The sequence below is a fragment of the Ruditapes philippinarum genome, unplaced genomic scaffold (assembly GCF_026571515.1).
Source record: "Ruditapes philippinarum isolate M1 unplaced genomic scaffold, ASM2657151v2 ctg1042_1_1_1_1, whole genome shotgun sequence".
Classification (NCBI taxonomy): domain Eukaryota; kingdom Metazoa; phylum Mollusca; class Bivalvia; order Venerida; family Veneridae; genus Ruditapes; species Ruditapes philippinarum.
Genome location: NW_026853694.1, coordinates 32,155 through 176,333, shown reverse-complemented (window position 1 = coordinate 176,333; position 144,179 = coordinate 32,155). Strand labels below are relative to the sequence as shown.

The 144,179-nt window shown below is 33.1% G+C and overlaps 7 protein-coding genes across 8 annotated transcripts in view; 5 read left to right on the top strand and 2 right to left on the bottom strand.

Moving 5' to 3' along the window:
- Positions 1–13,065, top strand: part of LOC132737554 (sushi, von Willebrand factor type A, EGF and pentraxin domain-containing protein 1-like) — a 13,528-nt gene extending 463 nt beyond the window's left edge. The window contains exons 2-10 of the mRNA XM_060724855.1: positions 7,205–7,321; positions 7,996–8,075; positions 8,783–8,881; positions 9,369–9,491; positions 9,701–9,874; positions 10,250–10,363; positions 11,204–11,449; positions 12,170–12,367; positions 12,777–13,065. Coding sequence (XP_060580838.1) covers positions 7,205–7,321; positions 7,996–8,075; positions 8,783–8,881; positions 9,369–9,491; positions 9,701–9,874; positions 10,250–10,363; positions 11,204–11,449; positions 12,170–12,367; positions 12,777–12,982 — 1,357 coding nt within the window. The 3' untranslated portion in view covers positions 12,983–13,065. The remainder of the gene's footprint in view (positions 1–7,204; positions 7,322–7,995; positions 8,076–8,782; positions 8,882–9,368; positions 9,492–9,700; positions 9,875–10,249; positions 10,364–11,203; positions 11,450–12,169; positions 12,368–12,776) is intronic.
- Positions 13,066–18,770: 5,705 nt separating this feature from the next.
- Positions 18,771–28,092, top strand: LOC132737555 (sushi, nidogen and EGF-like domain-containing protein 1). Its single transcript, XM_060724856.1, has 10 exons — positions 18,771–18,952; positions 22,238–22,354; positions 22,999–23,078; positions 23,827–23,925; positions 24,175–24,297; positions 24,505–24,678; positions 25,347–25,460; positions 25,820–26,065; positions 26,656–26,853; positions 27,469–28,092. The coding sequence occupies exons 1-10, from the start codon at positions 18,912–18,914 to the stop codon at positions 27,672–27,674; spliced, it is 1,398 nt and encodes a 465-aa protein (XP_060580839.1). The 5' UTR covers positions 18,771–18,911; the 3' UTR covers positions 27,675–28,092.
- Positions 28,093–33,767: 5,675 nt separating this feature from the next.
- Positions 33,768–45,572, top strand: LOC132737556 (protein jagged-2-like). The gene is made up of 10 exons (XM_060724857.1): positions 33,768–33,971; positions 37,457–37,573; positions 37,934–38,013; positions 39,556–39,654; positions 39,992–40,114; positions 40,344–40,517; positions 40,841–40,954; positions 41,312–41,557; positions 42,184–42,381; positions 43,239–45,572. Exons 1-10 carry the CDS (start codon positions 33,931–33,933, stop codon positions 43,442–43,444), a joined length of 1,398 nt encoding a protein of 465 aa, XP_060580840.1. The 5' UTR covers positions 33,768–33,930; the 3' UTR covers positions 43,445–45,572.
- Positions 45,573–46,144: 572 nt separating this feature from the next.
- LOC132737558 (uncharacterized) lies at positions 46,145–48,586 on the top strand. The gene is made up of 2 exons (XM_060724859.1): positions 46,145–46,186; positions 46,533–48,586. Exon 2 carries the CDS (start codon positions 46,544–46,546, stop codon positions 47,855–47,857), a length of 1,314 nt encoding a protein of 437 aa, XP_060580842.1. The 5' UTR covers positions 46,145–46,186; positions 46,533–46,543; the 3' UTR covers positions 47,858–48,586.
- Positions 48,587–52,243: 3,657 nt separating this feature from the next.
- LOC132737562 (uncharacterized) lies at positions 52,244–53,521 on the top strand. Its single transcript, XM_060724862.1, has one exon. The coding sequence runs from the start codon at positions 52,244–52,246 to the stop codon at positions 53,519–53,521; it is 1,278 nt and encodes a 425-aa protein (XP_060580845.1).
- A 744-nt stretch (positions 53,522–54,265) lies between these two features.
- LOC132737553 (DBH-like monooxygenase protein 2) lies at positions 54,266–71,017 on the bottom strand. Of its 2 annotated transcripts, none has more exons than XM_060724853.1 (11): positions 70,872–71,017; positions 69,724–69,928; positions 67,995–68,127; positions 67,410–67,511; positions 64,955–65,131; positions 58,943–59,112; positions 57,877–58,120; positions 57,058–57,154; positions 56,277–56,440; positions 55,818–55,905; positions 54,266–55,047 (listed from the first exon to the last, which is right to left on the bottom strand). In XM_060724853.1, the coding sequence occupies exons 1-11, from the start codon at positions 70,874–70,876 to the stop codon at positions 54,720–54,722; spliced, it is 1,713 nt and encodes a 570-aa protein (XP_060580836.1). In that variant the 5' UTR covers positions 70,877–71,017; the 3' UTR covers positions 54,266–54,719. The 2 variants fall into 2 exon arrangements, with proteins under 2 accessions (XP_060580836.1, XP_060580835.1); XM_060724852.1 differs by having other exon boundaries at positions 69,724–69,961; positions 70,872–71,010.
- Positions 71,018–76,656: 5,639 nt separating this feature from the next.
- On the bottom strand, positions 76,657–140,477 carry LOC132737560 (nucleoporin NUP188-like). The gene is made up of 47 exons (XM_060724861.1): positions 140,400–140,477; positions 139,642–139,699; positions 137,782–137,855; positions 137,174–137,255; positions 136,147–136,227; positions 134,834–134,974; positions 133,016–133,141; positions 132,073–132,120; positions 131,763–131,849; positions 130,027–130,103; positions 129,694–129,765; positions 128,625–128,868; positions 127,769–127,870; positions 126,786–126,851; positions 125,367–125,489; positions 123,735–123,864; positions 122,957–123,124; positions 121,625–121,757; positions 120,722–120,886; positions 119,096–119,210; positions 118,201–118,321; positions 117,572–117,644; positions 115,565–115,684; positions 113,134–113,303; positions 112,219–112,379; positions 111,477–111,593; positions 110,615–110,784; positions 110,270–110,318; positions 108,413–108,486; positions 106,488–106,563; positions 105,744–105,884; positions 104,590–104,664; positions 99,469–99,554; positions 98,887–99,041; positions 97,604–97,761; positions 95,761–95,892; positions 94,700–94,768; positions 94,122–94,229; positions 93,572–93,727; positions 90,820–90,957; positions 87,550–87,624; positions 86,732–86,856; positions 85,755–85,833; positions 84,026–84,157; positions 80,077–80,159; positions 78,748–78,877; positions 76,657–77,760 (listed from the first exon to the last, which is right to left on the bottom strand). The coding sequence occupies exons 1-47, from the start codon at positions 140,429–140,431 to the stop codon at positions 77,560–77,562; spliced, it is 5,298 nt and encodes a 1,765-aa protein (XP_060580844.1). The 5' UTR covers positions 140,432–140,477; the 3' UTR covers positions 76,657–77,559.
- Between the last annotated feature and the right edge of the window lie 3,702 nt (positions 140,478–144,179).

Below are 144,179 nucleotides of genomic sequence, written 5' to 3'. Positions count from 1 at the left end.
TTGAATTTGTTTAATGATATATTAAGCAGTTTCGCAGGTTCTGTTTAACAGAAAAGACACTTTGATACAATTTAGTATTGAACTACCTGGATATAACTTTCTATTTATCACATATCTTAAATAAGCCTATATCATAACGCTAATATAAGCACGCTTTGACGTTATGTTTGTACAACGCAAATGGCGTAACTATTATAATACATGTAATAATCGTTTCTATAAAATGGGTTTATTATCCAATTTTATCCAATTTCAAATTTTATTGCCTGAAATATTATACAATGTTTATAGCAGGTAAACAATATAAACATATATACCTGTCCAATGGATAGGACGTGGTATTACACTTCTCCACCGTGGTTTATGGGATAAAGTTCATTATTTACAGCTCTATCTTTAGCTTATTTGTACTTTTTTAGTCTAAAAGTAAATTGGTGTATAATCGAAGATCGTTAATGTGATTGATAATTATTTATTTTGTATTACACATACGTAGACAAGAAAGTTAAAACCATGATAAGTACAACAGGTTGGGTTCGATTGTACCTATTGGTGGACGGTAGTGGTAATTGTAAGCTACCGTCCACGAACCTTTGCATCGGCTTTTGCGAAATTCGGAATTTTAACATGGAAATGTTGAAAACTTAATTTAGAAACATCTGCAGATTTGTTCATTTGACGGTCATCATGGAACATTGAATGTGACGCATTCGTACCATTTTATGAAAAGCGGCGTATTGATCGTATGTAAAACAAATACATGTGTCCCAAAAAGATAAATAATGGGCATAACACAATAAAATGGATATTTTAATGATCAGACGTAATGAAGTCTGAATATTATAAATCAGACAGCATTTCTATTAAAACACGTACCTAGTCTTCAACAATTCATATATAAGATAAGCAAAACAAGAAAAAGAAAACACTTTGGTATTACAAATGGTTAACCCATTGATAATAATTCAATTGTATTAGATAATAGCAATATTGTATTTAATACAGTCAACGTTTCGCGTTAAATATATGGTATTCAAACTGCAGCAAAGATCAATATCAACTTGTTCTGCTTGATTTCACTTGAAAGGTCATTAATTGCATGTAAGATATAAATAAGACTATTGAAAAAAATAGGTGTTTTCCCTTCATTTGAATATCATAATCACTTTATAAATCTATCACTTACAAAAGCCACGTCAATATTTATTTGTATAATATGCGTGATAGTTTGATATTATTTAATAATATTGATTCATTTCCAAAAATAGTACATGATAAATAACATTTATGACACACTTTTCAATGAAATATTAATGAAAATATAGATGAAAGAAAATGCGTTCTTTTTATTAACCGTATTTCCACTGTAAAATTATTCAATTTTCACCTCAGTTAATGATAATTTCCGTGTTTTGCATGGGATTTAACTCAATACAGGATTGGAGCAGTACCTCTAGACGCTTGCAGAAATCATGATCACAAAATAGACAAATATCGTTTTTTTCGCCGATTTTTACATTATTCCTTTATTATCGTACTTAATTCGGTGTGATAAGATGAATTAGACCTGTTAAAGTTCATTCCGTTAGGTAAAAAGACAAGATTTTAGCATTTTATCATTCAAGCGCCTTGTCCGGTATATACCGGAATACGGAATATAGTGTGGTGCTCCAATCCTTTTTTTAGTCTCACTCTTTGCATGTGCCCTGCCGGATAACTCTCTTCTGCGTTAATTTGCAAGGTAATTGGTAGTTGGATATTCGAATAACCAACTACCTACTTTATGTAGCTGGTAGTTGGTTATTCGCAATTCCCAACTATTAAATAGCTGGTAGCTAATAATCCAATCCACTATAATAAGCAGGAAATTTTCGAACACATCATACATTTTTAAACATAGAATAAAGCAGGGAACAACCTAGTTGGTTCTTTGCGCGAATCCCCAACTACCTACCAGGAGAAAATTGTTAATTCGAAGAATGTTTTACCCTCAAAACAAAAAGTACTCTCCCGGAAAATTATAACGGATATATAGCAAGATAGATTTGTTTTTCAACATTGAAACACCCTGTCTCTTTATGTCAACCAGGAGACTCAGTCGCTTATTCGAGCAAATCGTCAAATACCGTCAAGAAGGTAGTTAGTAATTCGTATATTGCATATATCCCTCTGAAAACAGAAAATATTTTGATGAAACTCGTGTAACGGTAAAATAAATGATGAAACAAATGTTACGGTTTTATAACAAGATATGTGTTTTCAATAATATTGTTACGATCCCTTAACCATAAATCGACCAGTGGACTCCGTTTGTTATTCTCGTGAATACCTAACTACAAACCAGAAGGTAGTTGGTCATTGGAACATTACATATTTTTCTCTGAATCTAGTCTAAGAATTTTTTTTTTCAAAATAAAAGTACAAAGATATATGACACCAAATGGTATCACCTCGTCTTACCACATCGACCAGGTGGCTTAGTTGCTTATTCGCGCAAATCCCCAACTATATACTAAAAGATAGTTGGTAATTCGGATATTGCATATATTCGTCTGTAAATAATTAGTATTTTGATAATAACAAATGTTACGACTATATAAAGAGATGTGTCTTTGCTATAATATTCTTATAACCTCTTCATAATGAATCGAGCAGGGGACTCAGTTGGATATTCGTGCGAATCCCAAACTACCTACTAGAAGGAAGTTGGTAATTCGAACTTTGCATGTTTTACCTTCAAAACGGAAAGTACTTTTCCCTTATAAATATAACGGATATATAGCAAGACAGGTGTGTTCTTCAATATTGAAACACCCTGTCTCCCTCCCTATGTCCAATAGGGGACTTAGTTTGTTATTTTCGCGAATCCCCAACTATCTACTGGAAGGTAGTTGGTAATTAGGATATTGCCTCTATTCGTCTAAAAACAATAAGTATTTTATGAAGCAAACTGTATGGTCATATAACGAGATATGCCTTTCTTATAAAATTATTACACCTCCTTCACAATAAATCTATTAAAAGAAACAGTTCGTTGTTTGCAAGAAAACACAAACCAGAAGGTAGTTTGTTATTGTAACATAACATGTTTTCCCCTAAAAACAGAAACTATTTCTTCAAAATAAAAGTACCAGATATGACATTTTCGTCTTCAAAGGGCACCCAAAGATTGAATTTATTTCGTCTGCGAATGATTCTGAGGCATTCAGAGACTTTCAGAAATGTAAGATGCCAATGGATTTAATGACATTTTTGACTGCTAGGGACCCTCCGGAGTCAGTTTTGTTGCATATGCCCGACATTCAATTATGTAATTATTTCCATTGGCACAAAACATTCCTGAAAGTCTGCAAGAGCCAAAAAAACAAAAAAAAAAACAATCGCAGACCAAAGAACGACCCTAGAGGGTCTTTAGAAGTCAAACAAGTTATTATATAAATTGGCCCCAAAATTCCTAAACGTCTGCGGAAGCCTCAAAATCAGCCATAGACCAAAGAAAATCCAGTCCATTGAAGTCGAAAACCTCAATACCTCCATTTGCACAAAAATGCTGAAAGTTTGAAAGTGTTCAGAAATCGGACGCAGACCAAAGATGTGGACTTTGGAGAGTCCACATGAATAAAAAATATCATTATTTGCATTGGCACAAAACTTCCCGAAAAGCTGTTAGTGCTTCAGGGAAAATCGCAGACCAAAAAATGTTTATTGAGGGCCCCTAGAAGTCAAAATATCATGATCTCAATTGGCACCAAAATTCCTAAAAGTCTGCAAGTGCTCCACTCACCCAAATAGTTTGGACTTCTAGTCCCTAGAAGAAATATGTCATTATCTACATTGGCACAAAAATGACCAAGAATAAGTCGCAGTAAACTGATATTTCAGAATTCTCTGCTAGATTAAACTGCCAGCTGAGTATTCCTGCTGAGCATTTTTACACTATTTTTGGAATGTGTTGCTAGATTGTTCTGCCAGTTCATCATTCTGGCAGCGCCATTTTATATTTACGAATGCCCAGCTAGATTGCTTAGACTGGTGTGCATACAAGCAGAGCATCTTATACAATGTCTTGCCAGCTCAGCATTCAAGCAGAGCATATTAACCATATTTTAGAATGTCCCACTATATTGGTCTGCCAGCTGAACATTCCAGCAGAGCATTTTTATGCCATCGCAGCATCTGAATTATAGCCATTGGGTCAAAATTGGCCCCGGGGGTCATTGATTTTAGTTATGTACATATACAAAACTCTAGACAAATCTTCTTGTCTGAATGTACAAGGCTTAGAGCTTTGATATTTGGTATATGATATCATCTATAGCTCCTCTACCAAAGCTGATTGATTTTCATTATGTACATATAATAAAAACTTAACAAATATTTTTGTGTGAAAAGCAACAACTTGCATTGAAATGTCAAATACATGTTTCTGCAAACTTTATGTAAGATATTCAATAGCTGGGAGTAAGTCTAAAGGTCATGATTTATAGAGATATTCATTAAATGATTCAGGTCATGAACTCTAGCAAGACAGTTGTGAGGTGTGTATAGATGAACAGCCACCGGGAAATATTTGCACCACCGGGATAGTGGCAAACTTCACTACCATTTATACTTGCCCTAAACACTTAAAAATCATTTCATCCGAAAGATTTAATGTTAATTATAAATTTTTCTTATCAAAAATTGTATTTTAAAAAAAATTATCTGGGCGGAATTTCATGTATTCCGCCCGGAATTATGCTGTCCGGGCGGAATTTATTTATATTCCAATTGGATTTTTTGCTAACATTTTTATTTATTTCAACGGGAATTTCAATTTTTCCAACAACCCTTAAACTATAAAAATCACCATGAATACATCCTATAATGACTTTCTGACTATTTTTGAAGAACGTATTCTCTAAAATAAAATAATCCCATTTTGAAAGCTGGAAAAAATTCTGAATGGATTTTTACAGAAAAAAATTTAATAACTATAAAACATTTCAACTGGAATTGTTTCCAATAAAAGTTTTTGGAGAAAAAATCCAATTGGATTTTCATCAATTGATTCATTTTCAAATGATTTGACAGTTATCCATTTGATTTTCTTTTAACAAGAGATTACGAATTATTTATAAGTATAATGAAAAAAAATTTATTATATGCGATTATAATTTACATAAACATTACTTTTATTCATTATTATTATTATTATTATTATTATTATTATTAATGGTGGTGGTGGTGGTAGAGGTGTTGTGACAGGGATGATGATGATGATGATGACGATGATTATTATAATTATTATTATTATTATTATTATTATTATTATTATCATTATTATAATCATTACTATTATTGATGATGGTGGTAGTGCTGTTGTGACAGGGATGATGATGACAATGATTATTATAATAATTGTTATTATTATTTATAATATTATTATTATTATTATTATTATTATTATTATTATTATTATTATTGTTATAAGGATTATTATTATTATTATTATTATTATTGTTATTATTAATAATAATAATAAAATTATTACTTTGTGATTATTATCATTATCATATTATAATTATTATCATGATTATTACTTTGTTATAATCATTATCATTATTATGATTATTATAATACTTATTATTAATATTATTATTACTATTATTATCATTATTATTATTATTTATTATTATTATTATTATTATTATTATTATTATTATTATTATTATTATTATTGATGATGTTAGTAGTTGTGTTGTGACAGGGTTGATGATGATGACGATGATTATAATTATTACTATTTTTATTATTATTATTACTTTTACTATTATTATTACTTTGTTAATAATAATAATTTAACAATGTATTTCTATACACTATCATAAAAAAACGGACATATATATCTAGGAATGCATTCATTTATCGTAATGTATATATGTTTCCCTACAATAGGATTAGTTTCGTGAAGTAAATCAACACATTATGAAACACACCGATTTGCTTGTATTGTCCGAATAATCCCGGTGGCTGTTATATTAAATGAAACAATTTGAGGACCTTCACACCATGTATTTAATAATGATTATGTTTTTTAGAAATTGGTAATGCTTACTTGAAAAGATGGTTCTTTAGAAAAAATACTGCACATGCATTTCAGAGTTTAAGACAGCTATGTTATAGTGTCAGTAAAGATCCTTTTAGTTTGGAATCAATTTATGACCTTTGTATCTTAACATTAGACACATCTGCACGTGTGTCTAATGATTTAACATGCTAGAATATGACATTAAACCCCAAAATCACTAGACACTAATGCATTATGGCAAAGATCAATTATATAGAACCAATAAAAATCTACTTCTGTTATATTTATGCGGTGGCATAGCATTTTTCACAAATACAGTCTTGTTTGCATACTATTTTGGGACGAAGTGCTTGATTACTCGGCCAGCTCGGCACCTCAGCAGCACAATTTCATACTATATTTAAGAATGCCCCGCTAGTTTGCTTAGGCAGCTGAACATTCCATCAGAGCATTGTTATACAATCTTTCGGACTGTCCCGCTAGAATGCTGTGTCAGCTCGGCATTTCAGGAAAACAATGTTATACTATTGTTACACAATATTTCAGAAGTCCCGCTACTGCTAGATTACTTTGCCAACTGAGCATTCCAGCGGAACATTGCTTTCACTATAAAATTACTATGCCTTTTTGCTTAGTACACTGTTCACTGCTAATTTCTCAAAATTGAAATGTTTAATTAGTGACTGAAAATCTTCTGCATCATAAATTGTATTTCGATGTTTTAAATAGACAAGTAGTATTGAGCAAAGCTAACTTGCAGAGACACCTGGTCGAACGTTATACGTTATCATACTTATACTTGAAAAATATCATTACCATACTTTTATTCCATAGTTTAGATATCAATGCTGCTGTATGAATATTTTCTGAATTGAGAATCTACCTTTTTGTTTTGCACGGACCAGCGTTGTTTTAAAAGTGTCCACTACTCACAAATAAATATACACTAAAATTTTGTTTGAAAGCGATATTTTATATCATGTTATGAAACGGAAGATCTATGTACACAGTCGTATGCCTATTTATCAGAAGAGATCTAAAGAAGTAAGAAAAGTAAGAAAAGACATAAATTGTTAAAATCTACCTGATTATCAATTCCACTTCAGGCTTTTGTTTTCTGTTTTATTTATTCAGGATTGTGAATGCTGGTTTCTGTAAAGTGTCTTACGATTGCCAAGTAACATGCACCAGAACAAGATCATCATATTATAGTTGCGGATTTTTATGGCTTGGCAGATGTACAAGATACAGGTAACCTGAAAAACTAATTTCATATTTCTATTAATGTGAATAAGAGCACACTTTACTAAGAATATTATATAATTGATGAAAGTAAGTAAGTGTGTCAGTAATACAGTGAGTGATTGAGTGCAGTCAGTCGGTCGGTCGGCAGGCAGTAGTGAGTAATTTAGTTAATCATTAATCTAGTAAAAAGTAAGAATTTAAGATTTGCAACTTGCCAGCAAATTAAGATGCTGCTCATTTCACTTCTGCCAATAACAGGTGTTGGAATTTGAGATTTACATAACAATAATTGTATAATTGAACTTTGTTGATTATATTCGTCATGTAATTAATAATGTAAAGGTTTTAAAGACGTAATGATAAAACTTAGATGGTGACTGCTTGAGGGATTAATTACAAGAACTTAGAAATAAATGTCACACTTTGCTTCGGTTCCATCCACACAATTTTTTTCAATTTAAGTACGAGTGTATTATCAAAATTCATGTATGTAAGAACGGATAAATATTGGCAAACAAAGCGATATCTTCAACAAAGTTCATTAATTGGAAGAGACTTGTAAAGATACAGAAACGTTTTTGAATATTTCTATTGCTTTATAAAGCTTTTGAGGCTTTGTAATGAAAAAAGACTTTGATAAAAATCAATGGTTTTGTATGTGATTAAACGTATTTTTTCAGTCGTGGCTACACGCGATGCCCAGGTATCTGTTACAAAGATGAATGTTGTTCCGGTTATATGGGCACCAATTGTAACATACGTAAGATGTTTCGTATTTCCTCTTTAAATATTTTGCCCAATGCATTTTTTTAGAGATAAGGATATATAAAATAAACGATGGTAGTTCAAAATATATATGTTAATGACTCATAAAACCACATACATGCTTTTTTCCAAAAGCTTTTGTTTAATGATTTCCAAATATAACCCATTGACCGTGTAGCAAAGTAAACTTTTGCTTCTTATACGTTTGGCAACTTTTTACTTAAATCACAAGGTCATCTTCAACCAGTAAAGTTACAGACTTGCAAAATGACCTTTTACACAGTGTTACTGCAACCCTACCTTATATACTTATTTTGTTTAATGAGGGCCAATCATTGTCATATTTTGATATTTCACAAGAGTTTATGGAAATTTTCTTCATTCAAGCAATACCTTTGCTAACATTTCTTTTATTATCAGCGCCAGAATAACAAACAAATATAAACTTGTTATTGCTCAATTTGGATTACACTTAAACTTGTTGGCAATACGTATGTACATGTATGATTTTTTACAGATAAAAACCTAATGAAGAAGACTTAATCGTGTTTGCACATAAACTATGGTCCCGCCATAAAAAATAAACTAATTTATGAAACAAATATCCATAAATATATAAATTATTTCAGAGATAGATTTTTCTTGCCCTTAAGATCACAAATAATCAACTAAATTTATACTTAAATACTCCCATAATTTCAGCTCTCTGTGATGGTTCCACAACGTGTCCGAATGGCGGCACGTGTATTTCCCCTGACAAGTGTAGCTGTCCAACTGGCTTCTCCCCACCTTTCTGTGCTGGTATATAGCCTTTATTACTGTAAAAGTGTGAGATGATGTATGAAAACTTGTTTGCAAATTATAAAAGAAAGTTTGCCTAAAAATAAATAATATTTGCGCGATCAATTATTTCCGAATAATTTCATCTAACAAAAAATCGCAAATATTTCCACACCACAGAATGAACTACATATACCATATTCTAAATACATCTGCATAAATAGTTTTAATATATGTGTATGTAAGGCTAGTTTTTGTGATGACCAAATGCAAGTTAATATTATAACAACATTTACATGTATTATTTTCAATTAAAATATATATGTGTTTATAACTGACAAAACTGCAAGTCTTCGTGTTTAGGCTTTTCGATAATCGTAATCTGCCTCAGTACATTGACAAAGTTGAATCATGTTTAAAACATGATTCGTTTTCTTGTTTGAGTAGTATGGTCTCAATATATAATTGGAACGTTGGTGAGATGGTTCACATGGTGATAATTTTTCAGATACTAATGAGTGTGCCGGTCCATCACATGGATGTGAACATGAGTGTAGAAATACCGACGGTTCATACACGTGTACATGTAGAGGAGGCTATGTGAGAAATCCAGATCTTAAAACATGCACTGGTAAGTGTTTTATTATTTACCTATCCATTAAATAAGCATAAACAATATCTAAGTATTCTCGTCAGTCTGTACGAACGGACTTTATCTGTAACGCTAATTACCTGTTTATTTAGACAAGTTTTGCAAATACCGCTTGAAATACCAGATTCAATATTTTTATATATGCACGATAACAAAATAACATTCGTATGCTTTTTCTGTCAACACAGAGGACTGTGGTCACCCTGGAAACATAAAAGATGGCACTGTGTCTTTGACATCAACACTGTTAGGTGCATCAGCAAGGTACTCGTGTAATCAGGGTTACCGTATGGCCAGTGGGGATGAAGTTCGACAATGTCAGAGTGATTTTTCCTGGAGTGGTCGAGAACCTACATGTATATGTATGTAAAAATGATTTAATATCTACAGACAATTAACATGAAAACTCATGTTTTATTTCAACAATTTATGTAAGAACGTGCAATTAAATTGTTTGCATGCAATCAATGAGATTCTAGTATTCTTTCGACAATCTATAAAAATGTTTGTGCGTGCCACGCAGATTTTTTAAACATGTGTGATAAAAAATAAAAATGAAATCAGTAATGACGAAATGTTAAGTTTTTTTTTACTTTTAACTGTATCCTCATATTCACTCTTTGTTGAACATAACGTTACTTAAAATATAAATGTTAATGTACTCCAATTCGTGGAAATTTCCGACGAAAAGGAAAGAAACAAAAACGACAAAAAGTTGTTTGATGTTCTATTTCCAGTCTCCAACTACTGTGAAAGTTTACCGTGTCTTAACGGTGCTACCTGTGTCAATCTACTCGGCGGTTTTTGGTGCAAGTGTGCTCATGGCTGGAAAGGGGGGAAATGTGAAAATGGTAAAAAAATGTCATATTGTATGACGAATTTAAATCACATACTAAAATATCTTTAAAGTATTTTATTTTTGTGAATTTATTGTTTCAATAAAATGAAATCTTACTAAAATTAACTCTGTGAGTTATCTTTCATTATAACTATGTACATCCAAATATTATTCTTGCTTACATTTGAATAAAATTAAACCTTATTGTTTGTTTTAAATGTTTTAAAATTGTTTGTTAAAATTTATTTATTTAAAATAATCTTAATATCATTTTATTAGATTTTTTTAAATCTCTGTGTATTGTTTTGAACTTATAGATTTTACTTAAAAATAAAATAACTTCTTTCAAAAATCTTTATAACTGAAGAACGACATTATTTGTGCAATTTGAATGCATCTGAATAGAAAAGAATAAAAAAGAAACAAAGAAAAACAATAAAGATTTGTATTAGATCTCTAATACCATGCATTTTAAATAACAATCATAAATACTTTAAAAATATGAGGAATCTAAAAGAGCTTGACCCTATTTGGTGTGAAAAAGGATTGCTTATTGCTTAAATGAATAGGTTAAGACATTACAACATTTACATCTTAACAACATGACTGAAGAACCTAAAATGGTCAAACTTTAAAGCTTTCCACCCAACATTAATCTTTACTTTTTCCTCCATTTTCGTAAATATTCAAACCTTTCACCATTTACTGAAATTGAGACTAGATGTGATCATGGTCGATACAAAAAGTTTACGTGATATTTAATGAGATGAGAAAGTGGACGGAATATGCCGAGTTTCAACGTTAGCGACACATATGAGAAATTTTCTGACGACAATATCAATTCTATTTACAGATATAGCACCCCCAATGGTGACCGGATGCCATGAAGATATTCATGTCAATGCAACAGAGCAAACTATTGAATACAGCTGGACAGAACCCCAGTTCTCTGATAGTAGAGGGTCTGCCCTAGATATCGTGTCAAACTATCATACTCCAGAGTTCACCTTTCCATGGGGCGATTTTACGGTACAATACGTTGCCACAAAAATCTCAAACGGGCTAAGAACCGAGTGTTCGTTTAAGATCAAAGTTAGACGTAAGTACTTGTTATACATACAGGCTGGGCAGGACCATACAATAGTATTGGCAACACTACTTCTTTCTTCGATAGTTTCAAAAAAAGAGACTGTTAAGGGTGGCGTCTATTTAAATAATAGGGATCATGCAGAAGGAAAATATATCTCGTGGGGTGTTGCGAAACATATTTAACAAAAAACTCGCGCACGATTTAAATGAAGCACTGCAATAAGAATGAAACAAATCAAACAAATAATAAAAAAGAACAGAAAAAAAAATGAAAATATAAAAAAATAATATAATACGCGTAAGAAAAGCAGTTTCCTTGCACTCGAGAATTCATTTCTGCATTGCCAACTTTCTTTAATTTTGTTGTTGGTCAACCTATAATTGCTTATACTTTTAAACGGGACATTGTTGAAATGTCGCCTTTGAATCAAATGACGTAAATTTAGATAAAAAATATCTATATTGCTGTATCAAGTATCAATTACAATTAGCAAATGTGATTCTATAATTAGCTTGGAATTTTCATGTTTGTTTTTTAATCTTATTTAAATATTATTACAGAAATCATTTGAAATTGCAGATGATTACTTTTCAACCCACTAATATTGTAAACAAGTATTAAGTCAGGCAAGCTGAATATCTTCAATGCTTACACTTTCATATATCATTTTAGCAACAATCTATGACAACTTTAAGTTCTTCCATACATGCATTTTTACATATATTCTAGCAACACCGTGTGAACCTTTAAATGTTCCTATTAACGGGGCAAGATTATGTAACGGTTGGCAAACGGGTTATGGCAGGTTTTGTATGATCATGTGTCAGCAGAACTTCACGATTGGTCCATCCTTCAGCTATAGCATGTGGTATGTGTGTGGCGCCTCTGGTAATTGGATCGCCGCCAGTCCTGTACCAGACTGCCAAGGTATGTTTATCGATCTTTTTCCGATTATTGATGATTTTTTTATTCTACATACAGGTACATTGTTTTACACTACCATAAATTTTTGGCAATATGGCATACATTCGAATTCATCCAGGCTTCTTCAATTATACCAATATACACTCCCTTTTATAAAGAAAAAAAAGAAGAAAAACGGTTTTTATGTTTTAACTGTAGGAAAGTTTCACCGTAAAAGTATCAAGCTTATATTCAAGACAAATGATATTTCGTATTGTACACCCCAACAAAGCTCTCCATTGCAGAAATTGTCATGAATTAGTGAAGGTGTATTTAATGTATAAGTACATGCATTTCTATAAATAAATATCTATGTTATTTGTAACCTTCCAACCGTTATTGCATAATATGTTCCTTCCTATGTTTTCTACAGTTCCTGTCGACTCTGAGAACGAGGGTTTGTTCTATCACCCAGAATATGCTGGCTACGTGTTTACGCCATCTTGTCAAGATCAAGTCACGAAAAGCACGTTGCAAAATCTATATATAGAATATCTGAATGGCACTTCTGGATTTTCTTCGTTTTGCACAACTTACGGCAATGAATGTGTGAAGGAAAATGTGGATGTTCAATGTTAGAGGTCATAATGTACAATATGTGTATAATTTTACAGCGACTAACATTGATATAAACTCATAAAATTCAACATTTTGTTCTTTGCGGTAAACAACATTTACTTTTGATGAAACAATAATGTAAAGATCAGTTTCATGTTAAATGAATTTCTGGATTACTATAACAATTTATATTTATTACTTATATTAGATTGATTTTGTTACTTTGTATCATAGCATTTTTCTGCCAACAGTTAATTATATAATGATCCCGTTAACTATCTGCCTTACTTGTGATTGTTCATGTTAACACGATAAATAACAGATATCATAATTATCTGATACCTAAGTTTGCAAACACAAAAGCTTTATAGATAAACAGATATTTATCTTTTATTTTATTTAATTGGTGCAGTTCTGAGCACTTTTAGTGTTTTTGAAAGTTAGATACTTATTCGTAATTTATCTATCTAACAGAAGAAAATATCTAGTCTGTTACATATACGTTATTTATTGTGTTAACACGAAATATAACCAGTTACTCAGATAGTTAACGCGATAATTTTATTGCTTACTGTTGTTTGAAATATGCCACTTAATTTTGAGAACATACTTATGTATAACACATTATTTCAGGATATTGATATCAATCTAAAAGGCGTTATATACATGTATTCGCTACATCTGCTGCATTATATTTGAATGTAGAACGTTAAAAGTATAACAAGTGAAGTTTGACATTTAATGTGATGTATCACCATGTTTTTAATCATTTTCTTTCGTACTTTTCATTCATTGTATAATCTTTTCCATTCTCTTCTAAAATGTTAACAACTGATAGTTCCAGTTCTTCCATCAACATTATGAAGTTTACCTTTTTATATATAAACTGTTTGTTATGTATATTAATGTAAGTATATTTCTTCTTATTTGGTTGAAGTGTTCGTTTTATTTATGTTGTTTGTATGTTAATTGTTTCATTTTGTAATATTTTTGTTATTTTGTTGTTGTCATTATCTAATGTTGTTTGTTTCAATAACAAAAGTATCTTTCTTTATTATTTGCTGTTATTAATGTTTAAATTATAATGTTTCCCACAAATTTTGGGAGACATATTGTTTTTTTGCCTTCGCCGTCTGTCTGTCTGTCCGTCCGTCTGTCTATCCGTCCGTCCGCATTCAACTTGTCCGGCTTTCACAGGTCAAACTGCTGGTGGGATTTCAATACAACTTCACATGAGTGATCAGTACCGCCCCTAGTATTTTAATATGGCCGGCACATTCTGCCTCTTTGTATTAAATAGCCACCGGAGCTATGAATAGAAAAATCTTTTCTAGCTTTCACAGGACAAATTGCATGCGGGATTTCAAAAAAAAAACTACACAGGTGTGACCAGTACCATCTGTTGATGTGTAAATGGCCGGCACATTCTCCATCACTGCACAAATGGCCGTCAGAGCTATAAATACAAAAATTTAGTCTGGCTTTCACAGATCAAACTTCATGTGATATTTCAATGAAACTTCACAGGAGTCGTCAGTACCATCCCTATTTGAGCCTATCTCTGGCACGTTCCTCTTCACTACACAAACTTGCTGTCAGACCTTCAAATAGAAAAAGATCAAACTGTTTGCGGGAATTTGACCAAAATCCACAGGAGTTATCAGTACCATATTTTGTTTTGGGAAATATATGCTTCTGTGACAAAAATCTTTTCCAGTTTTTTTTCTTCAGCATTACCATACTGTAGCCCTTACGATATTGCAATTGTTTGTTAATGTTTTCTCTATGTAATTATAATATACATTCTTATTGATCTACATACTATTACGTATAGGCGACCAAATACCATAAGGTATTGATTTGTTTTTTTTTTATATAAGAATTTGTTAAATTGCTCTTTATGGACGCTTTGTTTGCTGTGAAGGACAGTAATATGATAGGGTTTTATGCTAATATAATTTCATAACTGAATTATGATTAGACTTCAAATCCTTGGTCTATTATTGAGGTAGGTCTAATTTCTGTTAAGTCATATTTTATTTGGTCAGGAATGTGTGACAAAAATTATATAAAAGTGTTTACTTTCCCGTTTTTCGCTAATATACTAAATTAAATTATTTTGAGATTAATCAATTCATAAAATTGTCAGATCAAAAGAAGTAAAATATAAAATGAAATTTGTTGTCGATTAAACCCCTCGATACCTTTTATATGTAGGTTCATAATCTCCTATTTTTATAAACGAACTTCACTGCGCGCTAAAATAGTTGTCGGGCGCTGTTTTGAAGAAGGCTTAGTAGTGATGTGATTTTGATTTTGATATGATTTTTCAACCGCAATATTACTGAAATACTTAGTTTGAAGCAGAACAATTGTTTCTCCAACAAAAATAAAAGCTTAAGTCCGCTTTGAAGGACCTAAGTTCAACTTTGTTGTAATTGACAACCGGATTTTGAAACAATATGAATATTTGATATTAAAGAAGTGGCTATATTTCATATCAAGGAAATGGAATGAGATATGATGATTATGCAATACACAGTAAGAAAGCATGATAAGATGAAATAACATGTTATTTAAAGCTGACAAATGGTAGACTATTAAAAGGTTAAAAGACTCGGTTTCAGTGTTTCTGCTCTGTTCTGAATGAGACACTATGTCAGGTGCAACATCTATCGCGATGTATTGCTTCAGTGGTGTAATGTTTCTTGTCTTTTTATGTTTTTATGTTTAAATATATTATAGTAATGATACGGAGTTCGGTAATTCACAAATGTGAATAGATAAAAGAAAGAACACAGATGTGAGCTTTTCAAGTTTAATCCCAGAACTGCTTAGTGGCGGGAATCGCCTGACTAGATTCTATATTATGAACTGCCCATTCAAGCATTATTGGATTAATACTGACATGTAAAGGTTCAAGGTAAAAAATGCATGCAGGGTAAAATGATATCATTACAAGTGGTGTAAAAGTCCTGATACAATAATAATTGAAAGTAAGAGTACAACTATAATGATTTGATTTAATTTTTGTTTGATTTACAGTTTGTTATATGATAATATATGGAAATGGAATGAAATATAATTGAAACTGAATGTGATATCATAAACATATCAAAAAACGTCTATTGTACGTCTAAATAATCACTATACATTTTAATATAAAAATGGGATCATCCTGTTCTCAGCGATTGGTATTCAACTTGTTGATTGATAATACATTTAATTATTGTTTGGTTATATTACTTGCAATAATAATTTCATTTTTTATCAATTTTGTTACTTTAAGAAAAATATAATATTAGAAATTATGTTTAAAGAATGGAAAAAACGCGTCAAAATTAAAAGTTATTTGTATTCATGGTTTTGGAATAATGTAGTCTTTGAATAATGTGCTCTTCTATCTTAGAACTGTCTTAGTCAGTAAGATTTTGATATTCTAGAAGAGTTGTTTAATATTTTGGTAGAGCTTTTGATTAAAGAAAATTAAACTATGGTATACATGTATCACCACCTTAATTTTATTTTGAGTTATTTGCTTTCAATGTCGCCTTGGAAATAAATTAAAGTTTTAAGGAAACTTTCTGTTATGGACCTGATGAGAAACTCTCTACCTCGCCTATAAGGCGAAATAGTTCTGCAAAAGAACAATGAGATAAAGAAATATTCTGCTTTTTGAGTTATTCATTTTCAGAATGAGCTTTGATATAATACATTTAACATTGTTGTTATATTTATCTCGTTTCTGAAATAAAAACTAAGCGAAGTAAAGTATAAATTGAAATTTGCCATCTATTAACAGTCGATTCCTTAATATGTCGATCCGCTATCTATATGTAAATTAGTTAAGCGGACGATTCGTTTCCCAATCTTCTATTTTCAGACTACAAAGTACAGATTTTTTTTGAAAGAAATAAATACAATATGTAACAGGTAACAATTCTGTGAAAACTTAAAACAACATTGAATATGTGATCAGGCGCACGCAAGCTATACAATAGATAACGTTCATAAATGACGTTGGAAAATAAATACAAGATGTAACAAGCGTCATTTTAGTCTGAAAGTATTCTCCCTTGTGCTTAATGTGTCTGAATCTTGTAACCGTAATCATGCTTTTTTGTGGAGATGAATTGAGGAAGAAAGCGATCTCGCTCTACAATCCGAACGAATTCCCCGATAGCCTGGCTCTTTTCGATTTTTTCACTTGGTTTATGAGTTATATCGAAACTCAACTGGAATGGACTTAAAAGTGATTTTTTATTATTAATTTACTAATGTCGCTGAACGCTGAAATAAAGATTTAAAATCATCAATTGAAATATGTTCTCTTCTTCTGAGCGCAGGCTATCATTCATTAAACAAATTTAGAGTAAATAAAACTTATAATTGCGTTATATAAATCATTATATTAACTTATTGATAACACGTGTATTAAGTTAAATAATAGTGTCTAAAACACATGTCTCAAATTCAATCGTTTGGTCAGAATGAATGTGTAGACCCGATGGAGACATCAAACATGCCGGACAATTCGCTGACTGTTTACCGCCAATCCTTTTCTAGCCCTTCTCATATTTGCCGCCTTTGTATTGTTTGCGCCAGCTTAAAATGAGTTCCCAGATTGCCTATTTATTGCCTTGTGTTTTTTAATATTCTCGTTTGTAGATGACGGAGAATGGCTAATCTGGTGGCACTATTTATTGCTCGCAAAATTTTAAAGATTTTCAATGGATGACATATGCTCAATCAAACTGAGTCTACATTTTTATGTAATTTGCTATTTTTAATGCTTTAATATGATCACTTTTTTCCAGATATTTCTATATCACAACAGCAGGGATCACGTGCTGTGTGGCAGCCGTAAAAAGGTTGTCCCGTTCTTTATATCAGTATTGTTATTTTTTTTTATATTTTTCTGGTCCTTCGGGATCATTGATCCTAGCACTTTAAAGTGTTGATAATCGAATACTGCTCAATCCAGTGCTATGGAGGTGTGGGGATGTTGCTTTTTTTCATTATTCCTCATGTATATACTCAAACCGAGTCTGCAATTTTCATGTAATTTTGCAGTTTTAATACTTATCCAAAGGATCACTTTTTCAAGATATTTCTACATTTAATGCTATGACCATTTCTGTTAAAAAACATAATGTTTCTTTAATATGATTAAACATGTATCTCAAATGTATGGAAAAACTGACAACATATTATGAATAAACTAAAAGTCCGACTAAGCTCCAAAAACATTTTTGATGCGCTGCGCCGAGTACATGTTACCATAGTTATTAAATAACAAGGTGAACACACGTTTAGCACACTAATTTAATATAAACTTATTTTTAAATCGAAGGAAACATTTTACGATGGCCGCGCACATGAACAGATTCCAAATTAAATGGAATATGAAGATGCAAGGCCCTTAGTCCTATGATTTTTTTTCAACTATCTTTGTTATTGGGATACACAAATAGTTGATACTGAAAAATGTTAAGAATAGAATAAAATAAAACCAGCTAACTTATTAAAAGAAGACTTGCCCACTCTTTTTTAAAGAAAAATGTACGTTACCGATATACTCCTAACGATATTTATAAATGAAATGTCTGTAGATCACGCGTATTGTTGGTTATTTTTGTAAAGAAAATATAAAATTAAACACAATTATTTTTAAATGTAAAGCTATTTGGCTGTTACCTTTGCACTTCTCATATTCTCTTTGATCGGCATAATGTTATGTTAAGACAGTATTGTTTACATATATAGTTTTTAATATACCACGTTTATAAAGTGTTCTTAACTACGTACTTTACTTAGATCCCGGATGTAAATAAAGTCTTGAAGAATGAAAAACGGAAGATTAATAATTCACTGAAAAGGTCGTTTAAATCTGGTTTCAATTTTATGTTTTAAACGCATTGCTATTCACTTTAATTTCTCATGTTCAGAAATGATCACTCTACGACTCGTGATTCTTGGACTACTAATAAGGTAACATATTTCGAGCAAAACGTACGTATTTTTATCATATTGTTATTGTCATTTAAGATTCCAGCAATAATGTTTATACGTGTGATTTTTACCGTAAGACATTGAATTTGATCAACTGAATGATTTAATTTTTTATATAAGTGTTTTAGTATAACTTTCAGTGCTTCCCACCTAACTAGAGGTGTACTGGTAAGAAATCCAGTTAATCTTCGCATGTATCAGTGCTTAAACTAGGCATGTAAAAGAACCAAGGGGTCTTTTCAATAAGAGCTAGGGACTGGTTCCCGGATTCCCTTGTATCTCATAGACTAGTCTAGAGTAATGTCTACTAAACCGGCCTGATGTTCTGCCCTGAATACTACTCGTACATTACATATTACAGTTAACAAACGAATTTTGAAAGTTTTACCTCTGGTTTTTGTCCATCAAAATTTGGAATAATTTCCTATAATTTAAAAATGAATAAAAGTTCAAAACCATTTTGATACACTTACCTTTTTAATGGGTTAAAAGGGCTTTTATGTTCATCTAAAATTTATGTGCAAAATTTCAAATTAGATCATGATAATAAATAGATTGTTTTAAAGTCTTAAAATGGATTTTTCTACAACGGGCACATTTTCTATAAGTATTTAAATTTTTTATATAAATGTATCATTTAGATATTCTTATAAAATATAGTTTGAACATTTATATAATTATAATATAAATAGTATATAGATTGATAATATCTATTCCAGAACATTCTATCACATGCTATAAAAATACAAAAATGTACATGTAATATGAAGTCATGTATCTTACATTTTCCAACAACATCCATATATAATTTGTGAGGTTTGTTGATATAAAATATACTAAATACAAATACAAATAATTATTTAGTACATTACCGATGTTCTGTTACAGTTAAATTTACATACAGACTAATATTGTAATAATAAGCCGAATACAAAAAGTTGTAAATAATGATTTTTTTCTAACATAAACTACGACGCAGGAGTGTAATAAAGCCATTTACTTAAAACAATATATATCACATATAACACTTTTATATGGCATTCTAATGATAGGGTTACACAAAAGACGCGTTAGTGAAACAAAAACACTTTTTAACTGTAAACTGTTCTTAATTTAGATATGTAATAAATTATAAATAATATTTGTGTAAATTCAATACTTAATTTTTTCAATTCAATGAATAAAATAATATTATGCTCGCCAGAGGCTCGCATATTATTAATAAATCAAACTCCCTTACTTATATATTTAGTATTAAATCTACACCCATTCAATATTCTCTATCAGGCATATACGTATTTATAACCATATACAGAAAGGTTTAAAAACCGACTCGGTTTGATTGAACCCTTTCATGGACGGTATTGGTAATTGTAAGATTATTTTAACACAAAAATGTCGAAATTTATCATTCAGAAACATCTGCAGATTTCTTCATAGCGCGGTCATCATAGAACATTAATTGTGACGCGTTCGTGTCGTTTAATGAATTTTTTTAAAGCGAGTAAAAGAATGCATGTGTCACAAAACAGAAAACAATGGGCAGAACAAAATAAAATGGAATTTGACAGGGTATCAGAGGTTATAAAGCCTTCATATCATAGATTAGAAGTCAAAAGACATTTTTTTAACCATTCATATATTACATTTGCAAAAAAGAAAAACCCGCGTAGTTTTTCAAATGGTAACCGATTGATAATGATACATTTGTATTTAATAAAAGCAAGCCTGTTCAATGTTGCGCATTAACTACTGCGTATTCAAACTATAGAAAAGATAATATAAACCGCATTGTCAATTGCATGAAATATCTAATGACGCGTTTGCATACCACATAGTTTATATTTTTGGCAGTATTCCACGTTAACCTTACAATTATACCTCTGGTACTTAAATCAAATGCTATATTATATACAGAGATATTGTATGTTAAAATCAACGAATAATAACAAACCACACCGAAATCTTATCTCAGATATTCAATAATGTAAGTCATTAATGCCTGGTTGTATAACATGTGTGTCAGTTTGAAATTATATTTAATAATATTGCTACATTTCCAAGAAGTACATTCATTTAATAGATAAAGAAAATTCTCCTGATAAATGCCAACTATTAATATTTAATAATAATAATAATAATAATAATAATAATAATAATAATAATAATAATAATATATCAATAATAGTAATAAAAAGTATAATAAACATTGACTTAACAATAACATTCACAAGCGATAGGTTAATTTACTACCTAAAAACTTGCCAACATTATTGTGCAAAACTAGCCCCCAGAACGGCCTGGTAAAAATTTAAATGTTATCAATTTTATACTGGATAAACTTAAACTTCTAATGCATTGGTTCATTTCCAACAAAGACAATGTCATTAACACACCTTTATTCAATATTTTCAATCTTAATGCTACTAATTTTCGATTTCATTTTAGACTACTCATAAATATTTATTGAATTGAAAACCTAACGCTTGTCAGTTTTTCGTTGACATTTGTGTGTTTTATTTATCTCGTGCGCACGAGATACCATGTCATAGCCACGAGTTACTAAGTCGTGTGCACGAGATAGATATGTCTTGGACACGAGTTGCTTTGTAGCGCGATCAAAAGGTCACCTACTTGCCAAGGGAAATGTACCCTTCAAATAAAGTAAACCAGGGCTTATTCCTTCTCGAGTTATCGTATGGACTGGGTTAAAATTCCGTTACGTACATACGTATCAACCCTAACACAGGATGGTCCCCTCAAAGGGCCATAACTTAATTTCTGATTTATGGCCATTGGATAGTGTACCTTAATATGATATCAAATTAAAAGTGAAAACCTTCACTTGTTGTTTTTTTTTCTTAAATTAAAGTCGCATGCAAAACTTTAACCATTAATTTTGTAAGTTTATAGAATTCTTAAATCATCTCGTGCGCATGGCTTAGTTACTTGTGACAACGCCATAGTATCTCGTGTTCACGAGCTAGATAAATCTCACACATGATACAACTACGATGTGCCATCGTAGTTTTTGCCGAAACGAGCGATGTTTTAAAATTGTCCCTTATTTATTGCTTATTTATTGACATCGTTATTTGAAAGAGATATTTTATATAATGTTATGAAACGGTAGATCTAGGTACAGTCGTCTTTCTTTTTTATCAGCCGGGCCCACAAGTGTAAAACAAGACATAAATAGTTAAAATGTACCTGGTTATCATTCCACTTCAAGCTTGGGTTCTTATCTGTTTTATTTATTTTTAGGGTGGTGAATGCTGGTTTCTGTACAACATCATTCGATTGTCAAGTAACATGCACAATTACTCAGACATATTATTATAGCTGTGGTTTCCTTTGGGCTGGCTCATGTGCAGCATACAGGTAACTTAAAGCTTTACCCATTTCACATTTCAGTTAATGTGAATAACTGCGCACTTTACTGGGAGAATCATAGAGTGAGTGTGTGAGTGAGTGAGTGAGTGAGTATTACTATCATTATGGGCCCAAACGTGCATTTTCAAACTTTGGTTTGGACACATTTTGAGCTGGGAGAGTGAATGAGTGAGCGTGTGACTGTGCGTGTGAGTGCGTGTGCGAGTCAGTCAGTCAGTGTGTCAGATGTGAGACATTAATTTAGTAAGTATGAATTCATGATTTGCAACTCATCTTTTTCTCTCACCAAAGAACAAAAATTACCATTAAGATGTCGCCCATTTCATTATTTTCCACTAACAGATGAACATTGTAACGGTATTGAAGTTTATGAGATTTATGACATATCGATAATTGTATAAATGATCTTTGGTTTTTGTCTTTCGCTATATCTTCAGGAAAATTTATAAATTACATAGGACTTGTAACGATACTGCAATTTACTCTTGATTTGCTTAAAAAAGAAATGTTTTTTGAATATGTCGGTTGCTTAATGAAGCCTTAAGTTTATAAAAATGTGTTTGATAAATGTTGTTTATATAGATTATGATGTGTGTGAGTATAAAAATTATAATAGATGTTTCGTATTGCAGACTTGCCTACACGCAATGCCCAGGTACCTGTTACAAAGATGAATGTTGTTCCGGTTATACAGGCGCGAGTTGTGACATACGTAAGATGTTTTGTATTTCCTCTCTTAAATTTTGTCCAATTCAATTTGTTGTTGGGATGAGTTAATTTCATATAATCGATGGTTGTACATAATGTATATGTTTAAGACCATATAGCCATACATATTGAATCATTTTTTTATTTTCAAAATCTTTTATGTTTGTTGATCTTTGATAATTTCAAAAATATGTCTTTTGACCGTATAAATGATCGATTGTTTGCCTCTTATTCTTTTTTGCAACTATTCACTAAATTTTACGAGGTCTTCCTCAGCACGTTAAGCTGCAAAGTCGCAAACTGAGGTTTATAACTACGACTTTAAACAAACCCTACCTTTCAGCTACTTTTCTCGTTACCATTGTTATATTTTGATATTTCACAAGCGTTTATAAATGGAAAATTTCTCCATTCATGCAATATTTTGGCTGAACTTTATTTTGTTATATTAGGATGAATTTATTTTATGGAACATACAGAAATCTAGCAACGTGAGTAACTCTGGTTGCTCAATAAGATTTATAACCTAACCTTTCAACAAATAACATTAATATTTACCCATGAAAAAAGACTTAAATGTGTCTGAACATAAACTCTGGTGCCGCCACAATTAAAACAAAAACTTTTCATTTATGAAGCAAATATGATCTATAAATATGTTACTTGCATACATAAATTCCGACCTTTTTTCATATGTGTGAGATTACAATCTATCAACAAATTTATACTAAAGCGTCCTGCGATGTTTTCAGCTCTCTGTGATGGTTCAACAACGTGTCCGAACGGTGGCACGTGTATTTCTCCTGACGAGTGTAGCTGTCCCACTGGCTTTTCTCCGCCTGCCTGTGCTGGTATATATCTTTATGATTAAAACATACACATTTATTCACAAATATAATATATATGTGTGTTTATAACTGACAAATCTACAAGTCTTAGTTTTAAGGCTTTTTCAATAAACATAAACTGTCTCCTGACATTGAGAAAGTAGAATCATGGTTGGGACACGATTTTGTTACTTGTTTAAGACAGTCGCAATGATTATTATACTCAATGTTTTTAACGTTGGTGATATGTCTCACATGGTGATAATATTTCAGATACTAATGAGTGTGCCGGTTCATCGCATGGATGTGAACATGAGTGTAGAAACACCGACGGCTCATACACGTGTACCTGCAGGGAAGGCTATGTGAGAAACCCGGATCTTAAGACTTGCACTGGTAGTACTGTTATGTGTAAAATCTAAAATACTTAGTGCCACAACATTTATTATATAATTATTGTCATCGTAAGTTATCTATATATTTTGAAACAGTTAATATCTAAAAGACAGTCACATTGTTACTGAATATATAAATGACATGACCTAGAGTCAAAAAGATAAAAGAATTTATTTTGTAATAAAGAAAATGATAATTTTGTAATAGAGGACTGTGGGCTTCCTGGAAACATAACCGATGGCACTGTATCCTTGACATCAACCTTACTGGGCGGCATAGCGACCTACACATGTAACCAACATTATGATATGGCCAGCGGAGATGAAGTTCGACAATGTCAAAGTGATTTTTCCTGGAGCGGCCAAGAACCTTCATGCAAATGTATGTAAAGAAATTGGAAAGGATTTTTTAGAAATAAAAATTGTTTTAAGACATGGTTTGGATAAGATATTCTTAATGAATACTATTTTTATTTTTTCATTTCTTTTTTATTTTTTTTTTGTCTTTCGGAAATCTATTCAAAGATGTGAGGTAAAAGCTAAGATATGTAATTAAATAAATAAATAAAAATGAATAAATAAATAAGTAAATAAATAAGTGGTCCATAACATTAATTAACTTGCTTCTAGATTAATAAAATTATAATTACAGTACTACCCATACTCTGAAATGTACAAATAAAAGTCATGTGACATTCTATGCTTCATCTTTCAATTATAAATATGCGGCTATAGTCGAACATAACAGATCTTTTTTGAAATACCAGAACACCACAAACCTTTTTGTTACGATTTCAACTAGATGTTCAAATTACTCTCTCATTAGATAAATATATGTTTGAAGCAATCTCTCGACACTTTTTTATTTATTTTTTTAAAAAATAAAACAGCTACTTTTTGTATATTGTGAAGGACGGTGTATTACTATCTGTAAGTTAAAACAATACTGCAATTATAGAATATGTATATTCTCTAATTTGTAGGAAATTCTAGATATACACATTTGAAATAAAAACGAAGCAAATCTTAATTTTTCATATTTTATTTTAGTAGCCAATCACTGTGAGAGTTCACCGTGTTTAAACGGTGCGACCTGTATCAGTCTTATTGGCAGTTTTCGATGCGAGTGCAAAAATGGCTGGGATGGAGAAATATGCGATAATGGTATATGAAAACTTACTGCGTCTTAAATTTTTTATTAATGTTCATTGTTTCACTAAAATATAAGACATAAAATAATTTATTTTAAAAGATCATCAAGATTTATTTATCTACATTTTATCTTTTAGTGACTTTTTTATTTCATTTTATGTACACCAGAAATATATAAGTTTGCTTCCATTTGAATAAAAAAAAGCATTGACCTTTTACTAAGAGGGAACGTCTTCTTGACATTTTTCTTTCTCTTGGTTAAATAGTTACTTTCACATTTAAATAGACACGAAAGTTTACGAAATATGCTGCTTTTCAAACGGTTGATGACACTTAAGAAAACTTACCGATGATAACAATACAATTCACAGATATCGAACCTCCAATGGTGACCGGATGTCATGAAGATATTCATGTCAATGCCACAGAGCAAACCATTGAATACAGCTGGACTGAACCCCAGTTCTCTGACAGTAGAGGGTCTGCCCTAGATATTGTGTCCAACTATCCAACTCCAGTGTTCACCTTTCCATGGGGTGATTTTTCGGTACAATACGTTGCAACAAAAATCACCAACGGACTGAGAACAGAGTGTTCGTTTAAGATCAAAGTAAGACGTAAGTACTTGCATATTTACAGCTTAGATAGGGTCGTGCGAGCGCATTCTTTCACACTATCGGTTCAAAACATCAAGGGGAAAGTTTAAGGGTATGTTAAAACGCTTTTTAAATTCAAGTTCTCCAACATATACCAACATTAGCCTGAAAAGTTACAAAGGAAACTTTAAAATAAAACTGTCACACACTTATTCTCATATGCTTTTAAGCATTGCAAGAAAATATATACTTGCATTGAAGGGTTTAATTGATATTGTTTGATAAGTACCAATAAAAACAATATTAAACATAGCTGAAATGCTTTTTCTTTGAATAACATTAAATTAGTTTCACCTGTGCATAAAGTTGTGTTTTTTTTTGTTAAAATATCACTTTGCATATTTATCACTAAGTTATTTACAACAAAGACTGCAACTTTGAATGAATATTTCACTTATTTTTTGTTTTGTATTTTATGCAAAACATCGTCATAAAAACAAATGACTGACTGCTGCTAATGTATTGTAAATCTTTAATACATGTATAAGAAACAAACACTTTTAGAGGATATTCTTGCATTTTTCTATACTTACATTTTCGTATCATTTTAGCAACACCCTGTGAACCTTTAAATGTTCCTATTAACGGAGCACGGTTATGTAACGGGTGGCAAACGGACTATGGCAGATTCTGTATGATCATGTGCCAGCAGAACTTCACGATTGGTCCATCCTTCAGCTATAGCATGTGGTATGTGTGTGGCGCCTCTGGTAATTGGATCGCCGCCAGTCCTGTACCAGACTGCCAAGGTTTGTTCATCTAATAGTAACTTCTTCTGATTAATGCTTTCTTTTATTCTATACTTCATAAAAATGTTGTGCCCTACCTAAAATTTCTGGCAATATGTCATACATTTGATTACAAATTCATCTAGAAGTTCAATCAATATACACTCCCTTTTATAAAGAAGAAAAAGGTTTATAGATTTTTAATGTAGGCAAGAATCACAGTAAAGTTTATATTCAAGACAAATGTTATTTGGTATTGTACACCCCGACAAATCTCCCCATGAATATCCATTGCAGGAATTGTCATGCATTCGTGAAGGTGTATTTAATGTATATAGGAATGGGATGACATGTCTTTGTATAATGAATAGAAATATTCTGTGTTATTTTAATACGCCCTCGTAGCATTTACATTGTAAATACTTTAATAGAATTTTTAACAAATAGGATTTGATATTATATAACCCAGACAAATCTCTCAATTACAGAAACATTGAACTTGTCATGTATTCGTAAAGGTGTATTTAATATATAAGGAAAAAAAGATGACATGTCGATCTTACAACTACTTCTCTTTGTTATTTTAACCTTCCAACCATTATTGCATAATATGTTCCATTCCTATGTTTTCAACAGTTCCTGTCGACTCAGAGAACGAGGGTTTGTTCTATCACCCAGAATACGCTGGCTACGTGTTTACGCCATCTTGTCAAGATCAAGTCACGAAAAGCACGTTGCAAAATCTATATATAGAATATTTGAATGGCACTTCTGGATTTACTTCGTTTTGTACAACTTATGGCAACGAATGTGTGAAAGAAAATGTGGATGTTCAATGTTAGAGGTCATAATATACATTATGTGTATAATTTTACAGCGACTAACATTGTTATAAACTTGAAAATTTCAACATTTTGTTCTTTGTCCAAGACTTGTATATCATCGATAAATAAAATTTACTTTTGATAAAATAAAAAAGGTATAGATCAGTTTGAGGTATAATAACTTCCTGGATAAGTATAACAATTCATAATTCCTGATATTAGATTTTTTTTGTATTTTTTTATTTTCTTATAACGTTCATTAAATTGAAATAGGTCGCTTTGTTTCCTTATGTGTACATTACTTTTGTTTGCTTTAACATTACTATGCTGTAGCCCCCAGGAAATTGTAGTTCGTGATTAATGTAAATTTAAACTTTATGTAAATTATATATAAATTCTCGTTGGTGTACATTTTTGTTTAGCCCATTAGGTATTGATTTGTTTGCGTGTTTATTGTGAATTGCTCTTAAAGATCCTGTATGTTTGGTGATTGATATTGTTACTGTTATACCACACTTGCAAAATGTTATATATGTATATAATTATGCAAATAAAACAATTTTCAAACATCGAAGAATATGTAAAATGTGTACTGCAAATATATGTGCACATTATATTTAATCAATAAATTATATGCATTCATTTCTTATTGGAAAATTTGACTTAGAATTTATAGAAAAATAAATTTCTTATTACCTTCCTTTATTTACATGAAATGTTAAATTCGGTAATATCTTTATAAATAATGCTTTTTGGAACTTACAATATTGACAAATCTTCATTTGAGCATCATATTTATGACAAAAAGCCATGAAAAAAATGTGTTACAGGATCTTTCATAGACACTTTATTTACTTTGAAAGGTCATTATATAATAGTGTTGTATGATAATATAATAACATAACTGAATTATGTTTAGTCTTCAAATCCTGATCACTGGACTGTTGTTGAGGTAGGTTTTATTTCTGTTTAGTTATAGTTCATTTTGAATTTAACTCACTACAGTGTTGCAGCAGTTCTTCCCGACGCTTTCAGAAATCATAATGTGTGTGTTTTTTCGCGCCGATTTTTACATTTTCCATTCCTTATCATATACATGTATAAGTCGGTGTGAAAAGATGAATTAGGCGTCATCAAGTGCATTCTGTCAGTGAGTGAAAAGGCGGGATTTTAGCATTTAATCATTCAAGCGCCTTGTTAATATGACATTTAGTGTGGCGCTAAAACACTTCATAGAAAAGAATTCATCTCTTTACGTCAATGTATATACAACAATGAATGAAAAATGTAAGAATCGGCGAACAAAGCGATATTTTTCTACTTTGTGATCATGATTTCTGCATGGAAGTGCTACAACACTGTAGTGAGTTAAATCCTTCAGAGACTGGCATGTTACTTTAAATGTTTCTGACAAATTGTGTTCAAATTTTTAACTCGTTACATAAGACATTTTAATAATGTTACGACATGTTTAATTTTCTTTGATCTGATAATCAGGCAGTAACATAAATTTACATATATGTAGTATATATTTTGTATATTATTCATACATGTATGTGTTATAATATACATATGGCCGATATACTTGATATATGAGTTGTTTATGTTGCGTTTATCGTATTGTATTTCTCGTGTACAAGGGTCGTGTTTACTGCTTATTGTACAACATATAACTGTCAAAGCAACTGCACTGCCACGCAAGAATACAAGACTGGGTGCGGGTACTTTGAATGGCGAATTTTCACGGGATACCGGTGATCTAAAACTCTTTAAACAGCAAGACTTCAGATTCATGCAATTTTTCATGATTTTTTTTAAATGTTTAAAGAGTAAAGTATTGCTAAGTGAACAATGAAAGCAATTTGCAAATTGCAAACGGCACTTAAAATCTACGAAAACAACCAAAATATACCGTCATATGCAAAAGTTCACCCTTATCGCGCGTTAGTAACGTAGTAGCAATATGATGATATTAAATAAAAATTGCATAAATATGTAAATTATTTCTTGAATTTTTAATTTTTGCTTTTTTTAAATCTTAACACATTTTTATCAAGATTTCATTTTCTTGAAATATTTTGGCTCATCTAGAGGCATGCAGTGTTAACTAGTTTACATTGTTTATTTAGTTTAAGCAGATCAACTTAGTACTACATTCTTTTCTGAAATTTAAATCATTTCACCTTTTTTACTATGGATAAAAGATATGATCGATTAATACAAATTTACCTAATTCATTTTATAAAGGCTTAGCGAAAGTGCTTAAAAGTCTATGCTCTGAAACATTACTTTTTCATATTTTACCTTGCCTGTACATACTAAAAATGTAATTTGTCTTTCAGCAGTGTGTGATAAACTTTATTATAATGAAGGGAATAAAATTATAATTTCTATTCCACACTTTTTCGCATAATCATCATAAGTCTCGTCATCATCATCATATATTATTTTAAATTTTTGTTTCTTATTCAGAACTGATAGAAGATTATGTCCAAGTACTTGCACCAATGAAAGTTGCTCTGTGTGTTTAGTTTAGTGTGTTTTACTCGTGAAAGTTTGGGCTTGAATATTACTTGTACGTATAATCAGCGCAGGTGTAAGTGTTGTTTCATTAAAGAGTACTGATTTAAGTAAGGTTTTGACACAAAATTTGTTTAAGATCGGTGCAAATTTGAATATGTTCGCTGAAATAGACATGCTAGTGATTTTTCTATTCAAAATGAAAGAAGAGTAAAATACCTTTTAATTTTTAGAGTCATATGTTTTTTCTTCATATAAATGATTTTTGTAAACACTGATGTTTGGATAATGTTTAAGGGTTTTAGGTTGTAGAAGGGGAACGGGTTATAGTTTAAGTCATGGCCACGCGCCGAACACCCGTGATTGGGAGCAAATTGCAGTTGCGCGATAACGTTGTATTCTACCATTGTATAAACTGTTTGAGTTCAACTCCAGAATATTATATAAAAGTGAATAAAAAATATATTAAAACAAAATACATTAAAATCTGTTAAAGATGTTATTTTTGCTTTTACCTTTGCACTAACCATATTCTCTTGAATGGGCGTAATGCTTATTTAAGACAGCATTGTTTACATATATAGATTTTGATATACCACGGGTATAATGTATTCTTAACTACGTTCTTTATCTAGATCCCGGATGTAGATAAAGTCTTGAAGATTGATAAACGGAAAATTAATAGTTTATGGAATAGCTCGTTTAATTCTGGTGTTAAGCTTTATGTTTTAAAGGCATTTTAATTCATTTTAAATGAGGAAACATCATTCTCAAATTCAGATATGATCATGCTACGAATCGTGATTCTTGGAACAATATTAATGTAACATTTTGCGGGCAAAAATGTATTTCTTTCAACATGCTTTATACATATATAACAGAAAGTTCATTTCCGTGAATTTATTGTAAAACATAGACTTTTCATATATTGAACGATTTACTGGCAGTTTAGCACCGTTTATTGTTTGTTTGTTTTTGTTTTTTGCATAGTGACAATAGCACGAGGGGTGTTATTTAAGAAATAAAACGGTTTGGTATGAGCGGTGTTTATCGCCTATTCAACACCGGTTTGGAGTTTTGATGCGTAGGAATTACCCATACAGACCTGAAGCCTAAGTGGGTTTTTTTATCAAAACCATACAACTGTCGTAAATAGCCGATAAACGCCGCTTATACCGATATTAGTTCGATTCCAACTAGACAAAAATGAGGGATATCTCTAACGCTATTTTGTTTTCAAGCGGAGATTACCCCCGCTGCCGATTTCCGTATGACGCTGTAGTATACTTATTACCTTACTGTCTTTGTTATACATGTATATAGTATATGTAAATATATGTTAAAGTGCATTTGATTAAACTTTTGATATGTGACATGTTTAACATTGATGTTTATGTATTAAGATGATATACTTATGTATAAGTCTAATAAAATGTCTGTTCTGTTCTGTTCTGTTTAATTCGCACCCTACAGTCGATAATTATTAAGCAAAGAAAATATTAAGAAAAAAAAATCAACTTATTATACACAAATAATTAAATGAAGTTTTCAACAAATTTAAACGTACATATCAGACTGGTCTGAATTTTGCTTACATCAGTGCTCGTTTAATAATTCTTCAAACCCAATCAATGTCAGTTTAAAATGACGACATTCTGGCGATTGCATTCTTGTTAGAATGTGAAATATATCACGCCTCTGACTTTCTTTTTTAATGGAAATCTCCGATAGTGTTAGTATATGCAATAAAATCACTGTTGAAGTTCTATATTTAGACATGTGATCGAATCATTAGACATGTGACGTAACCAATAACAATGTGACATACTGAAAATGAGTACGATAAAAATTCAGGCGCAATTAAGCTTGATATCAGGTACAGCAGCATTTCTTTCGATGTCGTGTTAAAATCGAAACAAGAAAAGCATTGATGCAAAGCATCAAAGGGCATCCAAGCAAGGAATGCAGCTATTGACGAGGAACTAGTAGACATCTGATGACCAGATATCTTTTAATTAATTTTTCAATGATAAATTGAATTTTACATACTTTTTCATAGAAGAATGGGCGAATGAAAGACATTGTTCATCTCGACCTTTGGAAGGCTTTCTATATATTTTATTATATGTATTTTGTTTAAAACATATAAAACGGTAGTCAAAATAAACAAAGTCAGTCTATTTTATTTCTATTATAAATATAACAAATATACAAACAGTATATAAAGATGGTAAGAAAGGGAAAATAAAGTAATATCACAATCAATATTGCATTCTTTTCAAGTCAAATTAAAAAAGTGGTTTCTATTAATACCCGGACGTAAGATATAGTAGTTTTATTTTAAGTCCCAGATATATAGTGAAAGTAGAACACCCAGCGGAATGAGAAATTTGGGATGAATTTCAAAGTGACCAAATTCAGGATTTTTTGTTGTTGTAAAACGTGTTAACAAAACATAATGGTGCGTTAAAAATCATGAATAGATCTGCATTGTATTTTGATATAATGACACATTAATTATCAATAAATGGACGACTGTTACTTGAATTTTAGAAAAGTATGAGGAAATTCACTAACATCATGTCTATGCGAGTCAAAGATATTAAAGCTAATTGACATTGGTGATAAATAAAGAGCTATTGTTAATTGATCCATTGGGAGATCTATCTACTATTTTGTTGCATTGCTTAAAAACCCTCGTCTGGCCCACCAGTGTGTTTGTAAAACATTTCTATTGATAAATCCATATAAAAACTGCAGAAGAAAGTTTCTGTTTTTAAATGTTACAGTATTCGGCAATTCAACATTCCACTCAAACCACCATCAAATCGATTGCTTTTAAACAAAATAGAATCAATTCGGAAATTAGGGTCGATTTAAATAATCAAGGTAAAGAAATGTCAAAAGTGCAATCGAGCCGAAAAAAAGAAAGAAGTAATTAATTTTCCGGAAAAAACCTACGGAAAAGACAATTTCAGAATGGTAATACTATGATATAACAATTCATTAAAATGGTCTACGTTTATACTTTAAATAAATTTTAGATGAATTTATAAATAGTTAAATTTATTGTGAAATATGTTTGCATTTCATATCATGAAAACTTCTCCAGTTCGTTATCTATTACCATAACGGGACATGAATGACCGTTTCGTTTAAACAAACATTTCTCCAATCGGAACGTCCGTAAGTTGCAATTGCCCCTATTCATTCCATAAAGGGCGTCGCGCTTCGGCGTATCGCAAAAATTAATTTTATCGCTACGCCCTCGTGATATAATTCCTCTAAACATACACTTTATTAAGCGATAAAATCACTGTTTAGGATAGATTTATATAATTTCTTAAATATAAAAACTAGCTTATCTAATTGTTAAAAGACGAATTGAACATTACCGATACATTTCTTACGATATTAATAATTGCAATGTCTGAGGGGCACACATATTGTTGGTTATGATATAAGATTGATCACAATTATGTCAAAATTTTAAAGTTATTTTAGCTTATTCACCATTCATACTCTTTAATTGGCATAATGACACTTTAAGACAGTATTATTTACATATAGTTTTTAATACACCGTGTTAACTACGTACTATACTTAGATACTTTATGTAGATAAAGTTTTGAATACTGGAAAACGGAAGATAAATAAATTATTGAACAGGTCGTTTAATTCTGGTGTTCAGTTTAATGTTTTAAAGGCAATTTTGTTCATTTTAAATGAGGAAACATTATTCTCAAATTCAGATATGATCACTCTACGAATCGTGATTCTTGGAATAGTATTAAGGTAACATTTTGCGGGCAAAATTGTATTTCTCTCAAGCATGTCAAGATGTTTTATACTTATATCACATAAATTTCATTTTTTGATTCCTGCAATAATTTTTGTGAATTTGTCGTACAACATAGACTTTTCATAATTTAAACCATTTATTCATTGATATAACTCCTTTGTGAAAGCGTACCATTTCAGCTCGATGAATGGAAAACCTCGACTCGTCAGAGAAAAGAACGCTTTTTAATTGTTGTCTAAGCCAGCGTTGGTGTGTTCGTGCCCCATTAAAACGATTTACGCGGTGACGGCGCTCAAAACTCAACCAACGTATGGTCGAAGTCCATGTAGCCCCCTGCCCCCCAAACCCCGTCCTCTAGCAATCGTTTGCCCACAGTTTGGGCCGATATACGGTGTTATGTGTACCAGGGGTATTAACAACAGTAGGTGTGGCAGTTTGGAAGCGTTTGCGCAGGTGGGTGTTCCGAAAAGAGCGGTCTTGGACGTCCACTACGAAGTCGATCTTCTGTATGCCATTTTGCTTGAAAACATTATCGAATAGCACGAGTAGAACATCCGATAGTCATAGCGACGGTTTTCATCGTCATTTCAGCATCAAGCATATTTCATATTTTTCTTACTGACATGAACGTCTATAAGACTACACTGAAAGGTTTCATAAAATATATAAGAATCTACTTGTTTGAACATGCACGTGAAATTCCCGTTCAGACGGTTTCTCCTTCAAAATGAGTTAAAATCGAGTTAAATTCTGTTTTATCGGACACATAATCGTTCGCCCGAATATCTGTAGCTCATTTAACATTTTGACTTTTTAAAATAATACTAGATCTCTACTTAAACACATGGGAAGTTTCTTTATTGTTCAGTATATGTAATATTGAATGAAATGCGCCAAATATAAAGTAACTGTTGCAAATAATAAATTCCGTCAGATACGTTTTTATTACCATAATACAAGAAAGTTTAAACCAATCGATGGATTGAACCTCTTCATGGATGTAAGTGGTAATTGTAAAACAACTGTAAAAATAAATCGTAAACAATTCGATCAGATTTTCCAAAAATTGCTTAAATTGACGCTATTTCAACAAGAAAATGCATAGAAATACACATTAAGTATTTGCTTATGTATTTCGACAATTTCAAAAAATAACTAATTTCAATTGGAAAAATATATAATGCCGGAAAATAGTCCGATTGGAATTAGAAATTATCCGGGCGGACGGCATCCATTCGAACAAATTTTTTAAGATAACATTTTTATAAGAAAGAGTAACATAAAATGAAGTCAATTATCTCTAATTTATCTTAAATCTATCATATGTAATTGGGTTTTTAAAGCGTTTAGAGCCGGTAAAAATGGTAGAGAAGTTTGAAACATTTCCGGTGGTGCAAAGATTTTCGGTGGCTGTTAGTTGTGAATAATAAATATTCTGTCAGATACGTATTTATTATCATAATACAAGAAGGTTTGAGACTGTGATAAGTACAGCAGGTTCGGTCGATTGAACCTCTTCATGGACGGTAGTGGTAATTGTAAGCTACCATCCACGTCCCCTAGAACTGGCTTAACCGGAATTCAGCATTTTAAAATGAAAAATGTTGAAAATTATAATTTAGAAACATTCGCAGATGTGTTCATATGGCGGTACTTAAGTCACATTCAATGTAACGCGCTCGGACCATTTTATGAAATACGGCGTATGGTCCCTAAGTAAAAGAAAACATGTGTCCCAAACAAGAAAACAATGGGAGAAGTAAATAAAAAGGAAATTTTGAAGACCAGGTGTGGTGAAGACTGCATTTCACAGATCAGACATCAATAGACATTTCTTTTAAAATAATCTATAATGTCTTCAATAATTCATATAGATTTTATTAAATAAGCAAATAAGAAAGATTTACAAATTGTTACCCTTTGATAATGATTCAATTGTATTATTGAATAATAGCAATCTTGTACTTATTACAGTCAACGTTGCGCGTTTAATAAATGGTATTCAAACAGTAACAAAGATCAATATAAACATGCTTTGCTTGATTTAACTTCAAAGGCCATAAATTGCATGTACGATATAAATAAGACTATTGAAAAATAGGTTTTTTACCTTCATTTGAATATCATAATCACTTTATAAATTCGTGACTTACAAAAAGCCACGTCAGAAATGTTTGTATTGTATTCGAGACGGTTTGATATTTTATTTTTAAAAAATTGCTACATGTACAAAATCGTGCATGATAAATAACATTATAAGATATAGAAAAGGCTCCTGATGAATACCAAATTGATGCCAGCATTATTATTATTCAAGTATTATACTATAAAAGTAATAGTGATATTGATAATAATAAGTATAATTAAAATTGATATACTTTAACAATCATACAAAACCGACGGGTTTATTTTTTTAGCTATGTCTTTATTATCCCGTATTGTTTCAAACCAGCCGCGCCTGATTCACTTTATTTGATTCATTGTTTTAGTAGTTCCATCAATTTTACTGTGTGTGTCAATGAGTATATTATATAGGAAAGTAATGTTAAGATGTTTGGATGTTAGCAGCATACCAAGATGAAAATGAAATTCACCTTCTGTTTCTCCACATATGATTTGCAATCTATACCTTTGTTTCTGTTTTTTATTCTGACATACCATATGTCTTTAAAGTAAATTGAACAACTACAGTTTGCACATCTTCCATAAGCTTTCAAAAAATGATAAAATCTATAGAAAAGCATCATTTGGTTATTTTTATGATTAATTTCTTCAAGAAACAAATTGTTGTAAAATGTTTAAGTGATTTAGTGTCATTCTTTAGTGGTTTGTTGTTATGTGTGGTATTGAATATTATCAACGTAAATATTCATTGTAATACAATTGATAATAGATGCGTGATGTCGTAGTATTCTACCATTGATAATATATGCATACATTACTCGCAAAGTCTTTATCAAACCATCTGATTTTGAAATGTTTATTTAATGACTTTATTTCTCCTATATCCTAAACACTGAGCTTATTTTTTAAAAACATTCCCTGCAGTATTGAGCAAAGCTCACCACAGAGCCGCCTGGTCAAATTATTTGTCTTGTTATTCTAATATTCGAATACCTTAAAGGTCTAATGGATTGTTCCATAACAAACAAAAACAAGTTCAGTTCATTTACACATTTTTATTTCAAAGTGTAGATATTGATGCTGCTGTTTTAGACTACACATAAATATTTCTTGAATTGTAAACCTACCATTTGTCAGTTCTTGCTCGGGCGAGCGATGTTTTACAAATTTCTCCTTTACCTACGTATGAAATATTAATATCTTTGTTTGAAAGCGATATTTTATATCATGTAATGAAACAGTAGATCTATATACAGTCGTATATCCTTTTTATCAGACGAGCCCTACAAATGTGAGACAAGACATAAATGGTTAAAATCTATCAGGCTTTTGTGTTCTGTTTTATTTATTTCAGGATTGTGAGAGCAGGTTTCTGTACAGAGTCTTACGATTGCCAAGTAACATGCACAAAAACTATTACATCATATTATGGATGTGGTTGGTTTTGGGCTAGCAGATGTGCAAGATACAGGTAACCTGAAATTTGTGTATTTCAGGACGTAATAATAAATCTTACAGGGTGACTATTTGAGTGATTTATAACAAGAACTTAGCAGTAATGTCACGGTTCCACACAATTGTTGTCAATTCCAGCACGAGTGTTTTACCAAATTTCATAAACGTAGTAACTGATAAATAGTGAAATAAAAGCTGATGTCTTCAAGAATGTTTATTAAAACATTAGAAGAGACTTGTAAAGATACAGAAATGTTTTTGAATATTTTGGTTGCTTAATAAAGCATTTGAGGCTTTGTAATGAAAATCGTTATTGATTAGAAAAATCTATCGTTTCTTATGTGTTTCAACATTACCATAGATACTTCGTTTTCAGTATGGCCTACTCGCTATGCCCAGGTATCTGTTACAAAGATGAATGTTGTTCCGGTTATACAGGCGCCAGCTGTGACATACGTAAGTTGTTTCGTATTTTCTCTTTAAATATTTTGCCCACTACAATTTGCTGTAGAGATTTGTTAATTTGAAATAAACGATTGTAGTTCATAATTTTTATGTTTAAGACTCTTAAAGTCACAACTATTCAATCATTTCTTTTTTTCCAAAAGCTTTATATTTGATGTCCTTTCTTTTTGCTTTCAAAGATGTGACCAATTGACTGTATTGCCTCATGTGCCTTTTGGTTAATGTCTTATCTTACGAGATCTTACTCAACCCTGTAAAACTGTAAACCTTTACAATGTTACTGCAACTTAAGACCCCGTATACTTTCATTTACTGAAATCTTTTGAAGGAGCCAGGTCAACCATTGTTATGTTTTGATATCTCGCATGCGTTTATAAATGGAAAATCTCTCCATTCAAGCAGTATCTTGATGAACTTTCTTTCTTTTTATTCGCGGACGATTTCTTTCAAGGGACATGTAGTAATCTAACAAACTGTGTAATTTCTGTCGCTCAAATAGGATTATATTTAAACTATTCGACAATATGTATGCGTACTTATATGTATTACTAAATGAAAATATTCGTGAAACAACAAAATGTATTGTTAAGGCACTCCAGTCCAGACAAAATAAGTTATATTAATAAAGTTCAGACATTCATTTTAATTATAAACATGCATGTATATGTATGCCTGTCATGCCCAACATGTTCAACTGACAATACACCGTAGCATTTTATCACATGTACTTTACCTTTTACCCCATGAAGACGTGTTTTGACGCTTTCCGCCCCCTCCCCCCTCTTGAGGCCTGAAACAGTGAAAAAATGCCCTATTTTAAATACACTGTTTTTCGTTTGAGAATGTTTTTTTTAAGTGATCTCTTTTCGGCGCCACCTCCTATCAAGGTACATCAAGGGGTTGCCGGAAGTGGGAATGGCCCCCTTCTGTTTGGGGGGTTTGAAGGCCTAAACATGCCATCAGGTCGAGCTTAAGGTAACGTGTAGCTGAAATGCCTTTCACTCTATTTCTATCCATTGAGAAGTTGCAGCACTTTGAAATCAGTTTTGAAAGGGAAAAAACAATACAAAATAGTGATTTTTTGCAATTTGGAGACGTCCTCCCATTGTCATGATAACAGGAAATATAAGATTTAGCATGCTGTTACAGAGGCTATGGTCCAGTCAACATTTGTGCCAAGATTCATAAGTATTGAAGCATTTTTTTTCATAATTTCATAACAGTTTGAACTTGTAACAGGAGGTATTTCAATGAAAACAGACATATTTTACAAAATGCTCATGCGGTAAAAGGTTAATGTAGTCTTTTATTTAAGTCGACTTATAGGCCCTTGGGGCCGGGTGTTGATTTATTTTATTTTGTAAAAATATGTTCATAATGTCTGTTAAAACACATGTCACTATAATAAACATTTTATCTCTATACATGTTTAACTGATTTACACATGAATGTCTATTGTTTCGGACATTTTTCATGCCTTTACGATAACAACTTATCAACAAAATTTAAACTTAAATACTTTCATATTTTCAGCTCTCTGTGATGGTTCAACAACGTGTCCGAATGGCGGCACATGTATTTCCCCGGACAAATGTAGCTGTCCAACTGGCTTCTCTCCGCCTTTTTGTGCAGGTATATCCTTTATTATTCTAAATATATTTGCTTTTATGATTAGAATATGTATGTGTTTGTAATGCAAATATGTATGTGTTTATAATTAAAACATATACATGTGCTTATGATTAAAACATAAACATGTGTTTACAATTAAAATATCATGACTTGTTTTAATAACTAAAAGGAAGTCTCAGTATTTATGCTTTTTAATAAACATAATCTGTCTTTCGAAACTCAGAAAGTTAAATCATGTTTTGGAAACACATTTGTCTTGTTTAGACAAACGTAAGGATGAGTATAGTTTCAAACATTTTTAACGTTGATGATATGTCTCATGGTGATAATATTTCAGATACTAATGAGTGTGCCGGTTCATCACATGGATGTGAACATGAGTGTAGAGAGACCGACGGTTCATACATATGCACATGTAAAGAAGGCTTTGTGATAAACTCGGATCTTAAGACTTGCACTGGTAGTATTTTATGAGTAAAATCAGAGCTACATCTCTGGTAAAATCTACAATAATTATTACCACAACATTATCGTTAATTATCTATAAAGTTTGAAACTGTAAATATCTAAAACATGTAATATATTACTGAATATATAACTGACATAACTAAAGACAAATACAGGAGATATTATTTAAGGAAAATAGCAAATAACCATTTTGTCATAAGAAAATGATTTTATTATAACAGAGGAATGTGGGCATCCTGGAAACATAAAAGATGGCACGGTGTCCTTGACATCAACCCTAATGGGCGGCATAGCCACCTACACATGTAACCAACATTATGATATGGCCAGCGGGGATGGTATTCGACAATGTCAGAGTGATTTTTCCTGGAGCGGACATGAGCCTACATGCAAATGTATGTAAAAATTGGAAAGCATTTGACAGAAATCAAAATTGTTTAAATGCATGGTTTGAATAAGATATTCTAATTGTATTTTTTTTTAAGTTTACTCTTAGATAAATATATATTTGAAGCACATCTCTTGATACTTATGTCTATTTTGTTATTTAAATAAAACAACTACGATTTGTATATTGTAAAAGACGATGCATTATTATCTACAAGTAAAAACAATACTGCAATTATAGAACATGTATATTCTCTAATTTGTAGGAAATTTTAGATATACACATTTAAAAAAAACAAAGCAAATCTTAATTTTTCATATTTTATTTTAGTAGCCAATCATTGTGAAAGTTCACCGTGTCTTAACGGTGCGACCTGTGTCAATCTAATTGGAAGTTTTCGATGCGAGTGTACAAATGGCTGGAATGGGGAAATATGTGATAATGGTATAAAAATTGTATCGCGTTATAAAACTTATTGTTGATTGTTCATTGTTTCAGTAAAATATAAGACATATATTTTTAAAGATTATCAAGATTTATGTATCTACATTTTATCTTTTAGTGCCTATTTATTTCATTTTATGTACAACAGAAATATATTTGTTTACTTCCATTGTAATAAAAAAGCATTGACCTTTTACTGAGAGGGATCGTCTTGTTGACATGATTTGTTTTTTTTTCTCTTGGTTGATTCGATACTTACACATTTAAATAGACCCAAACAATTAAAGAAATATGCTGAGTTTTAAACGGTTGATGACACTAAAGAACATTTACCGATGATAACAATACAATTCACAGATGTCGAACCTCCAATGGTAACAGGATGTCATGAAGATATTCATGTCAATGCCACAGAGCAAACCATTGAATACAGCTGGACAGAGCCCCAGTTCTCTGATAGTAGAGGGTCTGCCCTAGAGATTGTGTCCAATTATCCAACTCCAGAGTTCACCTTTCCGTGGGGTGATTTTACTGTACAATACGTTGCCACAAAAATCTCCAACGGTCTAGGAGTTGAGTGTTCGTTTAAGATCAAAGTAAGACGTAAGTACTTGCATATTAACAGCTAAGATAGGGTCGTACGAGCGCATTCTTTCACACTATCGGTTCAAAACGTCAGGACTATTGACTATAGGTATATAAAAACGTTGATGAATCTAAAGTGTGCACTTTTTGTGTTTGTCTACTCCAACATGCACCAACATTAGCCTGAAAGATTATTGAGGAAGACTTTAGAATAAAACTGACACACACGTATTCATATCTGTTTTAAACATTGCAAGAAAAGATATGCTTGCACTGACGGATATTATTGATATTGTTTGATTAGTACCGATAAAACAATATAAACCATAACTGACATGCATTTTCTTTGAATAACATTGTTTCACCTTTGCATAAAGTTGGTTTGTTTGGTTAAAATATCACTTTTCATATTTATCACCAAGTACCAATTTGTCGTTTTTTACAATCAGGACTGCAACTATGCACAAATATTGTATATTTCACTTAGATAATTTTTCGTTTTGTATTTTATGCAAAAATCTTTATAGCAACAAATGACTGTTGTTTATGATTTGTAAATCTTTAATACATGTATAAGAAACAAACATTTTTAGAGGGAATTCTTGCATTTTTTTCTATACTTACCTTTTTATATATTATTTTAGCAACACCCTGTGGACCTTTAAATGTTCCAATCAACGGAGCACGGTTATGTAACGGGTGGCAAACGGATTATGGCAGGTTCTGTATGATCATGTGCCAGCAGAACTTCACGATTGGTCCATCCTTCAGCTATAGCATGTGGTATGTGTGTGGAGCCTCTGGTAATTGGATCGCCGCCAGTCCTGTACCAGACTGCCAAGGTATGTTCATCTATATTTATATAAGTATTGCATCTTATAATTCTGAATTTGAATAAATTTCTATGTACCTTTAAACGCATAATCTCTTAATGACCTAAGAGCTTGATTTCAATAAAGAATTTATTGTTTATTATGAAAAACGCGGGCAGTTTAAATATTGCAGCAGTAACAAGGTGGAAAACTTTAATCAATTGTTAGTATCACGCACATCTGGAAAATATTTTCATTTTATGATCTAACTATGATTTTCTCTATGATTTCATGAATTGTGTCGTATAAAGATCCGAGAGAACATCTCTTTTTTTCTTAATGTTAATCTGATTGATAGATATTTTGCATGCTCTTGATTACGGTAATAGAACAAGTACAACTAAAAATCTCCTTATACTTGTCACAAAATCATATAATCAAGTAGTTCTCCTGAATGTATCTATTAAACAATGTATGTGCATGTAACCATCTCCAGAAATAGAATTCCCGAACAAGGATTGATGGATTTATTTAAGAATGCTTATTTTGTCAATAACATCTTCTTTTTGTAATTTGAAAACGTATTTATTTGTAAATGTGTAACACCATCTTTACTCTGAATCAAAGAGTGTGCCTAACGTCCCAGGCACTAGCAGAAACGATATCAACCGAACGTTTCCACGATATAAATATAAGCAATGTACATCTCACTCACTCACTCACTCACTCACTCACTCACTCACTCACTCACTCACTCACTCACTCACTCACTCACTCACTCACTCACTCATATCAAACACCTTTCTTCAACTCTTTGACCAAGAATATCAAATTTAATTGCCCGCATGAACATGAGTATACAATGTCCTTTCCTATGTTTTCTACAGTTCCTGTCGACTCTGAGAACGAGGGTTTATTCTATCAACCAGAATATGCTGGATACGTGTTTACGCAATCTTGTCAAAATCATGACACGAAAAGCACGTTGCAAAATCTATATATAGAATATCTGAATGGAACCGCTGGATTTTCTTCGTTTTGCACAACTTATGGCAACGAATGTATGAAAGAAAATGTGGATGTCCAATGTTAGCAGTTAAGGTGTTACCATCTCCAGAAAAAAACATTTCAAACAAAGAGGCGTTGAAACTATTGAAGAATTTCTTTTGTCGATAAAGATCATCTGTTGTGTGCCATTGTTGTTGTTTGTTTGTTTGTTTGTTTTCTGTGTGTTTTTGTTTGTTTGTTTGTTTGTTTGTTTTTATTGTTTTGGTGTTTTGTATTTTGAAAAACATTTTTTATTCGCTTATGTTTAATTTGTTGAATCGGAAACTGTTTATCTTTTTTAATTCAAAAATCTTATAAATTAAATAAGAGCCATATTTGTCACTAACACTTTCTATTAGGACTGTTTTGTCGCTTTTTGTTTTATATTTTTCGTGTTTGTTCTGTTATTTATATTTGCCATTTCACATATGTATTTCTAATTTCAAAGATTTTTTTAACACATATTGGTTACTAAAAGGCTTTGCATTTCCAGCTGTCATTTTTATACATTTTGTTTCCATTTACGATATTGCTTTTTGGTATACATTATTTATTGTATATTTTTTTCTTTTTGTTAGAAACGCCGTTTCAGTTTCTTTTGTGCATTCATTTACGTAAATATTTAATACACTATTCAGGGTCAGGGTTACCATCCGTACAGTTTTTTTCACGATTAATGCTATTGCTTGTATATTTTGTTTTTCTCTGTTTATGTATTATTATTGTAAAAGTTACTTTTAAGACATTCACGTCTTCTAATGGCGTGATTCATATTGAAATAGTTGTCCATTTCTTTAAAAAATTGACTTTTTCTTTTGTCGTTATAGTTTAATATATTCCGTTTTTATTAACATTATTATTCATTATATTTTGCTCTTTTGTTAACGCAATCATTTCATAAATGTGTCTTTTGTAAATGTTATGAATAAATTAACATGTTTGGCACGACGAAAAACTAGTTACTGATGAATTTACAGATAGAAACGCAACAGACACCATTAAAATATTTGTTTCTAAATAAAATTGTTGACATATGTCGGGTATAAGATTTACATATTGTCTTTTAGATACAGACATATGTAAGCTGATTTAATCATGAATAATGAACAGGTCCGATGGCATTTTTTGGGGGGAAAATAGCTGAGTAAATTTGCAGTCAAACCAATAGATACATATTTGTCTTCAAATTTGTTGGCATGCATTAGTAATAAAGTGTGTGCATCTAGTAGTAGTAATAATGGCGTCATATATATAAACATGTAAATCTTATAAAAATGTAGATTACCATTAATGCAAATTGACTGTATTAACACATAACATACATCTTTTGAATTAAGGAAGTTTGTTTATTACTGCTCATTTACACAACATAAAGATCACCATGAATAATTGACACAAGTGATCCATACTTTATACAGAATGTTGTATGTCAATAAACCAACTGCAACCTTCTCGTTGCATGGATGGCCAACGAGAAACGAGTCTTAGTTTTAAGGCAATTAACGAACGCACCTTCGTAATATTACATCCAAACTCACGACATAAGTTTTAATCATTCCAAATGTTTTTGTTGACACTATTGAGCAGTTGCATCAACGATTACTTAGTATAGAAATATAGAAACAAAAGTTTGAATCAAAGAAAACCCCGGACAATGAAATCAAGAGTCAATTGGTGAACATCGTTTCGGTATTTTTATATGTTTTTTCTTGTGAGACAGTGTAAAGTGCAAAATCTTTTTAATTAAACTTAAACTGCTAACAATAATTATCTTAAAAGCAACATTAATTTTATAACCTTGAACAGGAAATGTAAGCCAGGTTTCTCCGGGAAAAAATGAACTGAAACATTTCATAAAATTCGGCCAGCAATTACTCCTACTTGGCACAAAAATAGCCGTTTTAACATTGCACGTATTCTTTGATACGTTACCTTCAGACATGTATGTCAAAGTACAGTGTTTCAACAAGTGCATTCTATTCTTTTTAACATCGAAATTAAATGAAAGAAATGTAAATACGTAGAAAAAAATCGAACGATGTAATATAATTGCGCAACTGAACACTATCTCTTGCAAAAAGTATGACAACGTACTCTCGATTTTTATAGCTCGATATCTGTACATAAAAGCTATATGTGCATAAGTTATTAATTTCAGGGCTGAACTAACAAGTATATGATTACTAAACTACGTCTTGTATGTAAACAGAAATGAAAATGTATTTCATTATGTTAGTGTGAAAAAACATTCAAAATTGATGCTTTGAACCTAATTGAACAGAACAAAAATGATACAAATTGCATTACATCTAAGTCTCTCTTGTAATATAGTGTTACTGAGTGCAAATCAAAATCGGTTAATTAAAAAAATGTCCATAAAAAGAAAGAACAAAACGACATGTGTATAAAAAAGTTTTAAAAAAGCCAAAAAAATAAAACAACGCTCGTTATTTACGTGCATTAATAAGGAACAAATAAACTTTTAGTCAGTCAGTGACTTTTTTTTCAAAATGATTTAAATATTTATTTTAAACCCAAGATGTACCTTTTGTTATTTTATATCGAATTACAGTATGTTTTTCACTCAAGACATGTTCGTCGATTTTTATCTTTTTACAAAGATTAATTTTAAAATACATATATTATCATTGTTTTTTTTTTGTTGACAAGTGTAACAGGAAGTTATGGTAACCTAATTTCATAGCTGCAAAATATAAACCATTCATTTAGTTTTAGATACGGATTTGCAACTGATATCTCTAGTGTTTACTGTTGATAACAACTTAAGGTAAGAAATATTATAAATCTTTAAAACACTTTCCTAAATTTTAAAAAGTATTCGTAGAAAAAATCATTAAATTTATTGAACAAACAGAAAAAAAAGAAAAACGAACATCAAGGGAAATTGATTTGAATACGTTTGAAATTCCATCAATTGATTGTTTTTATACCTGCGTGATTTATCTACATTAACAAATATTAGTAAAATCAATTTCCCATTTCTCTGGAAGAAATATTTCACAAATGAAACGTTCGGGGTATTCAAAGTTGTTTGAGGGTATTAAATATCTTTAAAATTCACATACAAACAACTACATATTCTTGAGTCAAATCATGTGAAATATCTTTTTCAGTATTGGCAGTCATGGGCTTTCGAGAGAAAACTGAACTTGACACCGTAAATCAAAGAAACACAAAGGAATATATTCCAGCCATAGTTGTAATTTCCATTGTACTTTCATCTGGACTTATTCTGAATTCATTTGCATCCTTGTTCTACGGGCGCCAGACACGAAAATCAGCGTTTCAGATATTCGTCCTGTCACTTTCTGTGAACTTCTTAATAACAAATTTAGTTTTATTACATGACATCGTTGAACTTTTTTATTTTGTTCAATATGAAAGTGTCGCAGCATGCAAGTTATTTTATGTTTTGAAGCACTGGTTTGTTGGGAACTCTCTATTTTTTATGGTCGCCATTGGTTTTGACAGATATCGCACTGTGTGTTTTCCGTTTTCGAAAGCGTTAACGCTACGAACAGCATGGTGTGTTATTTTAGGATTATCAGTGTTTTCGCTTGGTATTTCTGTAAGTCTTTTTTCAACAACAGACATTGTTCGAATGAATATAACAACAAGTCACAATTCTACAATCCACGGACACACCTGCACGTTTTCCGAGTCTGAAAATCTGCAGACGTTGCGAGTGATAAATCATTTTGTAGACGTATCTTTACATGGTATTATTTTATCTTTATTTGTGTTTTTCTACACATTTATTACACGGAAACTTATCATTACAAGAAAGAAAGTAAAAGGGAATGTAAGCGGGAAGCTAAAAATGGAAGTATATAAAATCGGATCAGCCGAGCACAGTGAAATAACAAGCGACATATCTACGAAATGTGAGGAGATCAGCGAAGAACACCCTCATGCCAACACTGACATAAGTATGGGAAACAGACACAAGGAACAGTCTACAAAACAATTCAATGAGAAAATGACAAACACACCGTCTAACAACAAAAACCCTGGATTGTTCAATCTTGCAAATAAGAAGAATCATGATGAAAGGACGGAAATAGTGAACAACGGCAACATTGAAACGGGCGAAACAGGAGTTGGGCGGTCAAAAGATACACTGAGCCGAAAGAAGAGAGCAAAAAACAAATCAAGATGGGAAAGAAGGATAACAATCATGGCAACAGTCAAAACTGTTTCTTCCATCGCTTGTTTTGTGCCTTTTTACGTTTCAATGATGATAATTACCCCGAAATTACACGGAGATGGTCTTGTGCTTGATGTTGGAAGCATTATAGCTAGGCGATCATTCATGCTAAACAGTGCTATAAATCCCATTATTATGATTATATTCAATGATGCATTTAGACAATATTTGAAAGGAACCTTGCACAAAGTCACCTCAAAATTTCGAGTAAGTTATCGAAGTTTTAAATGAATCATCTGACTTCATTCGAGGTGTAATTCAGTAGACATTCTTGTTAATTCGCCATCAATTTAATGAAATTCTAATGTAAGAAAATAAAATAAACCTTTTCATTTATTAGTTTTTGTACATTATTATTTTTATGATTAAGTCATATGCTGTAATGAAGTTTGTGAACATAAATTTACCTACTTATATCTTTTCAAGTCAGGAGCTTTTGCTTCTCTTCTGTGAGGAAGCTATTAAGCAAGCTAACGGAAGGTCAGTGAATATGAGAGCATTTTTGTACTTTGTTTAAAATTACATCATGACTAGTGGAACAAATGAAAGGATGTAATTTACGTTTTACATTTATATCAATGTCACGGATATATATATATATGTTCTCGCTATAAGTTCTCTTTTCTTGTGCGCATGAGTAAAGTTAAGCGTGACCGAATTAAAGGCCCACGTGTCAACGTGCCACAGGTAAAATGAAGGGGAATGAAATACAGTGTGGGTATGAAATAATGAGTTTCTAGCAAAGAAAAAATGACCTTGTGACATTTATTTTTGAACGAATTTAATATTGACTCCAGGACAAGCAGAAATTTACAATAATATTTTCAGTCTTAGGTTTTCAGGGGTTTCCGTTTAACTCCTGTCAAATATTATTATATATATATATCATTATATGATATAATAAATATCACACGTATCGATTGTAAGTTATATACATTTAAATACAACAGTTTACTGTTACCATTGATAATCGTTTTTGTTTAAAGTCCAAATGTTTATTTTTATCAAAATCATGAACTTATGTCATTTAATTCTGCGTAGCAAGGTGATGTAATTTTTGTACCAATACATGCTCACTGTTTTTTGTGTAACGTTTAATCACAAAAAACCACAAGTACTAAATGAAGTGGACTTTTTTTTTCATCTTTAAACATAACATCTGATATGCGCGGATTGTTATCTATCTGGTTTAAAAGTCATAGTTTTAACTTCCCGGCCGAAATGTCGAGATACATACATTTAGCAATGTACCTCTATCCGTCCTTCCTGAGTAATAACTATAAAGCTATTTACGTTTTTTTATTAGAAGTTGAAGATCTTACAATCTTTTTAAATATTCCTTTCAATCTATATGGAAAAAAATCTATCCTGATTGATAAAACTGATCGTATAGCCTTAGTATTAAAATAGTAATTGCCTATAAGTGTTATTATATAAATGTTTATAATGTTTAATATAAATTAAATAAAATAATATATTCATCTACTACATGTACTATTTATATTTGTAAGAAATCAAGAGATAAATTCAAATCGTCTTTTTATGTACACAAACTGTAAAAAGGGCAACTTTATTTGAAAAATTGAAATAAATCTGAATTACTTCCCCTGACATTACGTTAATGGATACTATTGTGTATAAGTATGCTATCTTATCGCGATGTATTTCGGACAGATTGTGGTTGGGCATTGGTTTCAGAAGTGAGAGGGCTGAAGGTTACGCCCTGGTCGTGTCTCAGAGAAAAAAAACAAAATGTAATTGACTGGTATTTTAATGCAGACTTTTTGCGGCGTTCAAACATTGGACTTGTCTCTCAAGACATCGGAATGAATACCTTGAATACATTGAATTGTTTGTAAGGGCTTTGTTTCTGTTTGCACATTTAGAAATCAGACATGAGTAGCAATATAAAATATTGAAGTCATGTTATATCATAGTCATATTTATTGATTTATCTTTAAATTCATCACTGATAAAATTGTAGATTACCAGATTATTTAGGAGTTACACTATCAGAAAAAGAATTTATAAACCAAATCATTCACTTACCTTAAAAATTCATTAGATTTTTTATTCAAATTGATAACATATTTTACTCTAGTTTTCACCGATCTATTTAATGAGAGAACACTGCCCTTCATAAGTTCAAACGCCTAGGTTAAATCTTTAAATTCTTACATCTACTGAGTTGTGTAACGGTGTAACGGAATTGCCCTCCTTTCAATTTGGACCTTAAGGGATTTGACAATGTACAAAAATATGGGTTTCCAACAGTATAGAGCCTGGCCAGACTAAACAGATGTACAACTTGGCCTGGCTCTATACTGTTGGAAAATGCTTATCATTTCCGGTTTAAGCAGGCCAAGTGTTAACACTGTCTCAAGCAATGACACCCAACAAAAACTTGGATATATCTTCAAGATCACTTTGCAGCTCTCCAAGTTGGCTAATCATCCTTGCAGCGTAAAGGAAATAGAAAACTATCCAAATAGACAACTGCTCAACACAGCAGAGAACTGCTTGAGAAAACAAAATTGTAACAATAAATTTTGATGTATATCATTAAATATACGTGTTTTGTGTATCAAGTGCACAACATTATTCATGCGTAATGTAAATAAAACTGTCATGTTTACGACGCTTTTTAAATAAATATTAAATTTTCATAACATTTTATTCAAATTTAACGAGACAAGCAGGAAGTTTTGAAAACCCGATCTTTACATGCAAAAATCAATGTTTCATTTTACTTGAATCGGAGTTATAACTGGAAGCGGATACTGTGTTTGGCGATACTGTGTATTTTGATATGATAAGTAACAATTTGATGGTAATATAAATACAAATGATGGTAATATATCAAATTAAAACTCATACTTATTCATTAGAATGTTTTCTCAACACATTTTGTAAGAATACTTTTTTCACTCTTTTATTTCATTAATTTATTTACACGTGTATTTATTTTCATTATTTTTCCTTTACTTATTTTGTTTTATTTTTTTACATTTGCAGAAAAATAAAAATAAATAAGAGTTGTACCTTGACAGTAATCAGCGAAGCCTTGACCACATTTTTTAGTTAATACCATTCAAGAGCAAGGCGTAATTATTTCGCATTTATGCATTGTTGCGCAGTTTAATATTAGATATTGTAAGATTACACCTGTAGTAAGTGTACAGTTTGTATAGGAGATATAGCAGATATACAACAGATTAATACATCGGACAATACAATAGATTAATGCATCGAGTGATACAGTTGACTTAAACATCGGGCGATACAATGAATTAAAACATCGGGCGATACAATATATTAAAACATCGGGGGATAAAAGAAATAAATAAATACATCGGGCGATAAATAGAGAAATATCTCGTCGTGTATTTCTTTTTTATATTTATATCTTTCTTAAATTACTTAAATTAAAATGTTTTCTAATAATGCTTGGCTCTCTTAGTTTTGACTTTGTTAATTGCAGATTGAAATGATGCACTGAAGAAAGTATTAATGTTTAATAATAGTTACATCTATTGATAAAATTAATTGTATGAATGTTCGGTATACATTGTATTTGTTAACTTATATGTGAACACTGTGATTACCATTTAATCATTTATTTTACATGTTATATTATTTTCGATTGATATGATTCTACCTAGAAGGCCGCATAGGAAATAAGGTGTTACAAGTATGTATATGGCTTAATGTATTTCCGTCTGTAAATACGGTTATTATTTAGTTACCTACAACCATTAGACGGTAGGGTCTTGTACTGTGACACAAATTCACTTGTCTTGACCACGACTCCGTGTCAGTTTGAGCCTTTATTGCGTGGGATCTACCCCAGGGATCTGACGGATAAAGTCCCTCAAAACGTCATCACTTTATTTGACACCAACAGACAGAAACATTACGCATATAGGTTGCTCACAGAAAATAAAAAAGGACAATCATCGATATGTTATTGTTTATTATTTCCCTGAATTGGATATTCATTTGATGTGGTTAAGGGCAAAATACAAAACCAATGCATTAAGGAATTTTAGACAATACTTAAATCGCTTGGAAAAAAAGAGAAACCTGTCACTTAATAACAAAAACTGATCCAAAAGATAACATTATCGTATTTGACAAGCCTCTATTGTCACAACATTTTATATCCCTCCCGTGTGGATTTTATTTTTATTGGGTAAATAAACAGCTAAATTTAAATTTGTTGCTGCCAGGTCATACGTAAAAGTAAATAAGTTTCAACTTATGTATAATGCATTTGTAAGAATGTAATAATAACACTTGTGAATAGTTCCAATTTCTTAACACGAAAATGTGGTCCACGTTTCGGCTTTTGACTACTTTATTTTGAATAACTTTAAATTGATTTACTTTCGGCGACATCAGATCAAAGCCTCTGCAAAAAGAAGCATGTTAATACTTTTTTATCAATAGATGATTTACATGCATTGGTAATAAAGTGAACAAGTTGTTTACAAGGAGAATCAAAAATCATTAAATTATTTAGTTAATTTAACAAAACGTAGAGCTGCTTTTGTAAATTCATCACAGAGATTTTATCATAACTTCATCAACGTCATATCTTTTTCAGACTCAGCGGTCATGGGTTACAAAGAAGAAGCTGAACTTGATGCCGTAAATCAAAGAAACACAAAGGAATATCTACCAGCAATAGTTCTTGTTTCAGTTGTTCTTGCAACGGGACTTTGTCTGAACACATATGCATCCTTGTTTTACGGGCGTAAGTCACGAAAATCGGCTTTCCAGATATTTATACTATCACTATCTATCAACTTCTTAATAACAAATTTAATTCTTGTGCATGATATAGTTGAGCTGTTTTATTACGTTGACTATAAAAGTGTCGCAGCGTGTAAGTTATTCTATGTATTGAAGCACTGGTTTGTTGGGAACTCCCTATTTTTTATGGTCGCCATTGGTTTTGACAGATATCGCAGTGTGTGTTTTCCGTTTTCTAAAGCATTAACTCTACGAACAGCATGGTGTGTTATACTAGGATTATCAGTGTTTTCATTTTGTATCTCTGTTCGACTTTTCGTAACCACAGACATAGCTGTGGTTAATATAACAACAAACCAGAATTATTCAATTCAAGGAAGTACCTGTACGTTTTCTGAATCTGAAAGTTTACAGACTGTGCGGGTGGTTTTTCATTTTGTAGATATATTTATACATAGTATTATTATACTTTCATTTGTGTTCTTTCACACATTTATCATACGGAAATTGATAAATACAAGAAAGAAAGTACATAAATATTCCAGTAAAACGCATAAAAAGGGGGTTTTCAGGATCGAACCAGGTGAGCACAGTGAAATTACAAGTGACATATCTACAAAATGTGATGACATCAGTGATGAAGAGTCTCCTGATAAAGCTGACAAGGACAACATACACAATGAGACAGCTAACGGACAATTTGACAAAATTCCAAAAAACAATATGTGTTCAAATAAGAAACAAGAATACACAAAACCAAAAGTGATTGAAAATATAAATAATACTTGCAGCGTTACAGTGGTCAGAGAGGGAAAGGGGCGATCAAAATTTATCGGAAGTAGAAAGAAACGTGTAAAAAGCAAGGCAAGGTTGGAAAGAAGAATCACTGTCATGGCAACAGTCAAAACTGTTTCTTCCATTGCTTGTTTTGTGCCTTTTTACGTGTCAATGATGGTAGTAAGCCCTAAACTAAACGGAGATGGCCTTTTGCTTGGTGTTGGAATCATTTTAGCTAGGCGATCTTTCATGTTAAACAGTGCTATAAATCCCATAATAATGATAATTTTCAATGATGCATTTAGACAATATTTGAAGGAAATGTGTCGTAAATTGTTCTCAAAATGTCGTAAGTTATTTTAAATGAATTATCTAACTTTCATAAAAAGGTTTCTTGCCATTGACAGTGATTGATATTTGATCATTTTAAGCAAATAATAATGTGCTTTTTTAGTATTGAAGTACTTTAATAGCATAATAATTTAATACTTCAAATGCACTCCGAATATATTTATCTCGGTCTTTAGAATTTGATTAAGGTTCAGCAAACATAGTCAGCTTGTAATTTCATAATATAATTGCTTCTGTTTGTAAAAAAATACATGAGAGTATGAAAAGTATATGTAATGATAAGCCCGGGCCACATGCCTGTTTAACGTATATCATAATTAATTTAATCTTAGTTATATGTAAATATTATTTCGCTATATATTAAGTGCTTTCATATTCCTACTAACTTACTTAAATATAAATGAACTAACATTCTAAAATGTTTTAATTTTCCCTTAAAAAATGTAAGTGAACATTTTTGTTAATATGAAAAAGATTTGCATATTATTCGGCCTGTCGCTATAGAAGATATATTTTTTTTTTCAAAAACAGTCGGACAAAAGAATAAAACACCCGACCCTTAGAAATCAAGTTGGATAGTTTTACTGATTTCTTGTTCTTACCTTGATAAGCTTTATAGAAACACCAGTTGATTCCAAACTAAACGTTGATTCAGTGCATATCATAGTGTGGCATTTTCATGTAATTTAAAAGTGAAATTCGTCATCTAGATCGCCACATTATTCTCATTTCTCAAGAATAACAAGATACTCAAAAGTCATTCCAATTTTATTAACTTAAAAATATACATTTGCATGAAGTTAACTTGAATATTTATGCGTGTTTTTTTTTTAATCCAAGAATACCAGTCAATTGTAAAAGAATATATTATCTATATTACTAAGTACACAAGTCATAAATCTTAAACATTTATATTTACTTTGAAGCATGTAACCTGTACGTGTAATTATCATATAAACACATCAGCAAAACTTGGTCTCTGACCTCTGTCTAGTTGTTTAAGAGTTTAAGTATCTAAGCAGTTGTTCTATACAAATATTTTATTAAATGCTATATTGACCGCTTCCTGTTTTTTCCTTTAAAGGTACATCAAAACAGGTTTATGACTCTATCAGAAATTTGATTATACTTATACGTTAAATGTACAGTTATAAGCAGAAGTTTCGACGATCGTTATCACTTGGCAAATATTAAGAATACAACATAAATATCAGTGCCAAAACATTCGCAATAGACACAGTATTGCCAGCAATACTGTAGTGAAAAGGGGCGTGGCAGTCCTACCAGCGTTGATGTCCTCATCCAAAGTCTCCTTCAAAAGTTCACGGTCGCACGAATCCAGCCGGGCGAACAACGGGGAAAGGTCTAGTTGACCTCTTGCCGTTCTTCTCATAACGCTTCTCATGAAGTCACCGACGTCTCCGGAGAAACACGGCTGCTGCTTAAGTTCTCTTACATAGTTCAAACACTCTATTCGGCATTCTTCTGGCACACAAAGTGCATTCACCGTCATGGTAATGTTCACTGTATCAGGATCCCTTTAAGAAAGATATATGAAAATTGTATAATAAAATATAAGTTTCATTTAAACGTATGTTTAGTTCAATTATGATTGAAAAGGAAAGGTTGTGATAAAACTGCTACTCGAGTCGACTTTTTGGACAAAGAGTGACTGGTGTTATACCGTGTCATATGAGGAAGACATAGTCATGTCAAAGGATAGTTAGAACACAAAACCTATTAGGTATTAGGTACACGCGTAAAGGTAGTATTGCCAATGCACGCTCATTATCCTTTCTATTTCTGTTTTGGTGTTGGTCAAAAAATTTAAACTACGCCAACAGTATTACAAAACTGTTGGTCCATAAGTTAATGTGTTTGTCAATAAACGATAAACTCTTTGTTTCTGGTCTAATAAGACCATCCTACATTTCCAGATATGACACCAGAATAGGTTATTGTAAAGATATTTTAAATATCTAAACCATCTGGCGTGTAAGCCGATATCGTCATGCATTAAAGTCTTACTTGATTGTTGGCACATGGGCTGGTTATTATAAAGGTATTTTAGGAGCATTCTCTTTATGAGTAAGGTTTTTTTTCAGAATCAGGGAAACAGGAAACGCAAGTATTAATGAAAGGCGAATCACTTCCTTATATAATTATATAAAAGGACCCACACAGATTACTCATTGCGTAGTAATTTATTATGTATTTCACAAGAGTCAAACATATTACAAAGCTAAAATGATATTCAACTTAAGCGTGGTAAAATAGGTCGACAAGAAATGATAATGTAATATCTTACGCAAGGTTCAATATTTTACGTCTGTTACATCCACGGATCACATCTTGTCTCGTTTCACAATGGCTTAAACTTTTCCAGGACACACATTCTACAAAAGAACAACGTTCGCTGTCAAAAGTTTAAAGGATACATTGACCGAATAATTTCACTGATAAGCCGAGAAGTCCTGTCAGCTGCTAAACATCAAATAAGAATCTTTAAAAAGAAACAACAGAAAATAAATACGTTATAAACAGTATGTGGTCATGAATCCATTGAAGGAAAATTTCAGCACTTTTTTTTTGTCATGTTTATTAAATCTAAAACGATTTCGGAAAGATACAGGGAATGCGGATATAATTCTGTATCTTTCGAAACACCTTTGCTACGAACACAATTTGGTAGAAGGCCTTATTCTACTCAGTTTGATCTGAGAAGTCGCGATTTCTTAAAATGTTCACGTTCATTTAAGTAACTTACGGCCAGACTGGAAATTCTCTTTTGGGTAGTAGGTAAAGAATGCAAGACACATCTCGTCTGAGGTTGCTTCTCCAAATCTAGTTACTTGTGACTTTGTTTCAGACGAAAAAACACACGTGGTTTTCAGCTCATCGCCCTTTTGTATCATCACCGGATCCTTATGACTGCAAGTGAAATCGATACATTTTTAAATCTGAACATTGTAATTCTATTAAGATTGTTTTATACATTTTAATGTATGCCAATCATGACAAAATATAGCTTAACCTTAATATAAAGAGACTAAATACAGCGTTACCTTATACCACATGGTGGCTTTAACCTGAACAAAATACACATGTGCAATGCTAAAAAGCATCTTTAAATAGCAGCTATGAAACTACTATTTACTAAGTATTCAATATTTCAAGACAACAACCAAAATTTATCTAGGGTTAACATGTTCTTAATTCTACAATTACCTCCCATGGCCAGTGTCAATTAAACCAAATTTTGCAATTTTCATATTATGAAAATTGCAAAATTTGGTTTAATTGACACAGTTCATGGGAGGTTATTGTATTATGATTTTATTTGTATCCATTGCTTTCTACACTGTTCTAGGGCTAAGCTGTTTACCAGATGACATTTTAATAACTTCTCCATTAAGTAAACAAGTCAATCAAATTAAATATTCAAACTTCAACGTGCACAAACAACATCGAATACAGAAAAAATATGCCTATCATATTCAAATATTTTAAGTCTGATTGTAAGTTCAGTATTTTTAAAGGAAACTTACTCATGAGAAACAGGCGTGTTGTAGTCATAAACCTTGTCCTCGGCAAGATGCATCACAAACGAATTGTTTCTTCGTAGCTCTGTAAACTGTGCTGCACCTAAGGTTTAACGGGATATCAGTCAGTACATGTATTTTGCTTTTTTACTTTTTTTCTTATTTATAACCTCAATCACTCTAAAAATATTTCCCAATGAATAGTGCTCACTAATCAATACTTTTATGTTTTACTTACTGATCCTTGAACATTAACCACCATCACCATTTCATGAATATCAATCACTCCAGTTTACACACTCCAAAACTGTTACTATTTGAACACCGCTTATTCCGTAAGCACTGCTCACAGAATACTCCTTACTTCGCAATCATTATAACCTGAATACAACTCACATCAAGAACATTACCTTCTACTTCCCAAATGAAAAGTTTCCACCCATCAATCCATATTATACGAACATGACTCACTGAGCTTTTCACAATCCATGAACATTTACCATTGAATACTTTTTCACTTTTGCAATAGTCACTGACCTCTACCTTCTACAAAACTCTGTTTTCATGGGCTTTTTTAATCACTCCATGAACATATGAATATAAATTAATCCCAAAAAAACTCATTGAACATTACTCTTTGCTCACTTTTTTATGAATACATGTCAAAAATGAAACAATGGCATTGAAAACCCTTACGTTTTAACTACAACAACTCGAAAATAAGATATTCTAAAATTCATCTCCTATTGAATTACTGTATAATTTACTAAATTGTAAACAATGAATGTAGATTTAAAAAAAGATAATAAAAGTTGGTATACTTACCAAGAAGGTGCATGTGATTGATAACTTTTGTGACGTATATGGTACCATTCATCATTTGCGACAGACAACTTCCGCCACAGGAACCGGAAGCTACGTACTGCGACTCTCCAGGGGGGATTTCAAGGTGGAACTGACCAGTCATTAGGAAGCCGGCGTTGTGGGGGCGGAGCTTCGGGGTCAAGTGTAAGGTCATGCCAGAACTGTCTTTATAGTTGGATACTTTTTGAGGGTTGTTCCAATGATGCTGCAAAATGATGTTTACATCATATTTATAATGTTTAGCTGGTTGAAAATAGAATCAGCATTACATACTAAGAATTGAATGTCTTTCATGGCAGCATATAAAATAGTTCTGTGACATATTAGTAGATTTTTTTCTGAAATATTGGCAATTAAAACCATTCCCCTCACCGCTGTGGGTTCGAATCCCGACAAGGACTTTTGATTCTTTCATGTGAGGAAGCTATCCAGCTAGCTTACGGAACGTCAATGCTTCTACTCAGGTGCCCGTTCTTGTCTGAAATAATGCACGGAAGGGCACCTGAGGTCTTCATCCCCAAGAAAAAAATTAAAACCATTCATTAAGAGCAGACTAGAAATATGATATCACAACTACTACTGGCCTCGAGCATACACAACTTTTATCTGAGTTCTGTCTGAAATCTCAGGATTTCCATTGGTCAGTGTACAGTCTGTTGCTGATGAAATATCTGAATTTCGAACCTAGTTCAGCGCTTCGAAAGGTTTACAAAGGTCAATCGGTTAATGCGCGTTCATCAGTATAGACATTCGGGAAAAAAAATGTTTCCTCAACGATTGGTCAATAATGGCTGATTCGTAATGAAAAATGACAATTGGCATATGATCAGTAGCGACACTATTATAACAATTTATTTTTGCGAGTGCTTAACAATTAAACGCATGCGTAAAATTGAACAAATGCGTGGTCGAGACTTGGTCATGAAAACTTTGCTACAATAATTATTCTGATATAGAATATAAAAGCTTTCAAATACTGACTTATGTCCATTAAGCAAACAAAAACTTGTTTACAGTAATCACGCACCTGCATCACGGCATATTTGAGCCCTTTATTTGCCCCTACAAGATACCCAGCGTTTTGGTTTTGGCAAGTCCCTATACCGCCAATGGACCATACAGCAATAAGTTCCCGACAACCATCCATTGTTCCGCCACATTCCACCGGCGTCATAAGTTCCCTTGGGGCCTCATTAACTGTAAAACAATTATGTACAAAATCGTGAAATTTCATGAAAATTCGACAAATATCGTGATTTTCCTTTATTTAGTGATATCTTCTACAATCGGTACTTTGGATAAAATACATTTAAATACATCATGGTACTTGGCTAAGCTGGTCGATTTAAAACGTAGAATACTTCTTTGAATACATTCATAAAGAAAATCTAATGTACAGAGGTATCTTGATTATAAAAAAGATAAACAAATGTACGATTCTTTTGTATATGCCATTATTGGAGAGGTTGGAGAGGTCCTCAGACCACTCCACAGTGTGAATAATTATTGATGGCACAATCAATTTTCGCATATAAAAATAAAAGTTATGAATCTCATTTAAAACAGCATGCCTCCATATTCATGCTAATTTTCATGAAAATTTTGAAAATGTATTTACAAGTAAAATATTGTGAAGTGAACAAAAAAAATTAGTCTACACATTGCAAACGGCACTAACAATCCACGTAAATTACCAAAAAAGGTCAAAATATTTATCAATTTCTTTTACTGCGTTAGTAACGCAGTAGAATTATAGTGATTGATGCTGCAAGATCAGTCATTTATCGCACATAACATGTTAATAATTAACTGAATATTGAATCTTTTTACTTTTCATAGAATCTTAATACATTTTGCTAAAGATTGAATTTCTTGAAATATTTTGGCTCATCTGGAGGCGTGCAGCTTTAAAACCTAATATCAATAGGACCAGTCTACAAAAAATTGTTACACGCATGCTCCGCGTCACAATACGAATTTACTTAAACGAAAAATTAAACTCGAGTTGAGGTCATTTACGTTACATTCTTCACTGCATACCGTGGTTTATTCCATTACAATCCAAAAAAAAATATATCAATTGGTTATTGTTTACTAAACTGTGTTTTATTTTTTTTTATTTCAAACCAATAAACTATATAAATTCGTTATTGTTTACTGAACTGCGCTTCATTTTTTTATGTTTCGAAAAACAGTAACAGTAAACTCTATAGCTACGTCGCAAAGCACTATAAAATGACCGAGTGAACCGTGTTAAACGAGGTTGTGCTGCTCTTTTAACTTCGGAACGCTTCGCTGGCTATCCTAGATAGAGACTGGCAAAAATAGCCGATGACAAAACTTTTCTACCTATTCATTAAACATTTTTCAAATAAAACAAATCTTTCAAGGGTGCAAAAGACCTCTCGCATACTTCCTTTCAAAGAAGTAACTTGTAATTTTACAGTCATTGTTCTGTGTAAACTTAGCTGAAATAATTGAACTGTAGTCGAGTGCAAAAAAAAATATTATATGTTATTTTGGTTTTGGAGTGATATATATGTATATATTACCTGTCAAGATTTTATATCACCCGAGCCGTCATATATCACTCCAAAACCAAAACAAGATATGTTTGTAAAAAATGTATGCCCCCTATCGTCAGCCAATTAGTCATGTGATCAGGTTATTATGCATGACTTCTGACCCAGTGAACAAACAATTAATAAGGGTTATCTATTATCTACTGGTCATGACTAGTCACAAGGTAATAATTATTGTGACCCCATAGGTTTTGTGCAGCAATTTAAGTTATTACAAACCTTTCTAAATAATATATGCATAAATTTTATGAATCATGTAGGCCTCATTTATGACAGCCAAGTTGTTATATTACATAAGACCTTCAAATGTGTATACCAAAAGCATTTTTAGTTTAATATAAAAATATCAACCAAGGCAACTTGAGTTGTTGAGTTATTGGTCAGAAACCGTCATTAAGTACACGGTCAATATGACATTGACCCCTTGACCCCAAAATCAATAGGGGTCATCTACTGGTCATGACCAATCATCATACAAAATTGAAGTTCCTAGGCCTAAGCGTTCTTAAGTTATTGAACAGAAACCGTTTTTACTTACAAGGTCAATGTGACCTTGACCTTTGACCCCTTGATCCTAAAATCAATAGGGATCATCTGCTGGTCACGACCAATCACCATACCAAGTTTGAAGTTCCTAGGCCTAAGCGTTCTTTAGTTATTGATCAGAAGCCTTTTTTACTTACAATGTCAATGTGACATTGACCTTTGGCACCTTGACCCAAAACTCAATAGGGGTCATCTGCTGGTCACGACCAATCATCATACCAAGTTTGAAGTTCTTAGGCTTAAGGGTTCTTTAGTTATTGATCGGAAACCGTTTTTACCTAAAAGGTCAATGTGACCTTGACCTTTGACCCCTTGACCCCAAAATCAATAGGGGTCTTTTACTGATCATGACTAATCACCATACCAAGTTTGAAGTTCCTAGGCCTAAGGTTTCTTTAGTTATTGATCGGAAACCGTTTTTACCCAAGAAGTCAATGTGACCTTGACCTTTGACCCCTTGACCCCAAAATCAATAGGGGTCATCTACTGATCATGACCAATCACCATACCAAGTTTGAAGTTCGTAGGCCTTAAGGTTCTTTAGTTATTGATTGGAAACCGTTTTTGCTTACAAGGTCAATATGACCTTGACCTTTGACCCCTTGACCCCAAAATCAATAGGAGTCATTTACTGGTCATGACCAATCACCATACCAAGTTTGAAGTTCCTATGCCTAAGGGTTCTTTTTAGTTATCACTCGGAAACCATTTGGTCTACGGACCGACGGACCGACGGACGGGACGGACCGACAAGTGCAAAGCAATATACCCCCTCTTCTTCGAAGTGGGGGCATAATAATAATTTATTACCCTTCCCCTGTCAAGTCAAGACAATTTTAAAACAAATCATTGTTACTTTTAAAGAAACGTCGAAATAAGATTCCCTGTAGGGTACCCCTTCACCACAACATGATGTAACATAAATACAAAACTCCTATCTCCTACGCAGTGATCTCCCCTTACAGCAGTCAAAACATTTTCGTCAAGATTTTTGACGATATGATTTTTTTCAATTTTTATATTTATTTTTAAAAGTAAACATGGTTTTGATAATGTTTCAAGACTATAATGTATTAGAGGTAAACTAAAATAAAAAATAATTTCGAAAACTTAAATATTATCAATATTATGAGATTTTTTTAATAATGCACCGTTTCATTCCAAAACAATGACCGCTTTTGAAAAAGATATTTTTAAAGAAATTTATTTTTCATTATTTTGTATACTTTTGATAATTTTTTGAGAAAATAGAACGGACAAAAAGTTAAAAATAAAACAGAAAGAGAAAAATGACGTTAGATTTTCTATGTAACGGTCGATATTTACATTTGAATTTCGACGTTACGTCATGTGACATTTATCATCATGTGACGTCTTTACAATTCTGCCAAGGGAGGTAATCAATGTGAGGAGTTTGACCAAACTCCTCACAGTGATTACTTCCCTTGGCAGGTAGGCCGAAGAATTAAGGGGAGATCACTGTGTACTATGGTTCATTAATTTTTCAAATTTTAAAGCACTTGGACGTTCATAGAAATATTTATCAAGATACAGCTTTTTTGTATTAACTAAATGTGAACATTCAAAAAGATAATTAAATTCGTCGCCTAAAGAGTTACTGGTACATAGGTTACAAGTTCTAAGTTCTCTTGGAATATCATCAAACCTTCCATTTTCAATAGGAAGTTTGTGATTCAAACTTCTAAATTAAAAGAGAATTAAAGCTAAATTCATAGGTAACTTGCTGAGGTATGGCTCAAAACAAAAATCCTGTTTATAAATCCTGTAATTTAGACATTTACTGGAATTATTAATTGTACTTTTCCAATTTTGCATCAAATGATCACGCAGTCTTAGGTTGACAGTATTCTTGAATGAAGCAGGAGATTCCACATTTTTATTTATCCAAAAATGCGACAATCCAAGATCATTTAAATTATTTCGAACAAAACAGACCCAATCTGATTTAATATTATTCAGAGTATATAAATTATGACTTGTTCTATATAGAATGCTGATTATCTTATCATGTTTAGAATTAACTATTTTACCCGAGTAATTTAGAACTCTACTTTTAATTTGTGTTGAAAGTGGGGTAATACCCAACTCCCAATAAATCATAACATTTGGAGTACTCTGTTTTAACTGTAGAATTATCTTTAGGCATTTTAATTGAATTTATCCACAACACTCACATCTTCAACACCCCAAACTTCACACCCATACAACAAAATGGGTGCTATCATTGTATCAAACAAGTGTAATTGCATATCTATTGGTAAATTAAGTATCCTAGATTTCCTAATTACAGAAAACATGGCTTTACGGGCTTGATCAATAAGGAATGTTTAAGTTCTGCTGAATTTACCATTAAATGGAAATTGGACACACAAGTATGAGAAATGCTCAACAATTTCAAGAACAGTCCCCTCATAGTGAAAGTTAGGCATATTACGCAAACCTCCTTTGGTTTTCCCAAATATCATAACTTTGGTTTTATTTTGTATTTACTTCAAGATTCCAAACCTTAAAGTAGTCAGACATATCGTTTAATGCTAACTGAAGCTGCTGAGAGCTCTCTGGCAATATAACAGTGTCATCCGCGTATAATATTAAATACAGTTTAAGATAAACTTCCATTTCATCATCACTTAACATATCATTTATATGTTCTTTTAGAAACTGCAAACCTTCATATTTATCAGACATAAAATTATTTAGATCATTCAAGAAAAGAGAAAACAATATTGGAGATAAGTTTTCACCTTGTCTTACTCCAGTATGACTAGTGAAAAAAAATCTGAAATTGCATTATTCGAACTAACACATGACTTAGCTTTGTCATACATATTGTGTATTATTTTAAAGCATTTCCCATCAATATTGTAACTTAATAATTTATGCCACAGGGCAGTGCGATTTACAGAATCAAAAGCCTTGCGATAATCTACAAATGCACAATACAATTTTTTTTCCATGTGCTAGATATATGTCCACTAGAAGTTTTAATGAAAATATGTGATCAACAGTACTATAATGCTTCCTGAAACCTGCTTGTTTTTCACATAGAATGTTGTTTGATTCCAAGAAGTCATTTAATCTGTTATTAAGTACCGAAGTGAACAGTTTTCCAAAGCATCTGAGTATTGTTATGCCCCTGTAATTATCCGGATCATTAACATCCCATTTATTTTTATACAATGGTATGATAACTCCCTTGCTCCACACATCCGGAAAGATACAAGAGTCTAATATAATGTTAAAAAATAGTTTAAGTACAGACAGCAGAATATCAGGAGCATTTTAAGATACTTATTAATAAAATTATCAAATATAGATGGAGATTGCATAAAATAATTAATACATGACGTCTTTCGAACCCAACGAATGTAAACAAGAGAGAAGGAGTAGTCTGTTGAAAGCACCTTTTTGGAATTAATATCAAGCTTTCACAAGGTCATATTCAATACTGATGAGAATATATATCATTACTCTATTTTGGTAAATATTTATCATTTGACAGTTAAAAGTGCTTGTTAATCGGAATATCAAACCGTACGCGCATCGCTACAGCGCATGTTGTTTACAACGTGGGGTACCCAACGGGGAAAGTTAGTGTCTGGATCGTTGATATCAATTTCTTTCGGGTGATCAATATCCAATCAAAAAGGCGGAAAAGATCTGGAAGGCTAATATATTCATATATTAGATACGGGAAACTGTTGGTATTACTGTTAGTACCCTGAATCTTCTCTTGAATAAGTATTTACCTCGCGCTTGCCACACCCAAGCATGCACATTTTTTGACTTTAACTTTCAATTTTCCTCTAAAACAATTGTAAATGACTGTACAACCCACTAGACCTGAGAATGTTTATAGAAAAGTAAACAATCATTAAAAAATGTTTGACCTCCCTCGCACCCATACACTAATGTATGATGCATGATGTCGGCGTTGTCTATCACGGGCTCCGTTGCAACTAGATGGTACTCCTTGTCCATGGGCAGCTCAAACGTAATACACATGTACGTGGTCTCTTTGTTTGGCACTTCCGTTTCCGGGAATCGAACCGTAATGTTAAAAGTGTCTGTAAAATATGAAGTGTGATCAATTATAGTGAAAAGCAGGTACAATAAGTACAAAAGTAATTTTAAAGGGCGTATTGCATGTCTTTTCAGTTTTCGGTGTTTTTTTTTTTCTTTTTTTTTTTAAATGTAAACCATCATGATGATAAAAAAAAGATTGAAAAAGCAAAAAAAGCAAAAAAAACAAAAACAAAAACAAAAAAAACAAACAAAAACAAACAAACAAACTGGAAAGCGGCGAAGCTTGGTTTAAATATGCGTGTACAGCAAATGTCTGAGGATGGCGTGTCTAAGGGCATCTTCTGAAATCTTTGTTGTTTTTGTTCGTTTGTTTGTTGTTGTTGTTGTTTTGTTTTTCAATAAAAATGAATGCATAAATTTTATCGTTTAATTATAATGTAAATAATCTTTTGCTGTACATAACTTACATATTCGGATTGACTCGTATTGGACTACACATACATCTTTAATGCTTTATTACAACATATAGAATCTTTAAGCTTCTACATATTAAAAGTTTCAGTGACTAGTAATGTAAAGTTATTTGGTAAAATTGACTTCAGTGGTGTTTCAAATTTACATTTTGAGGGAGTTCCTGTCAAATTAATATGTATGATTCATTGAGCTGGCTTGGAAATTAGCTCTTCATCAAAACACTCAGCCTATAGAAGGCCACAATCCTGCATAGTTTACGGATACACTTGGAAATAAGTAATAGAAAGAGCATCGAAACACGAGGCTATCTGATGTTATACAGGTCATACGTAATCAGATTGCCGAGTGTTTTGATGTTCTTTCTTTTTTGTATCATAGTAAGAATAGAACAGGCTCCCTGCTGTCAAAATATGAAACCCAAGGAAAAAGTTACCAATGAACGAGCATCTGAATATGGTATTTCTATCGTTTTTCCCTTCTCTGTCGTCATTATAAATAAACCCCTGAAAAAAATGAGTCATACGATGGGCATGCTATGGAGTGCTGGTAACTAATACCTGTACTCCAGTTAACGCACTGTGCATGTATATGTATACGATTTAACTCTGACACATTTCCCCAAATTATGATACAATATGATGTTACATAAAGAGTGGGGTATATCTTGCGAAATTGGGTCTAATTCGTAATCTAGACCAACCTTTTAATCTTAAGTTACATTATTTTCCTTGCTTGGTTTTATAGATATTGGACATGCGCGTCTAGAATTATAAGGGTTTTATCTTGAGCAATAACAATCAATAACAATCATATTTCTTTTTGTTTGCAATGAAAATATACGCCTTCTTGGTTTAACAAGAAATGTCAAGAATGTCAAAAACCCTTAATCCAAAAACATTTTTTTCCCTTCTTTTTTCTTTAAACATTCTTTGATCATTTTAAAAAGGAAAGATTTGAAGAAGCATATTGAATAATTAATGTTTTAAAGGAATCCAGTTTTCTGAGTTCTGTAGATTGAACATAAATCGATATGCTTTGAGTGATGTTTGTTTTCATTTGATATATATTCCTGTCATATTATGATTATTTCATATCATTTACATATGTATGTACAATGCAATATTTTACGCTTTTTTTTACAAAATCTATATAATTATTTTATTTTCGGATAATTTATCTTTTCTTTATAACGCGTTTTCTTTCATCCTTTCTTTCTTCATTACTTCTTTTTAAATTCAAGTTTTCTCAGTATTGCTAATATGCTTAATGTATTTCAAATACAACAGAATTGATGCATATCTTTTTACATTTATTTAGAAAATGCGGAAAGGGCCAACTCTACCCTTTTACTTTAAAAAAAAAACAACAACTTCTGCATCCGTGTAAATATTGTAAATTTATTCGGAAATTTCTTGCCTTATGTTTGCATGTGACATTGTTTCTGCACTGTATAGAAAGAATAAAAAGAAAAGCAAAAAGGCAATCAAATATTACGAAGTTAACCAAAACTAAACTAAATTCCTTTCGATATATCCAACGATGACGTTTACTTCGAAAGTGCAGTCATATTCTTTCCGGGATGACTGCAATCTCCTATGCAGCGATCTCCCCCATTACAATCTGACAAGGGAGGTAATCACTGTTGGATGACTGGTGTACCCGATTGACGTTCATTTGTACGTTGTTGGTTGTTTTTGTTGTTGTTTTTTTGTGTTTTTTTTTTCGAAATTAACTAACAATTCTTTCATTACTGTAAATGGTTTCAAACTTATATAAAATGGAAAAGGCAGTTTGCATATATGCTTATGAGTTGAATATTATTTCTTGCTTGTTTTTTTACTTTACCTGGCTCTTTTATAGAGTCGCACTCCAGCCGCCCAGTATCTTCACAGTTCACAAATGAAGGTTTTCCGCCGCAAAGTGGACTATCAAACGGCTCACATATCCCTAAAAGACAAAAATAAATCTTTTAAAGTCTATCGGAGTGTCTTTAAAAAAAAGAATATAAAAAAACTCAAACAATAAATAATTTATTAAAACCCATCATGTTCTATATATATGTAGTAACCCGTTTTGTGTACATACGCGATAATAAACAAAAACATCGTAAAGATAGCATCACATTTGGTTCATTTAAGATACTTTGTTTCTATTTACCAGACAATAATCGTGACGTTTATATAGTTTTATATACACGGCTGCTGTCGATTTATAAAGGAAACTCGCTTTATTCCTCTAAAAATGATGCTTGCTGTATTATAAATTCGTTATAAATTTTTCTGACATGTTATATGGCCGTATATTAACGGTTGTTTGCAATATAACCCGAGCCGCTATATGCAAAACTATATGCAAAACCGTTAATATAGGGCTATATTCACCTGTCCAAAATCATTATAATTAATAATATAATCCATAAAGGGATTTTACCTGGATGTGACAAGTTTTCTGTAGTTTTCGGTTGCGTGCCTGGGGTCCACGTGCAATCTGGGTCACCTAATTCCTGTCCATTAGTTAACCCGTCACCGTCTGAATCCTTGTTGCAGAGTTCAGTGTTCCATACCTAATTAAAAAAAAAACATTGCCTTATACAAATACATGTATATTTATTGGTGCTAACAACAAAAAATAATTAATCATGCCAACAGAGTTTAAAAGATTTCAATATCTAAAGGACCTTTAAAAAAAACAACAAAAAAAAAACTTTTCCCTTTTTTATAAATGTATGTTTTTTTCTGTATCTATTTCCCCATTGACCATATTATATTATTATTAGTATAAAGATTTTTTAACATGTCATCTGGTCCTATATAAACGATTGATTGCATATTTTTTTTGTAAACAACAGTTTTATATATGGCCATATAACCTGTTAAAATCTTTATAACGAGTTTACAAGACAGCAAACTTCCTTTAAAGAGAAAAAAGTGAGATTTCTTCTTACAATGGGAAAAGCAGTGTATATTATTAGTTATAAAGATCGTTGACAGGTTATATGGCCCTATATAAACGTTTATATAGTTTTTTTAACAATACTGCACGTTTGTAACGTCATTTCATTGGATAATCGTGACGTTTATATAGTTTTATATACACGGCTGCTGTCGATTCATGAAGAAATCTTACTTTTTACTTTAAAAATGATGCTTGCTGCATAACGACTCGGGTTATATTTACAAATAGCCGTTTATATAGGGCCATATAACCTGTCAACGATCTATATAATTAATAATATAAACGTCACGATTGTCCAATTGAAAGCGATGTTTCAAACGTGCAATATTATAAATATGTATATAGCTCATAGACACTTGTTTGAGTGAGAAAGTATATCTATTTAAACAGAAACTGAATATCTGAGCAATGTAACTAGAAAGTTAAAGAACTATCCGTACATCTTATTTTAGTGCTATTTTTAGAATGGCAAGAACTATCCTTCACATTTATTTAGAACTATCCTTAACATTTAATAAACTATCCTTTACAATTTATTTGAGAACGGCCAATAACATCCCAAGATTTTAGTTGGTAATAATCAAATAACCAATGAAAACTCTCCTTTAATTAATTTCTTCCCTGTAAATTTTACAGGAAGTCAAACTAATTTTAGATAGCCTTCGGTCGAACAGTTAAAGCATCATAAACACAGGTTTTCCTTTTCCTGCTAGAAAATTATTTACTTTATGAGGTTTAATGTGGCTTTGAATTCATAACTTATAAGCCATTGTTGTTGTCAGTTAATAGTTTTATAATAGTGAATCAGACTACAATTGGGGAGTTTTTCTTAAATGTTTCAAATATTTATAAAAACTATAGAAATCAGTCATTTGGAAATACTTGTATTATATTTATTTCAAAGGGCTTTTAGAATGATCATTTCATATGATGAATAATTATATTTTGTTCTAGAACAATTTATTATCTGTTGTAAAAAAACATTGAAACTTTTGAAATGTTTCCTCACAAGATAATTATTTCATGGTATGTTATCACATATGATAATATATACTATCAACATAATAATTTATGGTATTGACACATATATTTCAGTATGGATTAACTTATTTTACCGAGATTTAAATACAAACAAAAAATAAATAGATAAACAAACAGAAACACAAATTTTGTACAAATCAGACAAAAAGTAAAGAATAAAAACCTTGCTGTTTTTCTCAAAGTCCAGTCCAAAACTGTTCCGTATTCCAGACCCTTTATAATTCTCGTGGCCGACACCTTCCCAGTAGAGTCCCTTGATACACGGGTGTGGCACTTTATTGCCATTTGGAATGCTTTCCTTGAAGTACGGGTAGCCCGTGCATGCCGAGACCAAAATGCACAAAATAATTACGCTGAAACACCGGATCCTGTGTCCAAAAAATTTACTGAGCATTTCAAATCTAGTAACAAAATTAGGAAAAAATACCTTATGATTTACTGAAACATATATAACGAAAGAAAAGTGTCTAAATTAGCCTACAACTGATCATGATGGTACAAATAATGAACGCTAAAAGCGATAGTAATTGTATACATGTGTTGCTATTTAGTTATAAGAACACAGGAAATCTGCGTGAAGCTTTGAACTTATTGAAAAATACGCATTTAACCATACACTATAACAGGAAAGGAGATCGGGAAGTTTAAATTATTCAAGTGCCCCTGTCATTATTTAGGACATTTCTACCTCTTACAAAACGAAATTGTATACCCTTCAATTATTTCTACCGATGAAACTTTGTATTATAACCGTCCTTGTCTATTATTTCTTTTGGCGAAGAAGGTTTAAGATTTAGTAACGTAAACGCAAAAAAGAGAAAATAAACATTCTTATCTTCATAAACATGTCAGCGCAAGTTTTAAAAAGATAATAATAATTAAAAAAACCAGTCCCATTAAAATGTATGGGTTTTGAGAAAAAACACAGGGAAAATTAAAGATAAGAATATTACATTATCAGAATATATTAATGATTTTGTTTGTAACCGTATTTAGAACTTAATAATGTGAGGCCTTTTAGGCATTTACAATGATCCGAAACTGAGTATAGTTTAAAACAGCTTTGCTTTAACTTGTTAAAGTAAAAAGAAAGAAAGGAAGAAAGAAAGAAAGAATTAAAGAAAGAAAGAAAGAAAGAAAGAAATGTTAAATAATTCACGTATAAAATATGTCTCTAAAAATAAATTACGGAACTAAAATACAAGTACATTAGACACTCATATTTTATATTATTACATAATTTTTCACATAGTATATGTATAGCTTTTATTCAAATATAAATATTAAAGTTAACTTAGATCAATATTTTACCTCATATTAAATAAAATCCAAATATAAGTGCACTGTCCGAAAGTAATCTAAAATTTCAACATTTATCGCTATTATTGGGGTTTTATAACAACATCTACCGGACAAAAACCTTGAAGCATATCGAAGTCAGTGAAACGTAACACAAATTTGCGGGTGAAGAAAAAGAAGATGCCATTTAAACATAAGGGGCTTTTAAATCACAGTTATTTTTTAAGGCACATATTTTAACTATTGCAATTTATGCATTCATTACAAACACAGAAATATAAATTCTATGTACTTTTATTTCTATACCACGTTTCCCATTCATTTTCTTCACTTTAATTTCCTTTCAATTATAGTACGCGACTTATTTCTGTCTAACAATGAATGAAACTTTGTAAAACATTTGCTTTGGTAGTGAGCTACAGTAAACGCAAACTACAACATATTATTTACTTTATCATCGTACATTTTTTTATCATTTTTCATGTCACATTCTTTATTTATCACTTACCCGTGCCGCTTTTGATGTAACTTCATTACTGAATTTATTGAACTCGTTCAATACAATATTACTCAATTGAAACTCTTAATAAATTCAGTATGAAATTCACACTCATTTAATATCCTTAATCTAAATAAACGATACCTGACACATGTTTTTCGTATACATGGCCGATATGCAGGTCAGACTCTCGCATTGATTTTTCTATTAGATTCAAAATATTTTATTTGGTAACGTAAACATGACATTTCTTGGTTACATTATCCGACCTTGATATCGAGATTTTGTGCTAGAAATGTGATTTTTTCATGAGATTGAAACACCTGACACATAAAAATGACCTCGTTATACAGGGGAAGCCAAACATTTTTTTTTTTGCAAAATGACTTCAAAGAGGATAACCCCCCTCTTCATTGAGATTTTCTGCTGACACTTTTTAATAAATGTAAATATCCAAGTCACAAAATTATCATAGACTCTTGATAGACATGAAATATTCCATTTTCTTAAGAAAACATTATAGTATTACTTTCTAAATTAGTTTTCATTTTCATCCAATCACCTCATGTCCATTTGAATCTAACGGGTTTCCCTGCATTTTTTCGGCAATCGATGGTCATTGAACATTGTTACAATACGATAGTCTGACCTACACGCTTTTAATGAAATTTATTTTAATGTAAAAATTAAAAATAGATCTGAATTCAAAGAAGATGTCCCGACTTTTAGTTTTAAAATACCAAATGCCTTTACACAAGCACAAGTCTTCCCTTTCCGGTCAGTATTTCGCGTTCACAACGATTTTTATTCTGGATACTGCGTGAATGCGGCGTTGAAATGTTATAGAAATTGAGAAATTGTCGATTAAATTAAGTTTGAGACCATTGAAAGTTAGTTTATTGTACAATCTATTTCATAAATGTATTTTCAATCTTTCTTACTTTTACCTTTGTACGAAAAATGCCTTAAAACGAACTATTTTCAGGAAATAGGCATTATGATACCTCGAACACTATAAAAAAAAATCAAGATACTGCGTACACATTTATATGTTATTAATTCTGCCTACAATTTCTTCGAAACAGTCTTAGTTCATAAAAAGATCAAATGGATAACATTGGCAAACAAAATAATTACAATGAAAAAAGTAAATAGAAAATCAAAATTAAAAAAAAATAAGATTCAAATCCTGTGATAAAATTTGTCCCCTTAAAGAATTTGTTTTACGTGGGGTTGCAATTATAATAAAAGACTGTATGTAATTGTTTTTCCTTTTTGTGAAAACTGACTCATACGGGACAGGGTTTTATTTAACTTAGTCTATAGGCATACATATAAAGGTCTTTAAATGTCCAACATCATATTTTCCGCTAGCTTCTTCTACCAAAGATCAAAAGAAGTTATACTTTCTTAGGTTCGTAATTTCTTTGATTAAATATTCATTCGAAAGTATGTGAAAATGCTATGTCGCAAATTAATAATTTATTACTGCTATGTTCTGTTCAATTCAAAGTTTTCACAGATATAGTTTCTGATTGTATTATACATGCAACAAAAGAACTAATTCAATAACCGCGAAGCTTTAACCAGCGTCTGTTGCCGAATGGTTAAGGTCTTCTTAGTTTGCATGAAGTATGACTAACTAAAGCATATATACATTGTACGTCGTGATGTCGTGATTAAATACAGAGCTCTATTTTTACCCCGACTTGTCACGAATAACCAAAATGACTATTTAGACGACAGCGTTTATTTTACCACGGGGATACATAACATATTCTATATATTATAATTATGTATATCTTACATATCAGTTGTTACAAAATGTATGTCTGTACTGTATTTAAATGTTAAATATATATCAAAACTATTATCAGAGATGTAGATGTTATCTATGTCTCTGCTATTATTCAAGTGCATAAAGTTATATTGCTGTCCGCTATAGCTTATAAAATTGTTATTTGAATTCGGAAAAAAAAAAATTATTTCAAAATACCCGTATGTAATAAATATTTGTATACTTTTGAGCGAAAATCGCACGTGCAAAATCAGTCTTCAACGATTAGATTAAAAAAATAGATTTTGTTCTAGAACATTTAATTGTTTATGTACAATACTGATGTTTATTAAATGACACAGACACTCTAGGTTACAACCCTTGCACGTGCATAATCGGTCTTTATCGATAAGATTAGAAGAATAGAATTTGTTCCGGAGCATTAAATTGTTTATGTACAATATTGATGTTTATTAAATGACACAGACATTCTAGGTTACAACTGTTTAGAATCTGCCATATGATTATGAAAACGACATAATATTACCGTTTTTTTTAAACATATTTATTCTTAAAAGTATAAAGGAATAATTGTACAAATAAACAACAAACAATGTATGTACATTTACATAATGGAAAAGGATGAGAACAAAAGAATTATCTATAAAATTCTTCTACAATTTGTCAATTTGATAAAAAAAAACATTTCATTAGACACAGAACCGCCTCCGTTGTCGAGGGGTTACAGTCGATGACTTCTAATCCAGTTACCTCTCTGGCGTGGATTCGATCCCCGGGAGATGCTTTGGTAGTTTAGCGCGGAGGAAGATAGTCTAGTACTGGTGTAACTCTCCAGGAACGATGGTTAGGAAACTACCCGCCTATATGACTGAAATACTGGTAGAAAAAGGCGTAAAATGAAACAAACAAACAAATCATTAGACACAGTTTTTGTACACTTGAACTATACAACAATGATGCATGTGTAGATAATAAAAACATGCAAACGGAAAATGTACTTTATAATCATTAATAATGTACTCTTGTTTAAGCTACGTTGTTAAGCCAACACTTAGAGAGTCCTAGCTTTTTACCTTGCACCTACAACACGAAAAAAATATATTTTAAACAATCACAATGGAAAACTTATCTTAAAACTTTTGTTTTGTATCTTTTCCCTATAATATGTATTATGCTACTTGACCGGTCATGATCAACGACGAATGATCCTGGTTTTTAAACTTCAGTCAAGCGCGGCAAGGCGTTTTCATTCACACATACTTTTCCTATTGCACGAACAGTTAACTGTTTTTTTGTTTGCAAATGTTCATAGGAATTTACCGGGGATGACAACTAATGTAATACCAAACGTGCGACAGTATAACTCTTGAATATTTTAAACATTTTTCTTTTATATATTCAGTTCAACTTTACCTGTTTACAGCAGAAAATGGGCACAAGTTCAATTTAAGAAAATTCATTTCAGTTGTTGATCTTAGTTCGTTTTGTTTTGGGGGCCGAGTGGCTATCCATGTATTTAATAGTTAACAAACTATTATTCTTTTGTAAAGAAATTATCATATGCATTAAATCTTAACATGTATGCAGATGCATCTTTGAATTTAACCACCGATGTCTGACGACTGTAACATTACACCCATATTGCGTAAAAGAAAATATAAAATAGCTTAGTCATCTAGGTAAGCCAGCACATCAAAGCCTGACAGAATGTACATGATCGGTGAACCGTGACAGTGTTGTTACAGTTTAAGATGTAGGACTGTTATTGTCGTAGTTTAAGAGGTAGGACTATCATATTTGAAAATAATTGCCTATTTATACAAATGTTTTTCATGTGTATTATTTGTTTGTTTATTTGTTTCATGTTACGCCCTTTTCCAACAGTATTCAGTCATATAGGCGGGTAGTTTCCTAACCATCGTTCCTGGAGAGTTACACCAGTACTAGACTACCTTCCTCCGCGCTAAACTACCAAAGAATCTCCCGGGGATCGAACCCACGCCAGAGAGGTAACTGGATTAGAAGTCATCGACTCAAACCCCTCGACAACGGAGGCGGTTTCATGTGTATTAAGAAATCGCACGTTGCATTAAACGTGTCCGTCATCACCAAAGAATATCTTGATTCAGCCATTTTCATATTTAAACAGACTTAATATTAAAGAAAATAGACATTAGAAAAGAAGCGATAATGAAACTGTTTACATGAGAATATATTTGAACATGATAATTCATTTATATAAGATAATCTAGTTAAAGAAAATTTAAAGTCACACTACCCAAAATATGCTCATATACCCAAACGCTCAATATACTGTGCATGTTTTGTTTTTGCATCATTATTCATATTGGTTGTCTAAAATATGAACGATGTCTAAAATATGAACGATATTGCAAGCATGTAACTCTGTAAAATAATGGGTACATCCGGACGCTTTTTTCCTAAATAGTACGCAATTGTACGGTTGCCCGTGCACTGTCTAGATAAATCTTAAATTTGTTACATAATGCGACAATATGTTTCCCCTGAGCCATATGTGAAGTAAAAACCGGAACCAATTTGATTATTTCAAAAACTTACAATGTGGTTGTTTTTTGAACATCAATGTTCTGATCCTTTTATTGTATTTTCTGGAGATAATTCCGACAATGTTATCACACTGGGGTATTTAATTGCCACAAACGGAATGTACGTAATCTTCCTTCAAAGATTCAAAAAATGGGTTAAAAGCAGAAATGGCCGGGTTGCAGTTGTATAATCGAATCCCACAGTATGGAACCACTTGCAAATGCTGCATACCAAATATCAAGAGGCTGTGACAAGTAGTTGCTATGAAAACTTTTACGAAAATTTCCTACCATTGGCCATTAATGTCGAAAATTTAACCAAGTCGGTAAAAAGGAAGTGGATGAGCGACAGACCTGAAATCGAATCACAAGGTATGGGACCAGCTGTAAATGTAGTATGCCAAATTTGAAGAGGCTGTGATAAGTAGTTGCTGAGAAAACTGTCATGAAAATTTCCTGCCATTGACCAGGAAGTGGATGAGTGACAAACGTGAAAATGGAACGCTGTGTAAATGCTGTATGCCAAATTTAAAGAGGCTGTGATATATAGTTGCTGAGAAAAACTGTGACAACAAAAATTTCGGTGCAACCACGGATTTATATTACATATAAATCCGTGGTGCAACCTGCCAAAAAAAAGAGTTATTGTTTTGTCATCATCACACTCGCAGGCTTTGCGTTACTAACGTCACTCAGAAATGACGGTACAAGGCGAATCCGCCTACTGCTAAAGCGAAAAGGTGTGGTGCAATACAGGAAAATGTTCCACGAACTAGTATAATCTGTTTTTATAAGAAAATGGATTGACCTAAAACGTCCTGATTTTATCAAAAACATATGTCATTCAGATGTACTTCGAGCATTTATGTTTGAATCAAATCAAGTTTAAACAGAATATATCTTCCATATTCATAAAGAGTCAACAACATAAAATGAATTCCTTTTTTTATTTCCAGAAAAAATAATTACTAAGTTTTCCATCAAGATAAATTGACTGGTAAAATTAAACTTACAACATTCATTCATTCATTCATACTAAATGACACTAATTTTAATTCAGAGCAGTTGAATTTCCATGTTGTTCTCCGTTTTTGAAAATTTATATTAAAACATAAAATTCAGGAATAACTGGAAAACAACATTTTTTTTTCAAATTTCATAATACTTCAACATGTATGTAACGTCGCTTTTCATTGGATGACCGGGCAGCTTATTATATAACAATGTATACACTGTTGTTGTCAATACATAGATTAATTTTCATCTTGCCTTAAAAAGGACACTTGCTGTACATAAAGATTGTTCACATCCTTTATCACTGTATACTTATATAGAAACGATTATTTGCAATATAACTTTAATTATATACGGCCATATAATTAGTCAAAAATCTTTATTACTAATAACAGGTACGTATATTAACGTTAATATACGAACCTGCTAATAAATATATACATATATACTCCAAACATGAAAAGTTTAATGGCCTTTACATCCTGTTTAATTCACAAACATGGATTATGTATACAATTTGGGCAAATGCACCATTTGTCACCATAGTGCAATAACTGGTTATTTCCTATTAAATTTAGAAGGATGTAACCCATTACTGCACTTAGATGAAAAACTGTCTTCTATAATTAAGTTTCATAACAAAATCTTACAAAAAAACACACTTATTCACAAATTTACATTACAAAAATAAACGCAGCATTCCAGAAACTATTTAAATATTCATTTAAAGGAACACAATAGGTGGCATGAATCTTTCTCTTCTTCAAAGTCAGCACAAGTCTAAAAATAAACTTCGTCCTGATTGGTTTAAAAACTGTCCAATCACCTTAGCACTTGCTTAGAAAACTCTTGCACCAGTCTAAAAATAGCATGATCCTGATTAGACAAGAATGTCTGTGAGATGGAACGACTAAGAGTGGCTCCCCCTGGTGACTGAGTTCTAGGGCTTATCTGGGTAGTTGGTGCAGGGGATTGTGGTCCACCACGTCTTATGTAACGCTGGATGCCAGATAAAATTGAATTCTGAAATGGGTAAGAAAATATTTGTATAATTATTTGTATGATAATTGGCCTATAGATTTACATTGTATGTGAATTTAATTCATCACTGTTTGTAGAACATGAGGAGGAACAGTAGTGTTGGGAACGAGCTCTGGACTTGTGTTCTAGAGGTCATGCTCTAAAATCCCGCATGTGGAGAGACTCTCTTTTAGCTTCCTTAATCCAAACTGGTGCGATTACTGGTTAAGACAGCTTCGGAGAAGAACAGAAGAATGCGTCATTAGTTAAAGTAAAGCTTAAGAAGTCTATGCACCTGGAATCTACTAGGTTTTAACTATCATGATTGGAAAAGATATGCCAATCTATACAAAAATCATAAATCACAATTATTTTATTGTGTAAAATGTCCTTAAAATGAAAAGTGCCTAAAAGCTTTAAACAAAAAGCAGGCTAAGATTCCCACTTGATATTGATTTTCAGTTAAATACAGACATATGTACTTCTCTGTGTTATTTATTTCAATATTTTATCCATTTTAAATGGCCCACTTTATCCAAGTTATATTTTCGTTTTCTTTTTCATTTTTAGAGCTAAAAGACCTCAGTGGAGCTAATTTAATTTTATCCCAGAAGATTTATAAATCTTAACACTGGCTAGCTTTATAACTTTTCATAGACTTATTCAATGATACCAGTCTATATGAAATAATAATTTGTATAAAATCCTTTATAAATTCTTTATAAAACTGCCAGTTTGAAATTTTGCTTTTCATTGGATAATCATGGTGTTTATATAGTTTTATATACATACATGTAGTTACTGTCAATTTATGCAAAAATCTCATTTTTTTTCTTTAAAAAAGGAAGTTCGCTGTATTATAAATACATTATAAATATTCCTGACAGGTTAAATGACCTAGCAGCTCAGGCTGTATTTCAAAACCCACGTTTATATAGGGTCATACAACCTGTCAAAAATCTTTATTTTTTACTTAAAAATGTAAATTACCATTTCTGTGCCAAGTTCTCGTTTCAGAAGCTGTTTTTCTCGGGGATGAACACTGGGGTCCTTTAGATACAGCATTCCTTGAGACATTGTTAGATACAGGGCGTTTTCTAGAACAAACATTACCAGTGACCTGAAAAAAACACTTGATAATAAAGATATATAAATTAAAATATTACTAGTGACCTGAAACAAACAATTGACAACATATATTCAAATGAAGAAAACAGTGGTGGCATGGCCGACTGGTTAAAGTGTCGGACTAGTAATCTAATGATCGCTACCTGCATGGGTTTGACAAGTCCTTGTTTCCTTGATCAAGACACATTACCCTCATTTCTATTTGGTTTCTTTGTTTTTTTATTGGGTTTTACGTCACACCGACACAGTAAAGGTCATATGGCTAAATTCCAGCTTTACTGGTGCAGGAAGACCTAGGGTGCCCTTTTGTGCATTTTTTCAGGCACAAACGGGCATCTGAGAAGAACCACCGACGTTCCGTAAGCTAGCTGGATAGCCTCCTGACATGAAAGAATTCAATGTCCCTGCCGGGATTTGAACCCACAATGGTGAGGGGCGAGTGGTTAGAAGTCAACGACCTTAACCACTTAGTCACAGACCAGTACTGTTTGGTTTAAGGAACACATTCGAAAGTGTGTCAATAAGCTTATAGCTACCTACACAGTCAAAATAAAATGAATTCTGTATAAACCAATAAAGAAAACTTTATTAGTGCCTTAAATCAGACAAATGCTTGCAAACTGACAGTTGGCCCTGTAAATATGTATAGAGCCCCATAAAAAGTTTGCCTGCTTATTTAACTGACCAAACTTATCAATGAGACCAACATACTATTTGAGACCAGATTTGCAAAGTCCCTTTGGTGGTCTCATAAGCGCAATTTTACTGGACTATTTTCAGAATATTGTGAACTTAGGAACAAAGGTGTTTTAATTTTTGATTTTCAACATGAAATACAATATTTCAGCAGCAAGTGCTGAAGTTTTGGATATTCTATTGCTTACTCTGCAAATGATTATAGCAAGTATAAAAGGTCAGGTATTGCACTCTTTATGTTTATATTTTCAATGTCAATATTCTGAAAATGATACATTAAAATATTACCGTTTACATAAGTTGAAATAATTTTAATTACTTAAATATAGAAGAAACATGCATTTATTGTTGATAAAAAGGCGACTGGTTGTTTGACAACTACTGAACAAAGAAAAAAACTGAATCAGGCATTCTTGGGGCCTTCTTGGTTTGATGGTGGTCCGGTTTTGGTGGTCCCGACCAGAAGGTGTTAAAACAATTCACTGTTCCACTTACTTGGGAACATGTTGACTGACACTAGGTGTACTAACAGCCGTGGCACTACTCTCTTGTCTCTGTGGTGATTTACTACCATCCATCTAACAAAAAATAAAAATAAATGTTACTAATTAGTGCATTCATTGCACAGAGGACAAAGGGTCAATTATAAACTTTCCTCTTTTTTGCCCCCAGATATGTATTGTATGTAATGCCAGATGACTGTTTCCAAGGTGTCAACCACTAATTACATCATAAACTACTAATCACACCATCAACCACTAATCACATCACTAACCACTAAGCACACCATCAACCACTAACTACATCACTAACCACTAATCACACCATCAACCACTAATCACGACATCAACCACTAATCACACCATCAATCAGTAACCACACTATCAACAAGTAATCACAAAATCAACCACTAATCACACCATCAACCAGTAATCACACCATCAACCTCTAATCACACCATCAACTAGTAATCACACCATCAACCACTAATCACACCATCAACCACTAATCACACCATTAACCAGTAATCACACCATCAACCACTAATCACACCATCAACCACTAATCACACCATCAACCACTAATCACACCATCAACCACTAATCACACTATCAACCACTAATCACACCATCAACCACTAATCACACCATCAACCAGTAATCACACCATCAACCAGTAATCACACCATCAACCACTAATCACACCATCAACCACTAATCACACCATCAACCAGTTATCACAACATCAACATCTAATCACACCATCAACCTCAAATCAAACAATCAACCAGTAATCACATCATTAACCAGTAATCACACCATCAACCTCTAATCACATCATCAACCAGTAATCACACCATCAACCAGTAATCACACCATTAACCACTAATCTTATCATCAACCAGTAATCACACCATCAACCAGTAATCACACCACCAACCTCTAATCTCACCATCAATCTCTTATCACACCATCAACTAGTAATCACACCATTCAACCTCTAATCTCACCATCAACCTCTAATCACACCATCAACTAGTAATCACACCATCAACTACTAATCACACCATCAACCTCTAATCTCACCATCAACCTCTAATCACACCATCAACCAGTAATCACACCATCAACCTTCTAATCACACCATCAACTCTGATCAAATCATCAACCAGTTAATCACACCATCAACCACTGATCACACCATCAACCTCTTAATCACATCATCAACCACTAAGCACACCATCAACCAATAATCACACCATCAACCTCTGATTACATCATCAACCACTTAAGCACACCATCAAACAATAATCACACCATCAACCACTTATCACACCATCAACCACTAATCACACCATTCAACCACTAATCACACCATTTAACAAGTAATCACACCATCAACCACTAAAGCACACCATTCAACCCACTTATCACACTATCAACCACTAATCAACACCCATCAACCACAAATCACACCATCAACCACAAATCACACCATCCACCACTAATCACACCATCAACCACTAATCTCACCATCAACCAGTAATCACACCATCAACCATTAATCACACCATCAACTACTAATCACACCATCAACCACTAATCACACCATCAACTTCTAGTCACACCATCAACCAGTAATCACACAATCAACCTCTAATCACCCCATCAACCATTTATCACACCATCAACCAGTTATCACACAATCAACCACTTATCACACCAGTGGATTTATTGAAGTGTTATGGGTTTAACATTGCGCCAACACAGTATAGGTCATATGGAAATATTCTAGCTTTTCTGGTGTGGGAAGACCTCAGGTGCCCCTCTATAATTATAGGCATCTGAGTAGAACCACTGACATCCAATAAGCTAACTAGATAGCTTTCTAACTTGTAAAATTCCGAAGATGCTGGAGTGACTTAAACCTTAAACAGCAGTGAGAAGCAAGGGGTTTGAAGTCTATAAACCTTGACCACTCACCACAAGAAAGAGAAGAGAATTTTAACATAACAGCCAATAGGTATTCCACATACAAATATATTGAGTTTTAATACCATTAGTGATTTAATCATTAGCCGGCAGGTTCAACTCATAAAACCAAAGTAAAACAAGTTCAGCCAAGCCAGCTTATCCATGCTAACTTATGGTCTTCTGCACAGTTTACTATGAAGTCAATATGTAATCAATATTTTAATAAATATAACTAGAACTATCACTAAATGTGATTAATGCCCCCACAAGACTGCTTCGGAAATGAGGATGTTACTAGTAACAGAATACCTTGTATAAAAAATTGAAATATAAAGTTATGGTTGTGGGCAATTAAAGATAGTTGTGGTTCTTATATGTTGCATTTCCTTTCAATGTGGTTGGCCATTGATGAAGTTTAATTGAATTACTCTGTAATAAGTCCAGAAAGACAAAGAAAAGGAACAAAGGGCAATAACTCTATAAATACTGAAGATAGAGTTATAGTGCTTGTGCACTGCACTTCCTCTTATTGTGCTTGACCATTGTATGAAGTTGTTTTGAATTCCAACCAGTATGTTTTAAGTTATGCTCCTGACAAGGAAAAGTATCAAAGGGCAGTAACTCTATTTTTGTCAAAATGGAGATATGGCTCTTGTGCACTGCACTTCCTTTTGATGTCCTTGACAACTGTAATTTTAAACTATGCTCTGGACAAGGAAAAGTAACAAAGGGCAAAAACTCTGTAATTAGTCAAGATGGAGTTATGGTTCTTGTGCACTGCACTTTCTCTCAATGTGCTTGACCATTGTATGAAGTTATATTGAATTCCAACCATTAGTCTTCAAGTTATGGTCCGGACAAAAAAGGCAATGGAAAAGCAACAAAGGGCAATAACTCTGTAATTACTTTAGATAGAGTTATGGTTCTTGTGCACTGCACTTCCCCTTATTGTGTTTGACAATTGTATGGAGTTGTTTTGAATTCCAACCAGTAGTTTTCAAGTAATGCCCCGGACAAGGAAAAGTTACAAAGGGCAATAACTCTGTAATTAGTCAAGATACAGTTATGGTTCTTATGCACTGCACTTCTTCTCAATGTACTTGATCATTGTATGCAGTTATATTGAATTCCAACCATTAGTCTTCAAGTTATGGTCCGGACAAAAAAAATCAATGGAAAAGTAACAAAGGTTAATAACTCTGTAATTACTTTAGATAGAGTTATGGTTCTTGTGCACTGCACTTCCCCTTATTGTGTTTGACAATTGTATGAAGTTGTTTTGAATTCCAACCAGTTGTTTTCAAGTTATGCCCCGGACAAGTAAAAGTAACAAAGGGCAATAACTCTGTAATTAGTCAAGATAGAGTTATGGTTCTTGTGCACTGCACTTCCTCTCAATGTGCTTGACCATTGTATGTAGTTATATTGAATTCAAACTATTAGTCTTCAAGTTATGGTCTGGACAAAAAAAAGCCATGGAAAAGCAACAAAGGGCAATAACTCTGTAATTACTTTAGATAGAGTTATGGTTCTTGTGCACTGCACTTCCCCTTATTGTGTTTGACAATTGTATGAAGTTGTTTTGAATTCCAACCAGTAGTTTTCAAGTTATGCCCCGGACAAGGAAAAGTAACAAAGGGCAATAACTCTGTAATTAGTCAAGATAGAGTTATGGTTCTTGTGCACTGCACTTCCTCTTAATGTGCTTGACCATTGTATGTAGTTATATTGAATTCCAACCATTAGTCTTCAAGTTATGCTCCGGACAAGGAAAATGCAACGGACGTCTGGACCGACCGTCCGCCCGCGCGACCGACCGACCACCGGGTGACTCCTATATACCCCCCCCAAACTTCGTTTTTGGGGGTATAAAAAGTTTCCCTCAAAATCATGAATGGTTTAGTCCAGATTGAAATATGGACAAGTCCATTTAAGATACTTAGTGCAGTAAGGGTTTATGAGTTACCAACCTTGGTCAAAAGGCGGAGACCCACACTGACACATGACAACATGGTGCCAAAAGTAGGTGGGGTATCCTGATCTGCTGGTGGGGTACTGAATCCAATGGCTAGAAACGGCTCATACTCACCAACGTCCATGTTCTGAAACATGAAAATATAAACATGACTTTATTCCTATAAAGTTACTTCGGTTGAGGTAGGGAGACATGCATTTCAAAAGCCTAAAAGTTTACTTTTCCAAAATTATCCAGATAAAAGACAAGAGGGCCATGATGGCCCTGAGGTCGCTCACCTGTATATAGGCCCCCCTAACCCCCACCCCCAACGTTGCAGGGCCAATTTAACCCAAGGGCTTTTATTTGCACAAACTTGGTAGACTCCCATAAGAAGATGTTTCATGCTAAACATCTAAGCTATAGCTCATTGGGCTTTTTAAAAGAAGATTTTTTTAAAGTTTTTACTATACACATACAGTTAAAAACAATGACACCCCTAGAACCGGGCCAGTTTTGACCCAAGGGCTTTTATTTGAACAAACTTTGTAGACACTTACTAGAAGATGTTTCATGCTTAATATCTAAACTCTAGCTATTTGGGTTTTTTCAAAGAAGATTTTAAGTTTTTGCTATACACATATAAAGAAAATCAATGACCCCCTGAGGCGGGGCCAATTTTAACCCCAGGTCTTTTATTTGAACAAACTTTGTAGACACTCACTAAAAGATGTTTCATGCTTAATATCTTAACTCTAGCTATTTGGGTTTTTTTGAAAGAAGATTTTTTAAGTTTTTGCTATACACATATAAGGAAAATCAATGACCCCCGGGGCGGGGCCAATTTTGACCCCAGGGCTTTTATTTGAACAAACTTGGTAGACACCCATTAGAACATGTTTCATGCTAAATATCTTAGCCATAGCTCTTAAAGTTCTTTAAAAGAAGAATATTTAAGTTTTTACTATATGCATATAGGGAAAATCAATGACCCCCCGGGGCGGGGCCAATTTTAACCCCAGGGCTTTTATTTGAACAAACTTGGTAGACACTCACTAGAAGATGTTTCATGCCAAATATCTAAGCTCTAGCTCTTATGGTTTTTTAAAAGAAGATATTTAATTTTTTTTCTTTTGGTTGCCATGGCAACCAGAGTTCTGCATGGAATTAAATTCTTTGAACAATTTTTAAAGGTGACCACCAAAGCAACATTCCTGTGAAGTTTGGATGAAATTGGCTTAGTGGTTTATGAGGAGATGTCATTTAAAGTAAAAGTTTACGGACGGACGCCAGACGGACAGACGGACGCCGGACGAAAAGCGATCACAAAAGCTCACCCTGTCACTTTGTGACAGGTGAGCTAAAATAATCCAAAATGGTCTGTTTTTCCAAAGTGTCAAATGAACAAATTTGCTAACTGGTTGCCTTTGCTTTATACAAGACTGTTTGTATAAATTCAAGAGACAGACAAGGAATTTTAAGACAGACAAGTGCAAATGTGGCAAATTTTATTTGATAAATGTCATTTCTCATACTATTTTCACTAAAAATTTCATTCTTCAAAAAATTCCAAATCTATTACAATTTGGGTCATAATTTCCCTTATTTCACTAGTTGCATTATTTTCAAAATGTTGAAAAAACAAAATTTTATCTTGCAAGCATGAAATGGAATGTTTCTTAACTTATTACCTCTACATTACAATGCCCGAAAAATGTGACAAAATTGTATCAAAATATCTATACCTGATCCACCAATATTTGTACAAGGTCTGGACTAAATTGACGTAGAGCAACAAAACATTCCCCTAATACCTTCAGCATACTGCAATACACAAAACACATCAGATTTCATTTACTTTATACATTTTTACATAAAAGTAATTTTCTGTTGCAGTAAGATAAAAGGAGTCCAGGTGTTTTCCTAGCCATTTTAGGCAAAAAGTATCTTGCCTAGTTTCTAATACTAAAGAATAGGACTTGAACCCTCTATGCCTGGGTTGTGCAGCAGTTATCTTAACCAGCTTCTTTAAGACTATTAATAATTCTGTATGCAAGTAGCGTACTTGAACCAATCTAGTCTGCTTCCTGGGAACAAACCAGTTCTGGTGTCACACAACAAATAAAAAAATATGCTTGTGACCTAAGTAGGGCTCAAACCCAAAATACTTTGATTACGGACATATTATAGGGATCTTACACAGGCTGCCAGTAAAGACCGGAATATCCTGCTTGATGGTAACTGTTAATGGCGGTAACGAGGCTCTGCCCAGTTTCCGCTAAACAGTTACCCAAGAGCTAGATATTACTGTCTCTTATGACAGCCGGTGTTTGATTGTTTTTCTTGCACATTACATATTAATAATTGGAAAGAAAGGATGAAAACTAATACTTTCATTTGGCCCTTTTTTCTTTTGGGAGCGTATCAATTTACAACTTCATTCAAAACAGCAAAATGACATCATCCTAACACAAAACATTCATAAAAGGTGCATAGATAAGATGTCATTTAAAGCATGCGACTTATCTTACATTGGGGGCGTAAGACAGGATTTTTCTAGCACTGGTATAAACATTAGATAATCCTCTCTGATATGCAAGAAACGTTAACTATTGCTCTCCTTGACTTTGCAGGTTTGTCATTTCCAGTAAAAAAAATACCACAAAGAAACATAAACACCACAAAGAAACATAAACCCAAAGAAGAAACTATTTTCACAGACCTATGTTGTACTTGTATATGCTGTACAGTAGGACTGTCTATATCCTCGGTGGAAGCCTGGTGCTGTAAGCAGGGCAGCGGCAACCTCTCAGCCACGCCCCTCTCACGCTGCTCTAGCCCTTGATGCTAAAATCATACAAGAGTTAATATAATCATCATTTAGATTCTATTAGTTCAATTGTTTCATATTATTTCTTTGAGTCTATATCTAACCAGTTTTGATGACACATTGGATTATACTTAGTATATATGTCACACAAGAATGACTGTGACATAATAATGAATGTGATACAAGTATGTGTGTGACACAAGTATGATTGTGACACAAGAATAGTGACACAAGTATGAGTGTGACACAAGTATGTGTGTGACACAAGTATGATTGTGACACAAGAATAGTGACACAAGTATGAGTGTGACACAAGTATGAGTGTGACACAAGTATGAGTGTGACACAAGTATGAGTGTGACACAAGTATGAGTTTGACATAAGTATGATTGGAACACAAATATGAATGTGACACAAGTATAAGCATGACATAAGTATGAATGTGACACAAAGTTTGTGTGTGACACAAGTATGTGTATGACACAAGTATGAATGTGACACAAGTATGAGAGTGACATAAGTACCAGATTAGACATCAAAACAGAATTAAATTCTATCATAGTATTAAATATGTCATTAACCTACTATAAGATAATAATTTCAATAAACCAAACTCTTAACATTTTCAATTGTATTTATTGTTATAATTAAACATCAACCTATTTTACAGGAAAGAACATGCCAACTACCTTTATTTAATCATGACTCACCTCTAGTATATACTGTAGGTACCTGGGACGTATCAGTAACGATACAAATGTCTGACACATATAAAGAAGGCTCATCTGCAACAACAAAGACATGGTAAAGTGAATTAGTCTAAAATGCAAGGTATGTAATACTATAAATGTTTATTGTTTAATTGGGTTTTATGTAACACTGACAAAATATAGGTCAAATGGCGACATTCCAGCTTTACTGGTGGAGGAAGACCTCAGGTGCCCTTCCGTGCATTATTTCAAGCACGAACGGGCACCTGAGAAGAACCACCAACGTTCCATAAACTAGCTGGATAGCTTCCTCAAATGAAAGAATCCAAAGTCTCTGTCGGCATTCGAACCCACAGCGAGAGGGGCAAGTGGTTTGAATGCAACAACCTTAACCACTCGGGCACAGACGCCCCTCTATAATACTATAAAAAATTATGTTGACAATATTTAGTATCAGAAATAACACCAATACCACAAAGGAAATACATATATTGTCACATTAGTGCAGTAATGGGTTAAGTCCTTCTAAATTTAATAGGATTTAACCAGTTATTGTACTAAGGTGACAATATGAATTTTATTGGCTGGTTTGAGATAAACTAGAACTGCCACTATGATGGCGTGAATACCCCCGCATACCACTTTGTCAGAATCAACAGTGGCCATTTAGAGCTCAAGGACAATCTCCCTGCCAAATCTGAGGTTACTAAGCCAGTGCATTGCTAAGTTATGTATTCTACATGCTTCAAATGTGAAAATGTCAAAATCAATACATTGCGGACAGGACATTTACTTTAGCAATTGAGAAGAAAAGCTTCTTTTTTTTTTGTCAAGGTCCCTGTGACCTTGACCTTTGACCCAGTGACCTCAAAATCAATAGGGTCACCTTATAGTCATGATCAACATCCATGCAAATATGAAGACTGTGGGTCATAGGAATCTAAAGTTATTGGGCAGACAAACTTTTTGAAGTCAAGGCCCTGTGACCTTGACCTTTGACCTGGTGACCTCAAAAATCAATAGGGGTCATCTACTAATCATGACTAACCTCCATTCCAAATATGAAGACTGTGAGTCAAAGGAATCTTAAGTTATGGGCGGACAAGCTTTTTTGAAGTCAAGGCCCCTGTGACCTTGACCGTTGACCTGTGACCTCAAATCAATAGGGGTCATCTACTAATCATGACTAACCTCGATGCCAAATATGAAGACTTGGGTCAAATGAATCTTAAGTTATTGGGCGGACAAGCTTTTTGAAGTCAAGGCCCTGTGACCTTGACCTTTGACCTGGTGACCTTAAAATCAATAGGGGTCATCAACTAATCATGACTAACCTCCATGCCAAATATGAAGACTGTAGGTCAAAGGAATCTTAAGTTATTGGGCGGACAAGCTTTTTGAAGTCAAGGCCCCTGTGACCTTGACCTTTGACCTTGTGACCTCAAAATCAATAGGGGTCATCTACTAATCATGACTAACCTCCATGCCAAATATGAAGACTAAGGGTCAAAGGAATCTTAAGTTATTGGGCGGACAAGAAAAAACCGACGGACGGCCGGACAAGCTGATTCCAGTATACCCCCCTTACAACTTTGTTGTGCGGGGGTAAAATGATCCAAATATACATACATTCATTGATATACCAGGTAAATTGTTCTAGAACAGAATATTATTATTCATCATATTTAAATATTCATTCTAGATCACTTAGAACTTTATCAACATTTTCTTTCAAGCAATATTTTTTATAAGAGTATCCAAATTATACAATTTTATTGTTTTTAATTAACTATAGTTGTAATACTTATGGCAAACAGGCGTTCTTGTAGGCCAATTCACCTTAAAACATATTGACTAAAACCAGCAAAGTGTCTTACAGGAGAACGATGCTCTGAAGAGCAAATGCCAAAAATGCAGGTTTTTTTTCCAGGATTTTGGGAACATGACCCATACCCATGGAATTGGGAATTTCAGCGGTGTTTTGATTAAAATTGGGGAAAAATGCATGACTGAAATTTTGCAATGTTTAAATGAAGTAAACAATCACTGTCTAGGATGGCATCTTCAAACATTTAAGCACTATTACAGTGAAGAAGCCCTTATTTTCAAAGATTTTAGAATTTTTATTCAATATTATTATTTTGTAACTTTCAATTGGGAATTTTTTCCTGTGGATTGGGAAAATAATATACTATTTTCAATGGGGAATATGACCTAATAACGACTATAAAATAAGCAAAAAAAAAAAGCCCTGAAATGGTAAAAGGGGCTATTTATTTTCTTATGTCTAGCCACTTAGCCATAAACTCAATCCAAATACAAAATAACTTAGTGCATTTTATTATTTTAATTTTATATTAAGACTAGTCATGTTAAACTGTTATTTTATTTTTGAAAGTGTTTGCACACAATCTATTCTAGTTTGATTGTGCAGGAAGCTTATAAACAATATTCTGTTCCATTAATCTGCCTTTTTATAACCTTAGTGCTTTTAGCCATATACATTTGTAGAATCCAACAAATCCCTAAAACTCAAGTAGATGGCTAATGATTACAAGTTAATAAATTCAGAAACTTAGCAATGGACTGCACCAAATGATCTTGTGTGGTGGCATAGCTGAGTGGTTAATGCCACAGAATAGTTATCTAATAATCGCTAACTGCAAAGGTTCAAACCCCGTCGGGGCAAGTTGTTGTTTCCTTGAGGAAGAAAATTTATACTCATTGTTTAGCTCCGTACTGGTTGGTTCTAGGAACGAATTCAAAAATGTGTCTACAAGCTTATAGCTTCCTACACAATCGAACAAAAACAAAATTCACTTAAACCATGCCGTAAAAAACGGTCATTGACATTGGTATGATCTGTGGTTAACCAACTTTGAAACATTTCATATGGACAATAACTTAGCACTTTGCCCAGAAAACTCATTTTTATGACTACTTATACTAACATATGTCACATTCTGTTCCCTCTTTTTTAGTACTTCAGTAATCATTGAAATATATCCTGATGAAGGTCTTGAAAGACCAAAACCGATAGATCCTTGAATAAACCAGTTTACAAGCCATCCTTATGTTTAATGTGTGTTCTCTCCTCTCAATTTTCTTATTTATTTAAAATAAATTCAGTATAAACCAAATGATCTCAAACAGTAATACTATTGTTTGTTTTTTCATTTTACGCCTTTTCCCAACAGTATTTCAGTAATATAGGCGGGTAATTTCCTAACCATCGTTCCTGGAGATTGAAAAACTTTACTGTATACATACCAGTATTTTATTTAGAGGTTCAGGCAGATGTAATCTCCACTCTCGACTGAAGTTGGCTAGATGACTGATGAGTAAACATGTCTTCTCTACTTCACTGAATGTTTCACTACTCAAACTGAACCTCGCTATTTCTAAACACTATAGTTGAGGAGAGAGAAAAAAGCACATATCATTACAGAAGAGAAATGAAAAATTTCATCAAAAATGGAAGTGAATTGAAATATTAAATCATTTAAAGCATATATGAACTTAAAAATTCATAAAAAAACAACCTGTACTGAACTATAATTTTTATATATATGTTAACATGCCAATGCGACAACATGTATAGAGTGACTTGTATCTTTAGCAACCAATTAAAAATCACCATAATAATTTTCATTCTATATCTTTAATGTGTTAAGTGACTTTTGCTCAACTATGGCAAAATCTGGTGTTATTTTTACTTTGACTTGTACACGCACCATATACTAGGGTTGATCAATATATTCATGGATGCTATTGATAACTTAATAATTAATCAAGATATTATAAAGAATTTTCTCTATTTGGGAGAAGAATTTAATACTATTACAAATATATTGTGATTTATAAAAAAATTCTCATTTCGTTGATTATATGTATCGCCATAGCAACCCTATGCCGTACCAACGCTGCAGCTTAAAAAAGTTATATTTACCATTTTAAAATACTTAAAAATTGGCCTTATTTTGGCGCGCTTCATTAAAATATGAAAATGACTGCAACGTTCTTTCATATTGTTTATAGAACATTTTAAAAAAAACAAGTGTCGCTACGATTTCTTTTGTTTGTTGGAGATGTTAATGGAGACAGGGGTGTGTCACCAGAGAGGAGCACGACGTTGTTGGAACAGAGAGCAGTAATTAAGTTCCGTGTAAATCTTGGTATGACGCCACAGCAGACTAAGGAAAACTTGGAAAGTGTATCTTGAACAAAAAAGTGTCTTATTCGTTTGTTTATATATGGCACAAACGCTTCCATTAGGGTAGAGAAGAACTTCAGGATAATAAGAGATGCGGCAGACCAATTGAAACTTGTTACAATGAGAACGTTATGCGAGTGAAATTGAAGGCAGAGTTAAAGGGACACAAGTTTACCAGGTTCCATGATTTACAGTCCAAGACATTGTCTGTGTTGCTTTCATTTGATACTTCATTTAATAAGAACATTTTCAGTCAGCGGGTACACAGGCATGAACGATGTGTAGATGTTGGTGCTGCATTTTTTGAGAAGATGTAACGCCGACGTAACATAAGTTGCGAATGAGCTGCGGAGATCAGCTCAACATGAATTTTTGAAAACTCATTTTGGATAAAATAGACTGAAACTTACACATCAAATTGATAAATGATTGAATAAATGTCAAATATAATTAAATTAACTTTCCTTCCCCAAAAAAACAATTTATGGAGTGTGTCAACGAATATATTGATCAACCCTCGTACACTTGGATGAGCAATGAGCATATGCCACTTTAATAGCAAGATTGATGACATAGTTTCTTTAAGAACTTAATAGAGACTAAATGCATTCTTCTTATAGCACAATGCTAGAGAGTAACTACACATAGACTTTATAAGTGACTGAATATCCTTTAGTAATACTTCCCAATGTTCAGCCAAAGAAATTTCAACAATATAACGGAATATACCGTATAAGTACTTATTTCTGCGGGCTTAAAATTCTGCGATTTTGGTTAAAATTAGGGGTTTTAAATTTCTGCATATCTTATTTCTGCGGTGTCATCATTCTCGCATTGATGTTTTTTATTTTTGCGTTTTAATTTAGATATTTTTACAAAATTAACCGATACAAACAGACACCATTTCAAGATATGTTGATGTAACATGTACATTACTTCCGGTAAACATGCAGACGACTTATAATGTGTGTTCATCGTGATCACCATGTATCGGTATATAAAATATGATAAACAAGATCAACAAGGAAAGGCGGCGTTCAATGAACGCAATAAACAAAACGTTAATAAACAAAAATCAACAACATGCAATGACAACAATTAATTGTAATACTGCATGTGTATAAATATGAAGTGTGAAAAATAAACAATGGTAATATCGCACGTAGACACAATATATTGTACAAATACAAAAGGGTATGTTTATTGCACCCGTCAAACTATAATAGTTTTATTTTAAAAATAAATCAAGCTTAGGGTGAGCGAAAATCATACAAACATGATATTTTTTTAAACAAAAAGAACAAGTAAAGTTACTTTTTTTCTAATATTTTATTCATGACGGATACATTAAGAAAAATTATTCCCATCTACAAAAGCTGATAACGGTACAGGGTAACGTAATTATACAATACAGGTAGTTGACATATTTCGACATACATGTAAACATAGCGAAAGGCTTAATTTTCTGCGGTTTTTAAATCTGCTGTGTCGTTATAAACTGCAGAAATAGCAGAAATAAAGTTCCCGCAGAAAAAAGTACTTATACGGTATAATTATATAACAATATAAAAATATACATTTACTTCTTTACAAATATATTCTAAGAATACTTTTGAATAAAGGACATTTACATGTAATTTACAATGTAGTCTGTATTGTGTTTTTCACCCTAAAAGTAAATATGGTATCCTGTATTTATATTACAATCGGCAATAGCTTGACAGCATTGTCTTTGTTGCTTTTTGTGGTTTTTGTAATGACAGGTTTACTTTTTTTAAATATCATTTTATATATTCCAAACTTGCATACCTGTTGAAGCCTATCCTGATGACAACCCACAAAGTTGAAAGCATCTTCGAGGAATGAGTATTTCATGGTAGCCAGCATTGTTGTATATACGTCTAAACACAGACAATACACGTTGTGCCAGGTCACCTGTTGCTGCTTTGGTCTCGCCACTTTACCCTGCCAACCAAAAATGACACATATTCATTATTTACTTCTAGTGATGATAAGAACTTCCCTGTTTCATCAGTGTAAATGCAAATCAGCCTAAGTAACAACAGTCAGATCAGATTTTATACCATCATCTCTTCAATTCTATTATTATGATACTGGCATCCCCAAACCAATCATTGGATGGGTAAAGATTATCATAATGTTATTAATTATTATTATCATTTTTTTCCTTCTTCATATTATGTAATGAATTTGCCAAATTTTTTGTAGTCATTGCGCATTGTTTTTTATTCATTTCAGGTAAAATGAGCATCTTTGGAAAACAGTTGAAAATCTGGATAACATTCAAGATAACTTTACAAGCAAGAGATCAAAAAATGGAAAAGTAACAGTAACATACCGGTGTAGGTTTCGGACCAGGGTAAGAGCTGTCTCCATTCTGATAACAATATGTAATAGGTAGACAAACATGCTGAGTCAGTCCTGCCATGGCTAAACATTCAGCACCCTGGAAAATATGGAACAATTATATACACAAGCCTAACATTAGAGTAAATAAATTTAATATATATTAGTTTAGTAATGACAAAAAGTTGAAAATAATTTCAATTATTTCCATGTCTGCTTTTTGAAACTAACCAGTACTTCTGTTATAATTAGGGGGGGGGGGGGGGGGGGGGGGGACATGATTTTCAATCTGATTTGGGCTCAAACCCATGATCTCTGAGGTGAAAGGCAGACAATTTAATCACCTAGACACCACCACTCTACTGTATTTTGGGAGCTCTACAATAAGCATAGAAAGGTGATACCATTCCTTTTACTTTAACTACTGGACCATGGAGACTCGCCCTTGGTACAAGGCAGATAATGTGGATTAGATATTGTACAATTTGTACAGAAGACAACTTTTAATGATATTAGCTGTTCATTTATTTAACGAGTGAACAATGGTACATAGTTAAAATGTGACAATACCTTTTTGTCCTGTGCTATGGTAAGGAACAGTATGAACAATGGCTGTAGATAATGTAAGCCCTCCAGTGACTGCAAACATATAATATTCATAAAATCAACTAAAACTGCAATGGGAAAATAATATTTAACAGAAATAACACTACTAAACCAAAGAAATAACACAGTATCAGATAAATTAAGTGAACAATATGGATATAACATGATCTTTTATTTATTGAAAGAGTATAATTGTAAACACAAATGTTCCAACTTTACCTCAAGGTCAAGGTTAAAAGTTTGATTTTTTAGCCCTTAATCTATACAGTTAAACCTGTGAACAAAGGTCAGTCAAAGAAGAGAACAAACATGACATTTACAAACAGGTGGTCTATATTTTGAGGTTACCCTGTTCTATTTAATCAAGTCTGGTCAATTAGCAGCTTTACGTACAGTGTGAATTTATTCAAAGGTGGTCCTTAGCACAGGATTTACTGTACTGTTTTAAAATAAGCATGTAAAATCAAACATTAATCCCCATCTTAACTATTTATTTAGTCTCTATAATTTTTACAGGTTATTCTATATTGCCCTACACAGTGAGGAATATAAGGACGTTATACTAGCTGTCAGTACAGACCAGAATATCTAGCTTGAGGGTAACTGTTTACTGCTGTAACAAGGCTCTGCTCAGTTTCTATTAAACAGCAATCAGAGAGTTAGATATTCCTGTCTGTGAGGACTGCCCATGTTTAATTCCTTTTCTTGCATATTACATTATAATCATACATCGAGAAATTACGGAAACTTATATTTTCATTTAGCACATTTTTTCTTATAGTATTATAGAGTTTAAAACTTCATTCATAACAACAAAACGATGTCATCCTAAAATCACAATTCATTCATAAAAGGCTTGTGTGAATAACATCATTTAAAACATGCGACTTATCTTGCATGGAGGGGTGGTGGGGGGTGTAAGACTGTTTTTTTCTAGCACCGGTGTAACCAGTAGACAATCTTGTCTGATATACAAAAAAAAAGGTTTTCATAGATGGTAGCCACAGTACTTATGCCATACATACCTTGAGATAAATTTCTGCCGAAGACAGTAAGGCGGGCAGTACCATGTTTTCTTGTAGTATAGGCAACCATATCTCACTGTCTCGGACATGATGTATCAATTCCTCCACGGTACAGCATGCTACTGTCTGTAACTGAAAGTACATAAACTTACATGAAATATTTAAAGATAAAAATTCTTTAAAATTAGAATATCAACATTTAGGTTATGTAAATATGGAAATTTTTCAGCAATTATAGGTGGTTTAGGGCTTCCAATACCATACATTATAATTTTAACTTCCTCAGATAAAACAATCAATGTGGTTTACAAACAAACAGCAGTGAAGAGGAGTGTTTTCAAGAAACAAACCTTCAATATTCTACTGCAAAAACTGCTACTACCGTAACACTGTTTCTCAATGATACATCTGCACTTATATTGGGCAAGTGTCATTTACCATAACCATTTAGCAATGGAGGTCATGTAACATTTTAAAGTCAGTAATTATGCCATTTGGCCATTCAGGCAAAGATAATTTTCAAAATCATATGGCCAATTATATGACATGGCTGTTGAAAAGAATCCGGGTCAGCTCGGCCCTAATACGTACTCGGCCCCCGAGTCAGCTCGGCCCTATTCCAACTCGGCACGGGTCAACTCGGCCCACTTTTTAATTATTAATATTAAGGTTTGTGTTATCACTATTTATTGTTATTATGAAATTATTTATAAAACACGGATTGACAGTTTCAGAGGCTTTTCTTATCAGTAGAATTGCGAGTAAAGATTACCGATTGTGTATCTCAGTGTATGTCTGACTCGTGGTAGGTGGTAGGTTTTACCGTAAATTTAAATACATTCAGTGTCAAACAATGTGTTGAAATATATACTGAGAGAAAGCTAAGATCACCAGCTTTAAATTGGTGTAACAAATTTTAAAATCGGACATTTAATCGCCCCAAACTAGCGATTTAAACACGGCTAAATTTGCATTCTTTTGCGAGCGAAGGGAAACTAAGGATAACAACTTTTGCTTTTTCACTCGATATACCTCGGTTATTTACGCAGTTCAACAGAGAGAGTTTATAAATATAAGACAAATAAATAATTTTTTTTTTCTAAATATACTTTATTTCGGCAGAAGTACAATGTATAATTATATAATAATAAGATATTTCTTATTATTCATTTACCGTAACAACATGCAAAGCAAAGTTAATACGTTATATATATTTTGTAAAGGGGGCCGAGTTGACCCGTGCCGAGTTGACCCGTGCCGAGTTGGTATAGGGCCGAGTTGACTCTTTTCCGTTGAAAACATTTTTAAAAACTATTGACTTAAATCATTCAAGCATAAGAGTCCCTGTAAAAAATGGAATATAATCTATCAGTCATTAGAGACCCTGTAAAACTATGGACTTAAATCATTCAGCCATAAGAGCCCTGCAAAACTATGGAACATTATCATTCAGCCATTAGAGACCATGTGAAACTATGGAGCATTATCATTCAGCCATTTGTGATTCTGCTATTAGAGGCCCTGTAAAATGATGGATATAATTATTTACCCATAAGAGGCATTGTTAAACTATGGATTATAATATTTAACAATTAGAAGTCAACAATGAATAAGCTATCAGAGGTCCATTAACAATATGAAATAAGAAACTATCAGCCATTAAAAGCCCTGTAAATCTATGGATTATAATGATTCAGCCATTAGAGGCCCTGTAAAACTACTGACTATAATTAACAGGCATTAGAGGTCCTGCAAAACTATGGAATATAATCATGCAGCTCTTAAAGGCCCTGTAAAACTATGGACTATAATCATTCAGCCATTAAGGCCAAGTAATTCAAACCTTCAATCTATGGTCTGTATGAGCGAATGATTTCTCTGTATTCTCCAGACTCTCTCTCAGTTTCTGTAGCTCTTTAACTGATGGCAGTTCTCTTGTACTTTGTAATAACACCTCACATGTAGACACCAGAATAGGACCTAACTTCTGAACGTCTACTCCTGTGAAATACAAGCAGGTTAGCAAATGTCATATACACATGTAGAATAGCAACAGTGTGGAATTATTGGGATCGAATAAAAAATGAGTTGAAATAAATATGAATTTTTTCAGATACGTTATCAAAGAGTAAATAATGTTGCCTTCACAATTTGTGATTATATTTTGTTTATAAAATGTCACTTTCTCAACTTAATCTCTGAGGATCCCTGATTTATTAGATGTTTGTTTGTTTGATTGGGTTTTATGTCAGACCGACACAGTATGTCATATGGCGATGTTGCAGCTTTACTGGTGGAGGAGGGCCTCAGGTACCTGTCCAAGCATTATTTCAGGCACAAACGGGCACCGGTGCAAAACCACCAACGATTCGTACAAAGTCCCTCTCGGGATTCGAACCCAAAGCGGTGAGGGGCAAGTATTAGATCTTCAGGAGAATTATTGCATACTGGGCACATGTACTATACACACACATTTTGTGTGCCCTTGAAATTACTATTATAGTACATAAACTATTGAATGAACTAGTTATGCTCTACCGAACTTACTCAAATAGGCATCTGATGTAAGGTACTACAGTATACATGTCCAAGAGCCAAAAAAAACCTTTTTTATGTACAGGTGCATACATGTTATCTACTGGTACCATAAAACAATAAATAACATTTTTATTTCATTTTTTTTTTTAATGGGGGAAGGGGGGGGGGGGGTTGGGTTACATATTGCCAACACAGAAGAGGTCATGTGATGACTTTCCAGCTTTACTGGTGGAGGAAGACTTTGAGTGCCTCTCCAAGAATTATTTCAGACATAAACAGGTTAACTAATAACAACTTTCCAACTTTACTGGTGGAGGAAGACTACAAGTTCCCCTCCAAGCATTATTTCAGACATAAACAGGTTAACTAATAACAACTTTCCAACTTTACTGGTGGAGGAAGACTACAAGTTCCCCTCCAAGCATTATTTCAGACATAAACAGGCAAACTAATAACAACTTTCCAACTTTACTGGTGGAGGAAGACTACAAGTTCCCCTCCAAGCATTATTTCAGACATAAACAGGCAAACTAATAACTGTAGACAAAAATAGCAACTATAACTGTAGTGATGATCTACCATACTTACTCTTATGAGCGTCCAGTCTGAGATACTGTAGTATGGCTGTAATAGATCCAAGTAGACCTATCTGTACAGATGGTATTATCATATCTCCACTTGACATTGTCAAGGTCAAGGTCTCTAGTGTCCGATCTAGTACTTGCCGCCACACCTTGATAGAACTAAAAAGAAAAATGTGTGTAATTGCCAACAAATGAAATCTTTATCATACAAGAACCGGGTGATGCTCCCTGAGTAGGTTTTGGACACAGAAAAGTATACCTTTTTAAGTGTCAGAGTTATGTCCCGGACAAATTGTAAAAATAATCAAAAGGGCAATAGTTCCAAAATAAAGCAAGGCAGAGTGACGGTTCTTGTGCATTGCACATCTACTCAATGAGATCTATCCACCCACAAAATTTAATGTTGACACTTCTTGTTATTTCAGTTACGTCCAAGACAAGAATAGCGGACGGAGGGACGGACTGATAAAGCAGCGACTATATGCTCACCCTTCGGAGAGTTTAATAAATGCCAGTTCAAGAAAACTTGCTTAAATATTATTTCAAGAAAACAGAAAAATAAATGCTTTCACACTAGCATGAATACCTTGTCCATCTCTTTACAAGAGTAAAGAAGAGAGCACTGCATGTCTGAGCAAGTTTGTGTCGAAGTTCTGACAGTGAGTTGGTAAACTGAAAAATAAAATATGTCATTTATTTTTGCATAGAAATGAATTGATAGGTCGCAATTTTTACAATAGTTACCTCCCTTACCAAAAGTGGCAGCCATTTTGGGGGTGGGGTTCAATATTCGACATAATGTAATTGACAATACATATGATTATAGCACTAATATGTTAATTTTTTTATCAAATTTCATAAACATGATTGATTTTTATCTCATCTTAAAGCTACATGCCTCCATATGAGTAAAAATATTTCAATGAAATCGAATTTTAAGTGTAATAGATGACCAAATTTACTTTATATAAGTACTATATTTCTATTTAATTCTGATATCTTAATTTCCATTATGCTAGTACTGATACTTTACAATCACCTTTGAAACACTATACGATCACTTTTCTTGTTTAAAGTTAGGCAATATTATTACGCTGCTAAACAATAAGTATTGGAATCATTTGGCACTTTTTGCCAACTTAAATTTATCCCATTTCTGTATGTTAATTGCTATTAACAAGTGTCTGTTAATTAACATGTTTATAACGTCACTTTATGACGTCAAACTCGAACGAACACTTGGACGTGAAGGTTTGACGTCATAAAAAGACAAGAAGCGCTCTGAACCACCATTGCGGTAAGCCGTTGTTTTCATTTCTCCGGAAGTTTTCCGATTTTCTTTTATTCCCCCTACCTTATTTATTTTATATGCATGTTAATTATGAAAATATGATGACTTAAAATATTTAATACAATTCATAAAAACTTACATTTGCCTTTATAATTTATTCTCATTTCTTTTGTTTAATTTACACAAACGGTCCTGTGATATCGAACCGAAAGACTGTTCCCCGTTTACACTGGTGCCGTGACCAGGATATGCAATTGTGCTAAAATTTTCTACATATTTCTTGTAATAATTTGCAAGTTCAAGAAAACTTTTAACATCAGAAACAGACATCGGTTTTGGCCAATTTTTAACAGCATCTATTTTAGCTGGATCACAAGCCACCCCATCCCCAGATACTACATGGCCTAGATAAGCGACCTCCCTCTGAAATAATACACATTTCTTTGGTTTCAATTTTAAATTTGCTGACTTTAATCTGTCGCAGACAAGCGTTAAGTTTTCTAATGCTTTCTCAAAATGTTGTCGGCCATACACAATTATGTCGTCCAAATATACAGACAGCGTTCGAATCTCAGGCCCAACTTAGTACAAGTTTCGCATTAGACGTTCGAATGTGGCTGGACTGTTTGCTAGCCCAAATGGCATAAAATTAAAAATGAAACAAGCCTCTGTGCGTCGGCAAATGCAGTTTTTATGTTTATCATCAGTATCCATGGCAACTTGCCAAAAATCCACTAGCTAGGTCAAGAGTACTAAACCAAGAAGAACCCGCCAATTGTTCAAGAGAATCAGAAATATTAGGCAAAGGATAGGCATCTTTACGCGTAATATCATTCAACTTTCTATAATCTACACAGAATCTAACTGAATTATCTTTCTTTCGTACTAAGACAATAGGACTAGCAAAAGCAGAAATTGCTTTCTGAAATATACCATTTTCTAACATGTCATTTATTTCTTTATCGGCAATTTCACGTTGCGCAATAGGCAAACGTCTTGGAGGAAGCTTAATTGGACGGTTTATCAACCGGTGTCTATTGTATGTTTTACTACATCAGTACAAACCAAGTTTCCCATTAGGCCCTAACAAAAAAAATATCTTGGTAATTTATCAGAAAATTTCGCAATCGTTCAGATTGTGATTTCGAAAAAGATTTTCGCAAGACTTTTCATACATGGGCATTAAATGCTCCGGAAGTACATCATTTTCCATAGAAACGTTGAAATTTGTACCGTGTGAAAACTACTTCCTGCTGACGAAATTTGAGATAAATTTGCTATTTCATAACCTTGTTTCAGCTTTACAGGCTCTGAATTTAAATTCAAAATAGAGAATACAACTTCTTTGTTGTTGCTTTCTACAAGAGACCTGGCTACAAATAGATCTTTACGCTGCAAAATTTTATCATTAGTGTTCTAAACGATACCAAAAGTACATTTTCCCCATGAATCAAGTAATTTACCCTTTAATAACAATTCACATTTTGCAGGAATGCTGATCGTTTCGAAACTGAAACGCGAGTGCATACATTTGTATTTTTCTCTTTTCAACTGCACTTTGAAATTTCTTATTTTAAGAATAACCCTTGCCCCAACTAGTAGTAACATAAAATTTTTCTAGAAAGTCCTGGCCCAATAAACCATCAAATCTTATCTAACTGGGCAACAACCAAATTGTGTTCAAACATACGACCGTTAATTTTAAGCTTGAGTTTACATTGTCCGAAAAAATATTCAATGGAGTACCGTCAGCGCCTTTAAGCACAACATCTATGTTATTAGCGCTGGCAAACTAGCCAAGGATTTATAACAGTCATAGGTCAAAAATACTACAAGACGCACCAGAATCAATTAATAAATCCTTTTCACTACCATCATATAACACAGGGTAGAAACCAACAACCCTGTGAAATAGCTCTAACATTAACAGAAGGCCTTATGTTCGAATCACAATTAAAATTTTGCAAAAAGGACTGGGCTTTCGGCCTCAAACTCAGCCCGTTCTAGTTTAAAACGAATTTTGATTTGTGGTATTTTTAATTTCATTTAGGAAGCGTACATGTAGACTGCGCTGGCGCATTGCCAAGGTTGTAATTATCTTGATTGTATACTGATCTATTCTGTTTTAACGGACAGTAGGTACTAATGTGACCCTCTTTCGTGACAATTATAACATACTCTTTTGACGTCGAGCGGATCTATTTGCCCTGTCTTTTATTATTAATTCCTGACATTTTATTGACTGAAAGTGAATCAATTTTATCATTTAGAGAAGAGACAAGTTTTCTCTAGCGATGTTTGAGCATTTAACATCTTGATTTTGTACCGGACGGATATATTCGTCATTACTAGGGCTTAAAGTCGTAAACTGAGTAAATGCCTCAAACTCTGTTGCAAGAGAAAATGGCACTATCTAAGTGAAGACGGGTGCCCGAATTGCACGTGGCACCTGAGTTCTGACCTATTTAATCCCTCTATAAATTGATCTACAATTAAGGTTTCTTAAATGTTTTGTGCGGCATGTCGGGTAAGCTTTTATAACCGAGACGCTTTAAATTTATAACCATATTCAGCAGGGGATTCTTGCTATTTCGTCTCTTATTTCTAAATTCAAACTTATAACTCGAGAGGTTCTTTCACTTGGGTTGAAAACGTTTATTGAGAGTTCTCTCAGACAAGAATATGGCTCAACTCTGTTTTTTTTGAGACAATTCTTCCAAAACACATTCGCACACCGGCCTCTGAGGCAAAATTGCCAAGTTTTGGGCTTTGTCAAGTTCAGACGCACCTGTTGTAATTTGCGACCTGTTCAAAATGGCTAATAAACAAGCCAAAATCAGATTCGCCATTGAATTTATCGGGCTCCCTCTTTCTCTAACGACGAGGCAAGTTCTCAAATTGGCGATAGCCAAGATTTAGTGGCGTTATAACCTTCATTAAAATCTATCGATTGATTTTGGTTTATTATCTGTCCACAATGATGACGTGTAGGCCTACTGTTTACATTAGTGTCGTAGCCATTTTGACAGCTAGATGTACTATTCATGGACATTGCTGTTTGTGGAATTGTAGAGGCATCGTGCCAAAAATGTCCGGGCAAGGGTTTGCTCTGTTTCATTAAAATCTAATTTTCTTTTTGGAGTTTGCATTACGGATTTACTGGAGTTACCTCTCCATGGCGTGAGAAAGTCAAGCAAACTTTTGAACATAATTATTGAAGTACAGACTAGTAAAATAAATACGGAAAAATACTGATGGTAAATTTATATGTACAGTACACTACTATGATAATAATATATAAATGCACAAACGATCCTGGTCACGGTGCACCAGTGTACTTTTAATTTTTAATTTTGTTGAATTTTATTTGTGTACTTGGATTTATTGTTAATTGTTAGCCAGTCTCTAATAAGGTGTGTTGCATAACTGTTATTTATTTAACTTACACATTATTTGGTCATTTTGACCAATGTACATTGATCTAAGGTAGGGGGAGTGTAATAGATGACCAAATTTACTTTATATAAGTACTATATTTCTATTTAATTCTGATATCTTAATTTCCATTATGCTAGTACTGATACTTTACAATCACCTTTGAAACACTATACGATCACTTTTTTGTTTAAAGTTAGGCAATATTAAATTACGCTGCTAAACAATAAGTATTTGGAATCATTTGGCACTTTGCCAACTTAAATTTATCCCATTCTGTATGTTAATTGCTATTAACAAGTGTCCTGTTAATTAACATGTTTATGACGTCACTTTATGACGTCAAACTCGAACGAACACTTGGACGTGAAGGTTTGACGTCATAAAAGACAAGAAGCGCTCTGACCACCATTGCGGTAAGCCGTTGTTTTCATTTCTCGGAAGTTTTCCGATTTTCTTTTATTCCCCCTACCTTATTTATTTTATATGCATGTTAATTATGAAATATGATGACTTAAATATTTAATACAATTCATAAAACTTACATTTGCCTTTATAATTTATTCTCATTTCTTTTGTTTAATTTACACAAACGGTCCTGTGATATCGAACCGAAAGACTGTTCCCCGTTTACATAAGAAAAATGTACTAAAATTTTAGGAAAGTAAAAAGATTCAAGATTCGAGTAATTTTTTAACTGTTCTGTGTGATAAATGACTGATTTTCCAGTATTTACAACTATATTTCTAATGGGTTAGTAACACTGTAAAAACTATTTATGCATATTTTGACCACTTTTTGGTATGTTACAAGGATTGTAAGACTTAGTGCCATTCAAAATGTGTAAATTGCTTCCTTTTGGTTACTTAACAATATCAAACATTCAGATACATATTCAAAATTTTCATCAAATTGTCATCAATATTAGTCTCTATTGCTGACAGCTCTTTATATTGGAGATATGAAAAATTTACAATTCACCTGTGCATGTATGGCTTCCAAAAGGTCAACTATAATAAGTTCCTTCAAACCATCATCCAGCTTTAGTTCCACGACCTGCGAAAAAACAACAACAATTTAATATATCAGCCTCTTTTATACACAAAAATTAAAAGTCTATATCCAATTTCTTATTCATCATGTTAGAAGATCAAGTCAGCAAATGCAAAACTTCAACAAGAATTTTTTTTAAAGTTCATAAATGACCATACCGGTTATTATGTTTAAGCCCATGCTAGAGTTCTGGGCCTTGAATACTGACCTCATTTTATGATTTCAAATAAATTGTGTGAAGTAACAATTTGTTTGTTTGTTTCATTTTACACCTTTTCCCAACAGTATTTCAGTCATATAGGCAGGTAGTTTCCTAACCATCGTTCCTGGAGAGTTACACCAGTACTAGACTACCTTCCTCCGCGCTAATCTACCAAAGCATCTCCCAGGGATCGAACCCATGCCAGAGAGGTAACTGGATTAGAAGTCATCTACTCAGAAAATAACTTGAGCGTTTGATAAGATATGATGACTTGTTGTACAACAAGTTGCGTGTAAAACCTTAACCAACTTGTAATACTGACATCTATGCTGTGGAGTGAGTAGGTTCACCTTCCTTTTATTCCAATAGTCGAACTAAAAATCAAAAACCTTCCTTTACAATGTTTCTTGGCTTAACATATTATCATATTTTATTTAGAAGTGATTAATTTAGAAGAATTGGTTGTCAAGTAATTAGTCTTAACTGTTTTGACATACAAGGTCAAATGAACTATACAAAGTCAATATGACCTTGACCTTTAATCCAGCGACCTCAAAATTAATAGGGGTCATTTACTGGCCAAGAACAATACACCTGTGAAGTTTGAGAGCAAAGGGTCTATGGCTTGGCGAGACATTGGTTTGGAAACCTGTTTGACATACAAGGTCAATATGATATTAACCCCACAATCAGTAGGGATCATCTACTCCCCAAGACCAATGCAGCTGGTCTATCGGACTGACTGACTGGCCCATAAGTGCAAAGCAAAAAATAACCCACTTCTTCGAAAGGGAGGGGGGGGGGGGGGGTGGGGGGTCGGGGCAGGGCACAATTATTAATTAACTATATTTGGTTCATTGACTACATAAGGGATACTTACATTAATCTTTGCTAGAACAACTAGGAAATTCTTCCAGGCTAGAAGCAGTTTGTGTATGGGATGATCTGTGCAGTCTGTGCTTGTGTCCATAGAGTTGTCATGTGACCCTTCGTCTGCTTCCTTTATACAATCTGTGATATACTGTCATTGAAAAAATTAAAACTATATTATCTGAAGCCAGTTTAGACAAAAAAAAATACTTCCTTCAATAGAAAAATGTTTGTATATTTCCCCATAAGCAGATGACACATGTGCGAAATCATCTCTCTAAATGGTTAAATGCCTACTTAAAATAGAAGCAATATATATTTTGTTCCAGAACCAAAGAGTTATTCTATTAACATACAATATTAAAATTATTATTATAGTAAAAGTGTTACTGGATTTGTGAATACTTTCTTACTCACTTAATATAATTTTCCTTAATAGATGTTATCCGGAACATAGTTAATATGGGTAATTTTAATCAAATTCAAGGCTTCAAACAAATTTTCACAATAAAAGCTTCACAGTGAACTACCATTCACAGACGAGAGACAAACTTGGTATGCTTATTATTGAAGCATTTGCTAAGTTGTAACAGTAAGTTTGTTTGTAACCTGGGATAGATGGGGAAAAAAAACAACAACATTTGCTGAACTCTGGTGGGTTTTTTTCTTTCTATTCTTCCTTTTGTGAAAAAAAGTATTAATTTGCCTAGAGTGTGTTCAGCTTTAATTGTATTAGATAGTATGAAATACTTACTGTTGACCAGTACTTGACCCTCCCTTTCTCTGCCAGTTCTTTCAGGATCTTTGAAAGATTATTATCAATCTTCGTACTGGAAGAAGAAAAACACACCAATAAAACAGCTTATCACACCCTAAATCCTTAAGATTCACTGTCCAATCACTTTTTATGGCACATACGTCTAAGCTATGTGTTGTTTTGACTGTTTCAATGACTAAGTTAAGTGCTCGAGCATCACACTAAATGCTGTATTCCTGTACATACCGGACACAGCGCTTGAATGATTAAATGAGAATTTCTTGCTTTTCACATGCTGAAATGCACTTTAAGACACCTTATCCATCTTTTCACACCAATTTATATACCAGAATGAATGAAAAATGTCAGAATCGGCAAAAAAAAACGCTATTTTTCTACTTTGTAATCATGATTTCTGAAAGCGTCTACAGGTGAAGATACAACACTGTAGTGATTTAAATCCATTTAAAATACACCCCTGAATACAAAAGCATGTGGCTGTCGATGTGGCTGCATGGCCAAGTGGTTAACGCGTCAGACTAGTAATCTATTGATCGCTAGCCGCATGGGCTCAAAACAGGTCGGAGGAAAGTCGTTGCTTCCTTGAGCAAGAAACTTTACACCAATTGCTCAATACTGGTTGGTTCCAGGAACTGATTCGAAAATGTGTCTATATTCGAAAGTGTGTCTATAAGCTTAGAGCTTCCTACACAATGAAACTAAAATAAATTCTGTATAATAAACCAATACAAAAGCAATCTAAAATTTTTTTATTTCTCATACCTAGTATAATCGTGAAACTAAATCTATTTTATACAGTCAAGACTGCCTTAGCGACCCCCTGGTTTAAACGACTCCCTGTCTTATCCGACCTTGTTTCAGTACTCCCAACGTATTTTCCTATATAAATGGTCTGAATTAAACGACTCCCTGTCATATGTGACAAGCGACCTTAATTGTCTGGTCCCAATGCAATGTTTGGTCTGATTTAAACGACTTTCACACCTTTTTATTATCCGTTAATCAGAAAAGAATACCTATTTTAACACCCAGAGGGCCAAAATAATTAAGTCCAATTATAATCCAGTAGCAAACAAAGTCTAACACACCTCTATCTCAATTACACAATTAGCGTGTATATACCGGTAGATACATGCAGGTACCAAGTGACGTAGCGTCTGTTCATGGAAAGCATGATCTAAATCAATGTGTGTGTAATGTACAAAATGGCCTGAGTACTTGTGTTAATTTTTTTTAATTATAGAGTGCCCACTGGAAGATTTTTTAGGCAGCATTTTTTAAATTTACCTTTCTATGGCTGCATAATTAATACGGAAAAAATATTGATACCGAACCAGAAAAAGCTTTGGATATGGAAAATTGTTTTTAAGATCCTGTAACACAATTTTTTCCTGGTTTTATTTCATAAAATATGATGCTCAAATTAAGATTTGTCAATATTGTAAGTTCAAATAAGCATTATTATATAAAGATATCCCCAATTTAACATTTCATGTAAATAAAGGCCATTAAGGGAGGTAATTAGAACTTTATTTTCTATACAGTCTAAGTCAAATTTTCCAATAAGAAATCAATGCATGTAATTTATTGATTAAATATAATGTGAACAAATATTTGCAGTACACATTTTACATATTCTTTGATGTTTGAAAATTGTTTTATTTGCATAATTATATCCATATATTTGTTTGCAAGATACGTAAACACAGTAACAATATCAATCACAAAACATACAGGATCTGTAAGTCACATTGGTATATAGCTATAGACAGATAGATGATATTTAAATTTAATTTTCTTTGAGACTGTATTTAGAGACTCCCTGTCATGTGCGACCTTTTTCTGAAGATCCCTTGGAAAGTCACATATGACAGTCTCGACTGTAGTTACTAATGACATACCTATTTGTAACATAAATCTCCTGGGCCAGTACTTTAAAGATATAAGACACTGTCTTCAGTTTGAATGTCAGCATCTGAAATAAAAATAATGTATTATAAGCCATGTCAGATTTAATATTGGACTTTTGTAAATATTGTGTAGTATGTTGACTTTGTAAAAAATATTAACTTTTATTGTATACAGAACAAAATATTCGGTTGCTATTTTGAGTGGTTTTGGCGATGATTTTATGCATGCTCCACTCACTTGTAATAAATTATACTGAACATTTTTTTTTTCTACGTATTCTCTAACCATTTGAAAATTGCAAAATAAACACAAAAATAAAATCCACAGGCAGTGGCCATCATATTCATGTGCCAGTTTTTAATACTTGTTCATGAAGAGCAAACTAAAGTAAGTTTATTATTTCATAATTTATGCCTTAAATTATCGGTAATTGCCTCAGTATAACCCTTTGAAAATTAAGTACCACATAAATGTAAAAGTTGCTACCTATCATATAGGTATTAAAATCCAATGAAAACATAAAAACATCCCTATTCTTGACCAGTGACCGTTAAAATGAGATTCAATGATCAACATAGGAATAATTCTCCAGTTATAAGTGCAAGAGTTATGAATCATAGCACATGTGATGAGGGTAATATTTATAAACAACTACTTGTCCAAATGTTTTAAGTACTCAGATCCTTTAAGTAATCAGAAAGGACAAACTGAACAATATTTCAAGGCATAAAAACAAAAATGTTTAGTCTGAATATGGATGCTTAAGCTGTAGTATAAGAACAGCTCGGCATAAACTTTATTTTGCCTTTTTAATGCCGATTTTAACATATTTTTGTTCATATTTTGGCAGTCAATCCATCTAATTGGCTTTTCTGGATTTTGTTTGTTTATTTGTTGGTTTTTGGTTTTACATCGCAACCTCACTGTCTAGGTCATATGGCAACGTTCCATCTTAACTGGTGGAGGAAGACCTCAGGTGCCCCTTCGCGCATTATTTCAGGCACGAACAGGCACCTTAGTAGAACCATCGACGTTCCGAAAGCTAGTGGAAAATTCCCCCATGAAGAATTAAGTCCTGTCGGATTCAAACCCCCAGGGTTTAAATGCAAAAGGTTTGAAGTCAACTATTAGCCACCCGCCAAAACCCCCCAGGGTTTTCTTGCCAGTATGACCCGTAATACCCCCCTCCCCAGGGGACAGCTATTTATCTTGAATACGGTGAAAGGGAAAAGGACATTAATCAATTTTGAGATTGTCACGTAGAAATTACGCCCCAAAGGGTCTAACCCGCTACCCCCGGACTATTTAAAGCCCTCTTAAAAAAATTAAAAATTTTTAAAAAAAAAAGAAACCTTTTTCGGGAGTTTAAGATCTTTCAGTCGTCCCAACCGGGTCGGCCAAAAATATTTAAATAGGATAAAATAAGGATAAAAAAAAACATAATTAGTGAAGTGCTGAAAGAGTCATTTGGCTTAGATTTCAAGTTCAATATCCTGAATAAAGCATAACTAGCTACTTAATCGTTCCCACATTTCAAAGTTTCATTCCTCCAGATGAGCAAAAGTTTCAAAAATTTCAAACATCAGAAAAATGTATTTATAAATAAAACAAATAATTTTTGGTAATTTCAAAAATCTAATAATTCTGGGGGTATGCATCTTTAAAAAAAAAAAATATACTTAAAAAGACTTTTCAACCCCTGGATCTTATTGACCCTTCTTTAATTTTTTAAACGTAACTAAAGATGCAAAATAGACTGAATTCCAACAAGAATATGACATATACGAGAGTTGTTAAAACAAATTACTATTTTAAAATTATGAGCTTACTTATAACTTTTAACATACTGGTCCTGAAAGTTTTAAGTCTTTGCCACCAGTATAGAGACAGGCAAGCCTACATATACATACATACATACTCACCAGGCTATATACATTGTACTGTTGGTAGTTAAACTTTTTGTATTTTGATACTGAATATCCCTTAATTTTGAATGAACTGTTCCAAATCCAAAGGTGGGTCAATCCACTATACAAATTCAGGAGGTTACGGGAAGTAAACACATAACTGACAAGTCAATGATAACATTAACCCTCAACCTGCTGAATTTGTGAAATGGATTTACCCAGATTTGGATTCAGAAGAGTCCATTCAAAGTTGAAGGGATTTCAGAAAGAAACAAGACGACTCACTTTGCCCTTAAAGCTGCCATTGCTGTTTCTCTCATGCCTACCCACAATGCCTGTATAAAGTTACAGCATGCACACAGCAGGTCCGGGGGACACTGGTACGAGCCTTGTCTCCTCACGTCCATCAAGTCCAGTACTGTCTGTAGACAACTGGTCCTTCCAACCAACACATCCTGAATAACACCATGATGGCAATGATATAAGATTAGACATCTATGTCAACACACACACCTGGGTGTATCATACATGTGAACTCTCTCACTTTGAGCGGGAGACTCAAACTTTTCTGCAGCCATAATTTCAAAGATTTTTCTTAAAATTAGGGGTATTTTCACAAATTAAAGAAATCTCCCTATTTTTGATGTCAGAACTTTCTTCTTTGTTTATTGCAAATTCTAAAATCTCCCTCTTTTTGAAGAAAACCCTTCCACTTCTTATTCAACAATAATTGACACATTAAACAATAGAGCTATTTAATACAAAGAAAATGATTCAACTTTTTCCCTCCTGCCCCAAACATTTACTATGTATGAAGCTTTATTGCTGTGTAAAATTCTGTTATCTTATAATTATACTAAAACTGACTGTTTCCAGTTGGGTTAAAAACTGAGCATACATGTATTATAAAGTATCATAAAATTTGACATACATTTCAATATTTACGGTACCATATAATCATATTTATTTTCGAAGGACAAATTTTTTGCATATTATTATTTGGACATAATTATAGCTAAACCTATCTGTTTGCATATACAACTGAAACTACAATAACTCTAAATGCCAAGTATACACATTACATGTTGGCACGGAATTTCAGTGTAGTGAACATTAAAGTGATTTTATAGAAAGCAGCTAGGCTTACCTTGTTAGTAGCAGAGGGTTTTGTGGTTTGTACATTTAGGAACAGTTCTATCAACCCTGGCTGTGTGTCCACACAGACTGACATAAGCTCCAATATGCCTGTCTTCAAACTTAGATCCTTAAATTAAACATTTAACCATGCTATAAATAACAAAAAATTTAGTCTACACATTATTTATTCAATAATATTATGAAGAAATCTCATTTATTCAATATTGGATCTGAAGAAAGCTTTATTCAATATCATTATGAAAAAAAGCTTATTAGAGTTAGTGATGGGTTTTTAAAAACAACCACATAGAGATGGTCATATTGCAAATATCCAGGTTTACTGGTGGAGGAAGACCTCAGGTGCCCCTTCGTGCATTATTTCAGGCACCTGAGTAAAACCATAAGCATTTCATATGCTAGCTAAAATTAAAAGTCCATAACAGGATACTAACCAATAGTGGTGATGGGCAAGTGGTCTGAAGGCAACGACACTAACTATTGGCCCAGGGACGCCAAATGAAGTTTTGAAATAATATCTTTAGTGATTGAGAGGAAAGAAATTACATGCAAAAGATAATGACATTACAGATGTCTAAGTAGGAGAGCCTAAATTATAAACTAAATCAGGCTAAAAAGCAATTTAAAATAATTGCAACTTAAATTGGGTTCATCTCAGTTTAAATGAAAAATTCTAAATTATTTCTAGTCTGAAAAAGCAACACAAATTAAGACAAAGAAAATTATAGCTGTACCTCGGTGGCAGAATGTAGTCTCATCAAATATATATCTCTGATTGCCTCCCCTTGTCCCCCGAGACATGCCAGGATAGACATAGGTAATACCACTGCTAATCTACGAAGGAATAGCGTGGCTAATTTCGGTAACAGCGGGTTGGTACGATGGTAAATATACTCTACAAACAAACATTTTTTTAGTAAATAATTATCTATTTTTTATAGTATCATATAACAAAGAAGATCCTCAAATTTAAACAAATTTTTTGCCAATTCAGCAAATTTCACATCAAACCTACTCTCTCGGATAAAAACATTTTATCTCATATAATACTCCTTTATTTGGTGTGAATTTTAGTCCAACCACCACAGCAAAGGTCATACGGAGGCTTTACTGCTGAACTTACGAGAAGATCCTGAAATGCTCCTCCATGCATTATTTCACACATGAGTTAACCGTATTGAGAAACATTGCCTTTTTGTAAGCCAGCTGGACAGCAGAGTCATTTGGAAAAAAAACAAAAAAAAACAACAAAAAACCCACAGTCTTTTGAAGAGTCTAACCCTGTTTGTTGAAGTGCAAGCAACTAATAGTCACTGATTGTTTAAACATAAATTTTACTTGTACCATATTTCACTGTATGTAAATGTATTGATATGTATATGCTGCTTTGTGCTAGAGACCTCGTACCAATAAACATTTTGTCATTGTCATTAACCAATCTGCCCAGGAGAGCCAAACATATTCACACCTACAATATAATTATACATATACATGTACATGTATAAGTAATACAATTTAGTAACAGACTGCTCTAATGACCTCAAAAAATTGGAGGCTAATAAGTCATAAAAGTTCATCAAGTCACGTGACCTATCTAGACTGGTTCCCTACCTGCTATTACAGCAACACTATCTACACTGGTTCCCTACCTGCTATAACAGCAACAATGTGTTGGTTCTGGTACCCGGCTGGTTGTGAGGACAGAGCTACTTCTACTGGTGATAACTCATCATGTGACTTCAGTAACAGCAGACGGTTCATCACAGAAAACCCGATCTGAATCAACTGCATTAAATCTTCACCACTTCCCTCTGTCAGACTGAAAATAAATGTCATGGTTCAGAACTGGGGAGATAATGTGTAACCAGCCAAACTGCTCAGTCGGTAGAGCCGCGGTATGGTATTCCAAGGGTCCTGGGTTTGAGCCCCAGTCAGACTGTATACTTTTCTCAGCCAGTGACATTTGGCGCCCAACAAGGAACCATGATGATATAAACTCCGAGTCCAATTTCACATTGTTCTCTGTACCCATTAGGAATTCGAAGACGAATTTCAATATAGTGGGGGAGTATGTCATGGTTCAGAAATGTTCACTATTTAGGATGATAGTTTGTAAGCGGCCAGATAGCTCAGTCGGTAGAGCTGCAGTAAGGTATTCCGAGTGTCCCGTCCAAATATGAGAAAAAAGGAAAAGGAGAAATTTTGACTTTCAGCAACAATACTCAAAATGCTAATTATTACATTTCTTACTTTACAAAGTAAAAATTTTAATAAGATATTGTTAGGAGTCTCATACTTTAAGAAACAAGAGCCGGTTGAACAAGGTGATGCTTCTTGAATAGGTTTTGGACACAGGAAGGTATACCTCTTGTTGTGTCAGAGTTATGTCACAGACAAAGTTCAAAGTGTAAAAACAACCCAAATATTGTGCACGACACATTGTCTCAATATGGTGATCATTTTTGTGAAATAGTTGTAAAATCCGAATTTCAAATAACAAAGTTATGCGCCTGACATTATTTTGCTGCAAGGTCATGCTGTGACCTTGACCTTCAAGGTAGTGACCCAAATGTTGCATGCGACACGTCGATTCAATATGGTGATCATCTCTGTGAAATAGTTGTTAAATCCGACTTTAAGTAACAAAGTTATGGGCCGGACACGATTTTGCTGCAAGGTCATGCTGTGACCTTGACCTTCAACGTAGCGAGCCAAATGTTGCGCATGACACACCATTTTAATATGGTGATCATTTCTGTGAAATAGTTTAAAAATCTGACTTCAAATAAGGAAGTTATTGGCCGGACACGATTTTGCTGCAAGGTCATGCTGTGACCTTGACCTTCAAGGTAGTGACCCAAATGTTGCATGCGACACGTCGATTCAATATGGTGATCATCTCTGTGAAATAGTTGTTAAATCCGACTTCAAGTAACAAAGTTATGGGCCGGACACAATTTTGCTGCAAGGTCATGCTGTGACCTTGACCTTCAACGTAGCGAGCCAAATGTTGCGCATGACACACCATTTTAATATGGTGATCATTTCTGTGAAATAGTTTAAAAATCTGACTTCAAATAAGGAAGTTATTGGCCGGACACGATTTTGCTGCAAGGTCATGCTGTGACCTTGACCTTCAAGGTAGCGACTTAAATGTTGTGCATGACACGTCATCTTAATATGATGATCATTTCTGTGAAACACTTTTTAAATCTAACTTCAAATAGCGAAGATATGGGCAAGACATGATTTTGCTGCAAGGTCATGCTGTGACCTTGACCTTCAAGGAAGCGACCCACATGTTGCGCGCAACACATCTTCTCAATATGGTGATCATTTTTGTGGAATATTTTTTAAATCCGACTTCAAATAACAAAGTTATGGACCAGACACGATTTTGCTGCAAGGTCATGCTGTGACCTTGACCTTCAACGGTAGCAACCCAAATAATGCGCGCGACACGTCGTCTCAATATGGTGATCATTTCTGTGAAATATTTTTAAAATCCAACTTCAAATAACAAAGTTATGGACCGGACACGATTTTGCTGCAAGGTCATGCTGTGACCTTGACCTCCAAGGTAGCGACCTAAATGTTGCGCGCGACACGTCGTCTCAATATGGTGATCATTTCTGTGAAATATTTATAAAATCCGACTTCAAATAATGAAGTTATGGAACGGACACGATTTTGCTGCAAGGTCATGCTGTGACCTTGACCTTCAGGTAGCGACCCAAATGTTGCGCGCGACACGTCGTCTCAATATGGTGATCATTTCTGTGAAATAATTTTAAAATCCGACTTCAAATAACAAAGTTATGGGCCGGACACGAATTCAGGACGTACGTACGGACGGACTGACGGACGGACAACCCGACGACTATATGCTCCCCCGAAATTTTTCGGGGAGCATAAAAATAGCAAAATATATATGTATTCGGGAGAAGCATTCGGCAAAACTTCAGCCTGAAAAAAATTGTGAAATAAGGGTCCTGCAGGATTACAATATTCTACATGTACATTAATTGAAAATGAAGAATATTAAGGCAGTTATTTGATATATATATATTTATGTAATACCTTGACTGTTGGGCCAACAATATCTCTAAAGGTTCTACCCCAGTTGCTATTATCTCCAGTAAAGCTCGCCCTGCTTCCGTGAATAGTAGACTGTACACGCACAGATTCTGTATATGTGGCCTGAAATATACAAATCGAGTCGCGCCATGACAAAACCAACAATATGGGTTTGCGACCAGCATGGATCCAGACCAGCCTGCGTAAACGTGCAGTCTGATCAGGATCCATGCTGTTTGCTATCAGTTTCTCTACTTGTAATAGGGTTTGTAAGCCAACAACATGAATCCTGATCAGACTGCACGGATGCGCAGGCTGATCTGGATCCATGCTGGTCGCAAACCCATTATGTTGCAAACCCATTAGTCTTATACAAACTAGTACTAAACTTGATGAGCAGCACCTAACATCCCACATATCTACGCTTAACATCACATTTACATAAAATATAAAGAATATTCAATAACATAACATACAAATATAAAACAGGGCTCGAATTTAACACTCGCAAACTCGCAAAATGCTAGTTGAAAAATGATTTTGCGAGTTAGATTCATGACTACTCGCAATTTTTTGCGAGTTGAAGAAAAAGTGGAATACGCTTGTCAGGAAAATCCGAAATATAAATGGGGCGTAATATTCGCAGGAAGCCGAGTTATAAACCATGTGCACACTTGCTGTCTGATTTACATTTTCTATACCTTAACCTCGCTTAAAAACGTACACAAATTTAAACCAGTCCAAATGTCATTTTGTCCGTGTAAATCAAGTGTGATCGGAATAAAATGTCTTAACGAAAAATAACGAACTTCTTCCCACTTATTGAAGCAAATGTGTTCTTCCGGATAACAATTTAACTCTGAGTACAGAAAGATGATTTCACAGTCTATCAAAGAAAGTTCAATGAGACCTTCAGTTAAAAATGGTTAAAAAATTGGGAAAGAAAGAAACTGCACGTCAGTCATGTCAGTCTTCGAAAGAACAGCGATGACGATTTGGAAATGTTGCCAAAATTTTTGCGCCGATTGTTGTGGCATAATTTTCCAGAACCAGACATGGTCGTTATTATTGGCGACAATATTGCATTATTATTTTTTTACATGTAGATTGACATTTTTGATAAGAATTCCCTGTCCCCTTAAAATCAGTTTTTAAGTAGAAAGTTCTTGCTGATTCGTACCCCGGGCAGTTCTCGAACTCGTCCAATAAATTACATTTTTAAACATTTTGGAGATTTAAAAAATTCATTGTCGTAAAAGTGCTAGTTGAATTCCCGTTTTTTGCTAAGTTAAAAAATTTGTCCACTAGCAAAAAATTGCTAGTGGCCAAAAAAGTTAAATTCGAGCCCTGATAAAACAAAAATACTGTAAATTGTATAAAACAAAAATACTGTGATTAACAATGTTTGTTCTGTGGAAATTCTTAATCAGGATACAACAGTTCTGTTGAAAACCATATAGTGACATGATGTGAATTGCTTGACAGTTCAATTTGGGTCACCATTCTATAAAGCTGTGAAGCTGTCCATCTGTTACGTGTTATTACATCTTATAATAGCCAGCATAGCTCAATCAGTAAGAGCGTGAGACTTTGTAATTCTCAACATTGTTTGGGTTCGATTGTCCCGGGAGCTGGCCAACGTAAAATTACTAATTCAGTCTTTCGGATTGGAGACTTTAAATCAAAGGTCCCGTGTATGAGTGCTGAAAACACTTTGTGGCATGTTAAAGAACAAGGGAAGCTTTCTGGAATTGGGGATCTTTTTGTATCTGACTCTTGCCACTATCCCTCCAAAAAAAAATGACTAATACTTGGAGGACTCACCATTATGGGGAAACGGTGGCGAGTATAAATAAAACTCAAATCCACCACTTATACATCTTTATGGAGATAAAAGTATTTTTATTGATGTGATATTCACAATTAAAATTGGTTTTTAAGGCCATGACATCAGAGTCCAAACAAGTTTTTGAATAGAAAATTATAATGAATAAGAATCTACAAACTTACTTATCAGAGTTTTTCTTTTTCTTCGGCAGCCTGAAGTTCAGTATCTTATGAGCGATTTTCAAACATTTGTGACCTGAAAAAAAAAAGAAAAGTGAATCAACCTTTTATGAGATGATAACTCTAACATGGAAAACTATCTTCCTGTAAACAGGTTAAGATTAAGTATCATCGTTTTAAAGCAACACCACTGAGATCAACTAGACCTGGCCAATGTCTTATATTAATGGGGTTTTCAATTTTAACCTTTTAAAGTCTGAGTTTTATAAATAACAAGTTTTTATATAAGCTGGGCTGCTGAAATTTGGTTTCTCTCAAAATGGAACATGTTATACATAATTGAGGCAGCCCGCGGGCTTTGTTCATGAGGTTTGTTGCTGTCAAACATTTTTTCCCTCTTAGAGTCCCTAAAAGGTTTTTTAACTTTGTAAAACCTGTAGATTTTGTGTTAATGGATTCACCCAGCTTTGAATTTGGAACAGTCCATTCTCAGTTAAAGGAATTTCAATATCAAAAAACAAAATAGAGCTACAAACAATATAGAGCCTTGTGAGCAGAGGAGCAGACTAGTGGCAAAGACAATTCATTTTCCGTTCTAGCAGGTTTACATTTATGGTAAACAAACAACTTACCAATTATTTCCCTCCGTACAGAGTTATAGTATCTCCACTTTTGAAATGCTGGGAAAATCTCTCTTAATATGTACATAACTACTGGTTGTAACTGCATCTCATGCCCTATTTTGTACAATGGCTGAAAAAGAAATTAAATACTTTCTTCATTGACCATTCCATCACAAACCGTATAGCACAATGGCTAGGAAAAAAATGAAATAATTTGTTCACTAAGTTTGTACAATGGCTTAAAGATTAAAAAAAAAAACAACAAATATTAACCATTTCTTTACATACTTGGGTCACTCATTGAGTCCAATTTTCTTCCACATAAACAAAATGAAAACAAAATTTGTAATTAAGTTTAAGTGATATTTTCCCTGTATTTTACAACCAAATAAAGGCTGTTTCCCCTAGCCCAAAATAGGTATATTTTCCCCTTATACGTTTTCTATATGTCTATATGAAAACTCCCGAAAACTTCTTTAAGATGCTAATATTTTCCTTTAAAATACCCTGTGCACATTCTTTACCAGAACCATGACTTAACAGCAGCTGACATATCAGCTAGTCCCTATAGATAGACTCTGCTATGTACCATGCATGTTAAATTGAATTGAAAATTTTATAAAATGTGTGGGTAAATTCCATTCTCAGTAATGTTGGAATTTGATTTTCCCCATTTCTGATTTATCAAGCTATATTTTCCCCTTCAGAAAGCCACAGGTTGATTTGAAAATTGAAAAAAAATCACTGAGTTTTAATTTTGCCTCTATGTAAATGCTGCATACACCTTTGAAAGGTAGGTCATCAATGTCCCGATGCCAAAATCTATAAATTTAATTTGGATTTTCTGTCTGTTGACCTGCTATTTTAAATCAATCAATTATATCGGAAAATAAATTCAACTTACCATGACAAGTTCCGATATGAAATCTAAAAATGCCACAGTGACCTGATACTCCCCTTGTGGTACTTCAAAACCCGCAAGCAAAGAGCCATATAGTCCAGGGCTCAAACCTCGACCACTGAAAATATAAACAATTGATAAGGAGTGACATGGGATCTTTTGCAATGACATTTCTGGCAATAATACAATACAGTACAATACAGTTTATTTGCTTTAAACATAATACAATGTTTCTAGCATAACATATAGACAGGTAACATATTATATATACAGTCATATTGGGTTTTATTCAAAAGTAAGCAAATTTATGCCCTTTGTATATTTTCTTCAACATATACATACTTTGCAACTAAAACTAAAATTTTCTTCACAACAAACAATATATCACATTATCCTGGAAAAGGTACTGCAGATAATCTCAACTTTTATTTTCTTTTATATTTGCCACGTTAAGGTCCAAAAGGTCAGCATCCAGCCAAATGTCATCCATTTCAGTTAACTGTGACAACTTTAAATTTCCATAAAGTTTTAAAAAACTAGAAATGTGTCCATAGGACACGGATGCCCCCACAAGCCACTGTTCTGTCAATCTTATGACTCTAGGTCAAATATTTTTTGAACTACATGTGCCACAAGTTGAAAACTAAAAATCAACAAAGGGCCATAATTCTGTAAAATTTGGTCGCAGCAAAAATTCCTTCCTTTACTACCATCTACACATTAAGGTTGTTAATCCCTGGAAGTTTAAGTAAAATCTGCCATCCGGTTTAAGAGGAGTTGCGTTCACAAAATTTCTACATTATTAGTATATAATGAAAAAATCAACAAAGGGCCATAATTCTGTTAAATTTGGTTGCAGCAAAAATTCCTTCCTTTACTGCCATCTACACATTAAGGTTGTTCATCCCTGGAAGTTTAAGCAAAATCTGCCATCCGGTTTAAGAGGAGTTGCATTCACAAATTTCTACATAGTATATAAGTGAAAAAAATTAACAAAGGGCCATAATTGTGTAAAATTTGGTCGCAGCAAAAATTCCTTCCTTAACTACCATCTACACCTTAAGGTTGTTCATCCCTGTAAGTTTAATCAAAATCTGCCATCCGGTTTAAGAGAGTTGCGTTCACAAAATTTCTACATAGTATATAGTTGAAAAAATCAACAAAAGGCCATAATTCTGTTAAATTTGGTCGCAGCAAAACTCTTCCTTTACTACTATCTACACATTAAGGTTGTTCATCCCTGGAAGATTTAAGCAAAATCTGCCATCCGGTTTAAGAGGAGTTGCGTTCACAAAATTTCTACATAGTATATATAGTGTGAAAAAATCAACAAAGGGCCATAATTCTGTTAAATTTGGTCGCAGCAAAAATTCCTTCCTTTACTACCATCTACCCATTAAGGTTGTTCATCCCTGTAAGTTTAAGCAAAATCTGCCTTCAGGTTTAAGAGGAGTTGTGTTCACAAGATTTCGGGACGTACGTACGGACGGACGGACGGACAAGTGCAACGCTATATGCTCCCACATTGTGGGGGCATAAAAATGTTTTCAACATCAGATTTTGTAAGTTTTAACCTTTATTTGTATTCACTTAATTGAATGAAACTTTATACATGTACTTTATTATTACCTGAGAACTTCTGCCATGTTGTCAATATTTTCTGTCAAAAAGGGGAGGAGTCCTGTCTGTTTCATATCATGCCACGCCTCTTTTGGGTGGAGCTTAGCTACACATGTTATACAATCAATACAGGCAGCCAGCAACTCAAGAGGTGGGGGATTGAATGATGAAAACCTAGAAATAATCCACAGTGAAAGCAATGTATTAAAACCACAGCTTATCAAACAAATTGTTTCAAACAAGAGCTGTCAGCGCACTCGACTTTTTCAAGTGCTTGGCAGTAAGAAAAGGGGCATAACTCAGGTAAGTCAGAATTATGGGACTTGTACACATCATGGTGACAATTGTGTGTGAAGTACCGACTCATTTTCTTCTGTAGTTTTGAAGATATCAACTTGCCCGCAAACACTTAACCAAAGCATGACTGCAATATGCCTAGTCAAATATAATTGCTCTCCTTATTCTTTGAAAAGTTGAGCTAATAAAAATGATATATTTTTGACATTTAATTACAATATAAGATTTTTTTACACCATTTACAATGTACTATTATACAGAATATCTTAAATGGACTTGTCCACCTATCAATCTGGACAAAACCATTCATCAATTTTAAGAAATAAATTCAAAATAAGTATTGACTGCAGTATTGCTTCACATAGAAACAGACCAGTAAGTCAGTCAGGTTTTGACGGCCCTGGAAACTCAACATGTTACCAGTTATTTGTTTCATTAAAATATATTTTCAACTGGTTCAGATTCTACAGAGAATGTTAATGAGGATAAATGTTTAAAAAAATGTGTTACTGAAGTACACAAAGTAGATGTTCTTTGCTATACTAAAAAAAAAATCCGTCTTGGCAATGTGCCAAAAAATTTCAGATATAACATGTCTGTTGATAGATAATATACCTCTGAATGAGTGTATACAAGAGAACTATGATGTCTGTGAGGCCGTCTGCTGCTGAAGGTTGTGACCTACATATTGCTCGAACAAACTGGGCAATATCAGTAACTCGCTCTACCTGTACTGGCTGAACCATACCTAAAAATAATAATAAACATAATTGAGCCGCATCATGACAAAACCAACATAATGGGTTTATGACCAGCATGGATCCAGACCAGCCTGCGCATCCGCTCAGTCTGATCAGGATCCATGCTGTTCGCTATCAGTTTCTCTACTTGTAATAGAGTTGGTAAGCGAACAGCATGGATCCTGATCAGACTGCGTGGATGCGCAGGCTGGTCTGGATCCATGCTGGTTGCAAATCCATTACATTGGTTTTGTCGTGACACGGCTCAATTTTGACAAAAAAACAGGACAATGCTCTAAAGGGAGCTGTGGTCTTGTGTTCCAGGTTCCCGTCTTACAAAAAAAGGTGTTAGGCCTACTGGTGTCACAACTATGGTTAGTTCCATTAAGCAAACTCAAGAGTTATTAAGATAAGTTCATTTAATGTTCTTTAGCTAGATTAAGCTTTAAATTATGACAAGCTACTGTCATATATATGTGAAATTAACTAGCCGTTTTTGCACCATTTTGCAAATATCATTATTACACCTTTAATGTTTTTTTATTGACGTTGGTCCCTTCAATACCTAAACAACTGACAGAAAAAGGAATTCCAAAATAAAGGAAATCAACCTTGAATTGTCATCAACTTCACATATCCATGGTCAGATGATTAAGGTGAGGAAATGCTTGCTAACAGAGAGATACCTTTCAAACTATGAATGCGTCCATATGACACGGATAACCCCTTCTTGCATATCAGACTGGCGTTTCTGTTAGTTTTACCCATGCCGGAAATTTCATCTGGCATGGGGGGTTCCAGATGAGTCGCGTGCTGTACAATGGCACGATAAAGACGACGTCATTTTACCGTTATGAATGATTTTGTAATTCATACGCTGTTGAATGAAAGTAGTAACGGTTGTAATGATATAAATTTTCATTGAAAATAAAGATAAAGAATTTAAAATATAATGGAATATGGTAGAATATGCAAGAAAAAATATCTGACATATGTTTGCAGTTCGGATCGGAATATCCGTCCCTCGGTCACCCGCCCATGGGCGGGTCACCTCGGGACGGATATTCCGATCCGAACCGCAATATATGACAGATATTATTAATCTTCCACTATGTAGTCACCTTAGGGGGATCAATACTGACAAGGGCATATTTATATGTCCACTCCCTAATAGTAGGAGCTTTAAAAAGAACTCTTTTCTCCCTACCTGCACCTCTGGCCACTTGACTGAGTAATTCCTGAATTTCACCCTTCAATAACTGCCATCCATCGTAAGTAACTTCCCATTGAATTATGGGTATTTCAAGGTTAGACACTGGTTTCCCACCTGTAGTTATCAACTGCCCATATACACCAGCTGGTATCCGGAAATCTCCTAAATATATAGATATGAATTTTCAATAGTGCTATATAATTGCACAGTTACACTGTTCACCTGTAAATTAGTAAAAGTGGAACATAAATAATTTTGGTGTTCAATACAATCCTTGTACATGTGTATATACATTTGTCTCATAATCAGTATGAATCAGTATGCGTATTTTATGCAAAATAAGACGATATTAATTTTTTTATCACATCTACTAATGGAATAAGGGCTAGTTTTACTAATTTGGACAAAGTGAAGAAAATATCTGTAAATAGGAAATGTATAAGGGTAGCTTTTATTACTTTATTTAAATGCTTGATATTACTTATATTTTTTCAACCTACCTCCCTTCAAGCAAATGTTGGGTTATTTATAGTCCAAAACTGAAATTTAACAGTGTTCAGCCTATTCTTATACAAGAAGTAGGCATTCAGAATTTATCCAGCTACTCCACAAATAAACTACAATCATGCCTAACAAAGCCTCAAAATTGGTATAACAGCATGTTGACAATTGCAATAACAAAGCATTCCTTGAATACAAGAACATTATATCATAAATGATAGTTATTTTTTCCAGACAATTTTATAACTTAACACTATATAAAAATTCCTACCAGCACCATAGGGGGTTTTATCCCTTGCCAACTGGCACACCAAGGGGTCACTGGTAAATCTGAGGTCATGTGAACTGTTCCTATCCAGATATTCTGTGTACCTTGGTAGTTCTGACCACAACTCTAGAACCTGTCAACATTATAAAATAACACATAGAGGATATTCACGTTTTTTTCTATAAATACAGGATTTATTTTCATTGTGTGGTAAAAAAATAAATATTTCATAAGCCATAAGTGGAGCAAGATGAAAAGAAACTTGACTTTTCTGTTTAAAATAAACATTATTCTCTGTTTTGATATACCGTAACAAGAGGGCCAAGATGGCCCTAGATAGCTCCCCTGTCCCATCAACCACATCCGAGCAATGTCTTAGACAAGCATCCTGACCAAGTTTGATGACAATTGAGTCAAAAATGTGACCTCTAGTGTGTTCACAAGGTTTTTTCCATATTTGGGCAGTGTGACCTAGTTTTTAACCCCAGATGACCCATATTCAAACTTGACCTAGAAATCATCAAGACCAATTTCCAGGATATTTGAACAAACATCAGTAGCCACTAGACAGTTCACAAGATTTTCTATTTTTAGCTCCTGTGACCTAGTTTTTCCTCAGAGATATCCATATTCGAACTCCTCTAAGTAATTAACTAGACAAGCATCCTGACCAAGTTTGATGACAATTTAGTCAAAAAAGTTACCATAAAAGTATTAACAAGGTTTTTCCATATTTGGGCAGTGTGACTTAGTTTTTGACCCCAGGTGATCCATAATCGATTTTTACCTGGAAAATACAACCTTCCTGACCAATTTCCAGAATAATTGGCTCAAACTGCAGCCACTTATGTTTACAAGATTTTTCTATTTTTAGTTCCTGTGAACTAGTTTTTGACCGGAGATGACCCATTTTCAAAACTGACCTAGAAATCATCAAAACAAACTTCCTGAACAATTTCCAGGATATTTGGAAAACAACAGTAGCCACTAGACAGTTCACAAGATTTTCTATTTTTAGCTCCTGTGACCTAGTTTTTCATCAGAGATATCCATATTCGAACTCCTCTAAGTAATTAACTAGACAAGCATCCTGACCAGGTTTGATGACAATTTAGTCAAAAAAGTTACCATAAAAGTATTAACAAGGTTTTTCCATATTTGGGCAGTGTGACCCCAGGTGATCCATAATCAAATTTACCTGGAAAATACAACCTTCCTGACCAATATCCAGAATATTTGGCTCAAAACTGCAGCCACTAGAGTGTTAACAAGCTTTTTCTATCTTTAGCTCCTGTGACCTAGTTTTTAACCCGAGATGACCCATCTTCAAACTTGACCTGTATTTCATTGAGGCAAACATTCTGACGAAGTTTGATTAAAATCAAATCAAAACTGTGACTGCTTGAGTGTTAAAAACCAAAATGTTGACAAAGCATGATGCGAGACACCTGACATGGCCCCATCACTATACCTCTCCTTGACCACTTTGTGGTCACGTGAACTAAAAAAAACTACTTGTTACCAATTCTTGAAATTTTGAACAATCAATGAAAATGGAAATCCACTAAAAAAAATCCTCCTTCCCGTGGGAAAAACCTGGGAATGATGTGTTATAATTCTAAGTATTTTAAATACCTTAGATGCACTGTCAGCATTGGCTGAGGCTAAGGCTGTACTTAGTTTAACAAGTGTTGAGAAATCCAGCGGGAAGTTGAGTAAAGCTGACTGGTACATGTTCCCTACACCTTGCTCTAATCCCTGTAAATATATATACATACATGTATAATTATACATTCTAAATACATATATACATTCAAAGGCATTAAACTATTTGACATGTGAGAAATATTGCTATCTAAATACATGTATAGCTTATACATTTGAAATATGCTTGTTATTTATTTGGCTTTTAAATGGATATTAAGTTATTAACATATGTTTTTGACATATTGCTGCAGTCAATCCACCTTACAAATTTTCCTGGATAACTAACCAGTAATTACCAAATTCTTCAAAAGTGTCCAGTGTCAAACTACTTTTCCCACATGGTTTTTTGAATCAGTGCTAACAGACAAATGACCGATAGGCTCATTATCTGAAATCAATTGTCCCAGAGAAATTATGCCCCACCCGTGTAAATAATATTCAATTAAATGAAACATCAAATTTGTTAATAAAGTCAACTTCAGCACTTTCCTTACATAAATTTTAAAAGTTGAGAAAGACCTATGAACATCTTGTAAAACTTAACACACATACTATCACCTGAATAGAACCACAGACTATCTAGAAACTTTCTCAATTGAAAGAGGTATAAGGCTAGAAATCTAAGAGGTAAGGCTAGGAATCAATAGGTAAGGCTAGGAATCAAAGTGGAAAGGCTAGGAATCAAACAGGTAAGGCTAGGAATCAAAGTGGAATCAAAGTGGAAAGGCTAGGAATCAAAGAGGTAAGGCTAGGAATCAAAGAAGTAAGGCTAGAAATCAAAGAGGTAAGGCTAGAAATCAAAGCGGTAAAGCTAGGAATAAAAGAGGTAAGACTAGAAATCAAAGAGGTAAGGCTAGATATCAAGGAGGTAAGGTTAGAAATCAAGGAGGGAAGGCTAGAAATCAAGGAGAGAAGGCTAAAAATTAAGGAGGTAAGGCTAGGAATCAATAGCCATAAACCTTATTCATTCAGCAGAAGCACTAAAATGTGAAAATCGCTAGTCTGTTCCAGGCATTTTGTATTGAGATGACTTACAGAAACAATATGAGGGCTCAAAAAACACACAAGTCAAGGTCAATACACCAATTTACTGTATAAGTGGATATTTTGGCTAATTAAATTTTTTAGTCATTTCGCTTGAGGAAATATAAGCAAATCATGCAAGGGGTTGAATCTAATAACAGGTTGTTTGATATTTACACTAGAGGGAGTTTTAACAAATTTCGTGAATTCACGAAATTTGCCAAAATTTACCCGTCCCTTACTTAACCACTTCTACAGTAATAGCAAGGCATATTTAAAAACCTTGTCATAAATGCTGCACTAGGAATATAAAGTAAAAGCTACCTTTTTCCAAACATTTCCAGCAATGAAATCTCTCCCCATCAATTTACAGGTGATATCATATAAATCCTGTAATCATAATAGGAATATTAAATAAAACACTGTATCATATCATTTTCTTTACTCTGATTTAACAATGAAGAAGAAAAGTACATTATACGAGGGTTGTTTAAAAAGTTATAGGACTAAGAGTCTTGTATATTCATATTTCTCTCAATTTAGAATATTTTCATATGTACAGCAATTGTAAAAAAAATTCTACAATTTAAGCATAAATTTATTAATTTATTGTGCTAAACACCAGTTTCCTGTAATATTGAATAAACATGGTTACATGCACCTGACGCAGCACATCAAAATATAGTTATGGAATCTAAGTTGTATTTCTATTATTTTTTTTTCATAATTTATTATATGTTTGTCCATATATTCCATCAACACGTTTGATTCTATTTTATTGACATTATGTCCAAATTTGACGTTATTTAGACATAAAATAGCTTAATTATTACGTTTTGAACAGTATACTATTGTTAGGTTTTCAAGTCAATTTAGCACTGCTATGGTAATATGGCAACTTTCCAGCTGTAATACTAGATAAAGATCTCAAACGCCCACAATTCGTTACTTCAGGCATGAGAGGGAACCTGTGTAGAACCACCTTCTATGAAACGGAAGATTTGGAATCCACTTGAGACATATACATTTTAATATTTAGCTATTCGGTATCATTGGCACTATATGGGCAGACAGATATTATTAAGCTGTTCAGGTGGACATTCAAGTCTTTTCATACCTTCTATCTTATTTCTGACTGCATGGCTGGCTTGAATGACTGAATCCATGGTCTCTGATGGGATTCAAACCCACAACAGTGATGGTCAAGTGATCTGAAATCAGCCACCTTTAACCTCTCAGCCAGACAAGCCCCTCAGTTAAAATATTATAAAACACTTAGTGTTAATACTATTTATAAAAGTCTATACCTGCATTTCCGAATTATTTCTGGTCAATGTTGATTCATCGAAGGCTGTCAGGGCGGCTAATAAAACTGTATAAATAACACAGTGGGAAAGTGAAGCTGTAATCTGCAAAAGAAATTTTTAAAAAAATGTTTAATCTTGAAAAACAAACTTTCATGCTTAACATTGATTAAATGATGAGTAACCCCTACAAAGCTGAAATGTAACAGAGTTGCTACTAAACTACTCAAACTTCCATAACCATGTTACAGTAAACAATAACCATGTTACAGTAAACAATCAACATGTTACAGTAAACAATCAACATGTAACAGTTAACAATCACCAAGATGAAATAAACAATCACCATGTTACAGTAAACAATCATCATGCTATAGTAAACAATCATAATGTTGCAGTAAACAATCACCATGTTACAGTTTACAATCATAATGTTGCAGTTAACAATCACCATGTTACTGTTAACAATCATAATGTTGCAGTAAACAATCACCATGCTACAGCTTACAATCATAATGTTGTAGTAAACAATCACCATGTTACAATTAACAATCACCATGCTACAATTTACAATCATAATGTTGCAGTAAACAATCACCATGCTACAGTTAACAATCATAATGTTGCAGTAAACAATCAATATGTTGCAGTAAACAATCATCATATTGATGAAAACAATCACAATGTTGAGAAAACAATCCTCTATGTTAAAATAAACAGTATTGCAGTAAACAATCAGTGTTGTGGTAAACAATCACAGTGTTGCAGTAAACAATCACAGTGTTGCAGTAAACAATCACAGTGAATAAACTTTTTTTGGTACTTTTTTAAGGCCTAGCAAAACAAGTAAGGCACTCACAGATTTTCCAGAGATTGGTTCCAAGTCCAGCATCTCGGATAGAAAATTGAACACATACAATTGTAAAGCCTGGTTCCCATACTTCCTTGTTATATTTGCGCCTTCACCTTCCAGGTACAGCTGTCTGATCACAGCCCAACTGAGCAGTAAAGGACTATGTGGCTGATCCGAGCCCAGTAATTGCATTGAATTTTCTACGGACTGGAATGTTGCTTTGTCCTTTAACAAACTGTGATCATCGAAACTGGAATAAACATATCAAAATGTATTACCAATAAAACTCAAAGATATTTTGTATTATTACCTGATACCTTATATAAATGTAATTTGGTATTTTTTACTGTTTTCTGAAATTCTAAAAACGTCAACGTTCGCGAACTGTTGACCGGTCAATAGTTTTGACTGTTTCCCTCTCCTACTCCGACGTCATTGACGTCATAGAGGATCCCCACTTGTTCAACGTCCATCGATCTTGATCATGAACCAGACGTGATGTGACATAGTTAAAGTATTAAGTTTAATTATGAACATATGTGCAAAACTATTTTCTTGTTCCTTTTTCTTCTGCAAGTACTGTTAAAACAGTAATTGATCAGGTAATAAAACAATTATTTCATATGTGATTTGGGAACAGTCAAACAGTTGTCCCTCGGTGTCGGGGATAGTGTTTTGAACTGTTGCCCTCGGCCTACGGCCTTGGGCAACAGTTCAAAACACTACCCCCTCCACCTCAGGCCAACATTTTGACTGTTCCCAAATAACATATGAAATAACTGTATACTAATGAATCATCTTTATCATGCATAGCTATCAGCTATATCAATTTGCCAATGATGGCATTATAAAGCCATACTAGACCGAACAGTTCACTCGCCCGGTTAGCTTAATTGTTGGAGCGTTGGGAGTATGAATCGGGTGTCTCTGGTGAAATTAACAGACAGGACATGTCATTTTCTTTGTGATTGACCTATGAAATCCTTTCTTTGGTCATTCACACTGTACCACTGCTATGGCATATACATATAAAATCGGCACTGGTATGTGATAAATATTAATGTTCGTAACTCACCATTTACTATAGCTCAGTCTCTCCACTGTCTCCATGTCCATGGCTTGAAGTAGTACCAGAACTTCTAATGACCTATTGCCACAGGGGAAAAAGAAGCAAAACTAATTACTTTATAAACCAACATAAATACTTTCATTTTTGAGCCGACTAAAGAAAACACTCAACAGTATAATGAGCGATAAAAAACGAACATGGAAATAGTTTCTCAAACATCTATAAAAAGCTTTAAATACAATAACAAAAGAGTTAAATACCCAATTTGTTACGAACAAGGAAATAGTTTCTAAAACATCTATAAAAAGCTTTAAATACAATAACGAAAGAGTCAAATACCCAATTTGTTTCGTTAATCTATCAAACGACTCGTCAAGAATGTGTTTGTACGACTGTCTTCTACCAAAACCTTGCCTCTGAAATAACAAGTTTAAACCTTACCACACTAAATATTTTAAATGGACTGATCCATCTTTCAATCTGGACGAAACCATTCATCATTTATAGGGAAAATTTCAAAATGAGTACTTAACGAATAGGGAACAGTGCAGACCATGATTAGAGAGTATTTTATGTATCAGCTGATCTTGGTCTGCACTGGTCACATGGGTTAATTCAGTCACTGCTAATAGGTCAAGGTTTAAATCTCAATATCATTCATAACAGGATTTATCACACAAACCATTTTAATTACTATACCAACAGATTCTTTTTTAAATTAATATTGTCAAATGATAGTGGGTGATACCTAACAAAATATTTTATTTCTTTATAAAATTGATATACAGTTAAATAATGTTGTTTCAATAATCAAATGAGATTGTTTATTGACACAGTTGTTACATAGAATTTGACTCTGTGATATAGAGATCCTGTAACACATTTTTTTCATGAAATATGATGCTTAAATTAAGATTTGTCAATATTTTAAGTTCAAATAAGCATTATTTATAAAGATATCACCGAATTTAACATTTCATGTAAATAAAGGGAGGTAATTAGAAATTTATTTTCTATAAATTCTAAGTCAAATTTTTCAATAAGAAATGAATGCATATAATTCATTGATGAAATATAATGTGCACAAATATTTGCTGTACACATTTTACACATTCTTCGATGTTTGAAAATTGTTTTATTTGAATTATTCTATAAATACATAATTTTTTTGCAAGTGTGGTATATACACCTAGTAACAATATAAATCACAAAACATACAGGATCTTTAACACACATGAATTTTATATGTAAACAGAATAAAATGTTTTACGAACAAAATATCATGCTGCTTTTTTTAAGCAGGATTTTAAAACCGTTTAGCAATGATTTTATGAATGCACCATTCACTTGTAGGAAACTATATACCAAAATACGTATTTCTTTCATGAATACAAATGTTTTGGAATAATTCTTTTTCAAAATTAAAATTTTTCATATGATCTCAAAACTATACCAACATATTTCAATAATTTATCTAGTCATACATAAAGCATTATTAAAGATGCTATCCTTCACATGGAGGTTTGAAAATAATGTCATAAAAAGTTAAAATTACACTACAGATATCCTGTATAAGTGGATATTTCCTTTAGTCGAAAAGTTAGTGAATTAAAAATTGCAGACATTCCGCATGAGGAATAATTGGCGAATTGCCAGTGTCAGAGTAGCGTGAAAATAGGTTGATTGATATTTACGCTAGAGGGAATTTTAGTGATTTTCAAAAATTGAAGAAATTCACCAATATTTCCCCATCAATAACTAAACCACTGAAGACAGTATACTTTTACATGAAGCTAGACACTAATATTTGCCTTGACCCAAAGATGCAAGCTTATGAATATATTGGCTTTTTTATCTCATACATGGAATTTTTCAACCATTGTGAAATTTTATTTCATGTATTAGATAGGAGCTGCTTTAATGCCCTTTAACTTAAGAAGATGTAAATCAAAGTTTCAAAACTGAAAATCAATTTTCTGCTACTTAATACTTAGAAATAAACTTACATATGTACTTGTGCATGTAAAATGATAATTAAAATTACTATTAAAAACAAGTGAAAAAGAAAAAATTACCTTAAATTTGTCTAATAATCTGTTGAAGTCTGGTGCATTGGCTTCAAATTCCTTCCAATACACTAGAAGTATCTTTAACAGTTCATTCTGGTTGGAAACAAGAAAGCAGTTAACAGTACAATTCAAATCTTTTACAATGTTTTCAAACTTGAATCAGTGAATTGTAATAATATATCAACCATCATAAGAAAAAATTCAGAAATATCTCAGACGCAATAAAGGGATCATAGATCCGCAAACGTATTACTTTGGTTTTGTTATGACGCGGCTCAAATTTAATTTCACACTATGAAGTATTAATTCAACATACTTGTTCTTTCATATTTTGATGTGCCCATACCAAAGCCTGTCTTTCATTCTGAAATCATAAAATAATCATGTAAATAACAAGAGTTGTCAGTTAGAAAGTTAGCTCGACTATTCTCAATGCCTCAATGTAAAACAAGACGTGGAAAACACTGAATTTTCTTAGTTCAAAAAGCGCCATAAATCAGTCAAAATTCATGTTAAGAGTTATAGGCCTCAAACAGAGACCCCTTATTATGCTCTCAAAATAGGTAAGTGAAATTTCAATCCATTCCCTAAATTAGTTTTGGCGATATTAACTGTCACAAAAAAACTTAACCAAAGTGTAACTCTGACGCCTGGCTGTGTACAAAAGCTCTTCCCTATTCTCAATATAGTACGTCAAAACTTTAGACTAAAATCAACATATCTTTCAAATAATGTTATTAAATTTCATCTCAATAACTCATTCATAGTATATAACTAGTTTACACTAAAAATGACTCGAAAAGTTTTAAACCAATTAAAACAAACCCCCAGCCCCTGGTAACCATGGTCATTTATGTGCCGAACTATGATCTATGCTTTGTAGCAAAAAATCATAATATATACATCATAGCTATGTTGGAACATATTTCATCTTACAGAACTACAATTTAGCAAAATTACAAAACATTTTTTCATCACAATAATTTATATAGGTTGAAAAACAGATAAAATACTTGTTAACATATGAGACTAATAATCTAAGCATTGCTAACTACATGGGATAAAACCTCTACAGGGACAAGCTGTTGTTTCCTTAAGCAAGATACTTTACACTCATTGCTCATTACTGGTTGGTTCCAGGTATCGATTTGAAAGTCCTTCTATGAGCTTATGAATTTGTAGCTTCCTACACAATCAAAAACTAAAATGATTTCTGTATTTATATATAAACAATCTTCATTCTGGTAAAGAATGCCTACCATTAGAGTTCCGTGTGTTTCCCAAGTAGGCAGTGGCTCATCACACAATAGGTCAACCTGTTCTAACAGCTTCTTTATCAGCTCATTGTCCTTCAACAAAATGTTCACAAAAACAGTGTACTCCTCCTGTAGACATAAAAGAATTTAATGCCTCATAAATAATCAATATTACCAGTTGCAAAAATAATGGAAAATAATAAAAACTCCAAAAGCAGGATTAATGAAATACTAAAAGGTTCTCGAAGAGCTTTGCTACATGAAATTTGAAGAAAATCTATTTATGACTGTTAAGGTACAAAAATTCAACGTTTTTTTTTCTTCTTCTTTTTTTGGTTGGGTTTTACGTCGCACCAACACAGTATAGGTCATATAGCAACTTTCCAGCTTTAGTGGTTCAGGAAGACCTAAGGTGCCACTTCTAGCATCAGTGCTTTTTTAAGGCCAATTAAGGGCTGAAATTCTGTCCGATTCAAATCCCCTAAAAGAATATATTTTAGAAAAAAATTCTCCTACAAAAGTTTAAAATAATAGTTAGAGAGAGGAAGGCGATCAAGTTTAAAAAACAAGAGCTGTCGGTAGGACAGCAACGCTCGACTATTCTTAGTGCTTGATAGTAAAAAAAATGCTTGATACAGTTACCTCCTCCTGTTTACAGGTTGGGGTCATGATGGTGAACAAGTGTGCAAAGTTTCAAAGCCATATGTCAATGGACTTTGAAAATATTTGAACTATTACAAAAACTTTAACGTAAATTCTAAGTCGAAAAAGGGGCTTAATTCTGTCAAAATGCTTGATAGAGTTACCTCCTACTGTTTACAGATTGGGGTCATGATGTTGAACAAGTGTGCAAAGTTTCAAAGCCATATGTCAATGGACTTTGAAAATATTTGAACTATTACAAAAACTTTAACGTAAATTCTAAGTCGAAAAAGGGGCATAATTCTGTCAAAATGCTTGATAGAGTTACCTCCTCCTGTCTACAGGTTGGGGTCATGATGGTGAACAAGTGTGCAAAGTTTCAAAGCCATATGTCAATGGACTTTGAAAATATTTGAACTATTACAAAAACTTTAACGTAAATTCTAAGTCGAAAAAGGGCATAATTCTGTCAAAATGCTTGATAGAGTTACCTCCTCCTGTCTACAGGTTGGGGTCATGATGGTGAACAAGTGTGCAAAGTTTCAAAGCCATATGTCAATGGACTTTGAAATATTTGAACTATTACAAAAACTTTAACGTAAATTCTAAGTCGAAAAAGGGGCATAATTCTGTCAAAATGCTTGATAGAGTTACCTTCTCCTGTCTACAGGTTGGGGTCATGATGGTGAACAAGTGTGCAAAGTTTCAAAGCCATATGTCAATGGACTTTGAAAATATTTGAACTATTACAAAAACTTTAACATAAGTGGTTACGCCGACGCCGACGCTCGGGTGACTGCAATAGCTCTACTTATTCTTATCGAATAGTCGAGCTAAAAATGGCATTGTATCACAATTTTACATAATGAGGACTATTTTATAGTTTCTGAATTTCCCTGTATCTGTGATGCAATTTCCCCCTCTACATATGCCCTGCAAACATTCTCCTAAAAGTGACAAAAAGCACTGTGCACGAGCGAGCAGCACAAGTGTCAAACCACAGATGTTCTGTAAGCTAGCTGGATTTTGTCAATTCAACAAGCTCGGGTCACGCCAAATTACAGCTTGATGCCATTTTTCCATTATGACACCTGCACTAGTTTTTAATCAGGGAGAAAACGTGTGCCTGAGATATTATCATGAGCATGTCAAGAGAAATTCTTTATAAAACAAACATACCCTGTATGGGTGGTTTTCCGACTCCGACCAGAATGTAAGAATATGTAGGATACACTGCAGTAAGTATAACCGTTCACTGTGGTAAAAGTCACGTATCTTTACCATAAACGCATGACTATGTCTTTCAGTACTTAGACACAGCTGAAATATACAACAGTACAAGTGAAATATACAACAATACAAGTAGAATATACAACAATACAAGAAGAATATACAACAATACAAGTGAAATATACAACAATACAAAACAATACAAGTGAAATATACAACAATAGAAGTAGAATATACAACAATAGAAGTTAAATATACAACAATACAAGTAAAATATACAACAATACAAGTAGAATATACAACTCATTTTGTCATAATTTGATAAATATTGCTTGTTAGGGATTTAATTCCACAAAGCAAAAATTGAAAAATAACTCCTTTAAAGTGATAGAGGAAAATTTGCCACCTTTTTCATATAATTAAGCAAACAAAATTGTTCAAGTCACTGATTTTCAATCATAATGGCTTCATAATTGACTTCTCTCACTCTCCAGTTACATCTCTCTTTCCCAATTTTTGTGAACAGGTGTGTACAGCTGTGGGTAATGAGATTTTTCATCTATACAGCTATAGAAAAACATCAGATTTACCTGACATATCATCATTATAGAATGATTGAAAGAAGCAACTTTTTACCATTATCATTTAATCATCATTATATTGTTACAATATCATTATATTATCATTACATCATCATTATATCATTACACTATCATTATATTATCATAACATCGTCATTACATTATAATTACATCATAATTATATTGTTACACTATCATTATATTATCATTACATTATCATTATACCATTACTATACCATTATATTATCATTACAACATCATTATATCATAACTATACCATTATATTATCATTACATTATCATTATACCATTACTATACCATTATATTATCATTATACCATTACTATACCATTATATTATCATTACAACATCATTATATCATATCTATACCATTATATTATCATTACAACATCATTATATCATAACTATACCATTATATTATCATTACATTATCATTATATCATTACTATATCATTATATTATCATTACAACATCATTATACCATTACTATACCATTATATTATCATTACAACATCATTATATCATATCTATACCATTATATTATCATTACAACATCATTATATCATAAATATACCATTATATTATCATTACATCATCATTACATTATCATTATACTCAGTATTATATATATAAGACAAATATTGGTGGAACAATATATCACCTGCAAATTTTTTTCAGAGCCTCTAAAATCCTGGGAAAGGTAAGAAAAGAACACCTCATAGCTCTGGTCTTCTTCTAAGTTCTAAAACAAAATATATGTATATACAAAATCGTCAAAATGCATAGAGATGACACTTAAAATTTTGGTATATAGTACAGACAAACCTGATTTTGTTCAACAGTCAATTTCAGAGTCACAGTGACACTGTCATATTACATCAATTAACTTATAGTACAGTACTACTTGTGCATAGCAACACCCTTGACATGACAAAGGTTGGTTTATACAGATTTTATTTTAGTTTAGTTTGATTGTGTAGAAAGCTATTAGCTTATAAACACACTTTCAAATCTGTTCCTGGAACCAACCAGTACTGAGCAATGAGTGTAAAGTTTCTTGCTCAAGGAAACAACGACTGGCCCCTTGTCAGGTTTGAACCCAGGCAGCTTGCGATAATTAGATTACTAGTCCGAAGCATTAACCCCTCGGCAATGTTGCCACCATGACAAAGATTGTAGTTGTTCCTATGAGGTGTTGCTATACTGAGACTGCTTTTTTTATCAAATATAAATGTATGTACAGCATGTTTGAACAAACTTTAAAAACAACCTTCTTACCAGGCTTAACAAATTCAAATTTTCATCTTGTTTTCCCAAAACTGATACATCATTACATGTAATTGAAATCCATACAAAACATTGGAGCATTTTTAGAATTTGTCCGCAGCAAAATTCATGTTTTAAAATCCTAACCCTAACCCATAACACTAACCCTTACCTTAACCTAGCAGTAATCTGAGTGATTTTGTAGAAAAACATAAATATCGAAGAAATAATATTGGGAAAAAATCATAATGTTAAAAACAGCTGCGGACAGTCTAGCCAAAAGGTTCAGAAGGCTTAGGGTACAACTAAGACATTATCACATAAGCAATTCAGATTTAATGCACAGTGTACATATATCTTATTATTATTATTATATTGTCAAATTTTTAATCCAAAAAGTAGTTCTATAAAAAATATCTTACCAAGAATGTTGTTAACTTGAGAACAAAGTCTTTCTGTTGTTTTTGTAGATTTTTGTCTTTCAGCAAATCCCCTTGAGGTGCCCTTAAACAGAAGTATATACAATGTATATGTCATTACATGGGACGATCCGGAAATAACCAGACTTTGTTTATAATTCTAATAAATATTGCCACATGTCTTCGTTTATATCTGTGCCAAGTTTGATGTTAAATTTATTTCATCATAAAATATAATTCATTTCTTTTGTTCAGTACCATTTCACAACACCTTTTATAACCATGGTTTCAGTACTCATGGACTCTCAGTGGCAAGGTTCATGGAATAATTGTTTGTTTGTTTGGATTTTTACCACATGTCAACATATAACTGGCCATATCGTGCTGTTTATGGAATAAAGCATACATTTAATTTTATACAGGGCACTTATAACCTAATAGCGGGCAAGGACTCCGAGGTACAGGAAATGTTGCTCCTTTTTGAAGAACATATTAATAATTACATATTCAATTTTGCAAAATCATCAAAAGAAAATTGTCTGGATAATTTCCTCAGATAACAAAAATCGGGATTCAAACCTACTTGTCATAACTATAAGATATATCAGTACCTGGGCTTTTTATAAAACAACAGGCCATTTAAAATTTTCTCTGTATTTCTTGTCATTTCTCTCTTTATCAGCTCCTGAAATGAAAATATTACAAAAAAATTTTAAGAGACTGCATGAATGCATAGATTTATAAGGAGAGGGTACAGTTTAATAACCTCAGACCCCACAATATGATTTACAAATCATTATAGATAGATAACAATAGGTTTATAGCAAACTAGCGGGGACGGGCAACAGTGGTGCATGACACAGAAACAGGGGTTATACAGTAGACTGACTATCAGGGCGCTGTAAAATGAGCGAGTTAACAGACCATCAATCTTAAACCAAAACTACAATTTTTCATGATTATTAGATTACAATTCAACTGAAAGAATTATATATAGACCATCACAAAAACATTTAAATTAAGTACAACTAGAATTATGTCCATAAGACACTGATGCCCCACACTTCCAGTGTTTTGTCAGTCTCAGTCCAAGGGTAAACAAAGGGACAGCACCACCGACAGACAAGAGCAAAAAGATATATGCCCAGTCTTTCCGAAAGACCGTCGGCCCTGACCGGTAAAAAATCAGAAGGTCCGATAAAAATATATGTATTGACGGCCCAACGGTCCTGTAAAAAATTAAGGTTTTATAAAAACCTTACATTTAACATTTTGCAAAGGCCGATCATTTACCTAAATTCAAAACATATCAAAATGTTGTCATTACACAATATAAGCTCGTGCAGTGCTTGTCAACTGTTATGCATTCTCATAATGCAAACTTTTATATAACTACGTAAGATAAAAATATCCGACAACTAGTACAATTAAAAGTCAATAAGCGGCCGCGTAAAATTACATAAGCGGCCCAGATGTGAAAGGTCACCCGCTATTAGTTTGTTTACACAGATGAAAGTGTCAGTGTATTAATTGGAACAATTTACGTCTTTAATCCACAGACTTAGAGTAATGCTTAATTACACACGTGTAGTGTGCTCAACTGGTGTTTAGCTATGAAAGATCGTCCAAGATGTTGACAAAAATTAAACTATATACTGTGAAGGTACCAAAATCATTGAACAATTAATCTGTCAACTTCACTAAATTACCGATATATATAATTCTGTTTACATATGCCAGACTTTTGCTGAAATTTACCCTCTCATTTTGCTAGTATATAGTCTGTATGGAATTAAAGTTTAAATAGCAAAATCCATTGAATACATGTATAACAATATTTATGTTTACATTTTGATTGTGGTGAAAAAAGATAACAATATAATTTTCTTTTTGTACACAAATTTTTTGACTGCTGACACTTATCAAGTGACTCAAAATGCTATACCAATCAGTTTTTTTTCAGTCCAGTAAAATCATATTTGGTCCAATAAAAATTTTCAGTTTACAGGACCTACTGTCCAGTAAAACTCAGAAGTCTTTCGCATAGACTGTATGCCCCTCATGCTAAGAGGAGGGGGGGGGGGGAGGGGCATAAAAAGTATCAATACCCAATACCTGTAGCAAATACTTATCTCAGCTGCTCTGCTTCAGCTGCTCTGCTTGATATTGACAGTGATTATGTCTTCTTTCTCTGGTAAGTGCTTATAATTATATCTGAGGGAATTTTATTAATTAATTTATTTATTTTTTATATTTTTGTGGGGGTATTCGGGGCATAACACCCCTTAAAATAGCATGTTTTTATCCCATATAATTTATAATGTGGCCTGATTAGCAAAACATGAGGCTTTAAAGGAACAAAGGACATTAAGGCTCGGAAGGGAGAAAACTACTGTAAAAAGATAACAAACTTCATCTACAACTAAGAAATAAAACAATGATTTCTCAAGAAATTAATTTCAAGTCATTACCCTTGGCCTGAGGATGCCTGTCCCACTGATAAACTGCCATAAATGGCGGTTGCCAAAACTGAAATTTAAAAAAAATCAACAGGCATAATAACATATAGATAAAGGCATAAATTATTTCTTGCATTAATTTTACTTAAAGTTTAATATGAAATTAGGCAATGCCTATGAACGGGGAAGTCGTTAAAAATTCCTTTCATTCTTTCCGTTTTAAAGGTGTCATTCGGTATTACATTCACCGCTTCCGTTTTCACTCGGAACACTCGACGATTATAATTTATCCGAAAAGTTGAGATTTGTTCCGTTATCGGAATACCCCGCCTATTATCATTGAGTTACATTGTAAATGGCGGTGCCCAACTAGAACTGACACTGAAAATTTCATTGATAGGTATAGAATTCTATATATTTTTTAATTGTTTTTTATTTGATTTTCTTTTAAATATACACGTGTAGTCTATAGCCGGGCAAGCCAAAGCCCGGCTATAGACTTCGCAGGCCCCGTCTTTGACTTCCCCGTATGAATGTATGATATTTGGACAATATTTGGGTATCTTTCGGCAGTATTTGCATTCAATCGTTCACCCTCAGATATGCTATCCGAAAATACGACTATCCGAAAGGCTATTAAAATTCAAAAAGAACATTAAAACATTTGGTGTCAATGAACATTATGTAGCAAGTTCCATCCATCAGTAATAATATTTTTATCAATATACAACGAAAAGGTGATGATTAAGGTAGAATTTTACAACAAATACCTGTCTATTTTTCTTGCATTTGAGTCCGCCATGCCGACAGAGATGTCAAATGCTATCCGAATGTAATAGTAAAGAATGGTTCCCTTACTATTTTTAGTGGTCTGCTTCCCGAGAAAAAGTTCGTAAAGTTCGTTATTTGAAAAAAAAAATGTTGAATGACTCCTAAGTTCTTTTTTTAAATTAGTTTACCGTCGACAAGGTCCTAATGAAACACAAGACATGTCCGCGGGCAGAATGTCGAGTCCGTTCGTCTTAATTCAAACCTGAACATTTAAGCTTCAGATCAAGGCATACAGTGCCTAGATACCTTGCCTTTTCAACTTTGTTTTTGTCGAGAACTGTACAACCTACGGAAGTATCGATGGCTCTCATTTAAATGTGAAAGAGCCAACGTGTGCGTAATAGGTCTTTAATAAGATTGTCTTTTTTAGGATTTAAACAACATTTATAAATGTGATATTAAATGGACGTGAAATTATATAATCGAACCATCGTTTAATGACATAATCCGTGGAGCTTTCGGGGGCTCCTCCGCCTGAACCCCCGCAAGCGCTCTGCCCTGGACCTGCACGGGGGCCTACGCGGCCCCCTTGATCTCCTGCGTATACATTTGTGCGTACATTTAAAATTGCCTTAGTTAAGCCCCTGGGATTATGCATGTGAGATGTGCGCAACAACGCATCTGTTCGTCTTAACCTATAAGCTTCATATGAAGGAGAAAAATGTATACATGTATAGGTGAGATGTGCACAACATATCCTCTTTATACCCAACATAACATCATTAAGGTGACATTGACCTTTGACCCGGTGACCTGGTTCATGTGCATCACACAAAGTCTCATGATGAGCATTTGTGTTTAAAAAAAAACTCAATTCATGTTATTTGAAAAAACTCAATTCATGTTATTTGAAAATTTATGGGATGGACAAGTTTGAACGGACGCACGCACACCCGATGTTCATTTTACTCAAAACGACTCAAGTCCCCTTGAAAAACATTTGTTCTAAGTTATATTAAAATCCGTCCATGTAAGTTATTCTCGCACATGAATGTATTTTTTAACTCATATATAGTGTGGCCTTGACCTTTGCCATGGACACCTGAATTTCTGGCACAACACTCTGCCTCACTATGGAGAATGTTTGTCGTGAGTTATATTAAAATATTTCCATGCATGTAGAAGATACGCTTCGGAAACGGGTTTTGCGCTGACCTCGAAGTGTGACCTTGATCTTTGAGCGGCAGACCTGGTTTTTTTTTGTGCGACACACCAACCCCATCATGGTGAACATTTGAACCAAATTATTTTGTAACCCTCCAAACAATGAGCATCATATTGACCGGACAAATCCTGCCAATCGCACGCACGGACTCACATACATCGAACTATACCCCAAAAGTGGCGACTAAGTCGAGTTCACCGCAGGTAGGCTCAACAATAAAAAGGACTTGTAATTGCGATTTACACATTGAGCTTAAAAAAACTTCTGAAATTATTTAAATCTTTAACTACACACACAGTGGGGGGGGGGGAGTCGAACCGCATATGGATCTCAAAATTGAGAATATGTGAATTTCCGCTGCTCTATGCAGGAGAAAACAGGTCAATCACAGGGTATTTTTTCAACGTTTTAAACATTTATATAAAATTCAATTTTTATAACAGAAATTCGAAATGTGATTCTACCTCTTAGCTTTCTTCTATATTTACCCATTTTTTGTACCGTTTTTTATGTAGTCTTCATCGAGATATTCTTTCCGTCGTGGGTTCATGTGTGCCCAAAATATGGTATGTGTATAAATGAGGATACAGTATAGGAGGAGCTTACAAGCCATCTTGGCTTAAATGCTCAGGAGAAGAAGAAGATAAAAATAATGATAAAAAAGGTCGTTAAACATACACCAAATGCAGAGTTTTTACAAAATGTTACGACCAAACGATGCTCAACATTCAAACAAATCCCTTACTGCAACATTTATTGAGATTGGGTTTAAAATAAAGAAATTTCTGGTCAAAATTCCAGTCGAGCTTCATATGTGCTGAGGAGATCCATAGGTGATATAGAACATCTACAAAACTACGGATCACTTTCATTATATGTAATTGAAGAGCCAATCAAAAGGAACAATTAAAGTTCAGTAGCTTTGGCTGAAAGTACATACATTTTGTTTTGTAAGTACATAAATTATGTACTTATGTGCTAATGATACCCATAGGTGCATGATATAGCAATCATCAACAAAATAACGGATCATTTCCATAAAACAATAAATGCTTTATTATTTTGTGTATCATTCTGTAATAAAAACTAATTAATATTCGATATAGACACATTGTCCCAAGTCGAGCTTGTATAAAATCATAAAAGACATTTACTAAAAGCATTAATTACAGCTATGTTTGGAAGTCAGTGAATATCCAAACGTACACGTGCGGGACTTCTATATTGTCACTTATGCCGATAACGATTTAATTGAGGGTTGAAGAGGTAAAAACGCCATTGTCAGTTGTCACTTGTTTCATTAAAATTATTTCAAATTATTCTACCCCTTACTTCAATACACATGCAATTAGTATTTGGCATACATCATTGTCGCCATAAAGTACTTTAATTTCATAAAATGTTATGTGAATACCACTTAAAAAATTCGAGTTAAAACGGAAACAGAATATCGACTAGTATACTGGTAACTCAGCACCCCCATTTCACTATATATAAATTACTACAAATAAAAGTATATCTTATCGGTGTGGATTATATAATCACGAATGATTATGTTACAATAACAGTTTGCTGTCAAAATTATGAATAGATCTAAGGTCATGTATCTTCATTTACCATTGTCATACAAATATTTAATTGATTTTGCGTTGTTTACTTGACAAGAGAATAGAATATTTATTTTCAGGACAGTTTTAATGAAAGAAGTTTACTTGCAATTCACTGCACAGAAAATACTTGTGCATTCGGTGAAAATCTGTGAAAATCCGTTATTCTGTGACAATTGACTTCATGTAGATTATGTAAGAGGAGTGATTTAAGAGATATACAGACCTTTATACTGACTGTAGTGTTCATTGCGTGACTTTTAAGATACACTCTGTCATGTTCGCGCTGTTAGTTATTTCAATGTGTGAGTAGCGAGATCTGTTAGTCATTATTAGTGTTTTGTGTGCGACAGGTCAATGTGTGAGTACTGTCATGTTTATGTCCTGTGTATGGCAAGTCACTGTGTGAGAAACGTCTTGTGTGTGTTAGGTCAGTATATGAGTAGTGTTATGTGTGCGTCAGGTCAGTTGTGCGTGTAGTGTGACTAATGTTCTGTTTGTCCGGTTTGTGTCAGGTCAGTCTGTGAGTTGTGTCCTGTTTGTGTCCGGTCAATTTTGTGAGTAGTGTCCTCTGTGTGTCAGGTTAGTGTGTGAGTAGTGTCCTGTCTGTGTTGTGTGAGTAGTGTTCTCTGTGAGTCAAGTCAATGTGTGAGTAGTGTCCTGTCTGTGTCAAGTTAGTGTGAGAAGCGACCTGTGTGTGTCAAGTTAGTGTGTGAGTAGTGTCCTGTCTGTGTCAAGATAGTGTGTCAGTAGTGTTCTGTCTGTGTCAAGTCAGTGTGTGCGTAGTGTTCTGTCTGTGTCAAGTCAGTGTGTGCGTAGTGTCCTGTCTGTGTCAAGTTAGTGTGTGAGTAGTGTTCTGTCTGTGTCAAGTTAGTGTGTGAGTAGTGTTCTGTCTATGTCAAGTTAGTGAGTGAGTAATGTTCTGTTTGTCACGCTCGCCATTACAA

Excerpts from the sequence above, each read along its gene's own strand:
- LOC132737555 (XM_060724856.1), top strand. The coding sequence starts at position 18,912 with ATGATCACTCTACGACTCGTGATTCTTGGACTACTAATAAG. Across the intron at positions 23,079-23,826 it reads AGGCGCGAGTTGTGACATAC|CTCTCTGTGATGGTTCAACA; the intron begins GTAAGATGTTTT and ends CGATGTTTTCAG. Across the intron at positions 23,926-24,174 it reads TTCTCCGCCTGCCTGTGCTG|ATACTAATGAGTGTGCCGGT; the intron begins GTATATATCTTT and ends ATAATATTTCAG.
- LOC132737556 (XM_060724857.1), top strand. The coding sequence starts at position 33,931 with ATGATCACTCTACGAATCGTGATTCTTGGAATAGTATTAAG. Across the intron at positions 37,574-37,933 it reads AGCAGATGTGCAAGATACAG|TATGGCCTACTCGCTATGCC; the intron begins GTAACCTGAAAT and ends CTTCGTTTTCAG. Across the intron at positions 39,655-39,991 it reads CTCTCCGCCTTTTTGTGCAG|ATACTAATGAGTGTGCCGGT; the intron begins GTATATCCTTTA and ends ATAATATTTCAG.
- LOC132737558 (XM_060724859.1), top strand. The coding sequence starts at position 46,544 with ATGGGCTTTCGAGAGAAAACTGAACTTGACACCGTAAATCAAAGAAAC.
- LOC132737562 (XM_060724862.1), top strand. The coding sequence starts at position 52,244 with ATGGGTTACAAAGAAGAAGCTGAACTTGATGCCGTAAATCAAAGAAAC.
- LOC132737553 (XM_060724852.1), bottom strand. Across the intron at positions 55,906-56,276 it reads AGAGAATTTCCAGTCTGGCC|AATGTGTGTCCTGGAAAAGT; the intron begins GTAAGTTACTTA and ends GTTCTTTTGTAG. Across the intron at positions 55,048-55,817 it reads CGTAAAATATTGAACCTTGC|GGATCCTGATACAGTGAACA; the intron begins GTAAGATATTAC and ends TCTTTCTTAAAG.
- LOC132737560 (XM_060724861.1), bottom strand. The coding sequence starts at position 140,431 with ATGGCGGACTCAAATGCAAGAAAAATAGACAG. Across the intron at positions 121,758-122,956 it reads TCAAGTGGCCAGAGGTGCAG|GTATGGTTCAGCCAGTACAG; the intron begins GTAGGGAGAAAA and ends TATTATTTTTAG. Across the intron at positions 118,322-119,095 it reads TCATATCGGAACTTGTCATG|CCATTGTACAAAATAGGGCA; the intron begins GTAAGTTGAATT and ends TTTCTTTTTCAG.